Here is a 144,179-nt window from a genome sequence, read left to right as displayed (position 1 = left end):
CCGCCATGTAAGGATGTGGGGAGCGAATTCTACTACCGGGAAGACGGGGAAGAAGCGGATGGTAAAACGCCGGTTCAGAAGCTTCCACTCGGCTCCATAGCGACTAAGCGTTCAAGGGATTGTGCTAGATGGTGATAAAGCGAGGTTGAGGGCGAGGACATGGGGACACCACCGGGGGGACGATGGATATGGCCGCTTGTTTGGTGAGTTCCGATAGCTTAAGTCGTTTTACCGACTTTTCGGTGGAGTTTGGTGGTCTAACCGTGTTCATGCGGTTTCTTGCGTGGTATGATAAAATTTGAAAGATCTTTGTCGCGCTCGAGACTAGTGGGAATCCGCGACGTGGAGCCGGTTGATCTGCGAGCGCGGGGGTAGACAAGAAGAAACTAGAAGTGATGTCCACCAAGTACCGAACGAATCTGGCGAGAACGCCATTTTTAAGTAGTGGCGGATGTGGACCGAAATGGAAAGGGAATTGGCGGTTGTGGATTTGCTTATCGCGAAAAATGTCGGGAAGGTGGCGCGAAGCGAAAGAAGCGCGATCTTGAAGCCTGTATTGCCTATGCCGCTCTGGACGAAAAAAGTGACACACCGAGGAAAACGATTCTTTGGCGAGGAAGAAAAACCGATATCGTGTGTGGTCTTGAGGTCACTTCGGCATCTTTTCGACTAAGCGACCCTAAGACAAGCATGTCATTCCGAGAATTGATAAGGTGATCGCCATCCGACTCATCGGTCGTAAGTTGTGAGTATAGTCTACATTCCTCTCTCTTATCGAGCAAACAATAGAGTTGTGTTTTCGGGCTTGCCCGAAATTGGTTCGCTTTTTGTTCGTTGGGGTTTTCCGAAAGCAGCAGTTCTATATTTTGTTTATTTTGTATGAGGCGCCGATCCGGATTTTCCGGGTAGTCCCAGGATCGGTGGGCATGTCTATTGCAATGCTTGATCGAATATTGTTATTGGTTGTATTTCGCATGCATGTTATGTGTTACGTGTGATGATGCATGTAACTTGCGATGGTCGAGTATTTGCTTTCGTGGAGAGCGTTCACCAAACTTTAGTCGATCCGAGAAATATAGGTCCTCGGCGTTACAAGAATTGGAGAGGCTATGTAGCCCGTGAGCTCCCGAGTCAGCATGCGCTTTCGGCGTTCCGAAGGCGTTCTAATTTAGTCGATCGTAGAAATATAGGTCCCTCGGCGTTACAAGAATTGGAGGGCTATGTAGCCCATGAGCTCCCCGGAGATGCGCTTTCGGTGAGGCGTTCTCGCTTTAGTCGATCCTAGAAATATAGGTCCTCGGCGTTACAAAGAATTGGAGAGGCTATGTAGCCCGTGAGCTCTCTCGAGCTCGCGCTTTCGGCGAGAAGCGTTCTCGCTTTAGTCGATCCTAGAAATATAGGTCCTCGGCGTTACAAGAATTGGAGAGGCTATGTAGCCCGTGAGCTCCCCGGTAGAGTCGTGCGCTTTCGGTGAAGCGTTCTCTCGCTTTAGTCGATCCTAGAAATATAGGTCCTCGACGTTACAAGAATTGGAGAGGCTATGTAGCCAATGAGCTCCCGAGAGGATGCGCGCCGGCCGTTCTTCTCGCTTTAGTCGATCCTAGAAATATAGGTCCTCGGCGTTACAAGAATTGGAGAGGCTATGTAGCCCGTGAGCTCCCGAGAGTCACGCTTTCGGCCGAGGCGTTCTCGCTTTAGTCGATCCTAGAAATATAGGTCCTCGACGCGTTACAAGAATTGGAGGGCTATGTAGCACGTAAGTCGTACCAATACAACTAACCGGAGTAGATAGTATCGGTCGGCCTGAAAACTTGTCTTACATTAATGAAAACAAAAGATTTACAACATGAATGGCGCTTCGATAAATTTTTTTTTTAGATAAGTATTCCAAGGTCGAGGCAACATCTTCCCCTCTTGGGTTCTTATCCAAGATGCTCCATTGCCAACGACGCCGCGTTCCACGATGTAGGGGCCTTCCCATGGGGGCTAACTTGGAATCGCCCCGCGTCTTTTTGAGCACTAGGTCTCCGGGTTGAAAAAAACCTAGGATGAACTTCGCTTATTGTAGGAGTTCTTCGAGTTTGCTGGTAAGATCGCGACTCGGCCAGCCTAAGTCTCGCTTTTCTTCCAACAGGTCGACGCGTCGGGATAACACGAGTCGTTATACCTCGACTCAACAAGTTCGATCGAGTTGTAGTGACGGGTCATTTCGGTGGGAATTACTACGTGCCATAACATAAGGAGAATGGCGACTTCGCCCGATCTTGGCGAGCGTAGTGCGGTGAGCCCATAGAATGTTTTCAACCGGTTTGGCCATTGGCTCTTATTCTTTTCAATCTTTTTCTTCAAATTTTCCAATATTTCTTTGTTATCGCTTCGCTTTGGCGTTACTCGAAATCGCATCTTTGAGTAGAGAACGCATGAATGATCTTCCACTTGGCTAGGAACTCTTTAACCGCTCGCCTTTGAATTGAGGCCCGTTGTCCATTACTAGTGTATGTGGTAAACCAAATCTGGTGATAATGTGAGTCCGGATGAAGTTTGGACATGGGACTCTTTGGCGCGGGCGAGAGGAATGGCCTCGACCCACTTGGTGAAGTAGTCGGTGGCGGCTAGGACAAAGCGGAAGCCGATTACTCTTCACGTGGAATGAATGGTCCCATGATGTCCATGCCCCACATGTGAAATGGCCACGGGCTCGCTATCTTGTCGATTCGCGAAAGCGGGGTTGGATGATATTGGGCGAACGTTTGGCATTTGAGACATTTGAGGGCGATGCTTTAGCATCGACCGCATCCGGGGCGAAATATCCTTGAGAGATGGCCTTGTGGGCTAATGAGCGGCCGGCGTGATTTCCACATTAAGCCTTCCGTGGATTTCGCAAAAATCAATCGACCTCGCTCGGGTAATGCATCGTAAAGTGTGGGCCACCGGTTGATTTCTGAATAGCTTGTTTTGGACTAAACAATAACGCCGAGCTTGATAAGAGACACTGCACGGCCTTGGTGCGCTCCTCGGGGGGGCCGCGTCGTCTTGATATAATCGATGATGGGCTGCATCCATGTTTGGCTCAAACCGACCGGGCGAGAGGGAAATAGGTCGCTTATCATCAAGGTATGGTCGACTTGGTATGCGGTCGATCGACGACTTCTATGAGAACTTGTCGGGAACGCGGCTTCGGTCCGGGTAGCCAAATAAGCTAAACCGTCTCAAGGCGGCGTTCTCCTCACGTAAGAAATGATGTATGTGTACCGCTTAAAAGAAGGCAATAACCGATGAACGACACGAAGATACTTGGAAAGGTTACCTTCGTGGGTAGTGTACTCTTTTGCAACCCGCGAGCGACCGGTTCACGAAGTCACTAAAGACTTGGAGCTCGACACCGAATCGCAAATCATCCGTAGTCCCCTAATTAGCCGTTCGACTCGGCTTCATTGTTGGAAGTTGCAAAATCAATGCGGACTGACTTTTCAATCATATTTCCGTCAGGGGAAACTAAGACGACTCCGATGCCGCTTCCACCGAGATTACTCGAACCATCCACAAAGATTCTTTCAAGCCACTTTCCATGCACAGCAGTTCGGCCTTGAACCGTCCTAGGAATTCACGAATAGTTTCGCCCTCCTTGAATGATAATTGAAACAGAGAATCAAGATCTGCCTTCTTCCGCCTATTGTGGACGTACTGGCTGGCGAACAAATCAGTAAGCTGTTCGAAAGTGTTTATAGAATCAGACTCCAGTGAAAAGAACCAATCTAGAGCGCCATCCTTGAGGCCGGGCCGAAATAATCTGCAGTGGAGATAATCGAACTTCGGGTGAGCTATAGAGTGCCAAACTCTGGATATAGCGAGCCACATGCTGACCAGGGCATGTGCTGCCGTCGTACATGGGAAAACGTGGCTGGATAAAGTCGTGTGGAGAGGATTTATCGAGGACCCTCTGCGGTGAACGGAGATCGCGCGATACGCCTTAAGCATCTTGTGCAATAATCGTGTCGAGTCCTTCTTCGCAGAGGTCCGCCAATCCTTTGGGATAACTTCGTTAAGGCTGGCGATTAACGTCATTGATGCTGTGTTCGGCTCCGTTTCCGACTTGTTGTTGCTGATAACTATCCACCTGAGCACGTAAAGTAGCATTTTCCTCCCTGAGCAAGGAAATGCTCTCATTCGTTATTCCTAACTGGTGGGCGAGGTTCTGAACTTGATCTTCTATGCTAACCATGCTTCGTGGGCTGGAGAGTTAGAGATGGATGAACTGATCTAAAGTGGCTCTCCAGTAATCGAAACCACAGACGGCGCCAATGTAAAGGAGCGTTTTAGTTTTCTCCTGATTATAGTAGAAGAGGTCGAGATGGGTTTGGACTTTGGATGGGACCGAGGTCGCTGTGAGCGAACTGCCTACGTATCTTCTCTTGTTCTTCCTTTTGTTGGGGAGAAGAATCAGTCCGGCGTAGTTCCAAAGTAGATGGTATTTATAGGATTCGGGGGTGGAGATCCTTCGCATTATCGTGTACCCTTTGTGTACAAATGTAGGGTAGAGATCGTGAATGAGTCTTTGGAGTGGTTTTGGTGTGAGTCATACTGATTGGGAGTTGGCGCGCGGTAGTCCCTATTTCCGGTGGTGGGAAATGCAAATAAGATTTTGGTAATGATTACATCCGGTGGGCGCGTTAAATGCCTCGGCCAAGTGTTCAGATGAAGTATCTTCGTTAAGTACCACCTACTTGTAAGGAGTCGCTCGAAGATCGGTCTTGGAGGTCGATCGTTGAGGTCGCCAGGCTTCGGCCTCGCAAAAACACACCTACTTGTAAGGAGTTGCTCACAGATCGGTCTTGGAGGTCGATGCGTTGAGGTCGCTTGTGCTTCATCTGCAATGTTCCTTAGTGGGGATATTGCTCCCCTACAATGGGCACGAAGTCCTTTTTTTGGGTAAAGGTAGACCAGGAACTTAGGAAGTCATGAACTCATGAATTCTCTATTGGCAGAGAAATGCTACGAGGACCCATATCTTCTGTTACAGCCCAATAAACATATGCCACATTCCTTCGCACCTCCAAACAAAAGATTTAAAATAACTAGCTTCTTTGTACGTGTCTCCGCCACGTTAACAATCTCTGATTTTATTTTATTTTTCATTAATTTATAGACGTGAAACTACCATTTTACTCTTGTAAAAAGACAAAATAAAAAAAATAAAACAAAAAATAGCATATTTGTGTTTGGCAAGAGGTAAAATCGGAAAAAAAATTTAATGGCATGATGAATTTACGGTTGAAGCTCTCTTTTTCTTTATAGGAGTTAGATGGACATAAAACTACCATTTTACTCTTGTAAAAAGACAAAATAAAAAACATAAAACAAAAAATAGCATAAACTGTAATATTCGTGTTTGGCAAGGGGTAAAATTGAAAAAAAAAATTAATGGCGTGATGAATTTACTGTTGAAGCTCTCATTTTCTTTATAGGAGTTAGATGTATTATGGCCCCCTTGTATTACCTCCCCCTCCCTTCCAAAAAAAAACTAAAAAAACCCCCCAGATTCCTAGCAGTGTTTATATGCCAAGCTGTGTTCCATACTAGCCGGAGCAAACTGAAAGTAAAATTTACGACCAAAACACTTGTTCTTCCTGATTCGGTAAAGTCAAAATTTATGTGTTCATACACTTGTTTTTCTTGTTACGGTAAAGACTAAAAAGATGAATAACTATCTCCAATCAAATATTTAATGATGTGAGGACTGAGGACTAACCATCACAATCATTAAGTCAAAGAAGTGATGAAACTCAAGATGAAATAGGCAACAAATCTCCAGTCAACTCTTTAACTCCAAAAAAATCAATCAAACGCCTCAAAATATAATGCATTCATACTCACCAATCTGGTATAACCAATCTTCCGCAACTCCTCTCTCTCCTCCCTTCTCTCAACCATCATCACCATGAACTCCATCTTCATTTTTCCATTCACCACCACCATTTTAATTTTCTTCCATGTGTCATTCCTCCCATTTTATACATTTTCTGCCCCTATATCAATGGAGTTCATATACCCACCCTTCACTGCCTCAAATTACCAATACATAGACCACACCGGTGCATTTTTAGCTTCCCGCAACACTACTTTCAAAGCGACTATAATTAATCCGTACCCGGGTGCTCAGGTCACTAACTTTTACTTCGGTATCATCTACGTGCCATCTAATCAGCTCATCTGGTCAGCCAATCGGAACACGTCAATTTTAACTTCAGATAAACTCACTCTGACATCTACAGGCATCTCAATTACTCGTGAAAATGGTCAACTCGTTTGGTCAACGCCGCGGCTGAATGCATCAGTCGCGGCGTTGCAGCTTCTTGAATCGGGTAATCTAGTATTACTCGATAAGCTCAACCGTTCGTTATGGCAAAGTTTTGATTATCCGACTGACACAATTGTCATAGGACAAAAATTACCTGTCGCGGCATTTTTATCAAGTGCCGCAACGAGAAATAATTTATCCACGGGGAGTTATTTGTTTACGATAGTTGACAATGACGCGGTGCTCCAATGGAATGGACTTACTTATTGGAAATTATCAATGGATACATCCGCAATGGTAGACTCGAGTTCTTCCGTGGCCTATTTGATGTTGAATGAAAGTGGTCTATACTTAATTGGTGGTACTCAAAATGTGGTCGTAATTAGCCTAATTTTGAATAATTCTACGGCTTTTCGAATAGCACAATTGGATTATGAAGGAAGGTTTAATGTGAAAAGTTATTCTGATCAATGGACTCAAGAATTCACTGGACCAAGCGACGATTGTCAAATCGCAAACTATTGTGGTGGATATGGACTATGTACAAAAGCTGCTGCAGGGTCGAATGCTGGTACTTGTTCATGTCCCGCAGGCTTTCATTCCAATTCTGGGTCTGGGTCTGGGTTCAAAGGTTGTTCACCAACAAATCCTAGCTCACTTCCATCTCCTTGTGGTAATGGGGCAAGTCTCAATTCGTCGAAAATGATTACATATGTGAATCTTGGTAGTGGTGTCGATTATTTTGCAAATGAATTTTCAGCTCCTGCAACATTTGGCCAAGATTCATTTGCTTGTGCCAATAGTTGTTCTGGGAATTGTTCTTGCTTGGGCTATTTCTATGCACAATCTTCTGGTTATTGTTATCTACTTAATAATCAGTTAGGATCATTTTTCACTCCAGCAAATGGGATTGATCGAACGGGGTATATTAAGACCATAGCATCTTTGAATATCAACAGTGTTGTCGGTGGACAAAAGAGAAGAAGTCTTCCACTAGTTGCATTGGTGCTTATTCCATCGTCTGCAGTGTTTTTGTTGATATCATTTGTACTTATTGGGTTCATTAGATGGAGAAAAGCAGTGCATTCCAAAATGAAAAAGGTAAAGCTAGACCGGATGAGCTCTCATTCTTCAACTGAAATTGATGATTTCTCCATTCCAGGCTTACCAGTGAGATTTGAGTACGAAGAGCTTGATGTGGCGACTAATAAGTTTCAGTCTAAGATTGGCTCCGGCGGGTTTGGTGATGTCTATAAGGGAACTCTTCCTGATAAGACTATTGTGGCAGTGAAGAAACTAAGCAATATGAGCAACCAAGGGAAGAAAGAATTTTGTACTGAGATTGCAATAATTGGCAACACTCATCATGTTAACTTGGTCAGATTGAGAGGATTTTGTGCTCAAGGACGACAACGTCTGCTTGTGTATGAGTACATGAATCGTGGATCCCTGGACAGAACACTCTTTGGGGCAGGACCAGTTTTAGAATTGCAAGAAAGGTTCGACATAGCAATGGGAACAGCTCGTGGACTTGCGTACTTGCACAGTGGATGTGAACAAAAGATCATTCATTGCGATGTAAAGCCTGAGAACATACTCTTGAATGATCATTTCCAAGTTAAGATCTCCGATTTCGGACTTTCAAAGCTTTTGAGCCCTGAGCAATCTAGTCACTTTACCACATTGAGAGGGACACGCGGATATCTTGCACCAGAGTGGTTAACTAGCTCTGCAATCTCAGACAAGACCGATGTTTATAGCTTTGGGATGGTGCTACTGGAAATTGTTAGTGGAAGAAAGAACTGCTCTATGAAAACCCAAAGCCTTAGTACTGGCATTGACAATGATAGTGGTGGTAATTCATCACCATCTACAGTTGCAGTACCTGTTTACTTTCCTCTCTATGCATTGGAAATGCATGAACAAAGGAAGTATATAGAGCTTGCTGACCCAAAGCTCGAGAGGAGGGTGACGAGCGAGGAGATAGAGAAACTTGTGCGAGTGGCCTTGTGTTGTGTACATGAGGATCCAATGTTGAGACCAAGCATGGCAAATGTGGTGAGCATGTTGGAAGGGAAGATTCCTCTGGGTGTACCAAGAGTGGAAGGATTGAACTTCTTGCGATTCTATGGGCGGAGGTTCACTGAAGCTTCAACCATTGAAGGATGTAATATGGCGAATATGCTCATGTTGTTTCCAGACGCAAATGCATCTCAAAGCAGCAACACAACTGGCTCATACAGCTCCCTTTCCTACATATCTTCACAGCAGATCTCTGGTCCAAGATAGCGAAGGCAAATCAATAGCGCGTAGCATCCAAGTGTTTGAATTTTGTTTTTTAGGAGTTCCTTGAACCTTGTTGTAAATTCAATATTTATGTATGTACCATACTAAAGATTTGTGTTGTGAAATGAGTGAACCATGGTCTGACAAAAAAATAACCCTGTCCAACAACACAGAAGAAATTTTTAGCAGCTACGAGGATTTGTTTGGCAAGATGATTTGTATCAACCCTTTTATTCATGCTAGGTGTACATCTCATTAAGCCAGTGTCCGTAGTGCCTTTCTTTGGTGTATAGTGGATCATTCAGTCGTGGTCTCTTAAATTACGAATCGATCTATGACTCTTCGTATAGTACGGAGAATTTTGCACATCAATGGCTGGGTGATTTGTGTATTTATGGTTGGTTCGTAGGACTCAGTTAATCCGATACGTATAGCCTGTTGGTGAGGGCTTTCGCTGTGGTTTTACACTTCTACAAAAGTATCCAATAATTAATAGTGCTGAGAAACACTAGGACTTTCTGCTAGAGGTTGCCAACTTCAGCTGAAGTTTTCCTCCATCGTGCCAATCTGATTGCTAGGTTTTTTTCCTTGAAGCAACCAAACAATTCCTCGAAGTATGAACCGAATACATGTTTACTCTGCTATATTTGAATTTCTGTAGGACATGGCTGCTAAAATTTTCAGTTTTTTGCCAGTTTGTATTAGTTAGAGCATATTTAGGTGAGATATTATCCTAGTATCTTTTTTCATCTTCAGTAGAGACACATGTTGATGAAAACACAAAAAAAAACACCGAACCAAACACCAAATTAGCCAAAATTTGATTCTAGCTTTGGTGTTGTATCAAATCTCTCTCGCAAAACCGCGCGGTTTTTCGAACACCGCATGGGTTTGGACTAGACAGTGGGATTCTATGGTGCAGTTTTGCGAAAACGGCGCAAGAGATTTGGAGAGAGAAGAAATAAGAAAATTGATGTGCGACACACCACGCGGTTTCTGGAAAACTGCGTGGGCTTGAACTTTTAAGATGGGCTTCAGTGACGCGGTTTTGAGAAAGTCGCATGGGCTATATGGCGCGGTTTATCCAAAACCGCGTCATTTGATATCGAATATTTGATGTTTCTCCTGAAGTTGGTTAGTGTTTTTTGGTTTGGTGTTTGGTTTTGTTCAAAATTTTAGTGTTTTTCTGGTTTCTCTCCTAAAAATACTCTTAGGCATTATTTAAAAAACGAGGAAACATTTCACACTTTGGAGTCAACAATCTCTTAGAAATACACCCAGCAATACGAGCAAAAGTTCCTTTTTCTTTTTCCAAAAATACCAGCGGATTTGTTTAATAAAGACTGAACAAATTAACTACAATCCTATAGATTAGAGTATAAGACCAACCATGACGAGGACAATGTACCCAGGGGCGGACCCAACATTTCAACTCTCTCCGGGCTACTTGACTTGATTGATTCATCATATCCTCTAAGTGCACAACCTTGTAATACAAACCATCGGAGAGTCCGTAAAATAGTTTTCAACATAAACATATTTTTCACTACCTCTTGTTTGTATTGGGCATTTAAAAGATTACCAATATGCCGAGATGAATTCACTAGATCCTCACAAGCAGCTACAGCATAGATATGAGCGAAATAAGGGCCTCCAACATGTTGCAAAAATGCATATTTAACTCCATAATGAACTCTCTTCCAACTTCGAAATCCATTAACTACAAAATTAGAACGTCTATAACTAAAGACAAAACAAGGAAAACAAAAAACACTATCTTTTTCTTCAAAATATTCTAACCAAGGAAAATCGTCAAACCAATGACTATTAAAATACCGGTTTTGTTTTCCATCAATGGTGGGCGGATATTCGTTGAGTCTAAAATGAAGTTGCCCCAATGTAACATAAGCTCGTCGGATCTTGTCACGCTAATTAATAGGATATTCACTTATTTGACGGCGTAACCCCGGATCACGTACCAAAGAACTAGTAACACCGGTTTTGCTAGATTCAATCACTTGAGAGTTGGGACAAATTTGTTTAATGGGTTCAATCCCTTGAGGATTGGGACGAAGTTGTTCAATGGGCTCAACTCTTTGGAGTTTTGAACGACCTTGATCATCCTTTTCAATAGTTCTAGCAACATTGGATGTCTCGGTTTCTTTTGGTTTAAAGAATGAATCTATCTTTCGCACTCCCTTTGACATTTTAGACGTTTGAAACAACATTAAAATAAAAAAAGTAAAAAGACTCACACTTCGATTTTAACAAGCACCAAAATTCAAATCCAAATAAGAAAAATAGTACATCTCGACAAGACGACAAATTAACAGATAACATACAAAATTTCACAACCAGCGAACCATATCAACATTTCAATTTTTACATATCTAAAACCTACATTCCACCAAATCAAGCAATGCAATTTTAAAAAAATAACCAAAATCATTTCTTTCCACAATTTCACAAATCCACAATAAACAAACTAGCTTACACTAAAAAACTCACCTCTTAAAATTTTATGCTTCTTCCTCAGTTAACTAACCACCAAACAAATAAACAACACTTTACTAATCTTATCAGATGACTGCAAATAATCAAAACCAAAAACCAATTAACCATCAACATTTCATATTTTAAAAAACAAAGGAAAAGAAAAAAAAAATACATACATAATAAATTACTCGAGGAGAACGAATAGTAGAATGAGTGAAGAACATGGATTAGAATTAGGCAATTAAAGTTATTAGTGAGGAATGAAGAATCAAGAGATATCGCCAGGTTGTTCGTTTGTTTATCGACTGTATTTCTATTCTTTTGTTTGTCACTAGTTTCTTCTGTTTATCGCTGGGCTGGGCTTTAAATACATTATACACACTAAATTTTTTTTTGACCCAAACGGACCCCGAGCAAAAGCCTGGTGCAACCCTCTCCTGGGTCCGCCCCTGAATGTACCATGCATACAACACGCGTGTCCCTTTCGCTATAGTAACTGTAAACTAGTACGTCGTCTCAATCTTCAGCAGTCATGAATTCATGATTCTATACACTGACGACCTGTAATTTGTCATCTTAATTGAATAAGTAATGAAAAACGATTAAAAAGGGTATCGAACTTTATAAGTTTTGACAATATGGGGTCTAAATTTTTTTTTCGGTCAAATTGGAAACCAAACTTTTTAATTTTTATAATGTGGAAACATGTGTAACATGACATCTAAATTTCTCACATGGTGTTTCACAATTTGAATTAATTTCTATGGTCATGAGGTTGTAGCATGGATATACTTTGATAAAAAAAAAAAAGTGTATAACAATGTATGTAACTTGTGAATTATGAAACACAGAAATTTAGACTACATGTGTAACTAGTCCCTACATTGCAAAATTAAAAAGTTTAGCCCCCAATTTGACCAAAAAAAAAAAAGTTTAGTCCCTATATTGTCAAAACTTATAAAGTTCGATACCCTTTTTAGTCGTTTTTTGAATAAGTAAATGTCAAGATAAAATTCTCAGTTTCACACAAAATAAATAACTCATCACTTTTATTCTATACTAGAATTTAACCCGTGGCTATGCTACTCAAGTAATTATGAGTGTCTTTCACACTCAGCGTGTCAACACTAAAAATTACGGCTATGTTTGATATGAGCTGTGGCAAATACAAATTTTGTCACCATTTTCCATTGGCAAATTTGCTATGCGACAATTGCAAATAATTTGTGGCAAATTTTATTTGCCACTGTTTGATGATACTGTAGTAAATATCATTTGTCCTGATTCGCAACCATTTGCTGCTGTTTGATTGTCCAAATTTGTTGCGGCAAATATTTTATTTTTTTATTTTTTTGTGCTTTTAAAATATTTAAGATTTAAAAATTATAGCTACTCTTATTTGTAAATTTATTTTATTTGTATATGGTTTCACCAACAATAATCCTGCACAACTTTCAGTCCTTAAACATGAGAGCCAAAACGAACTTATATAGATTGACCAAAACAAAATCTTCTTCAAAAGTTCAAAATACATTACGAAGTGTGTATCAGAATAAACGTGCATCTCCATTTCGGTAAAAAAAAGGTCTAGTACAATGTACATTGCGTAATAATAGAGGCATTTACATACATAAATATTACTTTACATGGATACACCTTAATTATTTAAAATACAGTAGTTACAATGTAAACATAAAGCACAAATCACAGACCACGGAATTTGATCCATATTCTCAAGGATTTCTTACTATACGGTTGGGTAGGATGCCATCATCGCAATACCCCATATACCCTCTGCAGCGCCAATATCATGTTGCATTCTTATGTATCCATTCTCACCCCATGTAGTTCCCCAAGAGATCTTCACCAACCAATATTTAGTACCATCACTAGTGGTACGGTACCATAACCAATTGCGGACTGCACTATCACCACCCACTAGCACCTGCAACACCTATCACCACCCACTAGCACCTGCAACACCGTAGCACCACTCACCAACAAAGCAACACACAATAAGCAAAGACAAAGAAGACTTGCCATCCAAAGAAGAAGAAAGAACACAAAGAAGAAGCCAGCGAAAGCAAAGACAAACACATCACATCACATCACACAAAGATCACAACACAAAGACAAAGATCATCTGAAAAACAAACCGGAATCTCATCAAAAACCCACCGAGCACCATCCAAGAATCCACATTTTGAATACATTATCATAAGCGAAACTCTAATACTTACCTTTAATCCAATTCCACTTTGCATCGACAACCTATGGAGCTGCCTACCAATACAGACATCCCCAAGTTCTGAACTCGCCTAGAGACACTCCAGTACAAATTCATTTGGCCTCACTCCTTCCCACACCATCTTTTCGAGTAAATCCAATGCTTCAATGAAATTTCCAGTCTGGGCATAACTCGAAATCATAATCGACCAAGATCCCTCATCTCTTTCTGGCAGTAAATCAAACAAATTTTAAGCATGTTCTAATTTATCTTGTGTTATGTAAGATTTCATAAGCTTGTTGTTATTTAAAGTGTTGAGTGCAAATCAATGAAATAGCTCGCCCCTCCAAATTGATTAAAGAGAGATTATTGAGAGAGGAAGCAGAGAGAGAGAGAGAGAGAGAGACTGCGAACCAGAAAGGGGGAGAGAGTGAAATGTTATCAGGCTTTTTTTTTGTCATTTTTTATTGGTGGCAAATCACGGCAAATTTGTGTACAAAATTGTCGTGGCAAAATTTACTCACCTCCCCTCAGAGTAAATTTTGGCACCAAAATCATGGCAAATAACAACTTGTGGCAAATCCAAAAAAAATTTGTCATGATTTAAAAAACACCTCAAATAGTGGCAAACAAGTGAATAATGCCATTTATTTGCATTTGTCATGGCAAATGGGGCTATCAAACACAGCCCCATCTAGTCTTCGTGGAGGCAATAAAAAATTACATATGTTTCCAAATAATTGTACAAAATTGATCTAACTTGAATGACATTTTCACAATACCAATGTATAGTAACGTGATCTAGAAAATTACCCTTGTCTTCAACCTGAATGATTCTTGATTTTGTTTCTCACCATTTACTTTGTATCTAACAAAGTAATATAAAACCTTAGAATTCATTTCCTCTTTCTTCTTAGCTCACAAAGCTTTATGGATAACAACCGATAGAACTAAGTTATCTCAGCCCACCCCGAGAGCATTGATTCCTGAGGCATCTTAAGTCTCCAAATCTTAAGTAGCAAATCACTTTAACATGGATTATCATTTTCCTTTCTCTATCAAACACCTACCTGCACACTTGCACTGCAAATAAGATCAGCATATTTAACATTTGCTTATACGAATTGAAAGATAACATGTTGTAAAAAGTGAATACCATTGCCTATTCGTATCATGCTCCTGCAAAATTTTGAGTATCCACAAAATGTCTAAATGTCGAGATAAATATAATTAAGTATCCATATCCTTCAACACATAAAACCCAATTTCACAACGCTCAAATATTCAATTGATGCTAGTATAACTCAATGACACGCAAAGAGGCAAAATGCTGAATATTTGGCACCATCGAACATTCAGTTGTTGCAACCTTGGTTTTCCATATATTAATATATATAGACTTCAACTATTTGTTGCAAGCATAGTCTCCATTCCCCAAGAAACTAAAAAAAATTAGGGTTACTAACTACATAGACAATGTCACCTGCAAGATATGTAGAAAACAAAATTATATAAAATATTACATATTCATTTAATTTGTCATCACTCACGAATGCAGAATGGGGTGCCAATAAGTTTTAGAAAACACAATCTAAGAAAAAAAAATTAAAGATTCTTAACTGGATGGGTGACAAATAACAGAGCAACAATTGATCATGGTGATCAGGTGATGCCTATGATAGGCCTCTCATTACTGCGGTATCCAGACTTCCTTTTGAACCCCCACAGAGCCAGACCATAAGTGGTAATTAACCTAACTACCATTACCACCACTTGGGAATAGAATCCATCTACTGAGTCTGAATGAAGTCAAATTCTTTATTGCTACTTTTGTGGTTGTGCTTCCACCTGAGGCTATAAGAAGTAGTATTCTACAATCGAATGAAGATGCTTGGGTTCATGATGTTTCGGGTGGTGGTTTATGAACTTCTCATAGCTGCACTGAGTTAAAGCAATGTTGGAAACCAAAATACGGGTACCTCTCATACCATGTGTCCTGCTGAACATGAGTGTCCCAAAGGTTTCCATTTTGCTTTTTCCCCCATGCTTGTGCACCCAACCAGAGCCATTGTGACATTCCCCCCATGTACGGTTCCACCGCTCCCCATACTTTCCTTCCCACCACATCTCTCCTTGCTTAGCACCTTGGCTGTATTGATTGAAATTCTCATCCCACTTGTCACCCCATTTTGTCCATCCATCACCCTCTAAGCGCTCGGTTCACTTGTCAGTGTATTTTATAATTTATACAGCTACCGTGCCCATTGTACTTCTCTCCCCACCTGCAAAAATACAAATACGTTAACAATATTAACGTAAGCAGAAAACAAACATTGTATAGATTGTAGAGTTTTACAATTCATGTAAGAATAAAAGAAAAAAAAAACTTGATAAAATACCTCAACAAATGCAGCACGCTCAGTGGTAGAAGTAGTTTATGTCTTATCCATACTGAGGAGAAAATGGAAAACAATAAAAAAATTTATGAGAACATGACAGACTACAAAATATTGATAATCAATAACTTGTTGAGCAAAAAACAAAATAAATATGACTGCATCGAATACTAATCACTAACAACAGATTCAAGGGCCATATTTTGGGGAATGTTAACTTGCTTCACTTTTTTTTTCTTTCCTATGAACATAGATACTATTAATCCGAAACCAAAAACAATCTATCTAATCAATAAGTAAAAAGAATTTCTGAAGTAACGGTTTCCATTCCATAAGTTATTTTGATGTTTCAGGCTTATCAATTGAAGTATTCTCTTATATGGTTCCAGTGTTTATACAGGTGTACAGTGCCGCTCAACAACACAAATTCTATGTGTGCGAAGGGAAAAATTAATTGCTTGGTATTTGCTTAGTCAAATAAGCCAGCCAATGTTGATAACTTTCCCTAATAAGCATTGATAACGAAGAATTCTTAAATAAGTTAGTAGTAATTCCAAAACCCTTCGTGTTTAGTTATATGAGTTTATAGTAAGTGTTGGGAGAAGAAAGTAATCTGTGAGGAGGTGCATGTTGGGCAGTCTGGAAAAGGCTATGGAGAGTTTGTCGATAAAAAAGCTATGAGGATTAATATTATCTATGTTAGAATTTAGATAACTTCGAATAAATTTAGATAAGTTTCGTAAATTCTATAAAACTAGAGGATTCAATTCAATTTAGTTGTATATTTACTTGATTGAATTCTAAAGGGGTTACAAGTGTTTATATAGAGGTTACAAAACAAATAAACAAAACAGTCGGTGGCTTGAGAAACACGGGGTGCGGGTCGCACTCTGTTTGTGCTGGAGGAGAGCGCAGGTCGCACAGCTACTGGACCTCGGTCATGCCTGATGAGGCGCAAGTCGCACTCCATCATTACTTTATCTGAGCGTGGGTCGCGCTCTATACATGAAAGATAACATACAACTTTCTACACTCCCCCTCAAGTTGGTGCATAGATGTCAATCATGCCCAACTTGTCAACTAAGTTGTCAAACACCTTGTGGGATATACCTTTGGTAAGAACATCAGCTAATTGTTCCTCTGAGGTTACGAACGGAAAATGAATAACCTTCCTATCAAGATTTTCTTTAATAAAATGACGATCAACCTCCACATGCTTTGTTCGATCATGCTGAACTAGGTTATGTGCAATTTGAATGGCGGCTTGATTATCGCAATGTAAATACATAGGCTTTTGAAGCTTGAAGCCCAATTCCATCAAGACAGTACGGATCCATAACAATTCACATACTCCATGTGTCATACCTCGAAATTCAGCTTCTGCACTCGATCTGGTAACAACTTTCTGCTTCTTGCTACGCCAAGTTACAAGATTTCCACCGACAAAAGTGAAATATCCTGATGTAGAATGTCTATCAGTTTTATCACCAGCCCAATCTGCATTTGTGTATCCGACAATGTCCAATACATCATACTTTCCAAATAGTAAACCATTGCCAGGTGCCTTCTTCAAATACTTCAAGATATGAGAGACTGCATCCATATGTTCTTCACTAGGACAATGCATAAACTGACTAACCACACTCACAACATAAGCAATATCAGGTCTACTATGAGAGAGATAAATTAACCTTCCTACAAAACGCTAATACATTCTTTTATTAATAGGAACTTGATCAGGATGAATTGCGAGTCCATGATTAATCTCAATGGGTGTCTCCATTGGTTTGCAATCCAACATTCCTGTTTCAACAGGCAAATCTAGGACATACTTCCTCTGTGAGAGTGAAATCCCCTTTTTAGACCTTGCAACTTGAATACCCAGAAAATACTTCAGTTGTCCTAGATCCTTCATTTCAAATTCTTCCGACAAATACTTTTGCAATTCATTTATTTCCTTCGGATCATCCCCTGTAACGATCATGTCATCAACATACACAATTAGAGCTGTAATCTTACCATCCTTGTGTTTGGTAAACAAGGTATGGTCAGAATTGCTCTGTTTGTACCCAAAAACTTTCATTGACTGTGTAAGTCTTCCAAACCAAGCTCTTGGAGACTGTTTCAGGCCATACAAAGCTTTCTTCAGTTTACACACCTTCCCAACATCTTCGGGATGGTTCTTCAAACCTGGAGGCATATCTATGTATACTTCTTCCTCCAAATTCCCATTTAGGAATGCATTCTTCACATCAAGCTGGTGTAAGGGCCAATCTTTATTTGCTGCAAGCAAAATTAAAATTCGGGCCATATTGATTTTTGCCACAGGTGTGAAAGTCTCCTCATAATCAATTCCATAATGTTGTGTGTATCCCTTGGCAACCAATCTCGCCTTATATCTATTAATAGTTCCATCTGCATTAAGCTTCACAGTAAACACCCAACGACATCCAACAATCTTCATTCCAACAGGCATATCAACTACCTCCCATGTTACATTCTTTTGAAGGGCTTCCAATTCTTCATTCATTGCTTTCTTCCATTTTGGATCATTCAAAGCATCCTGCACATTACTAGGAATAGATACAGTAGATAATTGATTTATAACAAGTGCATGTGACTCAGAAAGGCTATGGTTAGACATAGAGTTAGCTATATGATATTTGGCATTGTCTTTGATGTCTGGTTCATATTGTTTCTTAGGAACTCCCTTACTAGCTCTTTGTGATTGTCTAGGTTCAAGACTTTCTAACCAAACAGATTCATTAAAGGTTATAGGAGGTACCTGAGGTGGATCATGCTGATCGAGATCTTCAATTATTGATGTAGAAGGGAAAATTTCGTGTACTACCGTTTCAGATACATCTGGCTCGTGTGTTACAGTTTCAGATACATCTGGATCATGTGCTTCTGTCTCTACTACTACAGGATCAATTTCTGCTTCAAGAACTTCAAATCGTTCCTCCAAGTGTTCCAATTCCCCAAAGACATCAGGATTCCCTTCACCGTCACTCTCCCCCTGAAGGGAAGACTAGGAAACTCCCCCTGAGTAATACGGGTCGGATTCATGGAATGAGACATCAAGAGATATATGCATCTTGTCAGTAATGGGATCATAACACCTATACCCTTTCTGAAACTCTGCATAACCCACAAAAATACACTTCTTCACACGAGGATCAAGTTTACTTCATTCTGGTTGTGGGATATGGACATAAGTTGTACATCCAAACACCCGAGGCTCCAAGTTAGGCATGGATGGGATGGACAAAAGTGTATGGATTTTCTGATAAGGATTATGTAACTCAATTACTCGTGAGGGAGTACGGTTTATAACATAGGCTGCTGATTTCACTGCTTCACCCCAATAGGATCGAGGTACATTCATGCCAAACAAGGAAGCACGAACAACTTCTAACTACTGCCTATTCTTCCGTTCTACTAAACTATTTTGTTGAAAATTTTAATGGAGGTTTGATGACGAATTCCAATTGACCGACAAAATTCACACATGAGGCCATTCACAAATTCACCACCATTATCAGACTGAAAGACCCTGATAGATTGTTGATACTGTGTCGCCACCATTTTGTAAAAAAACAGTAAACATCCCATATACATCACTTTTGTGTTTCAGTAATGACACCCAAGTCATGCAAGTGCAATCATCAATAAAGGTCACATAATAACAAACTCCAGAAAATGAAGAAACTTTGGCAGGAAACATCAGAGTGAATTTGCATAAAAGAAACAGGACATCTATTAATACTTGGTGAATAAGAAATACGGTGGCTCTTGGCCAGTTCACAAATGTCACAATGAAACTCAGAATCACTAACAACTGAAAATAACTGAGGTTGCAACCTCTTAAGATAACTAAACGAAAGATGACCTAACCGACGATGCCATAACCACACAACTTCTTTTGTATTCTCGACCTTATTGACCTGATTAGCTTGCCCCAGAGAATTCTTCTGTTTCTCTCAAGTTTCTGTCAAATCCAGATAGTACAGTTTCCCCATTCTAACACCATAACCAAGGACTTATTGTATCAGAATGTCCTGAAAAACACAGAAGGATGGATAGAACGTCACAGTACATGCAAGTGCTAGAATGATTTGACAAACAGACAATAGGTTATAAGCAAGGAATGGAACAACTAAGACAGATTCAAGAGTGAGGGTTTTAGATAACATAATAGAACCTTCTCCGCTAACCGGAGTTGGAGTACCATCTGCAGTAGAAACAGTGGTTTGAGGTGAAAATCTAAGACTTTCCACAATGCTAGGGTCATTTGTTATATGGTCAGATGCACCTGAATCAATTATCCATGTACTATTCGAAATAACCTTACCATTCATATCTTATTGAGTTACGTACATTAGCCGAAACGTGGTCTGGATGTTCATGGATAGCATTAGCAATGGCAGCCTTGCTTATATTCTTTCGTGGCCTCTTTGTGAAGTCCCACCAATCAGGGTAGCAAATCACTTCATAACATCTCTCCTTACTATGACCCAATTCTCCACAAACACTGCACGTTTTATCTGCATAAGGATTGGATTTACCTTTAGGATGGCGTGAAGGACCAGAGAAACCGGGTGGAGTACTGGTCTTGCTATGAACAACCAAGACAGAGGATTCACTGGATACAGAGTGCCCCATAGCCTGTTTCTCTGATTGCACCTTGCGAACGTAAGCATAGCTTTGTTCCAAGGAAAATTTAGGCTCCTTGCGAAGAATCTCTCCACGCACCTGATCATACTCCGAATCCAATCCACGCAAAAACATATGAACCCGCAATCAGGACATTGTTGACGTCTCATGAACTACAACTGCAACATTGCTATTCTGGGATGTCACCCTTTGATCAATCTCCTGGAACATGGTCACCAATTCGTTGTAATAGGAAGGAATAAGTCTCCCATTTTGCTTTGCTTCAAAGCACTTCGTATTCAATTCAAAAATTCGAGTTTCATCAGAGTCATCATAGAAGGTCTTCTCCAATTCTCCCAAATGTCTCTTGCAGTAGGAAGACGAATATATCGATTCATAAGAGAAATCTCCATAGAATCAATAAGCCAATTTTTCACCTTTTCATTATCTGTTGCCCAAACTTCATATTCGGGCGAATTCATATCCGGTTCAACCTTTGTACCTGTCAAAAAACCAATCTTTCCCCTTGCTCCAATACGCATCGGCATGAGAGGAGCCTATATGCTATAGTTGAACTCATCTAATGAAAGAGTTTTTGGGAACGCGGAGTGGTCTTGTGGGGTGTAGTGGTGATGAATGACGTTTGAAGAATTGTTGTCAGATTCAGCCATTGTAGGGGGAAAAAAACGAAAAATTTGGGTTTGAGATTTAGGTTTTGGAAAAAATTGGGTTTGAGATTCAAGGATTCAAGGTTGTAATACATAGCGGATTTTAATGGTTTGGCCCCGATACCATATAGAACTAGAGGATTCAATTCAATTTAGTTATATATTTACTTGATTGAATTCTAAAAGGGTTACAAGTGTTTATATATAGGTTACAAAATAAAGAAACAAAACAGTCGGTGGCTTGAGAAACACGGGGCGCGGGTCGCGCTCTGTTTGTGCTAAAGGAGAGCGCAGGTCGCACTCTAGCTACTGGACCTTGGTCATGCCTGAGGCGCAGGTCGCCCTCCATCATTACTTTATTTGAACACGGGTCGCGCTCTATACATGAAAGATAACATATAACTTTCTACAAATTCTAGATAAAAACCAAACTGTTTTATTATATAGATGTTTGCCGATCGTATTATATACAAGAACTATCGTCCATAAATGGACGGTAAAGATCATCTCATAACATCCAAATCCTCCATGTATTCTGTGATTCTGTCTGAAAACTATATTACATAAGAATCTAAACTAAATAAATCATGTGGGATTGTGGGATCGTTTTTATTTGAACTAACTATATTACTCCACAAAACGTCTAAGTGAAAGGCCGATCAAGGTAGACCCAAGCAAAACGTGATCATTCTATTTCCACGGAATCATGGCTGTAGGAATCATCAAGACCGTCAACCAGAGAATCTTGCCAGGTAGAAGTGAATAAGCTGGAACAGAAACAGAAAGAAGAAAATGAGACTCTTATTATTCAAGATGTGAATTGGTTCGTATCTTTAAGATTAGTCTCATGCGACGCCCTATGTCTTGTGTACTCAAAACACGAGTTATAAACAGATTCACTTACCATGGTTAGCTGAAGCGCCGTTAGGAGATGCAGTCTTGTTTTGCACAGTGATCCCGAGGCTAGCGCAATCCATCCCAAGTGAACCTTAAGACCACAAGAAGTATGTTAGTTGTTCTACATGAGACAACTTAAAACTTTACTGCCTGGTTACGGTGTTCTTACATTGACTAAAACAGGGGAGTGCAGTGTCATTCAAGAGATTAGCATAACCTTCTTGGCATTCACATTTATACCCAAATGTATCTGACTTCTTGCATGAACCTTCTCCACAATATGCCCAGTTACATGCTATATAAATCACAACATATATTAGTTATACAAATTCAAGACATTAAACAAATATAATGATTATAAGAACGATAGTTACGATCTAAGAAGGAACTGTTCTTAGGAGGATCTTTGATCTGTGGGCTAGGGGACGGAGCTTTGGTGCAAGAATAGTCCAAAGTGCCTGCAGAAACACAGATGGTATCAATTACCATTTACCAGCCAGATGATTAAGTAAAATGATTGGTGTTCAGTGCAATACCAAAAAATTAAGTAAACTCCAAGATTAATGGTCGTTGCTTCGGGGCATGGATCCAAATGTTTTCCAGTTTGGACCAACCCCAATACGAACCTTCCAATTCATATTTTAGTCCGACTCAAAAAATAAATAAATAAATAAATAAAAAGAAAAATAAAGTTTAGCACAGCTAAGCTATCTAATATTTGAAGTCAGCCTATATTCCTAAAAAAATAAAAATAAAAAGTCAGCGTATATCAGGGTATACATTTCTTGAAAATTTGGGCAACTTTGACAACAGACATATTCGCCAAATTTCTTCATGTGATTAGTTCTCATTGCCGACTTGTAATAAATTTTGGTAGGTTTTCTCATTTTCACACGAAGACTATAAAGGAACAATGCACAAAATAATGTACAACATGGTAAATGAGTGTGTCTAAATGTGTTCAACCGTTATCCATCACCCTTTAACCTCTTTCGGCAAACTTACCCCTAAATAAATTTGGAATTAAATTTTTGCAATGTTTTCCCATTATTAAAAGTGTTTCAGCCAATAAATTTTCTAAAATCCACTCCTACCCCAATTAAATGAGCCAATTAGGATTTTCCCCCACTACATAGAAAATTGGAATCTCCTCTTAAATATACAAAAAAAAAAAAAAAAAAAAAAAAAAAAAATAATAATCAAATTGGATTGACCGTTTTTTTTTTTGTGTATATTTGGGAAAAGAAGAGATCCTAATTTCCCATCTAGTAGGAGAAAATTCTAATTGGCTCATCTAGTAGGAGTAATACTCGTTAACCCTACTATTTTGGGGAATAATGAATAGTTAACTAGTTAACAAAAGGTGGGAAAACATAAACAAACTGTTCTTATCATATTATCATTAGAGTACTCTTATAATTATACTATTTTTCCTAGCACGTGTTCCCTCCAAGACATTGACCTGTTCTCAGCCTTTTCTGATCTCTGTATTGATTTTTAATCTGATATGGCTTGATTCATTTGTGTAAATCAATAAATGTGTCGCACACCAATAGTACATAACCTGTTTATTGATTTTATCATAAAATAGGGATTCAATCATTCTCAGCCTTTTCTGATCTCTGTATTGATTTTTAATCTGATATGGCTTGATTCATTTATGTGTAAATCAATAAAAGTGTCGCACACCAATAGTACATAACCTGTTTATTGATTTTATCATAAAATAGGGATTCAATTAGGTAGACTTTACAAAAGTATGATCATAACAAAGTAACTCATCAAAGCATAGTACAAAATATCAGGATATGAGTATTTATTGATATTCAATTTCTCGATATGTATCGTGGATATATCATTTTTTTTAGAGATATTTGATATTGTTTCACATGCAAATATCGTGGATATATCCAAACTATCGACAAATATCATAGATATTATGGATATTTCTTGATATATCATAATACATTATTTATATTTATTTGAAATATAATGGTAAAGATTAAATAAAATTGTTACATACACAAAATATCATCAAATATCACAAAATATCACAAATATCATCAAAATATTGCTGATATTTGCACTCGTATATATCTCTAAACATATCGTGATATTTATATATCTTTCTCTAAAATCTCGATAGATATCGATAAATATAAAACAACCCATATGGACCTGACATTTGATAAAATATGATATGTTCTGACATCATATCTGTGTGTTTCTAAGCTAGGTATGTGCCAAGTCTTCCAGAATATTAAGAGGTATATCCGTGTTTGTATAGGGATCCCATATGTATGGGCTCAAATACTGAATTAAAAATTGTATACAAAAGTAACAATTCATGTGTACCTTGTGCTGGGAAATATATAGCCTTTTGACCCTTTCCTAAAAGAGTCTGGCTAACCCAGTAACCGTGTAACTCCAAACACCATGTGTCCTCACTTAACAACGTAAGTTAATTTCCGTTTGTTTATTTTTCTATTTTTCTTATTCTTTTCTTTACTCTCCACCAAAGTCCCAGGAAACTTAAAAAGGAAACCCAAAAAAACCGGCTGGACTTCCTTTTCTGAAATATCCATGAAATAAAATAAAATAAAAAGAGAACAGATAATATATGTGAAAACTTTCTTTTTTCTTTGCTTATTTAAAGAGTATGCCCAAAAGGCAGAAGAGATTGGTTGTTGGGTTCTTTGCTGAATCCTTTTACCCTCTTCTTTTTAATCTCTTTGGGTGTTGCCGTCAAATAATCAAATAATCTTGTGGAGTACGAAGTTTTGGTATACTTCAATATTTGATCTCTCTCCAAAAAAAAGTGTGAATATTGAATATTGACAACAAAAAGAAGATAATGGGTGGGTGAAAAAAACAACGTGGAGTTGTTTAATATTTTTTCATATAAAAAAAAACAAAACAAAAAACGGAAGTTAAGTTGCTCTGTTAAGTGTGGACAAGTGGTGCCTGATATTACACGGTTACTGGGTTCCCATCCCAGTAACCGGTTATTGCATACCCGGACTCTTCCTAAAAATCAATTGATCCTTCATAAAATAATTTGACGTGCAAAATGTTGAAATTTCGATTCACAAAATCTCAGCATAAGGCATCGCATTTTGGCCACTGGATCGACAGAATACATTTTCTTCTGTTGGGCGAGTCATAAGTTTCGAGAATGATTTTACTGACGATACTTGATATTTCAAGGCATTTTGTTTTGTCGACTTGTTAAAACGTGTGACTGAATGAGTAAAATGTTTTTGCTAAAGCTAGTAAGCTACTCGATCCGATATCATTGCCATCAATCTTGTTTCTCAACTAATCCAAAACCGAATAATGTCCACTCATTTAAGTGTTCAACAAACCCAACAATCCAACCAAAAAGACTATAACAACCTCATGGACTATCATAAGGTTATAAAATGATGCAAGCAAAGTAAGGGTATTTAGGGTATTCACAACAAAGATAAAGAGAAAGAAAGTAAAAAAACACTTCGGAAAAAATGGAAGCAAAGAACTTACAATTTGGAATAACGCAAGGAAGAAATTTGAAATGTTTCTGGGCATCTGCAGTAGTCTGCTTCCATCCTTGATCACATTCACACATATAACCAAGACTAAAATTTGTGGAAACTTTGCATTTCCCTTTCCCACATAGCACTTCTTTGCACACTTTATCTGTTCACACCACACCAATGATCAGAAGTGTAGAAAAATACCTGCAAATTTAGGAAACAACATATGACAGAATCAATATTTCAAATAGTAAAGTATGGTGTTAAAGGGTTTTTGTACCTATGAAAGGAGAAAGAATGGGTGCTAAAATGTCTGCTGAAGTGGTAAGTTGTAAAAGGACCGAAAATGAAAGAATGGTAATGATAACTGAAGACATCTTTGCTAGGTAGGGAGAATAGATAGAGTTGAAGAGAAGGTAAGAAGGTGAGTATTTATTTAATGGTGAAACGAAGAGTTTGAAAATTCGTTTTTCTTAATAGAATTTTAAGTACATGGAGTTAAAGCTGGGTTGTTGGGAGAGTCTGAGAAGAGATTCAGGTGCATATTATCGTTGATTATTATGGAGTAATAAATAGGTTGATCTCACGACTCCATAAGGTCAATATGTCTCCATGTCCATGCTCTAGAACAAGTCATTTGTCCAACTTCTGGCCCCATGTGGCCGTGTATCTTGAGTTATTAGTTACGCTTATCTGGTTGAAGCCAACATCAGATTTAGGATTGATGACGAGTGGAGCCAAAGAAGCTTCTTCCATAGGCGAGAAAATTTCTATCTAACAAAATAGAAAAGTGTAGGCCCAAAATGCCCAATCTAATAATGGTAGGTAATCATTCTTACCAAAATATGACTGGGCTGATCCAAGTATTTGGAGGAATTGTGTAATTTTATTAAGTACAATCAATACTATGAGATCTATCCAAAAATCAGCCAAAATTCAATAATTGGCGCTAGGCTTATCAAATATTGGGCTAGCCCATAAACTGTTGGGCTTCCAAATTTGATATAGTACTGCACAATTATTGGCGGACACAATTGATGCTATTGGGCTTATGGATAATAGGCAATTGGGTTGGCTTATGCTTGGCGCGTGACGGCATATACCAATTGTTTTGAGTCGAAGGCGTGGCGTGTTATTTTGAGAGTTGTCGGGTAGCACCGCAGGCGCATCGAGATCTCGCGGGCTGCAGTCATATAGGCATACCCTAGTACAATACAAAACCAAACACATGCTTTGATTTGTATTGCATTTAGATAGGCATAATTGTTTGCGGTTTTATTAAGGACAGAACTAACACACATGGCCCAGCACAAAAAAAAACGTCCGAAGTCGACTCTGATTGGCTACAATAAGTACCCTCCGTTCTATACTACAGAGCACGTGTCCGCATGGTAGGACGTCTTACTTTAGCTCGTCCCACAGTATCAGATCATACCAACGACCCAACACCCAGGTCGTCACCAGCAGCAGCTACAACCATTCATGGAAAGATATCAACTAATACAATCTTGGAGCTCAATCAACGCCACAATCAAGAAAACATTACCTTTGTAACAATACATTAATGACGAATCATCAAGATAGCACACAAGGTGGATCTGCAATCCATAACGGTTCAAGCACATATCTATAAATAGAGAGAGATGAACTACGTAAGGCTTGATTCAAGTTTACCTAGAGAAACTTGATATGTAGGCAACTCTTATCCCAAGAAGAGTGCAGTCATTCCCTATCCAACAAATCATCAGGTCGTAGTCCCAAAATAACTAACATCTACATTGGCGCCATCTACCGGTTCATTTTCTTAATAAAAGAACAACCACTCTTTTCTCAAGCCCACGAAGCTGGTCAGAAAAACCACAATAGATCCCAACCTACAAGTGTTGGCAGATCAGATGAAGACACTCCAAGAAGCCTTCATCACTTTGCAACAAGAAAACCAGACAATGCAAGAGCAAGCCAACTCCAACGCCAACAATGGCACCACAGAAGCCGGGGAGCACAACACTGTTGCAGCCCTAACCAACACCACCAATCAGCGTTTAGAAGACTTCGTACAAAAATTAGAGAAGTCAAACGAAAGAGCCAGCGCGATCCAGATCGCTCAGAAGATGCTAGAAACGTATAAAGTATCACCATTCATCTAAGATACCAGAGACAAACAGCCTCCTTCAGAGTTCATCCAACCAAAGTTCCCGTTATACGACGGTACCTCCTATCCAGGCGAGCACGTAGCTCACTTCAGCCAAATCCTAGCACTCTACCATCCATCCCGACTACTTACTACACGAAATGCAAACTTTTTCCGGCCCGGTTTAAAGGGCCGGAGCAATAGACCGGTTTTTACACTCCCTCCGATTCGATCAACAACTTCGGCGGCTTTGTTTGAGACTTTTGTTCAGCAGAGTTCGATCCACGCCAAAAAAGAAGCCCGACCTAGACTCCTTGTTTTATTTCGAAGCAAGCTCACATGGCGAAATAACGAGCCTTCCTAGGCTATTTTAATGACCTCCTCTCGTTGGAATCAGGACTCAGTGAATGTTTTGCAATTTCTGCGTTCACAAACGCCCTCTTTGACGACTCCGACCTAGCAGGGTCCCTCATGCACAATAAGCCAGACACCTCAGCCGACCTGTATCACAGAGTCGACAAGTATGAAGAGTGGATGGCCAAGCGCAAAGGTAAAGAGGTCCTAGCAACAAGTCAGACCCCAAGGAAAGCAAGCAATATTCAAACAACAACAGCAATAACAACAAGAGATTCAACGCCAGCAAACCCTCATACACAACGAGGGAATTCTCTAACTTCTCCAGAACGCCGAGCCAGATTCTAAAGAAGATATATACAGCTCCATACTTCAAACCCAACATCAACAAGGTGATCGTCATACTAGAACGTACGTCTATACTGCCATTTCCACAAACTCCACCACCATGACACCAATGATTGTTGGAGCCTCAAGCACTACCTCCAAGACCTAGTAGAGGAAGGCAAATTAAAAGAGTTCCTGCCAGAAAGCGACCTGAGGCACAAACTGGATGCCAAATGCTACAAAAGTAGGAGCCGCAGCAATGAACGACCTGCGAACAACAGGAACAAAAGCAGGAGCAGATCAACCCGACGATCTAAATCTCCAGGTCGGTCAAGGCACAACAGGAGACAGCACTCCTTCGACCAAGATGAGGACAAAGTAATCAACATGATTATAGACACCTCAAATGACGAAACCTTAGGTCGGGAGAAGCACAGAAGAGTGGGAGCAATCCAAGAAATCTACCACCTCTCACACAAAGCCGAGATAATCAACCCTATAGACCCTAAGATGACAACAACAATTTCATTCACAGAAAAGGATCTAGACAAGGTGTGCCTACCTCACAAGATGCCCTGGTAGTGCATGTCAAAATCAACGGTTGGACAGTCAAAAGAGTCCTCATCGATCTAGGGAGCTCATGCGAAATACTTTTCTATCAAACATACAAGGACATGCACCTGCCAGACTCGGTGATGATAGAGTCCAATGCACCGCTCTATGGGTTTAACGGATACCGTACAGATGCCATCAAAGACGTAATTGTCACAGCCCGAATTTCTAAACAATAACAAAGTGAATATTTGAAATATAAATATCTCAAACATCACTATGTTCACTTGTTTAAAAACCCAGACTATGACAGGGTGGATACAACACATACAAAACCTTAAAAGCCATATCATAAAAGAATCAACTTAAACTGCAGAATCCCCATAATTATCCGCCATCACTTTATTAAGATATCATCCGTCCAAAACAAAATATCAACCAAACTCTAAGAATAAAATTCCTCCCTACCATGTTCTCATGTCATGCTAAAAAATGTAAACTACGTTATTACATCTTTTCAATAAGAATCGGACCTAATAAAAGAGCTAACGGACTGCTTCAGGCAAGAATCCAAATCACACGCCGCGGTTCCACTGCCTTCCACCTATGTTCCCAAGAACACACCCACGTTGCCAAAACAAAGCAAACATGGGTCAGCAAAATGGAATTTGCTGGTATGAGTAGACTAACCACATATAAACATTTCCAATCTTTACTTATCCAACTAACACTTTAAATATATCATAATTTAATCATTCTCAGCTTAAAAGACAGGTAGTTCCGTCATTTCAACCGGCATAGTTTTTTCCCAAACAAGATTTCCATCTTATTAACTCGTTATAATAACTTGTTTTAATAACTAAGTAATTGAACTAAAACTTATCGATATCCACTGTTGTATAAGGGTAGGACTGCATCCCTGCACAAAATATTATTAAGTTCTACCCTCTTGCAAAAGAAAGTTAGAAATTTTATATAATATATGTAGATATCCTATAGGTATTCAAATGTAATCCCAAACACACTCGCACACTCAAATCAATTTCTCTTATAAATTAATCAATTATTTTTCTTATACACCCACCCCTTAGTACCTATTCCACGATTTGCACTCCACACATTTGCCAAATCACACATTTCTGTGTGCCTCTCTCCCACCGAATACCACAATATCATAGCCATTTATGGGCTTTCATACACATATTTCACAGCCTCTTAGGGCATAAAACTCAAGTCATTCATGACACATTCAATGAATACCTTAGGTCATTCCCGCCATATTCAAGGAATACCTATCATATCACTAACGGGCCATTCATGGCACATTCAATGAATGCCCTGGGTCATTTCTGCCACATTCAAGAAATATCCAACCCTACATTCCCGTACACTCAAGGAATACAACTAACCCGCAAGGCGAATACCTTAGTTTCTCTCTAGGGCAGTCCAAACAATCTGGTCATTCATGGCATATTCAATGAATACCCATTTATAACGCTAACGGGCCATTTATGGCACATTCAATAAATGCCCACCTAACATATGACATCATCAGTCATAAAACTCATTTCCAAAACTTAAGGCGTGGAGAGTTCTAAAAGGGTGCAGTAAATTTGTTTACGCATTATTGAACTTTATTACATATATTATTTCAGAGAACGAAAGAGTATCTTGTTTTATGTATTTTTGGTTTACGCATTATTAATTATATGGATGTCTAAGTGTCATAACATTGTATATCATAAAAGACTGAAATATCACATAGTAGTTAATACATGTACACACGTATATACATAAAGGTCTTAGCCTAAAGCCAAGCACGCTAATAGCCCTAGACCTATCCTAATAGACCAAATCATAATCCGAGTTAAAAGTCAAACTGGGTCAACTGGTCATAGTCAACCCTAGTCAATAGTCAAAGTCAACTCGAGTCAACAGTCAAAGTCAACCAGTCCTAAAGTCAATCCCACCAAAGTCCCAAAGACTAAGGCCCAAAACCCTTGGCCTTTCCCAAGCCCAATCTACTTAAGCCCATGAGTGAATATCCAAAAAAAACACTCAAGCCCACTAGCCTGTTTCGGCCCAAGCCCAAGCAAAACTTACTGTTCATCTTCTCCTTCCTCACATCACCTCTCCTCCACCTCCAGCCACCACCGGCCATCTAACAAGACTCGTGGTTTGACCCAAACAACACTATGAGTGGTTCGGCCCAATCTCAAACCCAACCAAGGGTCGTCTCCCTCACCAGCGCCATCAACTTTCTCCACCGGATCAGCCACTCGCCAGCCCTCCCCACCTAACCGAAAATACTCCCCTTCAAAACCCTTATAACATTAACAAAAGCAAGAACCTCAATTCTTAAATTTGAAATCCTTCAACCAAACTAGATCTAGAATTTCTCGCCACCATTAACGCTCCTCCGGAGCTTCAACAGCACACCCAATCTCAACCCAACAGCACCCAACCACCAATTCTAAACCTAACAGCCATCTCTAAACCCCCGACATCAACCAAATCAAAAACACAACCCACACAACCACAGTATAACAGTTTCAACAATATGCAGTGCAAATGTTAGTTTGGGCTTGCGCAGCCATCAGTTCTCTCTCTCCAGCGCCCATTCAAACATCAACAATCAAAATCAAACTAACAGTATAATATCACAACAAAATTCCAACAAACAATTCATTCAAACAAAAACAAAACAATGCGATTTGGTTATTTTGGCGAAAATGCTAAAGCGCATAGCCAATACATAAATCGACCAAATTGGTTTACAGCAATCATGATCGATTTATTACCCTCGTTGTATCACGGATATAGACAAGTTTTCCGGAGACAGACGTTCTTCAAACGATAGTCATGTACACGCAATTAACACTAAATGAGCATGTGAACAGTATGAACAATAAAAATAATATATTTTCTTTTTTTTCCTCGTATCATACAATCTACAGTAAATGAGAAATCTACAAACCGTAAAAATCTACTCACCTGTAGTACGCTCCGACTATCAGAAAAACTCTTCATTTTCTTCTTTCAGTAAAACTCCTTTTTTTTTCTTTCCTCTGTATAAAACTCTCGCTGTGTTTTTCCCTCAAAAACTCTACGTGAGAATCCCTTTTTTTAGTTTTTAAAACCTCACCGAAAAACAAGGAAGAAACTTATCTATTTACCTACGGGGTTTTTATCCTTAACTGATAGTTATCATATCTTTTGTTTTATCTATTATCATCATCATCATTATTATTATTATTATTATTATTATTATTATTATACTAGGAAAATAAAATAAAAAGACGGGGTGTTATAGTAATCCTACCAGTCTCCATTGGCGAAAAAGAGGACATGGTCAAAACTTCAACATGCTTCAGTGTGATCGATGTCAGGTCGTCCTACACTACCATTCTAGGACGTCGTTGGATTCACAAAATCCAAGCAATTCTATCAACCCTACACCAGGTCCTACGATTTCCTGGTCCCAGAGGCATCATGGAGCTCAGAAGCAACCAACTAGAAGCTCACCGATGTAATCAAGTCAGCACTACAACCTCACCCAAGCCTCAGGTCGTCGAAGCTAAGGACGTCCCAAAAAGGCAGGATCCTCAAACATCCAGCCCTCCAGCAACGGCATCAGAAAAGCTCAAAGGAAAATAAGCTCAAATAGAACCAGGAGAAAAAGTCAATTTGGGCAATAACCGATGATGACCAAAATTTGTTTATGTAGGGATCGACTTAGACCCCAAGCTCAAGGAGCAGCTTGTCAAATTTCTATCTCTCAATAAAGATGTTTTTGCTTGGTCGTATATCGATATGCCAGAAATCGACCATCAGGTCGCTTGCCACAAGTTAAATGTATATCCAACCATCAAGCCTATCAAACAACGACCTAGGAAACTAGCACTCAAGTTTTAAAAAGCCATCAACGAAGAGATAGAAAAACCAAAATGTTCAAAGACTTGCTAGGAGACACTATGGAGGTCTACATAGACGACATGGTGGTCAAAAGCAAAAAGGCAGGCGACCACATCTCCCACCTACAAAAAGCCTTTGAACAACTTCGACAAAACAAGATGAAGCAAACCCAGAACAGATACGAGCTCTCCTTAAAATGTCAGAACCAATGACAAAGCAACAAATCCACAAGTTATCTGGCATGGTTTCAGCCCTCAACAAGTTCATCTCAAGAGCATCTGACAAATGCAGACCATTCCTGCAAATACTAAAAAAGGGAGCAACATTCACTTGGACAAACGAGTGCCACAAAGCCTTCACTGACCTGAAAGCTTATTTATCAACTCTACCCGTCTTATCCAAACCAGAAGAAGGAGAAACACTAAGGCTGTACCTTGCAACTATCGAGTTTGCAATCAGCTCAGTTCTCTTTCGCGAGCATGATGGAGTCTGTTTCGACCCCCACCTACGTGGCAAACGTCCATTAGTAGGGGTCTCCACTTTATTCGTTTAATCGACAGGGCTAAAACCCAATACGCAATACCATGAATCGATGTACAGTCCTATTAACTCATGTGTCTAAGGTTGAACCTTAGCCACATGGCTTGCCACTAATGTACGTTAATTTATGTCCAGATTCGTTTCTTATCAAAAGAGATAATTATCAGTTGAGAGTTATATTCTATCACAATGACTCAAGCTACAAGAATACTTGAGCTACAAGGATTCTCTACTCTACCTATATAAATACCAAACTATTTTTCATTCAGAACTACGTTCTTGAGACTTGATCCCATCGATAATTTGGGTACGTAGGCAACCGCAAGGTACAGTCTCATTATTCTCCCGATCACCATCATTTTTCTAATTACTTTTCTACGTTCTTCGTCTCTTTCATCAACATTTAGTGTTTTGATCATATTTGGTCGAAACATAATTGACACCGTCTGCAGTTCTTATGCAAAATCGACGATCACGTTCTAAAAAAGTTATGATGAATACTCGACGAGCCTAAGTTCTCGATGCATTTACTGACGATTATCGTGAATATGCGGTTCCAGGTCAACCTGGCGGTATCGCACTACTCCCTCCTATTCCTTTTCAACATCCGATTGGATACGACCTGGCTACCGTTCCACCGATGCGCCAAATTATTCAAAGACGGTTATTGCCTCTAATGATTCTTTCATCTATTGCGGATAATGTCCGTCATATGTCTCGAGGCATTCTTGTATTGAAAATATTATTACACCTTGTTTCATTTCATGTCGGGCGTCTTAAGCTTATTTCAAAGAAGGAGTAGTCGAAGTTTATACTTGTCGAATATCCGCTGTGCAAGTTTTTTCGCAACGTCTACGGATCGAGTCGCAGAATGAAAAAGTTACCTTAGCGTTTACAACATTGTCTCTGACACTCATACAATTAAACAGAGACAAACTTTGGTTTCACTAATGACTGATTTTCTTATTGATGATATTCCTATGTCGAAAGCATTACTCGATGAGGAAAACGTCGATCTCTAATTGTCATTACCTCCCAGGGGCGATGACTTGAAATATTTATCGGATATATCAGCTACTTGCTAGATTTACGCCGATAGTTCTCATAATAAGTCTACCTCCGGTCTTGTTTGTGTCATCTTGAAGCTGAATGAAGACATAATTGAGAGGTCTCTACATTAGGGATTTGACGCGTCAAATAATATAGCAGAGTCCGAAACTGTCATTTGTGGTATACGCACAACTCTTCAACTGGGGGCGACTAAGTTACGATTAATTATTCTAAGCTAGTTGTTAGCCAATTTGAATAATAATATACTGCTCGCAATGATAGAATGGTCGTTTATTTAGACTTCGTTCAACGAATTGCATGAAATTTTACATATATCATTCCGCATGCAGATTATCCGGCGTTATGATGTAAGACATCCCCGATTCTATCGCGATACTTATCCGTGGAAAATCAAGTCGCCACCGTTATGACAACACTGGATTAACCACTTATGCTGTAAGATGATTCCAACGAGCTTGGCACTGATAATGTCTCGGTATCTACCGACGACGATCATGCAGTTGACGATGCTCAGGAATTCCTGATGACCAAAAACTCTATCACAGCAGCACAAGTCTCAATCATATCCTTCGTTGTTTGGGCAGAACGAACAATTTACTAGGCCTCGAAGAAATTGATTCAGGACTATGTGAACACCACTCCCGGGGGCGAAGTCTCGCTCACATAGCAATGACTTACCCAATGGTATTGGTGGCCATATATGCCAAAGGATATTAAGCGTTTGTCCGAGAAGTGTGTGCCTTGTCAAAGACATGATATATGATATGGGTCAACTTCCCGCGATGAAGCATCATCCAATCCATAAACCTTGGTCATTTGCGAAATGGGGCTTTGACATTGTTGGTTTATTTTCGACAGCCCCTGACAGTGTTCGTTTCTTGCTCGTTGCAACAAATTATTTTACTAAGTGAGCGGACAAAATTAACAAGTTGGACGAAAAACCGGACAAAAATTTGTTAGTCTGTTTCCAGTTCAATAGTTTCTTTTATGTTATCATCTTTGCACTTTTCAAGATTTGGTGATCAATAAAGTCTTTCTTTAACTTCACTTATAATGACATAATTTTGTTTCCATCGCAACATTATTATCGCTACGGACAAAATCTGACGAAGTTACCGCGTTTAGCTTCGTCAGTCTAAGTTTGAACGCTTTTATGCTCGCTTAGTTCGTTACTATCTTTACGACAAAATCTGGCGAAATTACCACGTTTAATTTCGTCAGTCTAAGTTTGAACGCTTTTACGCTCGCTTAGTTCGTTACTATCACTACAACAAAATCTAGCAAAATTATCACGTTTAATTTCGTCAGTCTAAGTTGAACGCTTTTACGCTCGCTTAGCCGTGACTATTACTACAACAAAATATGGCGAAATTACCATGTTTAATTTCGTCAGTCTAAGTTGAACGCTTTTACGCTCGCTTAGTTGTTATTATCGCTCCGATAAAATCTGACGAAATTACCACGTTTAATTTCGTCAGTCTAAGTTTGAACACTTTTACACTCGCTTAGTTCGTTACTATCACTACAATAAAATCTGGCGAAATTACCACATTTAATTTTGTCAGTCTAAGTTGAACGCTTTTACGCTCGCTTAGTCGTTACTATCGCTACAACAAAATCTGGCGAAATTACCACGTTTAATTTCATCGATCTAAGTTGAACGCTTTTACGCCATTTAGTCGTTACTATCGCTACAACAAAATCGGCGAAATTACCACGTTTAATTTGGGATCCTATTTGTTGAACGGCTGTTGCGCTTCGTTTAGTCGTACTATCACTCCGACAAAATCCGGCCCGAAATTACCACGTTTAATTTCAGCGCCTAAGTTGAGCGTTATTCGGCGCTCGCTAGTCGTACTATTGCTCGACAAAATTCGGCGACGAAATTACCGCGTTTAATTTCGGCGATCCTAAGTTGAATCTTTGTTACGCGCTTAGTCGTATTATCGCTCATTTACAAAAATCGGCGAACTTACCACATTTAATTTTGTCAGTCTAAATTGAACGATTTTACGCTTGCTTAGTCGGTTACTCGTGCTATGTCAACATCTGATGAAGTTACCCGTTTAGTTTAAATGGGTTTTCGTCGAAGCATTTTTTACTCAATCTAATTTTGCAAGCTTAAAGTTAGCATTGGGGGCGTCTCGTTCTATTTCATTTCAACTACATAAATCTACAACATTGTCAGTTTTCCGCAGGTATGTTATCTGACACAACAACAATATTCAATAGCAAACCCATTTTTATTTTTATTTTTCATCAAAAGAAGTTTTAGCTCTATGATATTACATTCACACAATTACCTAATCAATTGTCTATGTCAATTGTCTTACGGTTGTTCGATTAAATCTTCATTTTCTTCTTCGAAATCTGCATTCGCTTCGTTTAACGCTTTCGGTTAACTATTTTCCGCAGTCATTCTTTTTTCTAAGGCATTGTGCCACTTTTTCTCAACGAAACTTCTGTGAGCTTCTTTAATTCTTCTACGACATTTATTGACGTTTTTTTGTGCTAAACTTTTCTCCGTCGACTCTTTATGAATATAATTTGCTCGTAATACTGTCGTTTCTCCGTGCGGCGAGAATTCACATTACGTCAACTGTCTTCGCGAAAACTTTATCCAGTTTCATTATTTTTTCTAAGGCATTAAGTCGAACTTTCTAAGCATAACTTTCCGAGTTAATCTTTCCGTCAGCTTCATTATTTTTTCTAAGGCATTGTACCGATCTTTCTACGAAAAAATTTCCGAGCGAAAATTTTAGTCAGTTTCATTATTTTTTTCTAAGGCATTCTGCTAATCTTTTTACGAGAAATTTTCCGAGCGAAAATTTTCGACAGTTTTGTTATTTTTTCTAAGGCATTGTGCCGATCTTTCTCCGAAAAATTTTCCGAGCAAAAATTTTCGTCAGCCTCATTATTTTTTCTATGGCATTGTGCCGACCTTTCTCTAAAAAAATTTCCGAGCGAAAATTTTTGTCAGCTTCATTATTTTTTCCAAGGCATTGTTCCGATCTTTCTACGAGAAATTTTCCGAAAGCAACAAATTTCAACAGCTTCATGACGGTCTTTCTAAGCAAAAAAATTCTCCACTCGACACTTTTCTTCGTAGGCTTTTCATCGATATCTTACGCCCGTATAATAGTCATTTCTACCTGCGGCAAATTTAAAAAAAAAAACTAACTTTTCGTCAGATCAGTTCTTCCTACCAAAGTCAACAAGTAAACAATCATATTAACTAAAAGCAAGCTAGACACTAGATCAGAACAGAAGCCATCATAAAACATGTTTTCTTTCACACAATTCCCTTCACAGACCGAATTGTATTATGCTAGCCTTTTTCCACAATAGCTACTACATTAATATTAGTTAGATCTATTCCCACTGATATCATACCCGTCTGGCTCCGTACCGTACCAAGGTTCAGCACCTGCTACTCCCTCGATTCTCTTTCGAACACACTATCACGATCAAGGACTGTAATGGACTCAATCGTAACGAACTTTACGAAGCTGCAGAATTATTTTTGAGCACGAAAATCACCCCTTCTATTGAGAAACTTATAGTAAGCAAATCATCTAGAGAAAAAGGACTCACAGTTTGGGTTGATGAAGGTGAAGAGATCATTGACGTTTTCGAAAACATTCAAGTCAAGTGGAAGTTTATCCGTTCTAAGAACAAAACTCAATCAGAAGATTCCATACTAGATTCAATCAATTCTTTTTCACACTATACGACGTAGCATGTGGACCAGATTTCAAGATTTTCCTCTTGGCAATTGTTTTCCTATGGACGTTGTCAGTAATTGGATCTATTTCACCATGACGAATCTTCTATGTCTTGGCTTCCTCTGTATTGGAACTCTGCCCGCTTTGTATGAGAGGTATGAGCGCGAAGTCGGTTATCTTGTTGGAACAGGAACTCAGGATATTCGAAAACTCTACAAGAAATTGGATTCAAGGGTTCTTAACAAAATCCCAAGAGGACCAGTGAAGGAGAAGAAATTCAACTGAACTTGCACTAAAGCTTTACTCAAACTCACTGATAGTTCAAGGAAGGATATGGCTTTGTGACTGACTTTCTCAAATCAGTCCAAAAAGTATTAATAGATTGAAAAGAGTCCAATTGGGGCAATATCAATCGATCTAATTGTTCTACTAACCTTTTCCTTTTCGTTGTCTGTGCATAAACCACTGATTCGAAGCTTGATTCCTCATCGCATGCTGCCTTGCCACGCCATATCGCTCACCCTTGTATATCTTTCTCTACTTAGTTTTTTTTTCCATCTACTGTTTTGCGTATGGAGTTTAGACATCACTTATATAATATTTCTTAGATCTAGTTTTACATTGCTGGTTGGATTCTTATCTAATCCAAATTCTTATCTATTCCGAATTCTTATCTAATCTGAACTCTTATCTAATCCGAACGCTTATCTAAATCGAAGTTGGTATCAAGTTTAGTCGCTAAAGTCTTCACCTTCGAATCCAATTCGTCTTTAATGTCTTTTTCTTCCTATTATTACTAAACTGCCGCTACTTTTAATTTTAAACTGTCTAATCTTAATATAAATCTCCCACTGTCTAATCCTAATATAAATTAATTTTATTATTACGTAATTATTTCGATACAGTTTTTGCCATAAATTTCTTTTGCAATTTTTTCTGTGCCGCCCATTTCACTTCTCACTTCTGCCTTCTTTCATTTAACTACATTGCGTCCCATATACATTAGTTTGACATTATTTCGTTTCCGATAATTCACGAATTTTTTTCTTTCTTCTTTGCCATATGAACTTTGTTCGCATGCCAAAGAGGGGGCGGTGTTTCGACCCCCACCTACGTGGCAAACGTCCATTAGTAGGGGTCTCCACTTTATTCGTTTAATCGACACGGCTAAAACCCAATTCGCAATACCATGAATCGATGTACAGTCCCATTAACTCATGTGTCTAAGGCTGAACCTTAGCCACATGGCTTGCCACTAATGTACGTTAATTTATGTCCAGATTCGTTTCTTATCAAAAGAGATAATTATCAGTTGAGAGTTATATTCTATCACAATGACTCAAGCTACAAGAATACTTGAGCTACAAGGATTCTATAACACCCCGTATTTTATTTCGTTTATTTTCCTAATAATAATAATAATGGATAATAGAAAAAAAATAAAAATAGGATAAGTGTTAGTGGAAATAGGAGACGTGGGTTTATGGGATAAACCTTCTTCCCTATTTCGGGGGGTTTTGTTTTTAACAGAAAGAAAACAGAATAGGGTCGGTCAAAAACACAGCGAGAGTTTAGAAAAAAAAAATGGAGTTTTACTGAAAGAAGAAAAGGAAGAGTTCTTCGGATAGATAGCTGACAGTCGACTTCGATCTTTCGGGGTATCGCTTTCGGGAAGCTGTCGGTTTTAAAAACTGTGAGTAGTACGAAAAAATTATTTTACTTTTTCGTTAACTGCTAATCATATCCGAAATAGTGTTTTCATTAATTGATATCTCGTTAACTGCTAATCATATCCGAAATGGTGCCGGCTGTTAGATCAAATTTTGAAGTTCTACAGTTGTATAAAAACTCTGACAAAAATCTAAATTTCATGACTGTTATACTGTGATGAGGATGAGAATAGATATTAGTAAATACCAACTTCATTGATTAATTTGATTTGAATAGAATTCAATTACTAGGGTTTTGTTTTACTGCTATTGTTGGTCTGTAGGAATTTGGTGGGTGATTGGAAGTGTTGTGGTAAGGGGATGATCTATATAGGTTGTGTGGGTTGCCGGGGAATGACGAGCAGTGGTGGAATTGAGTTATGAACGTTGGGAAGCTTTGAACAGCCATTAATGGCGTTCAAACAAGAACCCAAACCGTCCTGTTTTTGTGTTGCCTGAATGTTGTTGTGTATGAATTTTGTTGTGAGTTTTTGTTGTTGGGTTTTTGTTGATTGTTGGTGGTGGATTTGGGTGTTCAGAGGGGGCGATTGAAGCTTGAAGGATTAGTAATGGCCGTAGATCGCGATTTTTCCAGTATAAGGAAATCGTGATTTGTTAGTATAGATAGGTAGGGGTTTGAAAATGGATCAAAACCGCTGGGTTCTTTTTGTGTAGAGGTGGCGGTGGTGGTGTTGTTGTGGTGGTCGGTGGTGTATTGGAGAATTTGAGAGGAAGGAGATGAACAGTGAACCACGATTTGGGCTTGGGCCAAATCGTGGTGGGCTATATGTTTTTGTTTGGTTTTTTTTTAAAATTTTAGACTATGGGCTTTTGGCTTTGGGCTTTTGGGTTTTTGGAGTTTAGGCTAGGTTGACTTTGACTGTTGACCAGAGTGGACTCTGACTTTGACTGTTGACCATAGTGGACTGTGACTTTGACTTTGACCAGGGTTGATTTTGACCAGTTGACCCGAAAATTTGACTTTTTCATAAAATTATGATTCGGTCTAATAGGATAAGTCTAGGACTATTAACGTGCTTGGCTTTAGGCTAAGACCTTTCTATATATACGTGTGTACGTGTATTAACTAATATGTGATTGTGCAGTATTTTATGATATACAACGTTGACACTTAGACATCCATGAAACTAATAACGCGTAAACCAAAAATACATTTATTAAGCTACTCATTCGTTCTTTGAAATGATATATAAAATAAAGTTCAATAATGCGTAAACAAAATTTACCGCACTCTTTTAGAACTCTCCACGTCTCAATTTTTAGAATTTAGTTTTATGACTGTTGATGTCATATGTTAGGTGGGCATTTATTGAATGTGCCATAAATGACCCGTTAGCGTTATCTATGGGTATTCATTGAATGTGTCATGAATGACCAGATTGTTTGGACTACCCTAGAGAGGAACTAAGGTATTCGCCTTGCGGGTTAGTTGTATTCCTTGAGTGTACGGGAATGTAAGGTTGGGTATTCCTTGAATGTGGCGGGAATGACCTAAGGTACATAGGTTGTGAAATATGTGTATAAGAAAAGTAATTGATTAATTAATAAGATAAATTAATTTGATTATGCGAGTGTATTTGGGCTTGCATTGGAATACCTATAGGATATCTACACATCTTATATAAAATTGCTAACTTTGTTTTGCAGGAGGGTAGGACTTAATAATATTTTTGTGCAGGGACGCGGTCCTACCCTTATACAGCAGTGGATATCGGTAAGTTTTAAATTCAATGGTTTAGATATTAAAACGAGTTATTATAATGAGTTATATAATGGAAGTTTTGCTTGGGAAGAAGCTATGCCGGTTGAAATGACGGAACTACCTGTCTTCCAAGCTATGAATGATTAGGTTATGATAGAGTTAAAGTGTTAGTGGGATAAGAAAAGTTTTGAATGTTTATATGTGGTTAGTCTACTCATACCAAAGAATTCCATTTTGCTGACCCATGTTTGCTTTGTTTTGGCAACGCGTGGGTGTGTTCTTAGGAACATAGGTGGAAGGCGATGGAACGCCAGCGTGTGATTAGGATTAGTGCTGGAGCGATCCGGGAGTTTATTTTTAGGTCTGTTCTTTTTGGAAGTATGTAATAGCTTAGTTCCTGTTCATATGACATGAGAATACGATGTTGAGGACCTTTTATTCTTAGAGTTTTATATGATGTTTTTTAACAGAAGATAGTCTTTAATAAAGTGATGGTTGAGAAATTTTGGAGATTTTTGTTGTTAAGATTCTTTATGATGTGGGTTTTAGGTTTTGACATGTGTTGTATCCACCCCGTCATAGCCTGGGTTTTTAGACAATTGAATATAGTGATGTTTGAGATATTTGTATTTCACATGTTCATTTTTTTAATTGTTTAGAAATTTGGGCTGTGACAGATTCTCTACTCTACCTATATAAATATCAAACTATTTTTCATTCAGAACTACGTTCTTGAGACTTGATCCCATTGATAATTTGGGTACGTAGGCAACCGCAAGGTACAGTCTCATCATTCTCCCGGTCACCATCATTTTTCTAATTACTTTTCTACGTTCTTCGTCTCTTTCATCAACATTTAGTGTTTTGATCATATTTGGTCGAAACAGAGTCGAAAAGCAAGTCTACTTCACCAGCAAGACGTTGGCAGATGTAGAAAAGCACTACTCTTCGTTGGAGAAAACAATGCTTTCTTTACTATACTCAGCTCAAAAGTTCCGGCCTTACTTCCAATCTCACAGCATCAAGGTTATCACTGATGTACCCATCAAACAGATATTGAGTTCTAACAACAAAATAGCCCGCATGGCCAAATGGGCTGAAGAACTCGGAGAACATCACATCAAGTTCGTTCCCAGAACGTCTCGCAAAGGCCAGGTCATTGTTGATTTCTTGGCAGATTTCCCCGTCGAAGACATCAATTGGGAACCTGAGCCAATCACTTCACTCCATCAACAAGCCACCCCAGACACATGACACCTCCACGTAGATGGCGCATGCAATAACAGTGGTAGTGGACTGGGGGTTGTATTAACTTCACCAGAGGGAGCCCAGCTACAAAAATCAATCAAAATTGATTTTGCAACGTCCAACAACGAAGCAGAATACGAAGCATTAATCACAGGCCTCCGCATGGCACAACAACTACAAGTCTCAAAGCTTAAAGCTTACAGCGACTCCCAGCTAATCGTCAAGCAGATCACAAAAGAATATGTCACGAACGGAGCAAACTTGGCAAAGTATGCTCAAGTCGTCTATGACATAATCAGCTCATTCAAAACATTCTCCTTAGAACGTATTCCTCGAGAGGACAATAGACATACAGACAGCTTGGCTTTCCTAGCCTCCAAAACACAAGAGGCATGTCCGACCACAGTCTACATTGACATTCTGGAACGACCTGCTTACTAGAAAGAAAGTATCAACAGCCTCACATATTTTCAGCCCTCATCCGAAGAAGAAATCAATCAATCTTGGATGGGCCCATTCCTCAAGTTCATCTTACATGGTGAGATCCCATCAAAAATAAAGAATGCTCGTGCAATACAATTCCGAGCCCCAAGATACACAGCGATCAACGGAAGACTGTTTTGCAAATCAGCAGGAAGATCCCTCCTAAGGTGCATAACTCCAAGGGAGGGACAACTCATTTTCAACGAGATCCCAATTTGCCAGCACACAAGTCAAGGCTTTTCTACAAAAATGGTGCATCACTCAAGCATTTTCTACACCTAGATATGCACAAAGCAATAGATAAGCGGAGGCCACCAACAAGACAATCAAAGAAAACCTCCAAAAGAAGTTGGAGAGCAAGAAAAGCCAATGGCCAAAGCAGCTCGAGAGCATTCTATGGGCATACAGAACAACAGCCAGAGCCAGCACAAATGAGTCTCCTTTCACACTTTGCTTCGGAACGGAAGCGGTGATACCATCATAACTCACACTCACAGCCACACGTTCTGACATAGTCGAGTCAAGAGACAATGACAACATTTTGGCAAAAGAAGTTGATCTCCTAGAGGAAAGAAGAGAAACAGTTGCAATATCTCTAGCTCAGTATCACCAAATAATCCAACGATCTTACAACAAGAAGGTCGTCCCAAACTAGCGACCTAGTCCTCAAAAAGACTTTAGCACCAGCCAAGCTCGACCCAACATGGGAAGGCCCCTACATTATTGACAAAGTCGTTAGAAATGGCTCATACTAGATCAAAACCTAGCTCGGTGATAGGCTTCCCCGACCTTGGAATACAACTTTCTTCAAGCGCTTTTATCAATAAGTTTTTCTCCAAGTACATAAGTCAATATGAATGAAATTTCATCGACACTTTGAGTGTAGCTATCATTTTTGCATTACATGAGCACCTTGCATTTCACACTACGCAGCCCGACCTAAGACAGCACAATGTCAGGTCGGATATCAAAGATAGAGTCCAGAACGACTCAACAACAACAGCCACGTAGCGGTTAATTTTCAATCAATCAAGGTCCCCCAAAAGGACCCTAAACCAACTTAACGCCAATGCCAGGGTTAAGTATGGTTCAACTGTAATTGCCACTCAAAGGCCAATTATCAGACAAAATTCAATCTAGGGGACCCCCAAAAGGACCCCAAGTCAACTTACGACCTCACAAGGATTTAAGACAGACTCAAATATAATGGCCACTCAAAGGCTAATTATATCAATCCGAAGTTCCCCCAAAAAGAATGAATCAGGGCGTACACCTGGGGACAAGACGAAGCCTAGGTGCCAACTATGCAAATACATTAGGTCGTACTCAAACGCTCTATGACCTGTTACAAAAGACGACCTAACAAAGTCAAACAGTTCATCAGGACTAGTACTATGCAGCACAGGTCGTCAAACAACAAATCAGTAGCAACAAAGGCAATCACATGCATACTTCAAGCCAACTTCGACAAGTAAGTAGTTTAAATATTTCTACTTTAATATAAAATCGGTTAGATACTGAGGCCCCCAAGTTATCCAGGGAAAACGACCTCAGTATCCCCATAAAAAAAATAATAATATTGTATCAGTATCAAAAACAAATAACTGTTTAAATATTGTTCAACGACCTCCCAACCAAAGAGCAAACACAAGACGTCCAGAGTCAATTCACACAAGGAAGATTCTCCACATTCAAAGGGGTCCAGATCACCACCCTCTACAGCACCAGAACCGGTAGTCTGATCAACAACAACTTCAGAAACATCCGAACCAGAAACAACAGAAGGAACAGCTGGAGCAACCGGTAGCACAACGACTTGGTCAGATGGCAGATCAAATGGTCTACTAGCATCTGCAGCAGACACTGTCGCAGCCCCACTTTCAACAGACATCTTAAGGCGATCATATTTATCTAATACCTCAATGTAATCATCCATCAGCACGTAAGCATCGCCACTCTCAACCAAGTCCACCAAGCCGTTATATGCAGTCTCAGCTCGTTCAGCAACGGAACGCAACCTTTTGCACTCAGCAACCCATTGCTGAACCTCTAGCTTTGTAGAGTCCAGAGCGGGTTGCAACAGGGCCACTTTACCACCCAAATGTTACTTGATTCCTCAGCCCTGCAACCTCAGTTCTCTCCACTTGTTGTTCATCCACTAGCCTGCTACAAGTTTGCTTGCTGACATCCAGCTCTTTTTTGTAATGATCGGAGATAGATGCCATATCCTTCAACTTCCTATACATTGCCAGAACCTAACAAACAAGATAACAAATATAGATATTAGAGTGGATCAAAATCAACAAAGCCCAAAAGAAGCAAGCTCATAACGGAAGAATACTCACATAGCACAACGACCGTTCCATCTCCACCAAATTCATTTCCAGACCTTATTATCCAGCTTGCGCCTATCCCCGTCAAGCACAATACTCTCTAACAACGCCCTACCAACCAACTTGGACTTGAAGCTACAGTCACCATTCTCAACAAACTTCTTCAGCCCACTATAGGGGTCCTCATACATAACCATCCTATCAAGGACAGCACTGCCACTCTTCTTACTTAGGTTCGTACTTCCTGACCCTTTGCCCTGCTTAGCAACAGGCTCAGCCTCATCAACTTTCTTCTTTCCACGGGCCTTAGCCACCCCATCATCAGCAGCCAAATCAATCAGGTTCATCCTCTTGGATGAACTCCGACTAAGACTAACGACCTTCAACAAGCATTGCAGTCGGTTTTCGGACTTCGGTTCGACCTCTTAGCCCCCTCCGACTCAACCACTTCGGAACGCCTTTTCAGATTAGGCTTCCGGAACGAATTGGGAGCATCACCCTCCCCACCAACACTGCCACCTGCAGTACCACCAACACTTCCAGCACCCACATCTCTAGAGGAGAAGTAGTTGGATGCAGAACGATCTGTATCACCAGATGAGAAGCGGTTGGACGCAGAGCGCCCTCTATCCCCCAGCTCGGAACGTTGGGGTGCCAAACGATTTGCATCACCCAACTCAGAACGTTAAGGTGCCAAACAATTTGCGTCACCCAACTCAGGACGTCTGGAAGGCGTCACCCCTCCAGTAGTCCTTACTACGCCAGAACGGTGTTCAGCGACCCCACCAGATGTCCTAGCTCCACCAGAACGGTTGTCACCAGCACCTCCACTCCTTTTCATTCTAGAAACAGGTGCTTTCTTTTGACTCTCCCTCTCCATGGCAGATTCTAAGCTAGAATCAGAGATAACAACCGCAGCTTTGCGAGCCCTAGCATTTTGCTCCAGCCTCTTACAGTTGATCTTCTCTCCTCTGCGCCTCTTAAAATATTGCGCAACCTCTCCTAACAACGCCTGTTTCTCCTCCAAACGCAAACAAGCGAACCTTTTAATAACACCGGCCTTAGTACGAAAACGAATAGTGATCTCTGCAAAAACAAACGAAATAAATTAGAACGTCCAAATTATGATATACCATACACACATTACGACCTAAAACCAACGACCTACCAGGCAACTTTATAGCCCGATTTTCAATCTCCAAACCAAGAGGACAATATCTACCCGCAGCCAACAACGACCTACGACTCCAGTCCTCCTTACTCACCCCACGATAATAGGAGACTTCCCCTTATAAACATGAAAACTGAAATTCATAGCACCCGACCTTCTCACAACAAAGTGCTCCATCACATCCGATAAACAGATGTTATAGTCCTTGTCATTCAACAAGTCCAACACATGGAGAATCCTCCAGCTGTTCCCCACGAACTGACAAGGGGCTTTCCCCAAAAAGTTCAACACCTCCACAGTAAGACGGGAAAAAGGCAACCTCATCCCAGCCTTCAACTGTCCATAACAAACATCTACTCCTCCACCCCAATGAACGTAGTCACTATGAAACAAATTCCTCTATCCCCTCAGGTCGTACATGACCAGGTCGAACTCCACCCAGCCAAACTCCTCCCTCAAAGCTGCATATCAATCCTCCGACTTAGGCTTCCTCACATCCACCGTCTCCAACGATGAAGCCTCATCACCACTACGAGCCCTCTCCTCAACTTCTTCGTCACTTACTATTCTCTCTCCATTTACCAACTTCAACCTCACCACTTAAACTATCACTAGTCATAGTCATCACCACTACAAGCCCTCTCCTCAACTTCTTCGTCACTTACCATTCTCTCTCTCTATTTACCAACTTCAACCTCACCACTCAAACTATCACTAGTCATAGACATTGCACAATCAAAGAAAGAAGGAAAGCTCAAATTTTTAAATTAAAAACATGAACCTGATGGCAAGGGATGAGAAGTTTTTCTTTGTTTTCTTTCCTTTCCTTTCGCTTTAGATATTTCCTTTTTTTTCCCTTTAGTTGAAAAGTGAACAAACAAAAAGCTTTTACAAGTCAAAAACCCCTCAACTGCCCAAACACCTCGAGACAATCAAAATGTTTTGTGTTCCCAAAACCTAAATCATTACATGCCTACAAATCGCCGTAACTTCGGGCCCACAAATCCAGCCCAAATAGTTCTCGCACATTCTCCAAAACCTTATTTTCAAAACAAAACAGCTGTCAGACACGTGCTTTCAAAACTTTACTTTTTAAACCGTTTCTTCTTCCAAGCAACAACTGTTCACAGAACGAATAAAAAAATAAAGGGGACTGTGTAAGTACCCTCCGTTCTACACTACAGAGCACATGTCCGCATGGCAGGACGTCTTACTTCATCTCGTCCCACAATATCATATAGTACCAACGACCCAGCAGCAGCTACAGCCATTCATGGAAAGATATCAACTAGCACAATCTTGGCGCTTAATCAATGCCACAATCAAGGAAACATTAACTTTGTAATAGCACATTAATGATGAATCATCAAGATAGCACACAAGGTGGATCTGCAATCCATAATGGGGTTCAAGCACACATCTATAAATAGAGATAGATGAACTACGTAAGGCTTGATTCAAGTTTACTCCGAGAAACTCGATACGTAGGCAACTCTTATCTCAAGAAAAGTGCAGTCATTCTCTATCCAACAAATCATCAGGTCGTAGTCCCAAAATAACCAACATCTACAGCTACTTGCAATAAACTAAACGAGTCTCTCTCTCCTCTCTCCTTCTTTTCTCTTTTAACCAGCCAATCATAGCCGACTTCGGAAGTTTTTTTTTTTTTGCACTGGACCATGTGTTGTAGTCGCCCTCTTTTATTAAACCTAGGACCAAAACTTCTAGGATCAGAAGTTCTTGTCTCACATAAAGTCTACTCGATCCTGTTAGCTGTTACAACAATATCTATGGCCCCAAAAATCTAATTAGGGTTGTAGAGACCATGGCGGATCCAGGAATGTAAGCGAGGGGATTCGACTCCGACCTATACCCTCAACCTAACATTTCATAAAAAAAAAAACTCGGACCTACAAGAAAAAATTTGGCCGTTTTTGTTGTTAAAAGGAACGGTAAATCAATTTTTTTTTCTTAGCAATTAGCACAATTTCAAAAAAATTATACTAACAAGTAAAAACATGGTAGCTGATCAACTGAAATGGGAGACTCGAAAAAATATCAATGATAAATCTATCTTGATGCACCACCATGTATATCTAATGCACTTCAAAAAGATGAGAGCATTCAATTGCATATCCTCAGTCCCTCCTTGGTTCGATGTATACCCACCATCATTAAATTTTATTTTCCTCGGAAATTCTATGTCTGAAACGGATGAAATCATTTTTCAGAAAAATGTAGTTGGTCGAGTTGAGAACTTGAGATGCTTTCTTACCAAATCATTAGATCAATAGAAATCAGAAAAGAAATTTCGATATTCTTCTTTCTGAATGACCTTTGTGGTATGGTTTTGCAATAAACTCTTTTGGTATCTTCAGTTAAGTGTGAGTACATGGGTTCTGGTGAAACAGGTTTCCATTTTAATGAGTGCTCAAATAAGGACTAAGGTGCTTCTTATTGATGCATACAAATCGCCTACAAGATACATCCATACTGCCTACTGCAAGGCATCCTAGACTTTCAGTATGGCACTCAACTGTGATCTGTATCTAATCATTATTGACAAAAATTGTGCATCAAACATGTTCACCAGCTGAAAGGTTCAAATCGAAATTGAAAGTTATCCTTACGTTAAATTTTCAACTAATTATTCAAATAATGGGCAAATCTCGAATCACTAATTCACTATAAGCTGTAAGTGGAACAAGTACTCCAACCTATGCAGAGACATGGATCATGCTCAGCCGGTCAGCCCCTCGCACCTTCACTCCACTATTCAATTATCTAATGACCATATCGTCAAAGCCTTCTAGAGTTCTACTTACTGACCAAACAAAGGTAATTTTTATAGAATATAGTAGGAGCCAAATCTTGAATATGCGGCCAAATCTTGAGCGTAGATATCTCACTGTTGCCCGGGTAGGCTTTCCGGCCAAAATGGTGGAAACAAGCTAGAATTGATCACTATGAAAGCATCCATCAATTATTAAAATATAAACAACGAATTGAAATTGAACTACTTGTTATTCAAACACATTGAAATTCAAAAACGATCCGTATTGAAACAAAGAACTAAATTTAAATCACGTTATGGATGCATGAGGAGATTAGTAAAGCATGGGCCTAATTCGTGTACAGAGTTTTTCACTTTCATAGAAGAAAGACATACTACATAATATCTTTAATCTAATGCAGTGTATACACTTGTTTCATTGCTTGTATTTAGAGAACAAGTACACTTTTGTTGAGTACACAAAAATCATAAAGTCTATCGAAACTTGGAACATGGAAGCTAGGTTCGTGTGCTCCCTTTTACTCTTAAAAATCATGTAAGATCGAAATCCGCACGAAAGTTCTTTCTCTCACTTCCTTTGGTTAAGTTTCGGAAGCCAATTCTTCAGTAGTTTTGCGGCTTGCACCTTAGTCTTGTTCATGTAATATATGTCATTGGATACTGTATCTCCATTAAGAAGTTCACCACTCCTGCATAATGAACCAACTTCAAAAACTCAATAATCCATTATATGCAATTATGGAGGGAATCAGAAACTTTACATATGGGTAATTTCATTTGGAGCAAATTAGGCCAATCCAACAATTGTATATATGTCAAATTTTTCTTATCCAATTTTCATTTTGGTCAACTCAAATGAAATACCCTGCGTTTCATATAACTTCAACACAAAAACATGATGCAAAAGAAGATCAAACAGGACATGGGAAGAAAATTAACCTGGGAGCACGTAAGCCGAGCTTCTCCTCAAGTCCTCTTCGGGCCTTCAGGGCAGTCTCACCCATGGCTCTTGACGGTTCGAGCCGTTGGTGCAGAGATGGGCAGCGAGGACTAATACGATGATGGCTCGCTGTTCTTCTTCGAGCCAATTCAACACCTGGAAGCATACCAGCCATATTTAATCCCCTCCTCTGTGTATCACAATATCACTTCCCAACAAAATACAGAATACAAACTAGCTAGCCTCTCAAAAGTCCTCCCCATTACAAATCTCATTTCTCTTTCTTCACGTACATAACAAAGTTGTCTTGCAGAATTTCCAAGAAGGTTCGTTGTTTGAACATTTATTAGTGGACTTGCCAAGTTGGTACGAAGAAACTGCACTTTTAAAGTCTAGTGGGCTGTTGGCCTAGAGCAATGCAGGCTTCTTTATGGGACTGGGTCCAGACTTCTAATTCGGTTCTTAACCGATTTGGTTTGGGGTCGATTGGCTTTTTCTAGTTCCACCCACAACATTTATTTGTTGAACTAGAAAAAACCAATGACTTGTTGGAATTATATCTAACTGAATATACTCGAATAGGATAAAATAAATTTTTGGGTATCAAATTATAGCCAAATTCACATAATGGACAACAACTTTTTTTTTTAATACTTTGGGCATCGTGGTTTCCAATTTTAATAATGTGGGGATTTCGTCTGTTTCCCATCCAAATCAAGTAACATAATGGATTTTTTTTATTAAATAAATATACTATTACACTTTATTTCCAAAATGTTTTTTTATGATGTGGCCCATTAGATATCACTTGATATGAAAATATCACATGTGTAATTGTAGTTAAATGTAATTTTAATTTTTTTTTTGCAATTAAATTTTTTTTATAGTAGTCCATGTGTGTAATTGAGAGTCCACATAAGTGTCTATTAACTATTTGAGACAGAACTTAGACAGAATCCCCCCATAATAATTGTTAAAATAGAAAACCAACGCCTAAAGAGTTAAAAAAAAATATGTTGCCCATTATATAAAATTAGCCATAGTTGGACGCCCAAAATTTCATTTTTTCCTACTCTCGAATATTTCTACGTAAATTAGAAGTGCCCAATTACAGAGTTCCTTAAAGAGTTAAAGCCTAAAGAGTTTCTTAAAGAAGTCTAAAGAAATTTTTGGTTGAGATTACATGTAATTCTTTCCCAGGTGCCATATATATATACTAGGTATAACCCATGCCGTACGGCACGGTTTGTTATTCGGCCTTAATTATATTGAATGCATTTGCTTAGTATGTATTAATTGAAAACAGAATTGACTTACTAAAAGTTTGCGCTCAATTTATTCAAGGAAATCACATGAGTAATTAGTGAGAACATATACCGAAAAAAATCAAATTTCATGTTTGATAGTAAGTTTGGAATAAGAAGCGACAAAGATGATAAAAGGTTTGGATTAAGTAATTTGAATCACTAACATTTAACTCACTATTGATAGGAGGCTAATACAAAAACATACAGAAACACACCCACACACATAGGGGTGGTACAAAAGTAGCATAACAGAATCTTTCAAAATTCAAAAAGAACAAAAAAGAAGAACAATACACAGTCTATGTTGCTGTTATGATAGCCTCAATTTATGTTGGCAGATCCAATGATTATGTATTCAGCATCAACTGCACCTAGCTTATTAAGAATAAAGAAATAAATAAATTTGCCGAGAATTGAACAAAAAATGATGTGCTTATTATATTAGTTGTGGCATTAGTCTTGTATTTTCAAATGTGTGGCCTATGTGGGAATTTACTCTCGTGAAAGAAATTGCCTGTGTCGATATGATTTGCAAACATTAGCATATACGACATATATTATTTGGAAATGACCAACAAACAACTTATGAAATCAATCATGAGCTAGCGAACCATTTGAGGCCAACTTTGGAAAATCGATAAAGAGCAAATCCAATTTAAATAATGAAACTAAATTAAGAGATTATAAATGTAAATAAATAGAAAAGATTCAACACATTACGTTGGCAAAGCCTCCTAGGCAGTCAAGCTAGATCAATCTGTTACAACAAAACTCAAGAACTTTTCATTTGCTTATAAAATGAAGTCTTTGTACAAAAGTTTCTTTTTCATATCCAGAGTAACTATATCTTGCAGTTTTAGCAAACTGATAGCCATTTTCCGGGTTAGAAGATCAAATCTGTCTTGTATACCCTAAGTAAAGTTATTAGAGTCGTGTTAGAAGCCATCACAACCGCTCTTCAATCGATCAGATTCCGACCATAACGTAAACAGTCCTCCTCAATTGCATATGTAACACCATCCAATACATGTGAGCAGGTATAGCAGGAAACAATACATTGTAGGGCTATACATGTGAGCAACCTGTTGGAGAAAGTAATATGAGTATATTTGAGGGATTAGCAACTTATGGTATATTCTTAGAACCCTAAATGAAATCCAAAATCAGTCGATGAAGAATACATACCAGGGAGAAGATGGAGTTCTCCTACAGGAATTCTTTTGTCCGCGATGATGATCGGCGAATGAACAACTGTGTTGGGAATGTTTAGGAGCCAGGAAACACTACCAGTAATAGTATTCATGCCTAAATAAAAGATATACTTATCTGTACTGCTATACTTTGTCTCGTTCTTTAAGAATGTGATTGCACCTTGATCAAGCTTCTAGAAGAGACATATTTATGCATGGAAAACCTCAAAGACTGAATAAAAGCAACTATATCAAGAAGAGATGAATTTACAAGAGGAACACTCGCATAAATGATAAACCTTTCGATGCTCCAGAATGAAGCCGGCTATGAAAAAAGGACAAAAACAGCACCAAGGGGTTCGAGATTTTACCTGATGTCCGCAGCAAAAAGCCATATCCTTTGAGTTGGTAAGGTAAATGCGGCATACCGGTGGACATCCATAAGAAAGATTCACGAGACCTTAATAACTTCATCCAAGATTTTATTGCTCCTGCTTCCCCCTAATTGATTTCTCAATGGGGCAAAATAGCCTATTAGTACTTCCTAGCTTATTGTAATAAATGCATTGATTTTTATAATTAAAACCTACACAAGAATAACAAAAGGCTAAATAGAAGACCTACATTGCTTTTTCTTAAGACATAATCATTTAAAAGTCCGTTAATGATAGCTAAGCAGTAGGCTGTAGGCTCTTATATATATATATAAACAATAGTTTGGTGCACAAAGTTTGGGAAAATATGTTGCATCTAAAATGTATCTATAGAGAAACGGATCTGATTCTGCGTGTGTCGAAGGCGACCAAGGCCTCGAGCGAGCGAACCCGCAAGAAGCGAAGCGACTGAAATGCCGACCGCGACTCGAGTGAGCGCACACCTCCAAGAGCTTGAGACAAGAGCGCGAACCTGCGCCGAGTGAAAGCAGCTTACTGCTACAAAGAGCTGAGACAAGAGCGCGACCTGCGCTCAGAGTGAGCGCACCTGCGCCCAAGACTGAATTTCGTGGGCCTCGCTACAGTAACCGCGTAATTTGTTTTTTGGTATAAAAACAAAATCAAGGTTTTGGAAAACCTAACTTTTTCCAAAACCAAGAAAGAGAGAGATTACAAGAGAGCAATTCTTTGTGAGTTATGTCTTGCTAATGAGGTCATGTATAGTGTGATGGGAGAAAATACCGCTGCCGGTATTTGGCTCAAACTAGAGTCTATGTATATGACCAAGAGCATGACGAACAAGATGTACCTTAAGAAACGTCTTTATCGGTACATGATGGTCGATGGTTCAACGATGCAAGAGCACGTTAGTGAGTTCCGTTGACATCTAGCGGATTATTTGAATGTTGGTATGAAGATGGATGATGAGGATCAAGCGGCATGTTTAATATTCTCCTTGCCATAAAGCTATGAGCATCTAATGACTACATTTATGAACAGAGAAGACGTCGATCTTGACGAAGTTCAAAGTGTACTTCTTTCTTATGAGTTAATGAATAAGACACGTGTAGAGAATAGCATTGATGTAGGTCAGGGGCTAATGGCAAGAGGAAGGTCGTATGAAAAGGCTTCCACAAGCAATGAGAAGTCTAGGTCCAAGTCAAAGAAGCCTTTGACACATGTGAAGTGCTACAATTGTGATGAAAAGGGACATTACGCAAGTAATTGTCCTCACCCGAAGAAAGAGAATAAGAGAGATGGTAAGAAGAAAGGTAAGGCAAAAATTGAGGCAAGTTATGCTTCAGCTCACGGGGGACGAAGTTGAGTCTCTGTGTGTCCACACAAGACTATATGGCCGAAAGGTAGATTCTTGATTCCGAATGTTCCTACCATATGTGCCCGAATAGAAAGTGGTTTACTTCTTATGAGAGCATTAATGGTGGTTCCATTTTGATGGGTAATGACGTTGCTTGTAAGACGGTAGGAATTGGTCAGATACGGGTTAAGATGCATGATGGTATAGTGAGGACTTTAACTGATGTGAGGCATGTTCCTGAGCTAAAGAAAAACCTTATTTCTCTTGGTACCTTGGATTCCAAAGGCCACAAGTTTGTGGGCGAAGGTGGAGTCCTAAAGATTGTTAGTGGCTCTTTCACAGTTATGAAGGGTCAAAGACACGGAACCTTGTATACTTTGATGGGTAGTACAGTGATAAGCGATGTAGCAGTGGGTGCATGTAATGATGAGTCTGAATGCACTAAGATGTGGCATATCACGACTAGGCATATAGTGAAAAGGGTTTGTCCGAGTTGTGCAAGCGAGGGGTTCTTGAAAGACTTGAAGAAGCCAAGTATGGGTTTCGTGAGCATTGCGTCCTATGGGAAGCAAAGTAGAGTCAAGTTCAAGTCAAGCAAGCACACGACCACAGGCATCCTTGACTATGTGCATACGGATGTTTGGGGACCCTCTAGAGTGGCTTCAAAAGGAGGTAACTGCTATTATATCTCATTCATTGATGATCATACCCGCTATGTGTGGGTGTATATGATGAAAACGAAAGATGAAGTGTTTGAGACATTTAAGAAGTGGAAGGCAAGGGTTGAGAATCGCACAGATAGGAAGGTAAAGACACTACGGTCTGACAATGGTACAAAATATACCTATGGGCCCTTCCAAGAGTTTTGTGCGCAACATGGAATTGCCGGTTAATCGGACGAAAATAGCATGCCTCAAAGAAAATGGAATGGCAGAGAGGATGAATAAAACCTTGCTTGAAAGAGTGAGATGTTTGTTGTCTAATGCTAGTCTAGGCAAAGAGTATTGGGCGATGCAAAGGTCCATGGCGTGTTACCTCAGATAATAGGTCACCGTTCCCAAAATATAGATTGCAAGACACTTTATGAGGTGTGGTCAGGTAACCCAACTGATTATAGTATTTTGCGAGTGTTTGGATCGACTGCTTACTACCATGTGAGGGAGAGCAAGCTAGATCCTAGAGCTAAGAAAGCCATATTCTTAGACTTCGCAAATGGGGTAAAGGGATACAGATTGTGGTGTCTAGAAGACCACAAGTTCCTGGTCAGCAGAGATGTTACGTTTGATGAGACTTCCGTGTTATCTTTCGATGTTTCCGGAAAAAGGCCGGGCGCCTCAAAGCCAATCGAGCTTGAGTTGTCTGATGCAGCAGATGACTGGTTGGTTCATGATGAGGTATCAAATCATGGAACCACACAGCAACAGGACGAAAAGCAATAGCATCCACAACTTGTATTAGCTGACCCTAGGCCAAAGAGACAAGTTAAAGAAGTGCACAAGTATGGGCACGAGAAGCCGGTGAAACACTATGGTCAGGTGGATTTAGTGGCATATGCACTGAATATCGAAGATGATGAGCCAGATAGTTTCAAGGAAGCTGTTAGAGATGCTCATTACAGAGATTGGTTGGTTGCTATGCAACAAGAGATGGAGTCTCTTGATAAAAATCACACATGGGACCTAGTTTTATTGCCAAAGGGCAAAAGGACTATCAGCAGTAAATGGGTGTTCAGAAAGAAAGAGGTCCTTTCTGAGTTCGACAGTACTGGGTACAAGGCAAGAGTAGTAGCAAAGGGTTTCTCACAGAAGGAAGGAGTCGACTATAATGAGGTATTTTCCCGGTGGTCAAACATACTTCCATTCGTGTGTTATTGAGTTTAGTTGCTCACTTCGACTTGGAGTTAGAGCAACTTGATGTGAAAACCGTTTTCTTGCATGGGGACACGGAGGAAGAGATCTATATGAGACAACCCGAAGGGTTTGTTGTTCTTGAAAAGAAGATCATGTATGCAAATTGAATCGGTCACTATATGGGTTAAAGCAATCGCCCAGGCAATGGTACAAGCGCTTTGACACATTCATGATACAACATGAGTACACCCGAAGTAAGTATGACTACTGTGTCTACTTTAGAAGGCTTCGTGGTAATGACTTCATCTATCTCCTGCTTTATGTGGATGACATGCTTATTGCTTCCAAAAGCATGGTGGAGATAGACAAGTTGAAATCTCAACTTAGCTCGAGTTTGAGATGAAAGACTTAGGTGGAACCAAGAAGATACTGGGCATGGAGATTGACAGAGATAGGAAGAAGCGACGGATAGTTGTATCTCAGAAGAAATACCTTCAGAAAGTAATTTCACGATTTGGTATGGAGAATGCAAAGTTGGTTTCTACACCTTTAGCTAGGCATTTTAGGCTTTCAGCTAAGTTCTCTCCTAGTTCGGTGGAGGAACAAAAGCATATGGCTAATGTTCCTTATGCAAGTACCGTGGGTAGTTTGATGTATGATATGGTGTGCACACGCCCAGACATTTCACAGGCAGTTAGTGTTGTAAGCAGGTATATGGCAAATCCTGGGAAGCAGCATTGGGAGGCAGTGAAATGGCTACTAAGGTACTTGAAGGGTACCTTGGATGTGGGATTAGCTTATGGTGGAGGCACTTGTTATGTCAGTGGGTTTGTGGATTCTGATTATGCAGGTGATCTAGATAGACGACGATCGACTACTGGTTATGTGTTTATGATGCATGGTGCACCGGTTAGTTGGAGGTCTATGCTACAGGCTTCTGATTGCTCTATCTACTATTGAGGCGAGTATATGGCGATGCGCGAGGCAAAAAAGAGGCATTAGGTAGGGTATTGAGCAGAACAGTGTTGCTTTGTATTGTGATAGTCAGAGTGCTATTCATTTGGCGAAGAACCAAGTTCATCATGCTCGGACCAAGCATATTGATGTCCGTTATCACTTTATACGGGATGTCGTTGAGGATGGTGATGTAGCACTTGAGAAAGTGGACACCCATGACAATCATGCTGATATGCTGACGAAAGTTGTCACCGGAGTTAAGTTCCAACACTATTCAGACTTGCTCCAAATCCTACATGTTTGAAAGAATCCTGTGTGGGCATAGCCCTTCGGGGTAGTTAACTGCGAGTCTTCCTTGCTGGATGTGCTCCTACTGGATGTGTTATTGCTGGATATGTTCGTCTCGGTTTTATATGTTAAAACCTCACCGAGGTGGAGAATGTAGAGAAACGGAGCTGATTCTACGTGTGTCAGAGCGCACCTGCGCTCTGAGCGAGCGCACCTGCGCCCAAGAGCCTGGAGACAAGAGCGCGACCTGCGCTCAGAGTGAGCTCACCTGCGCCCAAGAGCCTAGAGACAAGAGCGCGACCTGCGGTCAGAGTGAGCGCACCTGCGCCCAAGACTGAATTTCGTGGGCCTCGCTACAGTAACCGCGAAATTTGTTTTTTGGTATAAAAACAAAATCAAGGTTTTGGAAAACCTAACTTTTTCCAAAACCAAGAAAGAGAGAGATTACAAGAGATCAATTCTTTGTGAGTGAATTGAGAGACTTGTAATCAGTTACTCCGGACATCTAGTAAAGCTTGGAACTCCCAGTGTGGACGTAGGCAAATTGCCGAACCACGATATATCTCGTCTTGTGGTTTGTTCTTCTTTTACATTAATTGTTTTACTTTATATGCTTGTTATTTGATATTGAGAAGTGTTGGGAGATTGCTTAGAGGGTGTTGAAGTCTTGTCTATTGAGAAGGATCGATCCTTGTGTTGGATTGATCCGTTTGTTGTGGGTAACGTTGTTTCCGCAGATTTTATTCACAACGATTGATTTTCCCTAATTGATTTCTCAATGGGGCAAAATAGCCTATTAGTGCTTCCTAGCTTATTGTAATAAATGCATTGATTTTTATAATTAAAACCTACACAAGAATAACAAAAGGCTAAATAGAAGACCTACATTGCTTTTTCTTAAGACGTAATCATTTAAAAGTTCGTTAATGATAGCTAAGCAGTAGGCTGTAGGCTATATATATATATAAACAATAGTTTGGTGCACAAAGTTTGGGAAAATATATTGCATCTAAAATGTATCAAACGAAATTAATAAGTCAACCTACAATGACAGGCCTTAAATCACTCTAGAAGTTATAAGAGATAAGATGGCAACATGAAAGTCTGACCTTGTTATCGAATGTTGAACTTCCAGGTGGAGCTATGCCTCTAGAGGTTGCTTGGGATTATATGGTGGCACACTGTTGTGCTGGAAACTGCTGGACCAGGACGGTTTCTTTGTGCTAAATGAAGCAGCACTGTAAAGCGGTGGTGAAAGAGGCACCCTTTCTACTAATTTCCCATTCCTAGAACTACTTTAAAAAATGCCTCTAGAGTAAGTGCATTGTTGTTATGTTTATGTGGAATATGCTTTAAAAAATCAGATGGTTAAAAGCAAAACCTTTAAAGGAAAGACATCTCTTGTTACCCCAATATATTAAAGTTCACTGTCGCTTTATACTGGGCCGCAAATTCCATCAAAGCTGCAATAGCAAACTCCGTGTCTTTTCTGTATATAGGCATATTCTTTGACATAATTTCGGTAAAATTCACAAACTGAAAGAGAGATATATAAGGTTGTGATCATAAAATATGTGACGTGCAGTACAATCAAACAGAGTAAGGGGTGTGATTGTCGCCCGCTAGCAATTACCTAGAAATTATCAAAAGCTCGAGCAGGAATATTGTCATCAAATTCCTGCATCATATCCCAAGGTCCATCCCCAACTCCCACTAAAATAATCGACAATGGGTATTCACTGCAAAAAAAGAAGTATCAAGGACATGAGTTCGCAAAACATTAATAATAGTAATAATAATAACCAAGACAAACCATAAATCTACCTTGCTTTTACAATTGCTTCAATAGTCTTGTGTTCCTGTATGCTGAGCCGAAATTTGAGGAGACGAAAACGGAGCTAATGACTATGATTATTCCTTAGGGTTCTGTTGTATTCCCTTAGCCTCAAGAGCCTGAATAGTGTTGTTGTACATCATCTCCATTGCCCTCTTGTTGCGAGTCTAAGATTGCTTGGACATATCCACTCTCTGGTATTCCTTCTGGCCACATTGGTACCACAACATAGACAGCAAACCTTTCTCCAGCTTCATTTTTTTCCCATTTTTTGAGCTTTAAAACTGAGATGTGAGCCAAGGCTGAATCTGACAACCAAATAACAGCCCTATACACCCGGATTTGCCGTGAGTGGGATTGGTGGAGGAAGCCAATACAAAATTATAATATAAACGAAGTTAGACGAAAAATTTGTGGTCATTAGACATCCATCTTGCAAAGACAATTCGTAAAGCAAGAAACATTGTTACTGAGTTGTACTCTACAAAATAATTTAAAAGGGACTAAGGGCGCAACTAATTCAGGGAAAGAAAGGTCACCCACAATCAGAAAAAGAGAGAAGGAAGCGGCAATATAATCACATATGCTACTTTTCATGATATAAATAGCTTGTAGAAGCATTTTAATGTCAAAGACCATCTAACTACCTATAAAACATGATGCAGTTTAGTTATGATGGGTCCAGTATGTTAATTCTTAAACATTTGAGACATTAGTCTATGAAAACAGGAAGTTCCTTCGCATTGCCTGGTAGAACTGGAAAACATTTATGAAAAACGAAGAACTAAAAGAAACAAAACACGTGTCACTTATATCAACTCCATTCACAATATTTGTTTTCAGCGGCAATTAAACAGATAGATACCATGAGCTCGATGTCCACATAATATGATCCAAGCTGTATTGCTAAACAAAGTGCATCTAGTCGTTAAGTTTCGTCACCTTCCTAATGACTACCATCCCACTTTGGCCTGCAAAAAACACATCAAATATTAGCTCCTGGCACATAGTAGACCAAACTTTATATGAATGAAGAGGTCATTATATGTTAAGCATTGGAAAAGACTGCTATTGAGCTTGTTGATATAGTGGAGGTGGACGCACTTTTTGAAAATTATAGAGTCCACCAAATAGGTCTAGAGTATTAACCTTTAGTCCAATTATCATTTTGGCATCATCTACATTCTGTAAGTTTCGTCACTTACAATACAAACACAAACAGGGCTTATATCACGAAATTTCTCATTTTCTTTTTAACAGTGTAATGTATTTCGGATAGTTCAACGCGAAGCATCAAATATGATTTGTTCATCCAATGTTGGTAACAAAAACACACACACACATTGAGCTGGTACAAAAGTAACACAACACAATCTATCAAAACTCAAAAAGGACAAAAATGAAGAACAGTACACAGTCAAGGTCGCTGGTATGTAATCCTAGAGTTTTATCTTTTTTTTTAGCTGTAAACCTGTGATGTGAGCCAATGTTGAATATGACGACAATATAGCAGCCCCATACACTTGAATTTGCCTTGAGAGGGATAGCTGGAGGAAGCCAATACAAAATTACAATTTATAAGAAATTAGACGTAAAAATTGTGCTCATAGAATTTCTTTTGTAAAGACACAATTATGAGTTGCTCAAGTATAAATGAATGCAACATCTGGTCGGCAAGTGAATTGAGTCATCACTACCCAGTACACAAACACACAAAGATTATGCACGCAAAAAAAACTTAAAGGAAAAAGAAACAGTCGTTCCTAAAAAAAGAATAGATAACACATGAACAAAGGAAAACCAAAATCAGTGAGAGCGCGAGACATACATAAAAAATAAAGTTGTTAACATTCCTCGCATGGGGAGCTAATAGGCATGGTGTAAACGGAAACTCCACCATGTAGAATTTAACTGGCCACCATATGTAAACCTCGTCGCCATTACGCTCGTATATGTGGTATTTGTGATTTGGGTGGGGGACATATATAAAAGAATGCTCTTGTCAAGCCAATTGGATAGCTTGTAGCGACGTCAAGATGATGATCAGTAAAATTATTTATCCAATGCAAGAAAACAAAAATTAGTATGCGGATTTTTTTTTTAAAAAAGAGTAGGTTGTGAATGGAACAATAGTTTATCCACTACCGATCACATTCTATGGCATAGCTGAATATGATCAATTTGAATTTGATAATGACCATCATGCTAAATATATTAGGGCTCATGAAATGTAGTTTTCTAATTTGAAATCCTACAAAATCTAATAGCAATATATATATATAAACAGCAAAATCTATAAAATATATTGACCTAATAAGTTCCAGCTGGTTAAGAATTTTTTTTTTAACTACAACAGTGAACAATCAGAACCAAGCATATCACAGACATGATAATTCAAAATATGTCGAGTTAAAATGTTGATTTGTCAGACATTGAATGTAGTAGTACTGGCCTAAATATTTTGCATTTAGCTCGCCATCTAACCTTAGGCAACAGCCAACTTTTATAGATAAAGACTAATAGAAATATGTTTGTTGCATTGAAATGCAGGTATAGATCCACCTATTAAGCACATTAACCACAAATTGACCAAAAGGTCACATTCAAACGAATTTATGTCCAATAAGCATTTTTCTTTTTATCTCTTAAACCGAATCATGTAGTAGTAGGCAACATAAATAATCAAAGGATGAAATCCTAAAAGCAAAGAAGCATACATATTATTAAGCATCTTAAAATGGGTTTCCATATATAATTAGAGGATAACAAACACCAAATCGTAAGGAATTCAAGGCTTAGCAAACTACATAAGTTCATTCTTTAATAAGCATATGTTATGAACTTACTCACTTTATCATGAAAGTCAACATGACATAGCCTATAAGTTAGCATCATTTTGCATTCCAACACACAAAGAAAAGAAAATAAGCCCATGGTCAATAGGCTTAAACCATGACATCATAGGAATAGGCCGACTCCTATACCATCCACGTAATTTGGCACTTTTGATAGCGTTCATGACACAATAGTTATACTGCTTTTGCAATCCTTTTACCAAATTTGTCTAGGAAATCCTACTTTTAAATGATCTTTTTTGGGTTTTGAGAGAGACCATAGTGGAGGTTCTACTTATTGAGCAGGGATTGCTCTAAAAGTTCAACGACTATCGTAAAAGCTTTATTCTATCTTTATACACGTCAATCAAGTAATATCAGTGAATATTGAATAAATCTAGGATATGAGTTGGTGAAAAGTTGTCTCACCATTTGGAGTATCACCTCTATTCCTTTTGTAATCACCATCAAACAAAGCTGGGAAAATATAAGTTTTCTTTACCCATTAAACCTGAAATCCAAAATAGTACAGTATTAGCCAATGTTCGGCACTGAAAATCATAGACAAACTAACTAACCTAACCGATCAATGGATCACTAAACACACATAAACAGAGTAAAAATAAATCACTTAAAATAGATGATCAAGTAGTGGGCACAGGGGTTCTGAAAATGTTTGAACTGTCCTCTAATAAGCAAGCTAAAAATCCTTAACCCAAACAATTATATAATACTGGAGTAAATCATAATTAATAATATGTTACCTTAGGTTTCTTCGGTATCGTGATGATTGTCTTCATATTTATTAAAAAGTTGTAATTGAAAGCATAATAAATGGATAAATTGTACTATTTGTTCTCCAAAGGGGTTAAAAAATGTCAAGAACTGTGGTTGACATCCTCATCTTCTGATGGGTCATATTGACTATCATATTCCTCTTCACTTTCAGCATGCTCGTTCTTTTCAATTATGAGACGCTCTTTAAGAACTTTATTTTCTTCAATCAGCTACTGATAACTTGCTTGCATAGCTTGATGTTCTTCAAGTAGTTTGTCAAATGCGAATTCTATTCGTCGGTAGCGCACATAGTACTTTTTTTTGTCCTTATAGTTGAAGTCTTCTATTTCGCAGCCGTGGGCTTCTTGTAAAAAAGCAATTGATTTCTTTGCAGCATCCTGTTCCGATGTTTTTTTGTCATGTGAACGTATTCCTAAGAATATCTTCTGCTTTTTTATTCTGGAGATTTCAACTTCTACCCATGCCTCATATAAATTTTCGTGTAGGGTGTATCCGTAGGAACTTTTGCACATGTTGAAATGCTTGAGCATGTGGTGGAGTAAGGTTTTGAAAGAAATGGTGTAAATTGACATACCCGATTCCATGACCTACATATTAGTCAAAATTGTTAGTTGTGCTATGGAATTGAAAAATACTACCAATGGGCAACCAAGCAAGATAAACAATATGCATGTTCATAACCATAAGGAGAGTGAATTAAAGTTGTTAGCGTATAATTGAAGAAGACAGAGGAAAAGGTTCAGGTCTACACTGTTTTGCACCACTTTATGCGATAGACAACCCAAGATAATTACAAACAAGCCTGTAGTGTGCAAACAGCTATTGTAGGTTCTAATATGAATTTTATATTGCAGTACCATTATAAGTTGAAAGCATAAACCGATGTGTGGAATTATAAAATGATGCCTAGGTGATGAACTTAAATGCATTGAAGATAGTATGATGTAAAAAAATGAGAAAATAACAAAAGAACTAAAAAGAAAGAACAAAGCAAAACAAAAAACAAGACGCTAGAAAAGACGATTCTGAAGCATAGATAGGTTCAAGTAACGCAAGCATAATCAATTTCTTGTCAATGACAGTAAAGCAGTATGCAGATGATAGATATTTACCAAATCAAAGATTTGGTTTAAACCTTTGTGGGATTTAGAAACGAAATAGCAGGAAAATTGAATCGGCCAAAAAAAAAACAATCAGAATGGATGGGGAAGGAATTTTAGCATAGAAATGAAGACAAAATTTTAGTATAGAAATTTTAGCATAATTTAAAGCTTGTAGATTCGTGGTTGCTGCTTTGTGAATTTCTTTTTTAGTGTTGAATACAATCTAAAGACACACCACTGAGAGAGAGGGAGAGAGTAATAATTTTAAAACACACCACTGAAGCCAAAAAGCTCCGGTTGTTAGGTGGTTGTTTCTTTTTTTAAATTGGACACCGGTACATGAATTCCCAAAATTTATACAATAAACCAATTTAGTTTTTGCTATTACAGAAGCATAAATTTTATTTTACAGCAACAATAATAAGGGAAGGGAAATAAAGGAAAAAGTCAAAAAGTTGAGTAAAGAGAGAGAAGAGTGAATAAACCATGACTCACCTCTTAAAAAAACTTGAGGTCGTCTTGAAGTTTAGGAGGTTGTAACTAAAATGGTGCCAAACACTCAGTTATCTGGTGGATGTCTACACCAAGTAGCTTTGTTCAAAGTGTTGAGGAGAAATGTTGCAGACTCGCGGGTTTTATACTGGTAGAGTTGAGAGAACAAATCGGGAACGTTACTTAATCCATTACTTTGTAACCGACTACTTTTATGGTTATGAATTTATTGGGCAGAAAATTTGGACAAAGAGGAAGGCCTGAAAAATGGAGTTATTATTAGTATTTTTTAAAGAATGGAATTAATTTAGTGTACTATTATGTTGATTGCGATTGTTATTAAGTAACGGTTCGGAAAGGGTGTTTAAGGGAGAGGGAGAAAGGGCAACGCGTTAAGCCCACGTCGAAGCCCATTAGGATTTTTTTTTTTTTTTTTTTTTTTTTTTTTATAATGGTCAATACATAAAAATGGCAATCAACATACATTAACCCAGAACTGTGAATAAATATATTTCGTTTAAACCTTTATTAAGCTCCTTGTAAGCTGTTAAATTTCAAAGGTTAGTTAATCAATACTCTCCATGCATTGTGAACTGTTAGGAAAACCACACAAACATGCTGCTTCTGTCGAGACACTATTTCCATTGTTATTTCTAATCTTGACATTAAGCTTTAGATGTGCTTTGTTATTGTAGTCGTACATTGTTAAGGCTGCATGGCCACCTGAGGAGCCCTTGGGAGGTGTTGCTTCGCGCGTAGCAAGAACTTTTTCGCTAGAGTCACCGGGTACTCTGCAAAGATTATCCATTCCAAAAACACAGCATTATATGTCAATTAGAGGAAAGAATGCATTATTTAACTAAGTATATTCGTTGTAAATAAATAACAAACCTTTGAGTGGAAGGAGTTGATTGAAAATAACATTGTACAGACTAATCACTTAGTCTTTATAAAGGAGGTACTTGGTAATGTGATCGTTTAATGCTATAAATACCAAGCTTATGTATATGTATAGTTTCTATATATTCATAATAAAATTATTTGATTACCCCATTTGTATCAATTACCAAGTTTATAAATGTAAAGAAAAGTAATGTATATAGTAAGTTACCTAGATTTGAAGTATTTGTTGGGTCAGTATTTTTTCTTTAGATTATTTCTTTATGGGAGTGAATTCTCAGATGTCCATATTTGTCGGATTGGTAATTCTACCATCCATGGGGAAAAGAAATCAAATGTATATGGTAAGTTATTATGCTCAAATATAGAATGGACTACTTGTACACGAAGAAGATCCGAATATCTTTGTTAGTGGATTCTGTTACCTTACTTTTAATTATATGACCAAATGAAGACATGCTATTTGGATTTTGTTACCTAATTTTTTATTATATGACCAGGTTGACTAAATCAGATTACTTCTTGAAAGGGGTAAAAAATTATGATTGGAAACGATATTTTTTAAACCACGCATCAGGTGCATAGCATAGAAGCAGCAAAACAGTGAACTGCATAGACTTCCTTTCAAAGTTAATCACATTAATAGGATGCAACCTAATTGAATGTCATGTTTTGATGCTCGCCGTGCACGTAATTGAATGTCATTGTATACCCATAATACTAAGATCATGTTCAAAAGTTGATCTGACTCACCTGTCCATGAGTGATTAATGTGCCACAATACAGTCATCGATTATAGGCATTTGTTTTAATAAAGTAGTAGTGCCATTATTAAGTTGCTGATAATGCCTAAGTGCTCTTGTAAACCCACGCCCAAATATCCAAGATGTACAGTACAATCAAGAGGAGGGTATAGTTATGTATATCTAATAATAGGCAATGTAAGAAATGCATAGACATAAGTCGACTTACCTTTAACGATGCTACAAAAGCACTTCAGGGTATACAATGTTGGTGGTGCAATTGGATGAATCGGGTGGTAGTAGGACAGTAATTCTTTTTGAAGACGTGCACCTAGATAGTGTGACATAGAGCTGGCCATGACTGAATGCTGGGGTCTCTAAGTTGATGCCGACATAATTGACTGATTGTCCTTGAGACTTGTTGATTGTCATTGCAAAGGCCAGTCTAACTGGAAATTGCCGTCTCGACATTTGAAACGACATTTCAGTTGTTGATGGCGTTAGGGATATCCTCGGAATAAATACAGTATTTCCAGCCTTGGCTCCAGTTATGATCATTCCTTCCAGTACTCTACTTTCGCAGCGTAATACAATCAAATGGGTTCCATTGCAAAGCCTATCTCTTGGGGCAAAATTCCTAAGCAACATTATAGGGCATCCTGTTTTCAGTTGGAGATTAAACGGTGGCAAGCTTGAGGGATCTAGGGAATTTAAAAACTCGCTAGGGTATGTGGATCCGTTGTTTTGAGGGCTTGTAATATCATCGACAACTTTATCTGCAGCTAAGTAAGAAATCTCTTGCCCGAGGAACAAATTCAGGGCAGCTTGGTTAATGACGCTGACATCGTCATTTCGAGCAGTTAGGATGGTTCTTTCAGTCAAGTAAATTGGTGTTGTCATCCCACTCACATTCAAATCTGGATAAACTGACGAAATACGATCCCCTATGTCAGCACAGTTTCGTATCCCTCTTGGCAACTCAACAGTATCTAAAGGATTTGTGCCAACCTAAAAAAAATTCAGAGAAATTTGAGTCAGTAACATGCCTTTTTAATCTTTAATTTTTATGATGTTTTTTATTTGTAAAGTACCTTGATCAAGTAATCTGCGAAGCTGGCATTATTAGGCTCTGACATCTCCAATCTCATGTTATGTACCAAGTGCAAGACTTGTACTTGTGTCCATAGCTGGGATCTTCTCACTGATGCTCCGACGAATTGCTCTCTGCTGTCTTTTGGTACAATAGGCAACGTTTGCCTGAAATCTCCACCTATAACCATAGTAATTCCTCCGAAAGGCTTTGAATTTTCTCGGATATCCCTTATTGTTCTTTCAACGGCTTCGACGCAATGTCTGTGCTGCATGGGGACTTCATCCCAAATAATTAAGTTAACTTCCTTGAACAGTTCAGCATGTATGGAGTTTTTTGAAAACCCGCAGAAGGTGTTGTCCATAACATCCAGTGGGAGGCAAAAAGTAGAGTGTGCGGTCCTACCACCAGACAGCAGCAGCGATGCTATTCCTGACGATGCAACATTGATGACAATATGGCCTTGACTGCGGCAAGTAGCAGCAATTGTGTTGTAGACGAACGTTTTTCCTGTCCCGGCTGCACCATTTAGGAAGAAAGTCTTTCCCATATTGTTTTGCACTGAATCTGTTATCTCGGTGTGGGCATGAAGTTGATCAGCATTCAGGCGTTCCACATTTGCATTTGCCGCTTGTTCAAGACCTTCGTACTGCAATTCCCTCTGCTCCCAAATAAGCCTGTTCCCACCTAGCTGGTCCCAATCTTTTTTTGGTTTTGGCATGTCTGGGAAATTAGATAAAGTCTTACCTGCTTCGATAAGCAACTTGTTAATTAGGAACAAACCATAATTAGTTATTTCCTCTGTAGTCGGACTCTGGTTGTTAAACTTCGAACGTATCATGTGAGCCAGATCGTCACAAATATGCTTAGAAAATTCATTCCATAGTGTTGCAGGACTGGTTGGGGAACATTCCAAAAGGATTACGCTGAACAGTCTGTGCAGTTGGTAGTCGTTCTTCATCACCGATGCCAGATATTCTCTCCACTCGTCGTTGGATTCGAGAAGGCCACGTGCAACGCATGCTGCTTTGAACGTGTCATGCTCAAAGCCGTCAACCATACGAAGATCTTCAAATGATGTTGGTCCTCTAACAGCAGTCAGTAGCAAGCGAAGGTAGAAGCGCTCTCCGGCATTTGGATTTGGAAAGTACATTCTCCCAATAGCATAACCGTGCTCCCTTAGTTTCCAAATCTTTTTATCTCTTTTCCAGACATAATACTGTGGGAACTCCTGGTAAGTATATCCACAGGCACCCAGATCTTCGGCACAACATTTGAAGTAAGTTGTTAGAGTTGATCTCGGATTTCTAGCTCTTGCGAGAACTGTAGCCCTTGACTCCTTTTGCATTGTAAACAACTCGATGCATCCCTTCCAAATGAACTGCCAGCCTTTCAACGTGTGGTAATTCTTTGTGCAGAGGGAACTCGAGAAGACGCCATGCAGCTTTGGGTGGCCCGACATACCGTGCATCAATGTACTGTTTGATCTCATCATCAGTACCAACAATAACCATAGTTGCCCTATCATGCCCTTTGTAAATGTATTTGTGAATGTATTTAACTACACAAACCGATGCACAAACTTCAACATTTATATGGCAGTTGAACATCTCTGATAGGTGGGGGTTGTAAGGGACGACATCTCGGTTATCAACTTTGCAGTCGCGCACCTCAAATTCGTTCCCAGTATTGTGTCGTTGGTAAACTAGATATCCAACTTGATCCATTGTAGTTTCATCTGTAAAAGCGCGTGGATAATGTTTTGTACACCGACCATTCTCCATGCAAGGGGCCTTTGGGTTTTTAGGTCCACATGGCCCGTGTACCATACACCTCTTCACTATCTCGAAAAGATTAGGTTCCGAGATAGATTTTGGGAACTCCGCAGAAACAATCTTATTGACTTGATTGGCGTTACGGATCTTATCGGGTTGCTTGAGGTAGATGAGTGCATGCATGTGTGGCAGTCCTCGTTTTTGGAACTCGATAGTGTAGACGGATGCAGCTTGTTCACCAAACACGCCATTATTTTTTATCTCTTCCATTATTGCTTTCCTTTTCATTTCGAATACACGGGCAACCACCTCAGGTCTGTCAGACGCAGTTTGGTGTGGCTTGAGAGCTTTTATGATTTCTGGCCAATTCGGATTTGCTGTTGCTGTTAGGAATACATCTGGGTGTTTGTTGTATCGTGTAATGGCCATTGAGTCTTGGTAGATCTCATACATATGCCTCGGGCTACCCGTGTGAGACGATGGGAGAATGTAACGTAACCAACTTGACTTGATCGAGGCGGGCCGCCGTCTGCTGCAATGTCCGTCAAACCATTGTACACTTCCACACGAATGTTGTCTTGATTCAGGCGAATATAGCGCAAGCGATTCTGTTCAGTTGCAGCCCAAGCATCAAATATCCATTGTTGGTAGAGGGAGCCTCCCCTGAGTATGGAAGAGTATTCAGTTGGACGGTCAAATAAACGGTATCAATAATATTGTGCTTGCGTTAGTCTGGCATCACTTGGGCAATTGATCTTGACATCCCATTGTCGCAAATCCGGTGCCCAACCAAGGTCTCCTCTAGGAAAAAAAAGTACATAATGAAGAGGTGTATAAGCAGGATGGCATTCACTTATCCTCTCTAGTCCACCTTCTTTGTAGTGAATAACGATGTCTCGTAACATATCATACTTTGTCTCATCACCATGTAATACCACAGCGATTTCAGAAGTGGGCGGGAGATTATATCGGCGGCAATCCGTTCCTGGAGTGTATTGTATGAAGGCTAGTATATTGTTGTCCGCCGATGCACTTGAACTTAAGACCTCATTTGCATTTTTGAAAAACTTTGACCACGCGTTTGCCTGTACCAAAACACCTTGTACAATACTTAGCACCTCCCTGAGTAAATGCTTATTGCGTTGTTGTCGATAATCCAAAGCTGCGCCAGCATCATAAATGTATAACTGGGTGTATTTTGGGTCGACATGTTCATCAGGTAAAAGTGATCCAATCTTATGGCAGAGCTCTCCATGTATAGTGAACGACTTTGGTCCACGTCCTTTCAAGATTCGATCATTTGCTTTAACGCCAAGACTGGTGAATGCATTGCAAGCATTATATCCCCGAATGTTTTTCCGAAAATCACGTGCAAGCCAATCGTTACCTTCGAAGAGTGATTCAAGCGGAGGGGGCAGTGGATCAAGTGAGGGCAATTTTATTTTTCCTTGGAGACAGCATGATCCGAATAAAGGTTTTTTTTTAGTTGAACTGGAGAGTTGCTCTGCGCTCCAATGTAAAGCGAAGCAAGACTTACATTGAACATCTAGTTCCCCAAGGTAATGACGCTCGACCAGGATAAAAGGCATTATTTCGGTTGGATTTTCAAGTTCATCAATGTCATAGTATTCTTCGTCAGAATATTCGGATGCTTCTTCAGAAATTTCCTCGGGCCTAATAGCACCCTGAGCGAGAACATCCGGCTCAGTAATGTTTGGAGGCAAATTGTTTGTGGAGCTAATTTCGGTAGGGAAAAAACAATTAGTATTCAATTAGTTTAGTAATTTATAATTGTTCATTACGAAAATATTTAAGTTTGGAGATAGTACTTACATGTTGCTCCTCAAGGAAGATGACCCAAGATGAAAACCGGGGCTGAAGTTACATGTTGGTAGTGGAAAGTGCTCATGCTGAGTTGCGCCAGAAGAACATCCACCATATGACGGTCCAGCAAGTTCTGAGTTGATGTACGGCTGTGGTGAAAGAGTGTCAGCAATTACAATATGCTTTCCTTTATCTACTTGTTGGGTGGTTGTAGTGAAACTTGTTGCATCGATAGAATGTACTGCTGTTTCCACTATGAGGCCGTGAGTTAGGGGAGGATATATGCGATCCCTTTGGGTGGCTGAAACTCTTAGGGCTTCCTCCCGCTGTCGACGTGCACGTTGAGCTATTGAACGCCAAGAGGGTCTTAACTGAAGGAGCAAATGCATGTTCCGTGTGGACATAGAGTGCGCTGCTAGACTGACAGTTGACTGGTTATTTGATTCACTGCAGACTGTAGCCTCATGAGATAACCGGTGTTATGTTGATGAGTCTCCCATAGTTACATCAGAATCCATTGTGTGGGGTAGTGCACGCTGTTGGTGTAGTGGAGCAGTGCCAGAAACAGCTATCCGTAGGGCATTTGACAGATTCATTCAAGTTAAAAGTATGAGTATAGATTAGAAAACCAATAACGTGGGAATAAGTAGGAAAGCCAGTACATGAAAAAATTGTTTAAAGGACATCTAACCTCAAGTTAGGCTACTCGTTGGTTCTGAATAAACTCTTGTACAGTTTCATTATGTATGTATGATGATGCTTGGGTGTCCATGGTTTCTATAAACAGTTTGATAAGATTGGGTTATTAGGTAAATAAGTACACAAAATACTAATGTTGGCGTATATACAATTTGATGATAAGCTGCACGAAAAGCAAAATTATGAGGCAACATTGCAAACTAACAGTTTAAAGTATAGTAATAATGGGAACCAGCATTGGATTACCGAATGCTTAAAAAGACTATAATCCCTTCTGACGATAGCAATGAACTAACCTCGATTTTACTCAGCTTGCATTAAGGTATGATTCTGCTGGAACGTAATAGAGAAGGACGTAATGATTAGCATCCAACACCTGATGCAATGAAAGACAAAATATGTTATCATTAAAATCAGTTCCCAGCATGATGATATTCCTATGACTTGGAGTTCTTTGGAGTTCCTATGACCTACCTCATCCCTATGAGTTTCTTTAATGGAGTCCATAAATGACATATATATCAGTCTAGTTAATGATTTATCCAAGTTATTTATCAGGTTTGATTATGTCTTACTCTGTGTCTTTAATGTTTCAATATTAACATATACTTCACACCTTTTATGCCACTCCCAACTTGAGTTGCCTGCTAGCATTCCTTTTATCTATATGGTGAAACAGCTAAGTAGCAAAGATAATCATGGTCCCTAGGAGTACTTGACCTCTTTCTCATATGTATTGCTAGTTGTGTAATATGGGATGACACGTTGATATTTTTCATATCATGGGCTTCACTGTGGTTTGAAATGAAATTGATCTGTACTTACCTAACTGTATAGATCTTGATATCTTATGATTCAAATATTAGGACTCACTATTAACTTATTTGTTAGAGTGCATTTTGTGTCCTGAAAGACTTTTTCTATTTCTATTTAGTTGCTTTTCATAAGTAGAACATATTATTTGCTTTCAATACTCCATAAATACCCCTTTGATTGCCTTAATCTTTTTGATGTCGATATGCGATATAATTTTCAATTAGCTCCTCCACTGTGATATGGTGTATCATTGTGAGTTCCTCCCAGAACTCCAAAGCCTCAATTGCAGCATCTATTCTACTGCCTTACTCCCCTTTTTTTTAAAGAAATATAAATGGGTGCGCAAATACAATGTGACGATAAGCTTCATGAAAAGCCAAATTATGAGACAACATCTCAAACTAACAGTTTAAAGTAATATATTTATTGGAACCAGAATTGGATTACCGAATGCTTTAAAAGACTATAATCCCTTTTGACGATAGAAATGAACTAACCTTGATTTTATTGAGCTTGCATTAAGGTATGATTCCGCAGGAACATAATAGAGAAGGAGGTAATGATAAGCATCCAACACCTGATGCAATGAAAGGAAGGGTTCAAGTTAGCTTTTGAAATGGAGGTAAAATGGAAAACTAAAAAGTGATTAAGCATGGGCGAATCGCGAAGAAGTTCAGTTTCAAGAGAACACCTAATTGTAATAAGAATAATGTCCGTTACAGCAGCATGTCACGCGTTGTGTGAATTATAGGTTAGAGATTATAATGGAAAGGTAATATGTCACGCCTTAACTTATGCTCTGCATTCATACAATTAAAATCAGTTCCCAGCTTGATGATATTCATATGACTTGGAATTCTTTGGAGTTCATATGACCTACTCCATCATAGGAACTGATGATTTGCAAGCAGTTTTGAATTTGATCGACTGGCCTCAGCTTGGAGAAGCATTCAGGGGGGGTAACGACTACTTGACTCCACCTCTTACTGGCATATTCCCTTAAAGTCAGGGATCAGTTGTAGCTAGAACCCTACTACAGTCCTTATGAGCATTTCACTTTATATCGGACTTTAGAAATACATAAGAAAAAAAAAATGCACATGTTGTAATGCATTATTTCTAGCATGGAGCTTTTAGTCAAGTTCTGTTTTCTTTTGAGATTGATACTGCTACAAGACTGTTTCTTTTGAGGTTGAACTCTCATAATTCTCTTTGCATTGAATGAACCATATATTGCAAGGTTTTCTTGATTACTATAATTTTCTTTGTGCTTTCAATCTGATTTTTAGAAGTTTTGCATTAAAAATGGGAATGACCCTCAGGAACCTGAATTGTCTCCATTGCCATGCGAAGATGGGTCACGTCGGTCGAGAGTGAGCCAGGGTTCTCAAGTATGGGCTTAGAAGTGAAAGGGAACCTGTTTAGCAAAGTGAGCAGCATCATACAAGGAAATAGCACAACTGAGTCAAAAGAAGTAGCACAGACGGTATCTGAGGCATGGTATCGTCGTAATTCTGATGATATAAGATTTTGTTTATTGGTGATCATTAATGCATACATAAGGCCTGTTCCTATGTTGCAAAATTTGAGATCAAAGGGCTTCTCAACGCTTAATTGCATGGTAAAGAATTGTGGAATGCAAGTATTGAACTGCCTCTTGGATCCTAACTGTAGGAATGCTCTCCAGTGCTTGAACAAATGCAATCCGGTAGACCAGGTCTGTAATTATCGGTGTATAGCATCATACGAGAGTCCAGCTCTGGAGGCATTTTCTCTATGTGTACTGCAAAAACACAATTGTCTCCAACTGGATGCAAAGATTCCCGATAAACCTTATGTGCCTCCAATGGAAAAGTTTCGAGGACAGGACTTGTGTCATGAGGCTGCCGAGGATCTTTTTGTGGGCTGGTTGGGAGGTTTAGATTAGAGTTGGCGTGTTGTGGTAGGGCACTCTGGAGGCATTTTCTCTATGTGTACTGCAAAAACACAATTGTCTCCAACTGGATGCAAAGATTCCCGATAAACCTTATTTTTTTGTTCATCCCTTGAGTGCTCGTCGAAAATTTAATAGTCGACGAGCACTCAAGGGATGAACAAAAAAATAGCAAACATCGAAGAAGATACACCGCCTATCAAAGCTAAGTACACTCTTGTAAGGTAATCAATTTGAATGCCTTTTGTAGTTGCTTGGCCGTGCATCTTGCAATGGAGTAGCCCTTGTGGTTGGTGGCGGCCATGCTGTAGTGGTATTCCTTTACGCTCGCCCAAGACTTTGCCGCAGATTTGGCCATGACCACCAAATATCGCAGTTTTGGCCATGACTTTCCTTTACGTACATCAATCCATTCTCCTGCAAGGCTTTTTTGCCGGTGGGTCCTCACGGCTGTTTTCTTGGGCAGAGGCTTCTTTACAGGTGGCTTCAGTTGGAATTTCCAATATTGAACCTTGGTCACACTGCATTGGGGCAAAATTAGTTTGGCAAGGCTGCAGAGATGTAATCCTTTAATCAGCAAATTTAGTCTAGAAATTTAGTACCTTATTTAATACTTCTTTGGCTATTGTGTTATCAATGTCTTCTGGGAAAATCTTTTCGATGGTGAATGATTCATACTTGTCCTTGTCACTATAGTCAGTGACTCTAACTTGGAAAACATACGCCCGTTCTTCAAGGCGCTGCAGTTCTTTCCGAAGCTGTAGCGGGCCATTTTCCTATACGGTGAAATACATAAGGTATAATACAACGAAAACTCTGTTAGATAAAAAAAAAAATGATGCACAATCTGGTAGTAGCATGCCTTTGAAATATGGACCAATTCTTTAACTGGCTTCTGAATCAAGTGTTCGGTGTTTTTATCAAAAACAACAAATGTGGTGTCCCCAGATGAATCATTAACTGTCATTCGTAGCATATACCTGCGTCATCATTTTTTTTTATGGGACAAAAGGAATAGATCATGGATGAGAGTGTGCACAGCACGATGGGAAAAATGGGAAATGACTTAACGAAGAAAAAAAAAACTTTTTTTGCACACCTATCGACCACGCCAACACTACAATGTGTGCATACTGTTCCAGTGACAGTTTTCTACAACTAACACATGAAGTGTAGAACCACTTGCTATCAGGGACGTAGCTTATGGTGGCCTTGCAAGTGTACATTGTTCCCTAAACAAACGCAATAAAATAAGGATGGTGGTTGTTCAAATGAACATAACAATCAAGAAAAGGGATACACATTTTAATCAGCGAGCAAATAAATAATGAAGTCTTGGCGACGCTTGGAGCATATACCTTGCATGAGCCATCCCTTCCCATTTCCTTCAATTTACCAATGCCAACCCTCCGATCAATGAGAAGGTCTTGCTCAGAAAGCCCGCCAGATTGACCAGAGTCTTCCAATTCAACAACTATTTTCTTTGTATCAAAATTGAGAAACAAATGTAACTCATCAGCTATTACGAAAAAATCATAGGCCAAAAGCAACTCATAAGTAAACCATGCTTTAAACTTAGTGTAATGAGCAGTGGACTGCATTGAGGATTGTTCCACCCTTAAGGATGGGACGCAATCAGAAAGCAGGACAAAAAAAAAAAAAAAAAGTATTCCCCAGGAATCAATTAAATGGCAAGGAAAAAGAAAAGCAAACAAACAATTATGGTTTCACTATCACACAAACATGGATGAGAGAGGGAGTTGATGTCCCTAGAGAAGAGATTCTCGTTTTCATTACGAAATGATCAAAAAGCCATTGAGGAGAGAACCAGATGGAAGGGGGGGTTGTTTGATATATGGGATGATATTTGTCTGTCATATCTCTCGCTTTTCTATAGTTTCTGTGTCGTTGGTTGGAATATGGAAAGACTTGGTTTTGGGAATATGTAGGTTCTCATTGCGACTTTTCTGCTGTTTTGTTTAGCTCCTTTCTGGATCTTCAACTTGGCTGCTGTCAATATCGACAATGAGGTTTTCAGGGAGGCTCTGGGATTGAAAGGAGTAGTGCTAGGCGTCTTTGGTTTACTCTATGGGGGCGTCTGGAGGATCCAGATGAGAAAGAGATACAATTTACCTCTGAATAACTTTTCCTGTGGTAACCCGCCGCGGATGATTGTGCCTGATGGCTTTTCTCTTGTTGTTGGTGTTAAACTTCCGTGTTCTAGCCCATCGAGGCCGGGCATGATAAACTCTCCCAGTCCTAGCCGGTTTTCAAAAGGCTATGACTGTCCTGACAGGCAATTACCCATAGTGATGGAAGAGTCTTCTGTGAGAGGTAACAACAGCGTTTTAACACCGCCTACTCCATCTTTGATACAAAGAGAAGATGTGTAGACAGCGTCCATTTGAATCTAAGCTATTATGTGCGGGGAGATAAACTTGATTCTTCATAGACCATAAGTATATTCAGTTGTAGAGAAAATGGGAGGAATGAACAACGATCCGAGAACTCAATGTCTTAGGAGGCTTCTATACTTTCTGTGAGCATTAAAACTCAGGGGGCTTTCCAGAGAAGTCCAAGGTTTAAGCACCTATTAAAGCAAAGGTAGGAGGCTTTCCAGAGAAGATATCGATTGAACTTTTAAGGGGGTATTTAAAGCTGAGGAGTTTGGTCTGGATGTGGCTGAGATGGTAGTGACTCACACAATGCAAGAGATAGAGGAAATTGGTCTGATCCAAAGTTTGAGGGGAAGAGCCAACTGCTTTGTAGTAACTTACGTTTGGCGGGGGTATATAGTTGTATATGTATTTCTGTTCAGTTTCTAATTTACTGGTCCTTCTCTTTACTTATCTATATAAGTTGGCTAAGGTAAATGCTAGGTACAAACAAAAGGAACGTTACATTACATGGATGAGATACGCAATTTATTTACCTCTGTTTAAAGTCCTTCACATCCTGGATATCCATGTTTATATAAATCTTGGTGCCACTAAGGGTTGACAGCCCAAGCTTGCCTATAACACAAAATTATTAAATTCAAATTCAGACAGTCATTTTAAATAACAACAAAGGTAGGTAAACAAAACAAAATGAAATAAATAACGAAAATGCCAAAGCAAAATCACCTCTGTAGTAGCTTGCCTTTAGGGACGTCGCAATTATCACTACGTTGGGTTGTTTCATCGTGTCTTCAGGAATTATTGCTGTCATACCTTCCCACAAAGTAATTGGCAGCTCCAGCCCACTGAAAAACAAAAAAATCATCACCAGAGGCTAACATGATACAGGGAGAGGGAACAAATAAAGCCGACGGGGATTCAAAAAATGGGATCATTACCTTTTATTCATGATAACGACTTCTTTTAAAAGTTTCCCAGCAGCTTTTCTAGCTTTGCCAACCTTTGTCGATACATCAATCACGTCTGTGAGAAAAGTTAGCTGGCTTGCTTTAGTGGGAATATTGTCAAATTCAGTGAACTTGAACATGTGCTTTGAGATGTCATTGGCTTCTTCAGTTGCAATCTTGACCAATGTCCCCTCTTTGAAATGGATCTTGTAAGCATGCTCGACGGGGCAGTAGTCCTTCACAAACACAACGTCAAACTTCTCCAAGGTGTAGATGCTGCCCTCCTGGACAAAGTCTTCCTTGACAACGCTATTGAAATACTGGAAATCCTTTTCGAACAAAACGACATGGATTTGATAACCCTGACCGCAAGATGAAAATTAATCAAGGTGCAATCTCCCCATTACGACATGTAACCAGCATGGATAACAAAACGGATATACTATTATATTGAACAACACATTGAATACTCTATTCGACAACCACCCAAATCCCGCACAAATCATATATGTGTCAAGCACGCCTAAACCAATGGGCGACAGCCTCCCATGTTAATTAGTGCAATCAATGACGGCATAGAAAGGAATCAGATAAAGTAAAAAAAAAAAAAAAAATAGTCCAAAATAAAATGGAATGAATGATTCTAATGGACACGGATAAAATTTAAAAAATCATAGCGATCCAACGGGGTAGGATTGATATGGAAAAATAAACACCAAAGGCCGGTACATAATAAGAACAATCAGTTGAAATAATAAGCAGCATTCAAATAGTTATAATGAGAAGAAAAAAAAAACAAACTTAGGAAAATGTATATACAAAATACTTATTAAAGGACATACCATTTAACATTGGAGAAAAACATACGATGGCAATTATGGAGGATATGATATAGTGGTTTTTTGACTATTACATCATATATTACACTATCCCACTAAGTCTATATGACAAAACTATACAGATATTTTATTTGATAAAACGTTTTGTACAACGACTCGTGTAGGTTGACAATCTTTTTTTTTCCCCACCCAAATCTAACGGATAATCAGTACCTTAGAATCGAGCATTACAAATTCAATGCTAATATCGCAATTCTTCTTCGAATTTATGGGTTTCCACATCCGGGTGACTCGAACCCTAATCTTCCATCGGTCCGTTCGAGTGTGAAGTTTGTCGAGATCGGTGAATTGCTGAATCGACATTTTCTCCAAAAGCTATCATTGAAAATTAAATATGTTAAACCAGGAAAATGGTAAACACGTCAAAATGACTTAAAAGCAATAGGAAAAAAGACCCATCTCGGTTTCATAAATGATTAGCACAACGCACAATAAAAACTCGCAACTATTTGGCAAATTGACCAAGCATAAATGAAATACATACAACGTAAACCTGGTCAAGAGTCACAACGTAAATACTAAACATTAATTAAGCAGCTATGTCTTAAAACATACTCAGTACATGTTGGATCAATTTAGTTTTAAGACCATGCTCCAGGAGTATCTCCCAATTCACTCTCGTGCATATTGAAAGAAACATTAAAAATACCGTAATGGCTGAGACCCACAGAAAGACCAGGGCAGCAGGTGCGACACCAATATTCCAATATCACTAAGTGTGCATACGTAGGGGTATACGTTTTAGATCAGGGCAGCATGTGCAAAACACGCTTACTTAACAATTTAATTCAAAACCTCAAATGTCAAAATGTTTTGCTATATATTTAATTACCTCAGTTGGAATTCAGAACTTAGCATTTCAAGATTCGACTACCCGCATTAAAAAAGTGTAGGTGAATTGCCACATTCAAACAAAAAACCACGACTTTTTTTACTAAGGTGCAGAATATTTTTGGTAACGTAGTGAAGAAAACAAATAACACATGCAAAAATGTCCAATGACCAATCTCGAATCCCAAATACCCAAGATTGGAAATATATTAATACTGTGACGCTAAGAATAGAAGAGGAAAACATTTTAGAATAAAAAAAAATGGTGAAATTTAGTGCTAGCTGCTGTTCAAGACTCGAGACAGGGCTAAACTAATCGAGCCGTGAATTCTTTAACTGAACCAACTGAATTACCCAAGACCAGCTGACCAGCTGATCGAAACAGAGTAATTGTGGCAAGTTTAAACATTCTAAAAAATAGGCAACCATTTTCTGCAGATAGCAAGTAAACCCGAGTGCGAAATTGAAGTTGCCTTTAACGAAAAGATTTTTTCCAACGTTCAAAACCTCAAATGATGTATCCTCTGAAATGTACATTGTACACCCTCTACAAACTGTATAATAAAGACGCCAACATCTGATCTTTGTATTACTTTTACTTCTATCCCTTTCTAATGGCTGCATTTTGGTTCTTCAGTTTTATTTTGGAGAACTATACACTATACACCCTCTACAAACTGTATAATAAAGACGCCAACATCTGATTTTTGAATTACTTTAAATTCTTCCCCTTAACCAATGACCACTCTAACACCTTAACCAATCCCAAATACCCAAGTTTAAACATTCTAAAAAACAGGGCTAAACTAATCGAGCCGGAATTCTTTAACTGAACCAACTGAATTACCCAAGACCAGCTGACCAGATGATCGAAACAGAGTAACTATGGCAAGTTTAAACATTCTAAAAAACAGACAACCATTTTCCGCAGAAAGCAAGTAAACCCGAGTGCGAAATCAAAGTCGCCGTTAACGAAAAGATTTTTCCAATGTTCAAAACCTCAAATGGTGTATCCTCTGAACTGTACGCTGTACACCCTCTACAAATTGTATAATAAAGACGCCAACATCTGATTTTTGTATTACTTTTACTTCTTTCCCTTTCTGATGGCTGCATTTTGGTTCTTCAGTTTTATTTTGGAGAACTATACACTGTACACCCTCTACAAAATGTATAATAAAGACGCCAACATCTGATTTTTGTATTACTTTTTACTTCTTTCCCTAAACCAATGACCAATCTCGAATCCCAAATACCCAAGAATGGGCATATATTAATACTATGACGCGAAGATTAGAAGAGGAAAACATTTTAGGGAAAAAAAATGGAGAAATTTAGTGCTAGCTGCTGTTCAAGACTCGAGACAGGGCTAAACTAATCGAGCCGTGAATTCTGTAACTGAACCAACTGAATTACCCAAGACCAGCTGACCAACTGATCGAAACAGAGTAATCGTGGCAAGTTTAAACATTCTAAAAAACAGGCAACCATTTTCCGCAGAAAGCAAGTAAACCCGAGTGCGAAATTGGAGTCGCCGTTAGCGAAAAGATTTTTCCAACATTCAAAACCTCAAATGATGTATCCTCTGAACTGTGCACTGTACACCCTATACAAACTGTATAATAAAGACGCCAACATCTTATTTTTGTATTACTTTTACTTCTTTCCCTTTCCGATGGCTGCATTTTGGTTCTTCAGTTTTATTTTGAAGAACTATACACTGTACACCCTCTACAAATTGTATAATAAAAACGCCAACATCTGATTTTTGGATTACTTTTACTTCTTTCCATTTCTGATGGCTGCATTTTGGTTCTTCAGTTTTATTTTGACGTCTTGTGTTCCCTTTCTGATGGATGCATTTTGGTTCTTCAGTTTTATTTCGACGTCTTGTGGTACAACTCAAAAATATATTAAACTACCATGAAAACCTAAACGCATCGCAGCACTAAACATACCGCAAGATATGAAAACTACCATGAAAACATCAGTGTGTGTTAGGGCAGCACTAAACATACCGCAAGATATGAAAACAACCATGAAAACCTCAATGTATGTTAGCATTTACAAATGGTATTGGTTACGATTTTAGATATCGGCAGCAGCGCTTAACATATCTCACAAACACCTTAACCCAAACTGAGCCACGCATAAACGACTAAACTGTCAAAATGTTTTGCTACATATTTAGTTACCTCAATTGGAATTCATAACATATGGGCAATCGACATAAAATGTCGTAAATGTCACATGCATCATATTATTGTGGCTACAGTAACGTAGACCAATTTTAGTAAAAAAATATAGCACGCAATAGCAAATTACGTAAGGTTCTGAAATCGAAAACTAATTGAATGGAAAGCAAATTGAATCATGTAAAGAACCTGTTGGAATCCTGGCAGAAAGAGTTCGGTTAGCCGAGGCCGAAAATCTAGAGCGAGAAACAAACAGAGAACATGAATTGTTAAATGAACAATTAGAAAAGATGGATGGTGATGTAAAGAAATAGACATTAGTAATAGAAAAGCACTTCTTTGAACAATGCCGAAACTGGAGCGAGAGTTTAGCGAATTGTGAGAGGGCGAACGATCCAGGTTTTATACTGAGAGTAGAGGAGCAACGTAAGGGAAAAATCATTGCTATTTTAATAGCAGTCAGTATTGGTTATTTGGGAAGGCCAAATGAGATAGAGGAGTTACAGTATCTGTGAACTTAGTCGTTGAGGATAGGCATTTTTATGAGGATGTGAAATTAGTCGTTGTGAAATTAACTCATGCCGTTTCTTTGAGAGCTTGAAAGGTGGGAGCACTAGACTATACTATTACTAGAAGATGAAGTTGGATCGTTCGCTTTCTCAATTTAATTTATCGTGCTAGAGTGTAGTGTGGTTGAAGCCCAAGCCCATTCAAATTAGATTCGGAAGTCAGTGTTTAGAATGTATATATTTGAGAAAGAAAACTCATAAATTAGTCGTTAACTTTGTTTTAAATGCAATAAATAGGAAAGAGCCAAATGGGAAAGAAGAGCAATTTGATTTATGCCCATTATTTTTTTACTAATTGAAAATTTGATAATATTAAGAATCCAATGTACAACCAATGCATGCATTGCATTGAATTTGCATTAAAACAATTCTCTCATCAATTAATAAGGGCCAATGAAATTAAATTGATAATATTAAGAATCCAATGTACAACCAATGGATGCATGCATTGAATTTACAACATTTAATTCATTAAATAAATCTTTTTAAATGCCATTGAGAATTAGAAACGGTTTCAAAATGATATAAGTCATACACGTGTCTCTCTTCAGATTTCCATACACACCTAACTCAGATTCCCACGCGATCCCGACCTCTATTTGTCCTGCCATTGTGTTTTATTATAATAGACTAGGTATAACCCGTGCCGTATGGCATGGTTTGTTATTCGGCGTTAATTATATTGAATGCATTTGCTTAGTATGGATTAATTGAAAACAGAATTGACTTACTAAAATTTGGCGCTCAATTTATTCAAGGAAATCACATTAGTAATTAGCGAGAACATATACCCAAAAAATCAAATTTCATGTTCCAATGTACTTCTCTGGCAAGTTTGGATTAAGAAGCGACAAAGACGATAAAAGGTTTGGATTAGGTAATTTGAATCACTAACATTTAACTCACTATTGATAGCAAGCTAATACAAAAACATACAGAAACACACCCACACACATTGGGGTGGTACAAAAGTAGCACAACAGAATCTGTCAAAATTCAAAAAAGAACCAAAAAGAAGAACAATACACAGTTTATGACGCTGTTATGATAGCCTCAATTTATGTGGGCATATCCAATGATTATGTATTCAGCATCAACTTTACCTAGCTTATTAAGAAAAAAGAAATAAATAAATTTGCCCAGAATTGAACAAAAAATGATGTGCTTATTATATTAGTCATGGCATTAGTCTTATATTTTCAAATGTGTGGCCTATGTGGGAACTTACGTTCGTGAAAGAAATTGCCTGTGTCAATATGATTTGCAAACATTAGCATATACGACATATGTTATTTGGAAATGACCAACAAACAACTTATGAAATCAATCATGAGCTGAGCGAACCATTTGAGGCCAACTTTGGAAAATCGATAAAGAGCAAATCAAATTTAAATAAAGAAACTAAATTAAGAGATTATAAACGTAAATAAATAGAAAAGATTCAACACATTACATTGGCAAAGCCTCCTAGGTAGTCAAGCTCGATCAATCTGTTACAACAAAACTTTAGAATTGTTCATTTGCTTATAAAATGAAATCTTTGTACAAAAGTTTGTTTTTCATATCCAGAGACCAAAGTAACTATATCGTGCAGTTTTAGCAAACTGATAGCCATTCTCCGGATTAGAAGATCAAATATGTCTTGTATACCCCAAGTAAAGTTATTAGAGTCGTGTTAGAAGCCATCACAACCGCTCTTCAATCGATCAGATTCCGACCATAATGTAAATAGTCATTCTCAATTGCATATGTAACACCAATCACATTAATATGAGGCAATCTAATTGAATGTCACGTTTGCTGCTCGTCATGCACGTTGTATTCAGAAGTACCATTGGTTGCTTTTAGGTTCATGAAACCCAGCGGAGGGGACTTTTGATTTCTAGTGTTACCACAATGTGCTGCACGACGTATGCAACTTCTTATATTAGACTGGCAAGAAACATAAAGGACAACAGTAAGGAAAATAGGACTTGATCCACTCATAATCATTGCATCTTGCAAACAATATTCTTGCACCTAATTGCAGAAGTCTCTTCAATCGAGCAAATCATGACACACCAGTTTTACAGCAATAGGATCATATATTACATTATAAGATGAAACACTTTTATCTATGAAATCCGGATAATAAACAGGTTCAACGCCAAATGACTCATTTGGCTCTTTTACTACCACCATCTCCAAAGAGGTAACCAAGGGAAGATCCCCCACCAGGAGCAGCATGTACCTTTGTTGAAGGTCGGTCCTGCATTACGAAAAAAACATCACTAAGTTGTGCAACCAAATAAGTAAATACGCAAATACACAATCAACTCAAACGCAGCAAATTTAAGATAAGCAAGAGCGATTTTAAGAGTATAACACGTTTTGTGCGTTATCTAGACATTTTTCTTTTTCTTTTACTTTCTTATTGGATAAGTTATCTTTATTGAGTACATTTTCTATTAGTTATCTTCAAACAGGCGGGTAATGCATGTTTGTTCAATGATACAGTACATTTTTGTCCCATACTTAACTATCTCAAGTCCACATGCTACCTTGCAATTGATTTTCTGGAAGAATGGATCTTGTTGCACACCATCCACTCACTAATAACTCAATCTATTCTATCTAAATAAAACAATGAGTTCTTCCTTTAAGAAACCAAAGAGATAGACTAATGAACATACTAAATTATAGATACAATAAATGCATTGTCCACCAAACATGGATATAATATGAATGATATTGAAAGCATGAGATGAAGAGCATACCATGATAAAATTGCCAGTGTTCTGGCCATCAGCTCGGAAATAATTATTTGCTTGGCTCCCTTGAATGCCTGCTGGAATCTGCTTAGCATTATCCACAGGTGGCGAAGCAGACTTCTTGGGAACAACAGGTTCTGCAGGTACATGTACTGGTGCCTCACTCTGGGGAAGTGGAGTTGAGGGTTTTGGAGGCGGAGCCTCACCACTTCCAAACAAATAACCCAAAGAAATTTGTCCCCCTCCACTGCCCACTCCACGACCCATTTTCCTCTATCAATAAATCTACAAACTTTTTTCCCTATATTAATAGATCCAAAAATCAATATTAACATATCTAACAAAAATTAAATTAAATTAACTCAAACATTGTAACGCGGATGTAATCAAAGGAAATGCTAAAAACAAAGATCTAGCGTTTGTGCACCTTGATTCGTGTTGGATCTGAAATGAGAGAAGAAAAGAGATTCTCTCTGGAGCAAAACTGAGAAAGAAACAGTGACCAGGTATAATTCCATATGGAGAATTAGGGCCAGGTATAATTCCCTATGGAGAAACAGTAGAGGGAAACAAAACATTTTAGGGCTATACATGTGAGCCATCTGTTGGAGAAAGTAATATGAGTATATTTGAGGGATTAGCAACTTATGGTATATTCTTAGAACCCTAAATGAAATCCAAAATCAGTCGATGAAGAATACATACCAGGGAGAAGATGGAGCATGACTGGCGAATGAACAACTGTGTTGGGAATGTTTAGGAGCCAGGAAACACTACCAGTAATAGTATTCATGCCTAAATAAAAGATATACTTATCTGTACTGCTATACTTTGTCTCGTTCTTTAAGAATGTGATTGCACCTTGATCAAGCATCTAGAAGAGACATATTTATGTACGCAAAACCTCAAAGACTGAATAAAAGCAACTATATCAAGAAGAGATGAATTTACAAAAGGAACACTCGCATCAATGATATAACTTTCGATGCTCCAGAATGAAGCCGACAATGCATAAGTTGGCAAAAATGAACATTGAAGGAGTGGACTGAGTCCCAAAGAATTGCTGAGAGCATTGAGAACATCAAGGCTGAAACTCACCAATTGCCAGATATATAGATGCTGCTAATATTTTAATAAAGCTTTGGGACTAATTATTACCACTATAATAGGCATAACTGAAGGTCATAACTGAAGGTTTTCTCCACGTTCACAACAATGTGGAATAAGAAAGCGGCTGATTAGATGTCAATATAAACCTTCCATGCGCTCAATTTACCATAAAAAGCAAGGAGCATAACTGCCTAAGAACCAATATAATGAAAAAAAAGACAAAAACAGCACCAAGGGGTTCGAGATTTTACCTGATGTCCGCAGCCAAAAGCCATATCCTTTAAGCTGGTAAGGCAAATGGGGCATACCGGTGGACATCCATAAGAAAGATTCACGAGACCTTAATAACTTCATCCAAGATTGTATTGCTCCTGCTTCCCCCTAATTGATTTCTCAATGGGGCAAAATAGCCTATTAGTTCTTCCTAGCTTATTGTAATAAATGCATTCATTTTTTTAATTAAAACCTACACAAGATAACAAAAGGCTAAATAGAAGACCTACATTGCTTTTTCTTAAGACTTAATCATTTAAAAGTCCGTTAATGATAGCTAAGCAGTAGGTTGTAGGCTCTTATATATATATATATATATATATATATATATATATATATATATATATATATAAAAAAACAATAGTTTGGTGCACAAAGTTTGGGAAAATATGTTGCATCTAAAATGTATCAAACGAAATTAATAAGTCAACCTACAATGACAGGCCCTTAAATCACCCTAGAAGTTATAAGAGATAAGATGGCAACATGAAAGTCTGACCTTGTTATCGAATGTTGAACTTTTAGGTGGAGCTGTGCCTCTAGAGGTTGCTTTGGATTATATGGTGGCACACTGTGCTGGAAACTGCTGGACCAGGATGGTTTCTTTGTGCTAAATGAAGCAGCACTGTAAAGCGATGGTGAAAGAGGCACCCTTTCTACTAATTTCCCATTCCTAGAACTGCTTTAAAAAATGCCTCTAGAGTAAGTGCATTGTTGTTATGTTTATGTGGAATATGCTTTAAAAAATCAGACGGTTAAAAGCAAAACCTTTAAAGGAAAGACGTCTCTTGTTACCCCAATATATTAAAGTTCACTGTCGCTTTATACTATGCCGCAAATTCCATCAAAGCTGCAAGAGCAAACTCCGTGTCTTTTCTGTATATAGGCATATTCTTTGACATAATTTCGGTAAAATTCACAAACTGAAAGAGAGATATATAAGGTTGTGATCATAAAATATGTGACGTGCAGTACAATCAAACAGAGTAAGGGGTGTGATTGTCGCCCGCTAGCAATTACCTTGAAATTATCAAAAGCTCGAGCAGGAATATTGTCGTCAAATTCCTTCATCATATCCCAAGGTCCATCCCCAACTCCCACTAAAATAATCGACAATGAGTATTCCCTGCAAAAAAAGAAGCATCAAGGACATGAGTTTGCAAAAAAATAATAATAGTAATAATAATAACCAAGACAAACCATAATTAAATCTACCTTGCTTTTACAATTGCTTCAACAGTCTTGTGTTACTGTGTGCTTAGCCGAAATTTGAGGAGACGAAAATGGAGCTAATGACTATGATTATTCCTTAGGGTTTGGTTGTATTCCCTTAGCCTCAAGAGCCTGAATAGTGTTGTTGTACATCATCTCCATTGCTCTCTTGTTGCGAGTCTAAGATTGCCTGAACATATCCACTCTCTGGTATCCCTTCTGGCCACATTGGTACCACAACATAGACAGTAAACCTTTCTCCAGCTTCATTTTTTTCCCATTTTTTGAGCATTAAAACTGAGATGTGAGCCAAGGCTGAATCTGACTACCAAATAATAGCCCCATACACCCGAATTTGTCGTGAGTGGGATTGGTGGAGGAAGCCAATACCAAATTATAATATAAACGAAGTTAGACGAAAAATTTGCGGTCATTAGACATCCATCTTGCAAAGACAATTCGTAAAGCAAGAAATATTGTTACTGAGTTGTACTCTACAAAATAATTTAAAAGGGACTAAGGGCGCAACCAATTCAGGGTAAGAAAGGTCACCCACAATCAGAAAAAGAGAGAAGGAAGCGGCAATATAATCGCATATGCTACTTTTCATGATATAAATAGCTTGTAGAAGCATTTTAATGTGAAAGACCATCTAACTACCTACAAAACATGATGTAGTTTGGTTATGATTGGCCCAGTATGTTAATTCTTAAACATTTGAGACATTAGTCTATGAAAACAGGAAGTTCCTTCGCATTGCCTGGTAGAAGTGGAAAACATTTATGAAAAACGAAGAACTAAAAGAAACAAATCACGTGTCACTTATATCAACTCCATTCACAATATGTGTTTTCAATGGCAATTAAACAGATAGATGCCATGAGCTCGATGTCCACATAATCTTAGCCAAGCTGTATTGGTAAACAAAGTGCATCCAGTCGTGAAGTTTTGTCACCTTCCTAATGACTACCATCCCACTTAGGCCTGTAAAAAAACACATCAAATATTAGCTCCTGGCACATAGTAGACCAAACTTTATATGAATGAAGAGGTCATTATATGTTAAGCATTGGAAAAGACTGCTATTGAGCTTGTTGATATAGTGGAGGTGGAAGCACTTTTTGAAAATTATAGAGTCCACCAAGTAGGTCCATAGTATTAACCTTTAGTCCAATTTTCATTTTGGCATCATCTACATTCTGCAAGTTTCGTCACTTACAGTACAAACACAAACAGGGCTTATATCACGAAATTTCTCATTTTCTTTTTTAACAGTGTAATGTATTTCGGATAGTTCAACGCGAAGCATAAAATATGATTTGTTCATCCAATGTTGGTAACAAAAATACAAACACACATTGAGCTGGTACAAAAGTAACACAACAAAATCTATCAAAACTCAAAAAGGACAAAAAAGAATAACATTACACAGTAAAGGTGGCTGGTATGTAATCCTAGAGTTTTATCTTTTTTTTTAGCTGTAAAACTGTGATGTGAGCCAATATTGAATATGACGACAATATAACAGCCCCATACACTCGAATTTGCATTAAGAGGGATAGCTGGAGGAAGGCAATACAAAATTACAATTTATAAGAAGTTAGACGTAAAAATTGTGTTCATAGAATATCTTTTGTAAAGACACAATTATGAGTTGCTCAAGTATAAATGAATGCAACATCTGGTCGGCAAGTGAATTGAGTAATGACTACCCAGTACACAAACACACAAACATTATGCACGCAAAAAAATTAAAGGAAAAAGAAATAGTCGTTCCTAAAAAAAGAACAGATAACACATGAACAAAGGAAAACCAAAATCAGCGAGAGCGCGAGACCTACATAAAAAATAAAGTTGTTAACATTCCTCGCATGGGGAGCTAATAGGCATGGCGTAAACGGAAACTCCACCATGTAGAATTTAACTGGCCACCATATGTAAACCTCATCGCCATTACGCTCGTATATGTGGTATTTGTGATTTGGGTGGGGGACATATATAAAAGAATGCTCTTGTCTAGCCAATTGGATAGCTTGTAGCCACGTCAAGATGATGATCAGCAAAATTATTTATCCAATGTGAGAAAACAAAAATCAGTATGCCTTTTTTCTTTTTCCTTTTTTTTTGGTATAAAAGAGTAGGTTGTGAATGGAACAATAGTTTATCCACTACCGATCACATTCTATGGCATGGCTGAATATGATCATTTTGAATTTGATAATGGCCATCATGTTAAGTATATTTGGGGTCATGAAATGTAGTTTTCTAATTTGAAATTCTACAAAATCTAATAGCAATATATATATAAACAGCAAAATCGATAAAATATATTGACCCAATAAGTTCCAACTGGTTAAGAATTTTTTTTTTAACTACAACAGTGAACAATCAGAACCAAGCATATCACAGACATGAAAATTTAAGATATGTAGAGTTAAAATGTTGTTTTGAAAGACATTGAATATAGTAGAACTGACCTAAATATTTTGCATTTAGCTCGCCATCTAACCTTAGGCAACAACCAACTTTTATAGATAAAGACTAATAGAAATCTGTTTGTTGCATGGAAATGCAGGTATAGATCCACCTATTAAACACATTAACTACAAATAAACCAAAATGTCACATTCAAACGAATTTATGTCCAATAAGCATTTTTCTTTTTATCTCTTAAACCGAATCATGTCGTAGTAGGCAACATAAATAATTAAAGGATGAAATCCTAAAAGCAAAGAAGCATACATATTATTAAGCATCTTAAAATGGGTTTCCATATATAATTAGAGGATAACAAACACCAAATCGTAAGGATTTCAAGGCTTAGCAAACTACAAAAGTTCATTCTCTAATCAGGATATGTTATGAACTTACTCACTTTATCATGAAAGTCAACATGACATAGCCTGTAAGTAAGCATCATTTTGCATTCTAACACACAATGAAGAGAAAATAAGCCCATGGTCAATAGGCTTAAATCATGATATCATAGGAATAGGCCGACTCCTATACCATCCACGTAATTTGGCACTTTTGATAGCGTTCATGACACAATAGTTATACTGCTTTTGCAATCCTTTTACCAAATTTGTCTAGGCAATCCTACTTTTAAATGATCTTTTTTGGGTTTTGAGAGAGACCCAAGTGGAGGTTCTACTAAGGTTCAACTTATTGAGCAGGGGTTGCTCAAAAAGTTCAACGACTATCGTAAAAGCTTTATTCTATCTTTATACACGTCAATCAAGTAATATCAGTGAATATTGAATAAATCTAGGATATGAGTTGGTGAAAAGTTGTCTCACCATTTGGAGTATCACCTCTATTCCTTTGTAAGCACCATCAAACAAAACTGGGAAAATATAAGTTTTCTTTACCCATTAAACCTTAAACCCAAAATAGTACAGTATTAGCCAATGTTCAGCACGGAAAATCATAGACAAACTAACTAACCTAACCGATCAATTTAGAATCCAGTGTGCACAATTATAATCCAGATGTGTGGATCACTAAACACACATAAACAGAGTAAAAAAAAATCACTTAAAATAGATGATCAAGTAGTGGGCACAGGGGTTCTGAAAATGTTTGAACTGTCCTCTAATAAGCAAGCTAAAAATCCTTAACCCAAACAATAATATAATACTGGAGTAAATCGTAATTCATAATATGTTACCTTAGCTTTCTTCGGTACCTTGATGATTGTCTTCATATTTATTAAAAAGTTGTAATTGAAAGCATAACAAATGGATAAATTGTACTATATGTTCTCCAAAGGGGTTAAAAAATGTCAAGAACTGTGGTTGACATCCTCATCTTCAAATGGGTCATATTGACTATCATATTCCTCTTCACTTTCAGCATGCTCGTTCTTTTCAATTATGAGACGCTCTTTAAGAACTTTATTTTCTTCAATCAGCTACTGATAACTTGCCTGCATAGCTTGATGTTCTTCAAGTAGTTTGTCAAATGCGAATTCTATTCATCGGTAGCGCACAGAGTACTTTATTTTGTCCTTATAGTTGAAGTCTTCTATTTCGCAACCGTGGGCTTCTTGTAAAAAAGCAATTGCTTTCTTTGCAGCATCCTGTTCCGATGTTTTTTTGTCATGTGAACGTATTCCTAAGAATATCTTCTGCTTTTTTATTCTGGAGATTTCAACTTCTACCCATGCCTCATATAAATTTTCGTGTAGGGTGCATCCGTAGGAACTTTTGCGCATGTTGAAATGCTTGAGCATGTGGTGGAGTAAGGTTTTGAAAGAAATGGTGTAAACTGACATACCCGATTCCATGACCTACATATTAGTCAAAATTGTTAGTTGTGCTATGGAATTGAAAAATACTACCAATGGGCAACCAAGCAAGATAAACAATATGCATGTTCATAACCATAAGGTGAATGAATTAAAGTTGTTAGCGTATAATTGAAGAAGACAGAGAAAAAGGTTCAGGTCTACACTGTTTTGCACCACTTTGCGCATAGACAACCCAGTACAATTACAGCAAGCATGTAGTGCAGCTTGGCCATTGTAGGGTTCTAATATGAATTTTATATTTCAGTACCATTATAAGTTGAAAGCATAAACCGATGTGTGGAATTATAAAATGATAGGCCAGTCACAGGCGCATAGATAGGTTCAAGTAACGCAATCATAATCAATTTCTTGTCAATGACACAAAAGCAGTATGCAGATGATATGGATGTACCAAATCAAAGATTTGGTTTAAACCTTTGTGGGATTTAGAAACGAAATAGCAGGAAAATTGAATAGGCCAAAAAAAAACAATCAGAATGGATGGGTAAGGAATTTTAGCATAGAAATGTAGACAATATTTTAGTATAGAAATTTTAGCATAATTTAAAGCTTGTGGATTCGTGGTTGCTGCTTTGTGAATCTCTTTTTTAGTGTTGAATACAATCTAAAGACACCACTGAGAGAGAGGGAGAGAGTACTAATTTTAAAACACGCCACTGAAGCCAAAAAGCTCCGGTTGTTAGGTTGTTGTTTCTTTTTTTAAATTGGAAAACAGTACATGAATTCTCAAAATTTATACAATAAACCAATTTAGTTTTTCTATTACAGAAGCATAAGTTTTATTTGACAGCAACAATAATAAGGGAAGGGAAATAAAGGAAAAAGTCAAAAAGTTTAGTAAAGAGAGAGAAGAGTGAATAAACCATGACTCACCTCTTAAAAAAACTTGAGGTCGTCTTGAAGTTTAGGAGGTTGTAACAAAAATGGTGCCAAACACTCAGTTATCTGGAGGATGTCTACACCAAGTAGCTTTGTTCAAAGTGTTGAGGAGAAAGGTTGCAGACTCGCGGGTTTTATACTGGTAGAGGTGAGAGAACAAATCGCGAACGTTACTTAATTCATTACTTTGTAATCGACTCGGTTATGAATTTATTGGGCAAAAAATTTGGACAAAGAGGAAGGCCTGAAAAATGGAGTTATTATTAGTATTTTTTAAAGAACGGAAATAATTTAGTGTAATATTATGTTGATTGCGATTGTTATTAAGTAACGGTTCGGAAAGGGTGTTTAAGGGAGAGGAAAAAGGGCAACGCGTTAAGCCCACGTCGAAGCCCATTAGGATTTTTTTTTTTTTTTTTTTTTGAGAATGGTCAATACATAAAAATGGCAATCAACATACATTAACCCATGTAACGGTGAATAAATATATTTCGTTTAAACCTTTATTAAGCTCTTTGTAAGCTGTTAAATTTCAAAGGTTAGTTAATTAATACTCTCCATGCATTGTGAACTGTTAGGAAAACCACACAAACATGCTGGTTCTGTCGAGACTCTATTTCCATTGTTATTTCTAATCTTGACAGTGAGTTTTAGATGTGCTTTGTTATTGTAGTCGTACATTGTTAAGGCTGCATGGCCACCCGAGGAGCCCTTGGGAGGTGTTGCTTCACGAGTAGCAAGAACTGTTTCGCTGGAGTCACCGGGTACTTTGCAAAGATTACCCATTCTAAAAACACAGCATTATATGTCAATTAGAGGAAAGAATGCATTATTTAACTAAGTATATTCGTTGTAAATAAATAACAAACTTTTGAGTGGAAGGAGTTGATTGTGAATAATATTGTACAGACTAATCACTTAGTCTTTATAAAGGAGGTGCTTGGTAATGTGATTGTTTAATGCTATAAATACGAAGCCAATGTATATGTATAGTTTCCATATATTCATAATAAAATTATTTGCTGACCCCATTTGCATCAATTACCAAGTTTATCAATGTAAAGAAAAGTAATGTATATAGTAAGTTACCTAGATTTGAAGTATTTGTTGGGTCAGTATTTTTTCTTTAGATTATTTCTTTATGGGAGTGAATTCTGTATGTCCATATTTGTCGTTGGTAATTCTACCATCCATGGGGGAAAAGAAATCAAATGTATATGGTAAGTTATTATGCTCAAATATAGAATGGACTACTTGTACACGAAGAAGATCCGAATATCTTTGTTAGTGGATTCTGTTACCTTACTTTTAATTATATGACCAAATGAAGACATGCTATTTGGATTTTGTTACCTAATTTTTTATTATATGGCCGGGCTGATCAAATCAGATTACTTCTTGAAAGCGGTCAAAAATTATGATTGGAAACGGTATTTTTTAAACCACGCATCAGGCGCATAGCATAGAAGCAGCAAAATAGTGAACTGCATAGACTTCCTTTCAAAGTGAATCACATTAATAGTATGCAACCTAATTGAATGTCATGTTTTGCTGCTCGCCGTGCACGCTGTATTTAGCAAATCTGAGGTTGAACTGGTATGGTAGCATAGGATTAGAATTGGTTGCTTCTGCTGCCACCTATATTGAGCCTACCGATACTGGCCTGCACCACATGAGAATTAGGATCCTAGTTAGAAAGCAATGGAAAAAAGAAAGCTACAAATGGGGAGACAACAAAAGTACGACATATTCTCGGTGTGGAAGTTAAAGAAATCATTCAACATGAGGAAGTCGTGTTCTTCAGATTTTTTAGAAATCATGAACTAACACTCTCTCGTAAAAGGCAAAATAAAAACAATTCTCCAATCGTGCCATATTTTATTTGCATTTAACATTTCCTCCCTAATAGAACTAACACCCTAGAATGGCACAAGTAAGCTTCTTTTACCTAGAATAAAAAAGCAAAGTTCCATTTTGATAGTATAGAAAGACCAAAGAAGGAGACCTAACAGTAATCTGAACTCAAGGTCTCCGTTCATCACTGGTGTCAAGCATGGGGATTTCAAGTGGCTATAGTGGCATGGTAGGGAAATCAAATAAATCGAGAATTGAAGCAAAATACCCAGCCCTATTGTTCAAGCAACACCTAACTGCATATGTAGAGAAAATATATGGAATGATACGTGACAGTTTGAAGAAAGAGATCAGTTCATTCTTGAACCTTTGCATACAGGTAGTACTTTGTCTGAGCATGACCTCACAATTTAGAGATAACATTTAGCATTTGACCAATCTACAAACTCTACTAACAGGCCCCAAGATCTACAAGGGTGAGATCCATAAGAGGGTCGACCAAAAATATGCATCTGAGCATTGTTGCAAAGCAGCAAGCATCAAGCATACACTGGCAAAGCATAGTACAGAGCATGGGTAACACGATGCATGTAATGTGTGAAAATCATGTAAGTGTATGCTATTCATAATATATCATGTCAAACTATTACTTTTACGATATATGGTTCAGAGAAATATTGTATGGTTATCTCACCTGAGATCTGCAGGTCCCATCGTTGATCACAAGGAAAACCTTTAGCCAGGTGTTTGCTTTCATTAATGTGCAGCTTTTCAATAGGTAAACTGTTTCTTCTGAAATTGGACATTTGAGTGATTTGAACCTGTAGAATCAATAAGAAAATTTTCAATGGGGGTTCATAGTCAGTTACAGTTCATCTTCACAGAGTAGTGCTTAGCGAATAAGACGAAAAACATAAGGACGGCAAATAAATGCATGCCGCTTAATACCCATAATACTAAGATCATGTTCAAAAGTTGATCTGACTCACCTGCCCATGAGTGATTCATGTGCCACAATACAGTCATCGATTATAGACATTTGTTTTAATAAAGTAGTAGTGCCATTATTAAGTTGTTGATAATGCCTAAGTGCTCTTATAAACCCACGCCCAAATATCCAAGATGTACAGTACAATCAAGAGGAGGGTATAGTTATGTATATCTAATAATAGGCAATGTATGAAATGCATAGACAAAAGCTGGCTTACCTTTAACGATGCTACAAAAGCACTTCAGGGTATACAATGTTGGTGGTGCAATTGGATGAATCGGGTGGTAGTAGGACAGTAATTCTTTTTGAAGACGTGCACCTAGATAGTGCGACATAGAGCTGGCCATGACTGAATGCTGGGGTCTCTAAGTTGATGCCGACATACTTGACTGACTGTCCTTGAGACTTGTTGATTGTCATTGCAAAGGCCAGTCTAACGGGAAATTGCCGTCTCGACATTTGAAACGGCATTTCAGTTGTTGATGGCGTTAGGGATATCCTCGGAATAAATACAGTATTTCCAGCCTTGGCTCCAGTTATGATCATTGCTTCCAGTACTCTACTTTCGCAGCGTAATACAATTAGACGGGTGCAATTGCAAAGCCCATCTCTTGGGGCAATATTCCTAAGCAACATTATAGGGCATCCTGTTTTCAGTTGGAGATTAAACGGTGGCAAGCTTGAAGGATCTAGGGAATTTAAAAACTCGCTAGGGTATGTGGATCCGTTGTTTTGAGGGCTTGTAATATCATCGACAACTTTATCTACCGCTAAGTAAGAAATCTCTTGCCCGGGGAACAAATTCAGGGCAGCTCGGTTAATGACGCTGACATCGTCATTTCGAGCAGCTAGGATGGTTCTTTCAGTCAAGTAAATTGGTGTTGCCATCCCAATCACATTCAAATCGGGATAAACTGACGAAATAAGATCCCCTATGTCAGCACAGTTTCGTATCCCTCTTGGCAACTCAACAGTATCTAAAGGATTCGTGCCAATCTAAAAAAATTCGAGAAATTTGAGTCAAGAATACATGCCTTTTAATCTTTAATTTTTATGATGTTTTGTTATTTGTAAAGTACCTTGATCAAGTAATCTGCGAAGCTAGCATTATTAGGCTCTGACATCTCCAATCTCATGTTATGTACCAAGTGCAAGACTTATACGTGTGTCCATAGCTGGGATCTTCTCACTGATGCTCCGATGAATTGCTCTCTGCTGCCTTTTGGTACAATAGGCAACGTTTGCCTGAAATCTCCGCCTAGAACCATAGTAATTCCTCCTAAAGGCTTTGAATTTTCTCGGATATCCCTTAGTGTTCTTTCAACAGCTTCGACGCAGTGTCTGTGCTGCATGGGGACTTCATCCCAAATAATTAAGCTAACTTCCTCGAACAGTTCAGCATGTATGGAGTTTTTTGAAAACTCGCAGAAGGTGTTGTCCATAATATCCAATGGGAGGCAAAAAGTCGAGTGTGCGGTCCTACCACCAGACAGCAGCAACGATGCTATTCCCGACGATGCAACATTGATGACTATATGGCCTTGACTGCGGCAAGTAGCAGCAATTGTGTTGTAGACGAACGTTTTTCCTGTCCCCGCTGCACCATTTAGGAAGAAAGTCTTTCCCATATTGTTTTGCACTGAATCTGTTATCTCGGTGTGGGCATGAAGTTGTTCAGCATTCAGGCGTTCCACATTTGCATTTGCCTCTTGTTCAAGACCTTCGTATTGCAATTCCCTCTGCTCCCAAATAAGTTTGTTCCCACCTAGCTGGTCCCAATCTTTTTTTGTTTGTGGCACGTCTGGGAAATTAGATAAAGTCTTACCTACTTCGAAAAGCAACTTGTTAATTAGGAACAAACCATAATCAGCTATTTCCTCTGTAGTCGGACTCTGGTTGTTAAACTTGGAACGTATCATGTGAGCCAGATCGTCACAAATATGCGTAGAAAATTCATTCCATAGTGTTGCAGGACTGGTTGGGGAACATTCCAAAAGGATTACGCTGAACAATCTGCGCAATTGGTATCCGGTCTTCATCACCGACGCCTCTTGTAGACATTCTCTCCACTCGTCGTCGGATTCGAGAAGGCCACGTGCAACGCATGCTGCTTTGAACGTGTCATGCTCAAAGCTGTCAACCGTACGAAGATCTTCAAATGATGTTGGTCCTCTAACAGCAGTCAGTAGCAAGCGAAGGTAGAAGCGTTCTCCGGCATTTGGATTTGCAAAGTACATTCTCCCAATAGTATAACCGTGGTCCCTTAGTTTCCAAATCTTTTTATCTCTTTTCCAGACATAATACTGTGGGAACTCCTGGTAAGTATATCTACGGGCACCCGGATCTTCGGCACAATATTTGAAGAAAGCCGTTAGAGTTGATCTCTGATTTCTAGCTCTTGCGAGAACTGTAGCCCTTGACTCCTTTGCATTGTAAACAACTCGATGCATCCCTTCCAAATGAACTGCCAGCCTTTCAACGTGTGGTAAATCTTTGTGCAGAGGGAACTCGATAAGACGCCATGCAGCTTCGGGTGGCCCGACATACCGTGCATCAATGTACTGTTTGATCTCATCATCAGTACCAACAATAACCATAGTTGCCCTATCATGCCCTTTGTAAATGTATTTGTGAATGTATTTAACAGCACGAACCGATGCACAAACTTCAATATTTCTATGGCAGTTGAACATCTCTGATAAGTGGGGGTTGTAGGGGACGACATCTCGGTTATCAACTTTGCAGTCGCGCACCTCATATTCGTTCCCAGTATTGCGTCATCGGTAAACTGGATATCCAACTTGATCCATTGTAGTTTCATCTGTAAAAGCACGCGGGTAATGTTTTGTACACCGACCATTCTCCATGCAGGGTGCCTTTGGGTTTTTAGGTCCACATGGCCCGTGTACCATACACCTCTTCACTGTCTCGAAAAGATTAGGTTCTGAGGTAGGGTTTGGGAACTCCGTAGAAACAATCTTATTGACTTGATTGGCGTTACGGATCTTATCGGGTTGCTTGAGGAAGATGAGTGCGTGCATGTGTGGCAGTCCTCGTTTTTGGAACTCGATAGTGTAGACGGATGCAGCTTGTTCGCCAAACACGCCGTTATTTTTTATCTCTTCCATTATTGCTTTCCTTTTCATTTCGAATACACGGGCAACCACCTCAGGTCTGTTAGACGCAATTTGGTGTGGCTTGAGAGCTTTTATGATTTCTGGCCAATTTGGATTTGTTGTTGCTGTTAGGAATACATCTGGGTGTTTGTTGTATCGCGTAATGGCCATTGAGTCTTGGTAGATCTCATACATATGTCTCGGGCTACCCGTGTGAGATGATGGGAGAATGTAACGCTGGCCAACTTGATCAAGAGGCAGGCCGTCTGCTGCAATGTCCGTCAAACCGTTGTAAACTTCCGCACGAATGTTGTCTTGATTCAGGCGAATATAGCGCAGGCGATTCTGTTCAGTTGCAGCCCAAGCATCAACTATCCATTGTTGGTAGAGGGAGCCCCATGAGTATGGAAGAGTATTCAGTTGGACAGTCAAATAAACGGTATGAATAATACTGTGCTTACGTTTGTCTGGCATCACTTGAGCAATTGATCTTGACATCCCATTCACTACACCATAACTGCTATTTTGTAACATGGCAAATTTTCAATAAGTAACGGAAATAACTGTTACTCATTAAGTAATGGATATATCCGTTACTTATGACTGCAAGTGTTACTTAAAATCTTGAATTATAATATAATAATATTTTCACATTTTTTTTAGATATGCTAACACTTATATCCGTGAGAAAAGTAGAAAATTAGGCAACAAAATTAAAATAATTTGAAAAAGAAAAGAAAAAACCGGAAGTGGTCACGCGCGCTTGGCTTTCATTCTTTCCCCCCGTTTTTTTTTTCGGCTAACACTTAATTAGCCAATTCTAATTTCGCCGTTTTTAAGTTAGGAAGGAAACAAGAAAAAACTCTCTTAAGAACCCTAATCTTGCGATTTCTTTCTCTACTTCTCCAACTTTCTACAACCCCAGGTTAGTGAGTTGACTCTCTCGATTCCGATTCGTCAAATAAATTTTTACCATATTGTTTTTTTTTATCGATTGAAAAATCAATTTTTCTTTCTCTCTCTCATTCTCCTGGTTTAATTATTTGTATAATTCCAGTGGACTATTGGTAACGAAGTGGACTGATCAAAAGTGGAAGTTCAAAATTCGGTAAGCTTCCAATCGGTGCTCACTCTACTTTTTAGTCTACCTTGTTTAATGAATCTAGATATAGTTGTTGAATAATGCAGATGCAACCACCGATAAAGGATCTGTTAATACTTGGAAAAGAGACAGCTTTCCATATATTGGAGAAGGAGTGCCACCAGTCGCTGATAAGTGGCAGAGAGAACCCCAGCTGTATCCCAATCACAATATGCCTCCTCAGCATTTTGACCCCTATCTTATGAATAGTGCATGAGCCATCAAGTAGCAAAGCTGTAATAACTCATGTCCATAAACAACATCAAAATTTCATCCTAGATGTCTTGCATCAGTTGTGCCTAACTTTGTCTCCGAATTGCACAACAGTTCATTAGGCATCTCATTTCAACAGTCTCTAGGAACTTTATTTTTGAAATATTTATGAACAATGGATAGATTTTGTAATTTTAAATGTTTGAACAGGGTTACTTCATGATCGTGAGTGGCTTCTAAAGTGTCCAAGTGGTGAAGTTCTTACACAGAAGAAGGTAACATGTCTAATATGCTCATAAACAATCAACTATAGTGTCGCTCATGACAATCGATATTCCCATCTAATCCGAACCAGCGCCCATCGTAGCATTTTCCAAAGGGAATGAACCCTTAAAACCACTATCCGATGATTAGGGAGTAGAATAGTAAAGTTGTTATTATTATGTTCACTTCAGCTATTAAAACAGATTTTCCGTAAAAGTTAGAAATAATGGGTCATCTCAAGTGAGTTTTATTTTGTTTTGCGGGTTCCAAATGTGTCTCATTAGTAACGCCTCTTTGACCTCTCGGGGGAATAATATTTGTGGAGTCTCCGCGTTGTGAAAAAAAAAATTGCAGATTAATCTTGCACAGTGTGATGGTTCCAAGGAAGAAATCTTAGTACAATCCCAAAGGTACACATGAAGAAATTTGTCTTGCAATGTTTACATGCTAATTACTCTTTACTCGGCCATCAGCCAAGTTAATCTTTGCAGTAGATGTGAATGAGTTAACTTCCTTAGGAGCATCAACTAAGTTGAGTTTTGCTGCAGATGTCCGTGTTTTCTTGTTGAACTAATTGACAGAGAAGTATTAATCGTAAGGGAGAGAAAATCAGAAGTTAAAAATATTGGAAAAACCATCAAAGAGGTATAACAGTTGGTAGAAAAACCTACAATAAGAAAAGTACCAATGTATCTGCAGATAAAGAGTCTTTTATGAGTTGACTGGGTTTTTAATGTTCTCATCTTTTTTATTCTTTCATTTGTTATGTTTCCTTTTACCAATTGTATTGTAGGGCATCACATCCTACATTTTCATTTAAGTAAAATCTATACTTTGCGATGTGAGTAATAAAGAAAAAAGGTACAGGTGTACTAGTAACAAAAGAAACCAGATAAAGTAACCTAAGCCAGTGATTCGAGAACTCTCGCTAAATTACAACTCTACCATGTGCATAAGCTATAACTACTATGGACGCGACATTTTCCAAATATAAGATAGTTGTTCTTTGTACAAGTAATAGTAGATTTCATTGTGCATAAGTAATTTTATCTTCTGCTTTAAACCAGGTATGAAGTGCAGGGTTATGATAGTGACATCAACCTTTGGTTTTCCAATGCCACCTCTCGTCCCTGCTATTTATTAAGATGTTTTGCCTCTCAGTTATTCTGTTCGGTGAACAAAAATGGCAGTGTTGGCATGTGCAGAGATGTCAAGAGCCAATTGAATTTTGTCAATGAAGCTCAGTTCTTACTAATATCCGAGGAGAGCATCTCGGACTTGAACACAAGGTTAATCTCAAGTATGTTTAGTAGTTGCATCCTTTTTACGTTGGTTACAATTTCCCTACTTTCTATTACTATTAATCAATTATAATGGAAAAGGAAGACTTTTCTAGACCCTTATATTACATATACTGGGGAAGTAACACTACATTTTTTTTTATTAATATATATTTTTTTATTATTATTGAATTCCAGTTCGAGCGACCACACACATGAACTTACAAACTTACTCTTGGGTCCTGCCGGAAAAGGACATGGAAACATTTTCTATTTCCTTATTTTTTTGATAATGATGACCACCATGCATCACTTCAGAATTTTAACAAACATAATCCACTGGTTATATCATCTTGTGGTTTTGTTGCTTCTATTCTCTTAAAATTTTTGTTTCTTTACGTTAATGTGTTCATACGTTTTATTTGTTTGAAGATGAACAAAATGGTTTCCATGATGAGCCAATTCATGTTAATCCCATGAGGTTTCGAATCCAACCTTGTTATTTCGAGCGCACCCATATGAGGAAGATAATTGGAGAAGGCTTACTATTGGCAAGGCACAATTTACGGTAATCTCTCGGACAAGATATTATTTAAATATTGCATGGTAGGAAGTTGGAGGTGTAATTTTTGATTAAGAAAAATAATAAGTCCGAGCAACTTTTACGATAAAAACTTTGTGCTTAGAAACTCTTGACACCTATGAGGTCATCCAAGATATTTTTCATGATGTCATAGTAGTTACAATGAAGGTCAAGTATATCTTAGTTATAAAGTTAGCACTACTAAATGTCTAAATGCCTTGAGTTGGTTTTGGTCGAAGTTTTGAGTTGGCCCCCAGTAATAAAATACCCGTAATGCACCTTTGGGATATGGAAGTTATACTATTGCTTCAAAGACCAAACATTCATCATATTTATATTATTGTTGTATTCCCAATGAAACCCATCTTCCTAATGATGTGTTTTGTTGCAATTGTATCGGATCCTTCTTTCCCTTCAATTTGCAGTCTTTTGGTGGATGCAACAGATGCCGATTATAAATCTCGACCACCTTAATGGACAAGTGAAGAAGTCAAAAGAACCTTTGGCAACTTTAGCATCATTTCGGCAAGTGAAGGTCTATAGATATTATTTTCGACAAATTTTATTATTTACTAATGGAATCCTCTGAAATGGTGTTCCGCTTTTACTCAAAGAGCACTTGACATGATGGATACGGTTTGATGATTTGGGGACCATGTATGGTCTTTCTCCGAAAATACACCAAATGCAAATATATAATGTTATCTTTGTTGAAAGCAGTCCGGTGTTTTCTTGAGGAGGACCTTTCAGTTCACCAATCACCAACCTCGTCTTCTAAATGAAGGGGCCTCAAGATCCTTGGAGAGGCAGGAAACAAGGGGACCTGAAATTGCTTTCCTTCGATCACGGTTCCAGGCACAAAGAGCTATGCACATTGTCAAGTCCATTTAGCATCTTTTTAGGTTTTACGTGAATGATACTTGATATAAATTCTTCCGTGGAAACAGGGAAAAGATTCTATTTGGGATCTTGGCCGAGATATGATAAATCGATGATGATGTGCGAGAATTTGAAGATCATTTGCCAGAGCTTCAAGTGGGACAAAGAATATACCCATGCTAAATCAGCTATGCAGTTGCATTCTTTGAAGTAGATTTTCAGAGTTCGTCAAATGGATTCAGCTAGGCCTTTAGCCAACTCACAAAGATTCAAGACGCGCTCCAAAGAGAGCCATAATGCATATCTTGAAAGAGGGAGCGGTCGGGGGTTCTTGGAGAGGATGGCTTTCAAGTAGATCGCATAAAATGATGAACGAAAGTTACAAACTTCGTTATGAAAGTCCTTTTTCATCACCTATGGATATATAGTATGTATTGTGTAGTAGCTAAAAGGAGCATATTTCTTTTGTTAAGAACCATGAAGAAAGATTAACATCATTTAGCTCATAAGAAAAAGTAAGTCCTCAATTTTTTTCCCCATTGTTGGTTTTGAAGGTACGATCTGAGATGTGATATCCAACAACAACCAGGAGAAAGTTTGGATGGCTGATTTGGTTCGGCCGGTTCATGAAAAAAGATTGTCAAAGGCAGAAACAAGTTTAAAGAAAAACAGTTAATAGTTTTCAAACTTTCTCTTCATAGGATTTTCGCCTGTTGAAAAATTTCCACAAGTCAAATTTGCACCTTACAAGAACGTTGATTATATATGGAATCCAGCTGTAAGTCATGAAGTGCATGAGAAATAGGGAGGTGTAGACGTGAATGAGTTCGATCTTGTGATGCAGGTAAAATGTTTACTCTTATATTGATAACTTTAGGTGGAAGCTTTATATCGTCTGTAATATTACATGCTATGAAGTACTGTTTGTTGAAGGACCATTCCATTGTTTTTTTGACTTATAACCTTCAGTTGCCTGTTTCGACATCCGGGGGGCGTTGTCTTGTCTTCTTCACTCCCGCCAATAAGTATTACATCAAGACAGCCCAAGCCTATCTTATTAGTAGTGGCGTCCATGGATTCAGCGTCTTTTTCCGTGACAAAAGTCCCGTGCAGATTCTCCTTTATCCTATGTTGAAAGCCTTCTATTGCAATTCCTATAGTCTTTATAGCAAATTCAGAGATAATTTTCCTGTGTGTTGAATATATTGTTAAAAATTGAATAGCTATTTCAAACAATGTTCAGGGAATGATTTCATTGTTGGCAGCAGTTGATGCTCTTTCCCATATTGATGGTGTAAATGACCTTAAGAAGCAGGTATGTTTGAGATTGATATCGTCGGGAATTTTTATATACAATTTATGTGTTGTAATTACTTTACAAGTTATTTTGAAAATTATTAGGCGTTCATCCCATAACTGCAAAACAAGGATAAATGTCAATATCTCAGAGGCGTTAGGGGAATTGCTAGAAAAACAATGTTATTTCTCATTTTTTGTGGCTAAATTTGGCCATAAAATAACCGATGACTTTGTGCTTGATTTAGCAACCACGCGGCAAGTCTCCCCGTACAGAGCAGATTGAAGGCCATTTCATTTAGAGAAGGTTCAAGATCCATACCCCTGCGGGATTGGAACAGGGTATAGGCAGTTGACTTAGTGAACTGAGCTTAAGTGGATTCATGATTATGCAGATTAAGCCATCTATTAAGCCGCCCGAGTCAAGCCCATCTAAGCCGACCTTAGCCTGTGATCCATACCACGGTAGATCCATAGCTTCTATACCGTCAAGTACCGTGTTGTTGCGTTTAACGAGCCTACAATGCCTCCTCGTTTTATCCCCTCAGATCGGATAGGCTTGTTTATCATGACTTTGATTAAGCAATGGCAATCAGGCCGCCTAATGAGATGGAACCAAGCAGCAGGAGGCGTAGGGAGGAGTACAACCCAACACTTTACTTGCCCGCCCGCTTATTAGCCAACATCTCGGGGTACCCGAACCCATAGGTCCCGCCTGCCGGACCAAACAAAGAACCCTTGGAGGGCTCTAGCTCGGGGAAGAAAGGTATGGTACGGGAGTGCACGCGAATCAATTGACAATGAATGCCGTGGAACCAACCTGCGGCTGAAGATGGTGGGGCTAATCTCCGCCCGGGGGAGACTACAAAGAGCTAAATTTGAGGGCGAACTTCGCTGGTGTATAGTACGGTGTCAATGATCCAAGTAGAACACGGCTCAACTTTCGAAAAGTATTGGTGGCGAAAGGTCGTTAATTAATGCTTTGCCTAGTCTTGTAGTGATCTCCCACTAGGCCCGGCAGCGGTAGGGGGCTTGTAACCCTAATATGCAACCAACTAGGCTGAGAAATGCAAATCATCGTTTAACCCCGCATAATTATTGTATTCAAACAAATACCGCCTCGGGCTTAGTCGTCTTGTCCTTGTATTGCCCTCGCCCTTACTAACGCTCACTCTACTATAACAACCGTGCCATGCCCCGGTGACTATCCTTTTGCCGCCTTGCGCCGAAGACTTCGAAAACACTCCTTGCTTTGCTTGGAAGCTTTTCAACTACATCTATAGCCCTTTCTTTGCAAGCTCACCCGAAATGCCTCGCTTTCCTCTCTAAAGAATGGTCCGTTAGTCGTTGGTTTAGTAAGATACGTTGTTCGTTCTAACGCGTGGTCGTGGTCCACACGAAATGACCTCCTTGAACAAATCTCTTAGATCAAGAGGATGTGCGCAAGCCTTCCAGACCATAGGCATATTTTCTTTCGGGGCAGATGCATATAGCACCTTTCTCGAGTCTAGTCTATAGAAGACATCCACCTTTACATATGAGTTTTGCCCGCTCGATCCGGCGGTTCAGCCACGAATCATCGAATAAGAAAAGCAAGAAAAAGAATCATAAGAGAAGAAAAAGAAGAAAAAAAAAGGTAAAGATCCTCCGTGATTGATACTTTGAATAAACCTATAATAGAGTGGAGCTCTCGGTTGATGAGAACCGCCTTTTAATAATTATACCATCTTTTTCAGTTTCTAAGTAATAAGTCTTAAAAGTACAGAACGCTCTCGAGCTTTGAAAGGGAATTGGTAGTGGCGGAAACCCCATTGATCGGTGAAAGGCTTTTGAAACAGCGTATAGGTCCTCGTCGAGAGTACGATGGATAGTCTCCTTCCTCACTGATGCTCGCTACCATCGTGTCTCCTTACGCCTCTAATTCCTCTTTCTATATACAATATTGAAGACAAAAACCCCGGGTATAATTGAAGTTATGATTCTCACCTAGCTTAAAGATCGATCACCTTGCCTAATTAGTACCCGCTCCTTGGATCAGTCAATATCACACCGGCGAGGTCGTGAGGGCTTTTTCTATGAGTATGCATGAGGTAGCAACTCCCATATCAGCCTAGACAGCATTAGTGCTAAGGGAGGTAGGTGTACCCAAGCATCCAACGATTCTGTGAACCCTAATGAGGCAGCTAGGCTCCTTTCCCAAGTACCCATGGGGAGAAGAATTCAAATTTCTATTTCGCGACTAGTCCTCCGCGCATGGTGACCTTTTTCGATATTATTTTATGTCCATTGAAAAGAAATATAGCCTTAAAATATGAGTGTTGGTAGATTCCAGATACCATATGACATAATATCTAATAGTAGCTTCATGAGCTACTATTAGAAATTATCTTTTTGAAAGATCTCGTGTTTGTCAAATTTCCGATCCTGAGCGCAACTACCATTGTTTCTACCTTCTATGTGCAGTATCATCACAGGTATTTTTATGGAAAGTATATTTGGATATGGCTGCTTTTCTAAAGAGATTTTGGGTAAGGGAAGAATGACTTTCCAAGATTCTCCCGTTCTGCTTATGGCGAGTGGTTTTTGTGATTGTCTTTTATCATACCATGCTAGCTAACATTAGAATCCTTAAATTTCTTGCAGGTCACTGCATCATCTTAATTGGTTAAGTGATCTACGGGATCAAGTCGAGCATACTAGAATTTTGAATGTTGTTTATCGATCTGCATCTGCTTTAGGATCACGCCTACCCTCTATAGTTAGCGCAAAGAGCAAGGGTTCTTTGGGCAGGTGCCATTTTGCTTGATCTCCATGAGTACTCGGGTAACTTTGTACCAACTTTGAAAACTTATGTCTGTTTTTGAGCAACTAGGGATGTGGTTTATTGTGCTAAATGATTCGTTCGAACAATTGATGTTACAAACTTCTTATGCTTATGTTAGAATTTAAGGAAATAATATTGTCTTTGCCGAACAAGTATTAGGCTGCAAAGAGGATAAATTGCAAGGCATTGCCTTGGTGGTTTGGCCTTTCTCTTTGGTACTTTAGTAGCACATTAAGCTATGTGACATGGACACTTCATATTTTGAAAGCCTCAGTAATGAATTGACTCTTGCAGAAAAAAAAATCTTTCTAGTAGGGAAAGGTTTGTGTTGTGTCTCCGAAACAAATGCTAATATGTGCCCAATAAGATAAGTATCCGCATATCCGTGTGGACACAAACACATTGACGCATAAAATTTCTAATTGTGGTTACCCTGATAGACTAAGAACACTCTCTGTTAACATATAGTCACAATTCCATGAGATGCCCCTAGCATTGATTTCCTTGTAAGGAGGCGCTTTATAAGGTTTTAACCCCAAGAAATATTTGTGTAACTAGAGGATTGAAATATTTTTTTACCTAACTATGTCTTACTTCATATAGGTTGCCATGTCGAAAACCAACACACACACCAGTCAATGTTTCTCAGATATTTCAATTCTTGCCAGGCTTTGTCAAATAAGTGGTGATATCGTGGGAGAAGTTATGGGAATTGCAGATGTGCACCCCTAAAACTGATGGGGGAACACTCGAGAGAGCAATAACAAAGACCGGTGGATCGACCAATACAATGGGATATTCTATGACAAAGATATTAGACATCCCAAGATTAGGTTAGGTGAAGTCATTTCTATATAAGTTTGATTTGTAAATTGGGATTTGGACTAGTGTCTATATTTTTATAATAATGTTTAATTGATTAGTGGTTTTGTTTTTTGTTATTATATGTTGATTAAGTTTGTGGAATGTGATATCTCTATAAGATGGAATATTCATATGTGCAGGGTGAACTTTTTTTGACATTTTGACCCAGGAAAAAAATAAATATATATATTTTTTTTAACTGACAAAAATTTAGTAACGGATATATCCGTTACACACATCGATATCAATAGCAAGTGGCACATTTATTACTAACGGATGTATCCGTTACACATATCGATATTAATAGCAAGTGGCACATCTATTACTAACGGATATATCTGTGACATATGAAAATTGATTTCCCTTGAAGAAAAGTAACTAAAGCAAATAGCCAAAACGTTACTAACACTTATATCCGTTAGAAATGAATAGATTAAACTGCCGATCAACAGTTGGCTATCCGTTACAAAGAATTATAGTAACGGATATAAGCGTTACTAAGATTAATTTAAGTAACAGTTATATCCGTTACTAAATTTTGCCTAAGTGACTGTAACACCCCAGAGCTAACGGATATAAGCGTTAGTAAAAATATAAGTAACGGATATAGCTGTTAGTAAAAACCTTTTTTGGTGTAGTGATTGTCGCAAATCCGGTGCCCAACCAAGGTCTCCTCTAGGAAAAAGAAGTACATAATGAAGAGGTGTATAAGCAGGATGACATTCACTTATCCTCTCTAGTCCACCTTCTTTGTAGTGAATAACGATGTCTCGTAACATATCATACTTTGTCTCATCACCGGGTAATACCACAACGATTTCAGAAGTGGCCCGGAGATTATATCGGCGGCGATCCATTCCTGGAGTGTATTGTATGAAGGCTGGTATATTGTTGTTCGCCGATGCACTTGAACTTAAGACCTCATGTGCATTTTTGAAAAACTTTGACCACGCATTTGCCTGTACCAAAACACCTTGTACAATACTTAGCACCTCCCTGAGTAAATGCTTATTGCGTTGTTTTCGATAATCTAAAGCCACGCCAGCATCATAAATGTATAACTAGGTGTATTTTAGGTCGACATGTTCATCAGGTAAAAGTGATCCAATCTTATGGCAGAGCTCTCCATGTATAGTGAACGACTTTGGTCCACGTCCTTTCAAGATTCGGTCATTTGCTTTAATGTCAAGACTGGTGAATGCATTGCAAGCATTATATCCCCGAATGTTCTTCCGAAAATCACGTGCAAGCCAATCGTTACCTTCGAAGAGTGATTCAAGCGGAAGGGGCAGTGGATCAAGTGAGGGCAGTTTTATTTTTCCTTGGAGACAGCATGATCCATATAAAGGTTTTTTTTTAGTTGAACTGGAGAGTTGCTCTGCGCTCCAATGTAAAGCGAAGCAAGACTGACATTGAACATCTAGTTCCCCAAGGTAATGACGCTCGACCGGGATAAAAGGGATTGTTTCGGTTGGATTTTCAAGTTCGTCAATGTCATAGTATTCTTCGTCAGAATATTCGGATGCTTCTTCAGAAATTTCCTCGGGCCTAATAGCGTCCTGAGCGGGATCATCCGGCTCAGTACTGTTTGGAGGCAAATTGTTTATGGAGCTAATTTCGGTAGGGAAAAAACAATTAGTATTCAATTAGTTTAGTAATTTATAATTGTTCATTACGGAAATATTTAAGTTTCGACATGGTACTTACATGTTGCTCCTTAAGGAAGATGACCCAAGATGAAAACCGGGGCTGAAGTTACGTGTTGGTAGTGGGAAGTGCTCATGCTGAGTTGCGCTAGAAGAACATCCACCATATGACGGTCCAGCAGGTTCTGAGTTGATGTACGGCTGTGGTGAAAGAGTGTCAGCAATTACAATATGCTTTCCTTTATCTGCTCGTTCGGTGGTTGTAGTGAAATTTGTTGCATCGATAGAATGTACTGCTGTTTCCACTGTGCGGCCGTGAGTTAGGGAAGGAGGATATATGCGATCCCTTTGGGTGGTTGAAACTCTTAGGGCTACCTCCCGCTGTCAACGTGCACGTTGAGCTATTGAACGCCGAGAGGGTCCTAACTGAAGGAGCGAATGCATGTTCCGTGTGGACATAGAGGGCGTTGCTAGACTGATAGTTGACTGGCTATTTGATTCACTGCAGACTGTAGCCTCATGAGATAACCAGTGTTGTGTTGATGAGTCTCCCATAGTTACATCAGAATCCATTGTGTAGGATAGTGCACGCTGTTGGTGTAGTGGAGCAGTGCCAGAAACAGCAATCCGTAGGGCCTTAGACAGATTCATTCAAGTTAAAAGTATGAGTATAGATTAGAAAATCACTAACGTGGGAATAAGTAGGAAAGCCAGTACATGAAAAAATTGTTTTAATGGACATCTAACCTCAAGTTGGGCTGCTCGTTGGTTCTGAATGAACTCTTGTACAGTTTCATTATGTATGTATGATGATGCTTGGGTGTCCATGGTTTCTATAAACAGTTTGATAAGATTGGGGTATTAGGTAAATAAGTACACAAAATACTACTGTTGGCGTATATTCAATTTGATGATAAGCTCCACGAAAAGCAAAATTATGAGACAACATTGCAAACTAACAGTTTAAAGTATAATAATAATGGGAGCCAGCATTAATATTGGATTACCGAATGCTTAAAAAGACTATAATCCCTTCTGACGATAGCAATGGACTAACCTTGATTTTACTCAGCTTGCATTAAGGTATGATTCCGCTGGAACGTAATAGAGAAGGACGTAATGATTAGCATCCAACACCTGATGCAATGAAAGACAAAATATGTTATCATTAAAATCAGTTCCCAGTGTGATGATATTCCTATGACTTGGAGTTTTTTGGAGTTCCTATGACCTACCTCATCCCTATGAGTTTCTTTAATGGAGTCCATAAATGACATATATATCAGTCTAGTTAATTATTTATCCAAGTTATTTATCAGTCTGGTTTGATTATGTCTTACTCTATGTCTTTAATGTTTCAATATTAACATATACTTCACACCTTCTATGCCACTCCCAACTTGAGTTGCCTGCTAGCATTCCTTTTATCTATATGGTGAAACAGCTAAGTAGCAAAGATAATCATGGTCTTTAGGAGTACTTGACCTCTTTCTCATATGTATTGCTAGTTGTGTAATATGGGATGATACGTTGATACTTTTCATATCATGGGCTTCACTGTGGTTTGAAATGAAATTGATTTGTACTTACCTAACTGTATAGATCTTGATATGTTATGATTCAAATAATAGGAGTCACTATTAACTTATTTGTTAGAGTGCATTTTGTGTCCTGAAAGACTTTTTCTATTTCTGTTTAGTTGCTTTTCATAAGTAGAACATATTATTTGCTTTCAATACTCCATAGATACCCCTTTGATTTCCTTAATCTTTTTGATGTCGATATGCGATATAATTTTCAATTAGCTCCTACACTGTGGTATGGTGTAACTGTGATATGGTGTATCATTGTGAGTTCCTCCCAGAACTCCAAAGCCTCAATTGCAGCATCTATTCTACTGCCTTACTCCCCTTTTTTTTTAAGAAAGATAAATGGGTGCGCAGATACAATGTGATGATAAGCTTCATGAAAAGCCAAATTATGAGACAACATCTCAAACTAACAGTTTAAAGTACAATATTAATTGGAACCAGAATTGGATTAACGAATGCTTAAAAAGACTATAATCCCTTCTGACGATAGAAATGAACTAACCTTGATTTTATTGAGCTTGCATTAAGGTATGATTCCGCAGGAACGTAATAAAGAAGGAGGTAATGATAAGCATCTAACACCTAATGCAATGAAAGGAAGGGTTCAAGTTAGCTTTTGAAATGGAGGTAAATTGGAAAACTAAAAAGTGATTAAGTAGTTGAAGGGGTCGTACCTGGTGAAAGCATGGGCGAATCGCAAAGAAGTTCAGTTTCAAGAGAACACTTAATTGTAATAAGAATAATGTCCGTTACAGCATCATGTCACGCCTTGTGTGAATTATAGGTTAGAGATTATAATGGAAAGGTAATATGTCACGCCTTAACTTATGCTCTGCATTCATACAATTAAAATCAGTTCCCAACTTGATGATATTCATATGACTTGGAGTTCCTATGACCTACTCCATCATAGGAACTGATGATTTGCAAGCAGTTTTGAATTTGATCGACTGGCCTCAGCTTAGAGAAGAATTCAGGGGGGTAACGACTACTTGACTCCACCTCTTACTGGCATATTCCCTTAAAGTCAGGGATGAGTTGTAGCTAGAACCCTACTACAGTCCTTATGAGCATTTCACTTTATATCGGACTTTAGAAATACATAAGAAAAAAAAATGCAAATTTTGTAATGCATTATTTCTAGCATGGAGCTTTTAGTCAAGTTCTGTTTTCTGAGGCATGGGATCGTCGTAATTCTGATGATATAAGATTTTATTTATTGGTGATCATTAATGCATACATAAGGCCTGTTCCTATGTTGCAAAATTTGAGATCAAAAGGCTTCTCAACGCTTAATTGCATGGTAAAGAATTGTGGAATGCAAGTATTGAACTGCCTCTTGGATCCTAACTGTAGGAATGCTCTCCAGTGCTTGAACAAATGCAGTCCGACCGACCAGGTCTGTAATTATCGGTGTATAGCATCATACGAGAGTCCAGCTATGGAGGCATTTTCTCTAGGTGTACTACAAGAACACAATTGTCTCCAACTGGATGCAAAGATTCCCGATAAACCTTATGTGCCTCCAATGGAAAAGTTTCGAGGATAGGACTTGTGTCATGAGGCTGCCGAGGATCTCTTTGTGGGTTGGATGGGAGGTTTAGATTGGAGTTGGCGTGTTGTGGCAGGGCAGAACCCTGCGTATGATCATTTTTCTTGTCAATACCAGCTTTTTTATAGAGGGAAGGCAAGAGGGTCATTTTGGTATGAGCCAGTTTTTCAAGTTAGCACTTTGGACGGGAAGTTGGTTTGGAGAAAGCGCGATATCGAAGTTAAAAGAGGAAATATTCCGAGGGACATTTTATTTTAGTGTTTTAGATAATGGTGTGGTGTCAAATGAATTTTGGACAATTGTTGATGTTTCGATGATCCGAAATGGGTTTGTTTCATTATAGTGGCGCCGCTAAGGTTGCGAGGCGCCTTATCTTTGGAGTCGTACTTGTTAGTCCAAATGGAGAGTACCCGGATGAGATAGAGAAAGAGAAGTTGATTTCTACACTGGAGAAGTGTGGCATCAAGGAATGGGAGCTTTATATAGTTGATAACTGTTCATGTCAGGATCCGCCTTTGGGTATTCCCGAAGGATCTACATTACATATTAAGATTGAAGTTAAACAGAAGGAACAATTTACTGTATAGAGAGAGTGAATGTGATACTGCAGGACTCCGAATTTAGGAGTTGTACATAATGTATCACAGAAAATGGAGAAACCATGAGATACCTTGGTAAGGAACAGATGAAGATAACTGAATACTTCGTAGCTGAATAATTGGATTTTAAATTCGCAAAGTGGTTAATTGCGAAATGTCACAATTTTCTTTAGGCGGGAGATCAGCTAATCAGCCCATCGAGGCCAGGCATGATAAACTCTCCCAGTCCTAGCTGGTTTTCAAAAGGCTATTACAGTCCTAACAGGCAATTTCATTTCATTCATTCTTACACGAATATAAGGGAGGAGGGGTGAAAAAAAAAAGTGTAACAACAGTTATTGTGCGGCTACTGTGAATAATTGCAATAAAACACACTTGATCACGACATCAAATTCTTCTGATTGAATCAAGGGAAATATCAAAAATATTAAAAAAATTTATCGATGAGCAATCAAGGGAAGAACAAAAAAATAGGAAACGTCGAAGAAGATACACCGCCTATCAAAGCTAAGTACACTCTTGTAAGGTAATCAATTTGAATGCCTTTTGTAGTTGCTTGGCCGTGCATCTTGCAATGGAGTAGCCCTTGTGGTTGGTGGCGGCCACGCTGTAGTGGTATTCCCTTACTCTCGCCCAAGACTTTCCCGCAGATTTGGCCATGACCACCAAATATCGCAGTTTTGTCCATGACTTTCCCTACATCAATCCATTCTCCTGCAAGGTTTTTTTGCCGGTGGGTCCTCACGGCTGTTTTCTTGGGCAGAGGCTTCTTTATAGGTGGCTTCAGCTGGAATTTCCAATAGTGAACCCTGGTCACACTGCATTGGGGCAAAATTAGTTTGGCAAGGCTGTAGAGATGTAATCCTGTAATCAGCAAATTTAGTCAGGAAATTTAGTACCTTATTTAATACTTCTTTGGCTATTGTGTTATCAATGTCTTCTGGGAAAATCTTTTCGATGGTGAATGATTCATACTTGTCCTTGTCACTATAGTCAGTGACTCTAACTTGGAAAACATACGCCTGTTCTTCAAGGCGCTGCAGTTCTTTCCGAAGCTGTAGCGGGCCATTTTCCTATACGGTGAAATACATAAGGTATAATACGACAAAAACTTTGTTGGATCAAAAAAAAAAGGATGCACAATCTGGTAGTAGCATGCCTTTGAAATATGAACCAATTCTTTAACTGGCTTTTGAATCAAGTGTTCGGCGTTTTTATCAAAAGCAACAAATGTGGTGTCCCCCGATGAATCATTAACTGTCATTCGTAGCATATACCTGCATCATCATTTTTTTTTATGGGACAAAAGGAATAGATCATGGATGAGAGTGTGGACAGCACGATGGGAAAAGGGAAATGACTTTACGAAGAAAAAAAAACTTTTTTTGCACACCTATCAACCACGCCAACACTACAATGTGTGCATACTGTTCCAGTGATAGTTTTCTTACAACTAACGCACGAAGTGTAGAACCACTTGCTATCAGGGATGTAGCTTATGGTGGCCTTGCAAGTGTACATTGTTCCCTAGACAAATGCAATAAAATAAGGATGGTGGTTGTTCAAATGAACATAACAATCAAGAACAGGGCTACACATTTTAATCAGCTAGCAAATAAATAATGAAGTGCGTGTGCGTGTGTGTGTGGGGGGGAGGGGGGAGCATATACCTTGCATGAGCGATCCCTACCGATTTCCTTCAATTTACCAATGTCAACCCTCCTATCAATGAGAAGGTCTTGCTCAGAAAGCCCGCCAGATTGACCAGAGTCTTCCAATTCAACAACTATTTTCTTTGTATCAAAACTGAGAAACAAATGTAACTCATCAGCTATTACGAAAAAATCACAGGCCAAAAGCAACTCATAAGTAAACCATGCTTTAAACTTATTGTAATGAGCAGTGGACTGCATTGAGGATTGTTCCACCCTTAAGGATGGGGCCTCGTCAGAACAAAAAAAAAAAAAGAGAGTATTCCCTAGGAATCAATTAAATGGCAAGGAAAAAGAAAATCAAACAAACATTTATGGTTTCACTATCACACAAACATGGCTGAGAGAGGGAGCCGATGTCCCTAGAGAAGAGATTCTCACGTTCGTTACGAAATGATCAAAAAGCCATTGAGGAGAGAACCAGAGGGAAGGGAGGTTGTTTGATATATGGGATGATATTTGTCTGTCATATCTCTCGCTTTTCTGTAGTTTCTGTGTCGTTGGTTGGAATATGGAAAGACTTGGTTTTGGGAATATGTAGGTTCACAATGGGACTTTTCTGCTGTTTTGTTTGGCTCCTTTCTCGGATCTTCAACTTGGTCATTTGTCCAATATCGACAATGAGGTTTTCAGGGAGGCTCTGGGAGTGACAGGAGTAGTGCTAGGCGTCTTTGGTTTAATCTATGGGGGCGTCTGGAGGATCCAGATGAGAAAGAGGTACAATTTACCTCCGAATAACTGTTACTGTGGTAGCTCGACCATGACTGATTGTGCACAGTGGCTTTTCTGTTGTTGGTGTTCGCTTGCCCAGGTTCTAGCCCATCAAGGCCAGGCATGATAAACTCTCCCAGTCCTAGCCGGTTTTCAAAAGGCTATGACTGTCCTGACAGGCAATTACCCATAGTGATGGAAGAGTCTTATGAGAGAGGTAACAACAGTGTTTTAACACCGCCTACTCCATCTTTGATACAAAGAGAAGAGGTGTAGATAGCGTCTATTTGAATCTAAGCTGTTATGTGCAGGGAGATAAACTTGATTTTTCATAGACCATAAGTATATTCAGTTGTAGAGAAAATGGGAGGAATGAACAACGATCTGAGAAATTGATGTCTTAGGAGGCATCTACACTTGATGTGAGCATTAAAACTCAGGGGGCTTTCCAGAGAAGTTCAAGGTTTAAGCAGCTATTAAAGCAAAGGAAGGGGGCTTTCCAGAGAAGATAACGTGTTATGTGCAGGGAGATAAAGTTGATTTTTCATAGACCATAAGTATATTCAGTTGTAGAGAAAATGGGAGGAATGAACAACGATCTGAGAAATCAATGTCTTAGGAGGAGGCATCTATACTTGTTGTGCTTTCCAGAGAAGTTCAAGGTTTAAGCAGCTATTAAAGCAAAGGAAGGAGGCTTTCCAGAGAAGATATCGATTGAACTTTTAAGGGGGTATTTAAAGCTGAGGAGTTTGGTCTGGATGTGGCTGAGATGGTAGTGACTCACACAATGCAAGAGATAGAGGAAATTGGTCGGATCCAAAGTTTGAGGGGAAGAGCCAACTGCTTTGTGGTAACTTACGTTTGGCGGGGGTATATTTTGTTGTACATGTATTTCTGTTCAGTTTCTAATTTACTGGTCCTTCTCTTTACTTATTTATATATGTTGGCTAAGGTAAATGCTAAGTACAAACAAAAGGAACGTAACATTACATGGATGAGATACGCAATTTATTTACCTCTGTTTAAAGTCCTTCACATCCTGGATATTCATGTTTATATAAATCTTGGTGCCACTAAGGGTTGACAGCCCAAGCTTGCCTACAACACAAAATAATTAAATTCAAATTCAAACAGTCATTTTAAATAACAACAAAGGTAGGTAAACAAAACAAAACGAAATAAATAACGAAAATGCCAAAGCAAAATCACCTCGGTAGTAGCCTGCCTTTAGGCACGTCGCAATGATCACTACGTTGGGTTGTTTCATCGTGTCTTCAGGAATTATTGATGTCATACCTTCCCACAAAGTAATTGGCAGCTCCAGCCCACTGAAAAACAGAAAAATCATCACCAGAGGCTAACATGATACAGGGAGAGGGAACAAATAAAGCCGACGGGGGAAAAAAAATGGGATCATTACCTTTTATTCATGATAACGACTTCTTTTAAAAGTTTCCCAGCAGCTATTCTAGCTTTGCCAACCTTTGTCAATACACCAATCACGTCTGTGAGAAAAGTTAGCTGGCTTGCTTTAGTGGGAATATTGTCAAATTCGACGAACTTGAACATGTGCTTTGAGATGTCATTGGCTTCTTCAGTTGCGATCTTGACCAATGTCCCCTCTTTGAAATGGATCTTGTAAGCATTCTCGACGGGGCGGTAGTCCTTCGCAAACACAACGTCAAACTTCTCCAAGGTGTAGATGCTGCCCTCCTGGACAAAGTCTTTCTTGACAACGCTATCAAAATATTGGAAATCCTTTTCGAACAAAACGGCATGGATTTGATAACCCTGACCGCAAGATGAAAATTAATCAAGGTGAAATCTCCCCATTACGACATGGAACCAGCATGAATAACAAAACGGATATACTATTATATTGAACAACACATTGAATACTCTATTCGACAACAACCCAAATCCCGCACAAATCATATATGTGTCAAGCATGCCTAAACCAATGGGCGACAGCCTCCCATGTTAATTAGTGCAATCAATGACGGCATAGAAAGGAATCAGATAAAGTAAAAAAAAATAGTCAAAAAAAAATGGAATGAATGATTCTAATGGACACGGATAAAACACCAAAGGCCGGTACATAATAAGAACAATCAGTTGAAATAATAAGCAGCATTCAAATAGTTATAATGAGAAGAAAAAAAAACAAACTTAGGAAAATGTATATACAAAATAATTATTAAAGGACATACCATTTAACATTGGGGAAAAGCATACGATGGCAATTATGGAGGATATGATATAGTGGTTTTTGGACTATTACATCATATCATACACTATCCCACTTAGTCTATATGACAAAACTATACAGATATTTTATTTGATAAAACATTTTGTACAACGACTCGTGTAGGTTGACAATCTTTTTTTTTTTCCCACCCAAATCCAACGGATAATCAGTACCTTAGAATCGAGCATTACAAATTCAATGCTAATAGCGCAATTCTTCTTCGAATTAATGGGTTTCCACATCCGGGTGACTCGAACCCTAATCTTCCATCGGTCCGTTCGAGTGTGAAGTTTGTCAAGATCGGTGAATTGCTGATTCGACATTTTCTCCAAAAGCTATCATTTGGAAAATTAAATATGTTAAACCAGGAAAATGGTAAACACGACAAAATGACTTAAAAGCAATAGGAAAAAAGACCCATCTCGGTTTCATAAATGATTAGCACAACGCACAATAAAAACCCACAACTTTTTGGCAAATTGACCAAGCATAAATGAAATACATACGAAGTAAACCTAGTCAAGAGTCACAACATAAATACCTAACATTAAGTAAGCAGCTATGTCTTAAAACATGCTCAGTACGTGTTGGATCAATTTAGTTTTAAGACCATGCTCCAGGAGTATCTCCTAACTAACTCTCGTGCAAATTGAAAGAAACACTAAAAATACCGTAATGGCTGAGACGCACAGAAAGACCAGGGCAGCAGGTGCGACACCAATATTCCAATATCACTAAGTGTGCATACGTAGGGGTATACGTTTTAGATCAGGGCAGCATGTGCAAAACACGCTTACTTAACAATTTAATCCAAAACCTCAAATGTCAAAATGTTTTGCTACATATTTAATTACCTACATTGGAATTCAGAACTTAGCATTTCAAGATTCGACTACCCGCATTAAAAAAATTTAGGTTGCCACATTCAAACAAAAAACCACGACTTTTTTTTACTAAGGTGCATAATATTTTTGGTAACCAAAAATGTCCAATGACCAATCTCGAATCCCAAATACCCAAGATTGGGAAATATATTAATACTGTGACGCTAAGATTAGAAGAGGAAAACATTTTAGAATAAAAAAAAAATGGTAAAATTTAGTGCTAGCTGCTGTTCAAGACTCGAGACAGGGCTAAACTAATCGAGCCATGAATTCTTTAACTGAACCAACAGAATTACCCAAGACCAGATGACCAGTTGATCGAAACAGAGTAATTGTGGCAGGTTTAAACATTCTAAAAAACAGGCAACCATTTTCTGCAGAAAGCAAGTAAACCTGAGTGCGAAATTGAAGTCGCTGTTAACGAAAAGATTTTTTCCAACGTTCAAAACCTCAAATGATGTATCCTCTGAACTGTACATTGTACACCCCCTACAAACTGTATAATAAAGACGCCAACATCTGATCTTTGTACTACTTTTACTTCTTTCCCTTTCTGATGGCTGCATTTTGGTTCTTCAGTTTTATTTTGGAGAACTATACACTGTACGGAACTGTATAATAAAGACACCAACATCTGATTTTTGAATTACTTTAACTTCTTCCCCTTAACCAATGACCACTCTCGAATCGCAAATACCCCAGATTGGAAATATATTAATACTGTGACGCTAAGATTAGAAGAGGAAAACATTTCAGAATAATAAAAAAAAAAATGGTGAAATTTAGTGCTAGCTGTTGTTCAAGACTCGAGACAGGGCTAAACTAATCGAGCGTGAATTCTTTAACTGAACCAACTGAATTACCCAAGACCAGCTGACCAACTGATCGAAACAGAGCAATCGTGGCAAGTTTAAACATTCTAAAAAACAAGCAACCATTTTCCGCAGAAAGCACGTAAACCCGAGTGCGAAATTGTAGTCGCCGTTAGCGAAAAGATTTTTCTAACGTTCAAAACCTCAGATGATGTATCCTCTGAACTGTGCACTGCACACCCTATACAAACTGTATAATAAAGACGCCAACATTTGATTTTTGTATTACTTTTACTTCTTTCCCTTTCCGATGGCTGCATTTTGGTTCTTCAGTTTTATTTGGAAGAACCATACACTGTACACCCTCTGCAAACTGTATAATAAAGACGCCAACATATGATTTTTTAATTACTTTCACTTCTTTCCATTTCTGATGGATGCATTTTGGTTCTTCAGTTTTATTTTGACGTCTTGTGTTCCCTTTCGGATGGATGCATTTTGGTTCTTCAGTTTTATTTCGACTCAAAAATATATTAAACTACCATGAAAACCTAAACGCATCGCAGTACTAAACATACCGCAAGATATGAAAACTACCATGAAAACCTCAGTGTGTGTTAGGGCAACACTAAACATACCGCAAGATATGAAAACGACCATGAAAACCTCAATGTTTGTTAGCAGTTACAAATGGTATTGGTTACCATTTTAGATATCGGCAGCAGCGCTTAACATATCTCACAAACACCTTAACCCAAACTGAGCCACGCATAAACGACTAAACTGTCAAAATGTTTTGCTACATATTTAGTTACCTCAATTGGAATTCAGAACATGTGGGCAATCAACATAAAATGCCGTAAATGTCACATGCATCATATTACTGTGGCTACAGTAACGTAGACCAATTTCAGTAAAAAAATATAGCACACAATAGTAAATTACGTAAGGTTCTGAAATCGAAAACTAATTGAAGGGAAAGCAAATTGAATCATGTAACCTGAAATTGAAAACTAATTGAAGGGAAAGCAAATTGAATCATGTAAAGAACCTGTTGGAATCCTGGCAGTAAGAGTTCGGTAAGCCGAGGACGAAAATCTAGAGCGAGAAACAAACAGAGAACATGAATTGTTAAATGAACAATTAGAAAAGATGGATGGTGATGTAAAGAAATAGACATTAGTAATAGAAAAACACCTCTTTGAACAATGCCGAATCTGGAGCGAGAGTTTAGCGAATTGTGAGAGAGCGAGCGATCCAGGTTTTATACTAAGAGTAGAGGAGCAACGTAAGGGAAAAATCATGGCTATTTTAATAGCAGTCAGTATTGGTTATTTGGGAAGGCCAATGGAAAAAGGGGAGTTACAGTATCTGTTAAATTAGTCGTTGAGGATAGGCTTTTTTATTGAGGATGTGAAATTAGTCGTTGTGAAATTAACTCCTGCCGTTTCTTTGTTTTTTTGAGAGCTTGAAAGGTGGGAGCGCTAGACTATACTATTACTGGAAGATGAAGTTGGATTGTTCACTCTCTCAATTTAATTTATCGTGCTAGAGTGTAGTGTGGTTGAAGCCCAAGCCCATTCAAATTAGATTCGGAAGTCAGTGTTTAGAATGTATATATTTGAAAAAGAAAACTCATAAATTAGTCGTTAACTTTGTTTTAAATGCAATAAATAGGAAAGAGCCAAATGGGAAAGAAGAGCAATTTGATTTATGCCCATTATTTTTTTAGTAATTGAAAAATTGGAATCCAATGTACAACCAATGCATGCATTGCATTTAATTTGCATTAAAAGAATTCTCTCATCAATTAATAAGGGCCACTGAAATTAAATTGATAATATTAAGAATCCAATGTACAACCAATGCATGCATGTATTGAATTTACAACATTTAATTCATTAAATAAATCTTTTTAAATGCCATTGAGAATTAGAAACGGTTCCAAAATGATATAAGTCATACACGTGTATCTCTTCAGATCGCCATGCACATATAACTCAGATCCCAAGACGATCCCGACCTCTCTTTGTCCTACCATTTTGTTTTATTAAGCCCATTCAAATTAGATTCGGAAGTCAGTGTTTAGAATGTATATATTTGAAAAAGAAAACTCATAAATTAGTCGTTAACTTTGTTTTAAATGCAATAAATAGGAAAGAGCCAAATGGGAAAGAAGAGCAATTTGATTTATGCCCATTATTTTTTTAGTAATTGAAAAATTGGAATCCAATGTACAACCAATGCATGCATTGCATTTAATTTGCATTAAAAGAATTCTCTCATCAATTAATAAGGGCCACTGAAATTAAATTGATAATATTAAGAATCCAATGTACAACCAATGCATGCATGTATTGAATTTACAACATTTAATTCATTAAATAAATCTTTTTAAATGCCATTGAGAATTAGAAACGGTTCCAAAATGATATAAGTCATACACGTGTATCTCTTCAGATCGCCATGCACATATAACTCAGATCCCAAGACGATCCCGACCTCTCTTTGTCCTACCATTTTGTTTTATTATAATAGATGGATTGAAAGGGACATTATTCTAGACCTTTAGACCATACATCCTTATGAATTATGATATTGTCCCATCTGATCACATGGATATGTCCTGTTCGATAGATAATGGGTAGACCCCCAAATTGATCCAGATCCACAGACCTTCAAGCCCACAGATTCTCACCAATTGCGTGTCAGCTTGTCTACTTTCCAAAGATATCCACCTCGATCAAAAGTTGAAATTTTACATACCATTCCGGATTTCAGGTCCAACATCATGCACGTGAATCCTTTAGTTCAACGTTTAAATCATCTTTTTGAAAATAACACATTCATACACGCTGAATTCAACACGGTAACTCCATTTGATTGTAATTGTGCCAGAATAGGTCCCAGGCCAAAATGTACCAACTCAGATTTTCAGTTACAGACTTGCAGTGTATGTTCGTTGCAGTAGTGCACATCAGCACATGAATATTATAGGTCCCAGACCATCACATTTGCGGCAACTAACTATCCTGCTTGTCCATATCACACAGTATGACCTGTGGTAGAAGTTTCACTGATTCACTGGGATGAGTCCCCCAGTACTGCAATTTTTAACAACAGACCAAAATGTACAAAACTCCGTAGGTCTATTTCGTGGTGATATCGTGAGCTTGCATTTTTTTAGAAACTAGATATTGCAAGAGATTTGTGTAAATAAATCTTAAAATAAACGGCACATTACCTCATCCTAGTTCCTAGTATAGCAAGGACAAATCCTGTTACATCAGTTGCAACTCATAGATACCCCTCCTCACATGGCTTCATCCATGCAAATCATTGACAAATGATACCGGTAATCAAATGACGTAAACAACCTTCACATCATCACATGAAAGTAAATACTCAATTAATAAAACATATAAAGAAGAAGGACAAAAGTGACAATTGAGGAAACTGAGGGAATTTACATATAAAGCAAAGAATCTCTCCACACACCGACCTCACCAAAGGTGAAGTGAAGGTGGCAAGTGGCTCATTATGGTACTACTTTTCTTCTGCAGGCCTTAACCACTAAAAAAATGCAAAAGACTCAACTGATACTCAGAAACAAACAGAAGGAAAGGACAGAATATAAGAGGTCAGCTAAGAGTAAATTGCCTTCATAAATTTTGTCAGTTCAGTTCAGAAAGAAAGGGACACAGAGAGAAAGAAGCATCAGTTTTATTTTCTCCCTATTATTTGTTGTTTCTGTGTTGGCATGGTTAATGAGAAGAGTTGAAATATATGGGGAAGGCAGGAAAATGGATTAAAAACTTCTTGACGGGAAAGAAAGAGAAGGATAAGGGAGGTAGTGTTCGTAATCAGCATTGTTCATATTCAACTGAGTTCCCTACGGTACCCGTTGCTCCCACCACCCCTAAAGAGAAGCGGAGATGGAGTTTTCGAAGATCAGCAACAGCATCCAGGGATTTCAGTTCTATGGACTTAATTGCTACGACTCTGCAATCAGCAGTGCAGTCTATGTTGGAAACGGAGAATGACAGGAGGCTGAGTTCAGTGAGCATTTCTGTGGCTTCTGTAACGTCCTGTAATGATGCGGTCATGGCAGCTGGACAGCCGGCACCTGCCGTTACCCAATTACGTTCTGCTTCAAGAAGAAGATCAAGTGCAATTCAAGAGGCTGCTGCAATCAGAATTCAGGCATTCTTCCGTGGGTATCTGGTATAATTTTCAAAACAATCACCATTTGTCAATATAAAGATTACCAATTAGAAGTCTCGTGTTAGATAAATCAACTCTCCGTATCTTCCATTGTAACAGGCAAGGAAAGCGCTTTGTGCACTGAAAGGACTGGTGAAGTTGCAAGCACTTGTAAGGGGTTACCTTGTGAGAAAACAGGCTGCTAGGACCCTCCGGTGTATGCAATCCTTGGTGATTGTTCAGGCTAGAGCTCGAGCCCAGAGGAGCCAGATGGCTGAGGAAACACATCTCCTTGCCCAGAGGTCATCAAACTACAGAAATTTGCTGCAGGCAAATCACATTCGGCCAACATATAATGTAAGCCTCCTAGAAATCAGTCCATATGTTAAACATTTCTATATAAATAAAATTACCACATGCATCCTACTGAAAATAGTTTGCACTACTTAAGACCATATCCACTATTATGATGGGAGAATCTCTCTTATAATTGGAAGCAATACAAATTCTTCACCCTTTAATCTGCAATCTGATTTTCCTGCATGTAGATGGATAGACACATTGAAGACAATGTCAAGGTTGTGGAAATGGATTTTGGGCAATCTAGAGGGAGTACAAAGAGCATGAATGGCTATTTAACCAACGATCATGTTGAAAGGGTAGATCAAAGATATTCACCACATCATTACGCAGAACTAAAGCAAAACTGTCTCTGCCACATGTTATTAGCAAAGATGAGCCCTAATGCCTGCAGTAGACATTTTGATGAGTACTCAGTGAGTACAGAACAGAGCAGCCCCTGTCACAACTCAAGTGTGTCAAAACCTGATCCAACAAAAATCTCTTGTTTATCTCCCCAGCCCTACGCAGATTTCGAGTCTTGTGACCTTATGTTCTTTCCAAATTACATGGCCAACACAGAATCGTTTAAGGCGAAAGCCCGCTCACAAAGTGCACCAAAGCAACGGGTTGATTTATTAGAAAGGCAATCAAGCAGAAAGAAGATATCAGTGGAAGAAAGAAATGCCACCCGCACTGTCAAGATGCAGCGCTCGTCTTCACATGTAGGTTCAGCTTCTCAAGGGCACCGGTTCCCCTGGTCAGTCAAACTCGACAGGTCAGCCATCTCCCTCAAGGACAGTGAATGTGGTTCAACCAGCACAGTCCTCTCAAATGCTAACTACTCCAGATCTCTAGCGGCTTATGAGGTGACCAATTATTAACTCCAGACCATCGTACATGTGATAAAAAAGAAGGGTGGTCACAATTGAAGATACTGAAACATGCTCTTCAGAAAGAAGTTCCAAATGGAAATATGATAAATTGCTGCTGTAATTTTGTGAAGTTCAACTACTGCAGCTCCATGGGTATATGTCATCTTCCCTCTCCCGCATTACTATAGGTATATGTGTTTTATCCGTGAAATTACAAGGGATACATGGGATCTAGCCGTCTAGGGAAGTTATGCAATCTTCCGCATGCAAGAGTTCAAAGTGAAAAGAACTCAAAACATAACTACATAAGCAAAAGACTCCTACTGTGGAACAGCCGTTATAGGAGAAAAATGCAAATATACTGGTAGACACTTATGTTCACGAATAGCATTCTCGTGTTAAATGGTCTTCTGAAATTATTATCCCATCTACGAAAGACATTCTTGGTGTATTTTCCAAGAAACTTCATGTTTAAACACTTTCCTAGCTATCGTCTCTCGCACAATTTTACCATTTTGATAGATCAAAATAATCTATGCTGCTCCTAGGTGAAATTTAAGCGGTGAATGCATTTATGAAGCACCAAAAACTAAAGAAGCTTGACTATTTATTTATTTGCTTTTGCTTTTGAACGATACATCCTCCATCTGCCCAATAGTCCAATACTAGTGGTTTATGAGCTATTTAGTTGAATATAGCAGATGTATCGTGTATGCAACTACTTAGTATCACCCAAAGATCTTTGCAGATATAATAAAATTTCCATTTTGAACTCAGAACCCTAAAGGCTGTGACAAGATTCTTAAATTTTTTGTTTACCTACAGAGTGTACTATTTGTTTCTGGATGCTCTGCATTGATATGTGAATATCCTCAGTATTTTACAATCAGGACACGGTTATCAAATATGATACTATTACCTTCAACCCTGACATGTTAAAGTTCCCTACAAGAACTGATCTAAATCTTTACCGAGGAAGAAGGAACGTGACTGGAAAATATGATAGTGTGGGCAAGAACTTTTGAGGCAACTCGGCAAGATATAAGAGATGGTGTGAAGGTGATGAAACAGAAACACGAATGACGTGAATGTGAATTGTGATGATGACGTCAACATTATACCACCACGTATTTTAAGAGTGGTCCAAAGCAAAATAATAGCAAGTTATGTTTAAGAATGATGCCCTATGAGTATATGAGGTCGTCTTTTCACAAATGTGTAAAATGAAAGGTAAAGAAGCAAGTGGAGGCGTGGAGTAGTGCAAACATCAACATTCAGAAAAATAAAAGGTGTGAAAAAAAACATATAAAACACTACTGGTCCAAATGAAAACTGAAATTACCTGAATAACTTCTGGTCCCATGGAAAGCTACTCTTCTCTGCTCCTTAGAAGGGGTGAGATACCTTAAACTTTTGTGCTGTGTCAGTTTTGGCTTCTTGCGTGGTCCTAGCGATTTCATATTTCTAGGAGAAACGCTAGAAATGATATGATTAGCCAAAAAAAATAGGAGAGAAACGGAGGAAAATTCCACTTTCTGGTTAGCATTTGGAATGCAGGTGACTATTTTCCCCCCTTATCACCGCCACCTCAGTAAGTATTCACTCTATTTTCACCAAATCGGTCAAAACCAAGGTGAAATTGTGCAATGCAAAAGTGAATAAAATATCTCGGACGGGATGTTAGATTCCGTCTGGAGGTTTTTGATTGAGACGGAATGTAACATCCCGTTTGGTATTTTATAACCAGACGGAATGTAACATCCCGTCTGGTTACTCAATATGAACAGACGCAAACAAACTCCATTTTCACTTTCTTCCCAGCCTCCATTGCGATTTTCTAACCTCCATTAACAATCGTTTATCACAAACTTCCATTCCTAATGACTTCTCCACCCCCCAATGCATCCCCACCAACCTCACCACACGAAGAGCGTATTAGATGGTTTGGAAGTTTTAAAATTTCCAAAAAAAATGGGCAAAGAGGTTCGTCATCGCGAACGCAAAATGTAGGTGAGGATGATGAAATTGAACCCAAGTTCAATTTTCCACTGCGTTGTGAAATCGAGGAATACCCACCATTAACGTCAACATCGGTCCGACACGTAGCCAATCGAGTGGCGGAGTCTCAAGTAAGTTTTAGATTTTTTTTTATGTTAATTATTATTATTTATGTTAGTTTATATCAAGTTTGTTGTTGTGTAATTAGTTTGAATTTGCCGCATTATTTTAAAAAAATATTAGTTGTAATTATATCGTATTGCGTGTTGGTTGAATGTAGGAAGTACACCTATGGAAAGTGCGTTGTGCACTTTCAAATATTATGTTGTGGTGGCATTGTATGAAGTAAAAAACGGATCCTAATTTTGTCACGGTTACCAACATTATAGCCGCCACACCATTTGGGAATTTTTTGAATTCTAATTTGGGACAAAATGATCAAGCGTTATTGTTTGGGATAGTTGAGCGGTGGTGGCAAACTACCCACACATTCCATTTCCCATGGGGTAAGCTTGGGATTACCCCTCTTGATTTCACAATGCTCACGGGTATCCCAATTGGTTATAGAGATGACGTTCCTTTTGATGAAAATTTAGAGGTTTTTACTACGGCGATGAGTTTTTTTGAAGGTTTTGATTTGGTTGAAGATGATGAGGAAGACGGGTTTTTGAGATTATCGGCTGAGCAGTTTAAGAGAGGAGCTATAAATATGAGTTGGTTTACTTCGAGATATTTGAATAGACTCAAGGAGAAGCCGAAAGACTATCATATTGGTGAGGAGTCGATCCACGAGTATATACGTGTCTTCCTCTTCTACTTTGTTGGTGTTGTATTATTTGGATATGCTGATAGTTATTTACGTATCAGGTGGATGGCCGTTGTCTCATACGTAGAGAGGATGTGGGATTATGACTGGAGTCAATCCATCTTGGCATACCTTTACCGCTGGCTAGACCTCACAGTTGAGACGAAAGCCGCTAAAGACAATTTGTCTTGGCTTTGTTTGGATTATACCGTAAAGTCTTATTTATTAAGTTATTGTTTCATTTCATTTATTTATCTAATTGTTAATGTTGACATGTTTATATATATATATATATATATATATATATATATATATATATATATATATATATATATGTATTTATTCTATTGATTTAGTATTGGTGGTACGAACATTTTCGTGTGATGCATCCTGTGTTGAAGAGGTTGGAAGAGGATGAGACTCATGACCTGATTCCACGTATTCAAGCATGGGGGCTTCATCGTAGGCAAAGGGGGTATAGGGATCTATCGCATAATATTCACAACACTCATCAGCAAATAGAGCTTTTAGGAGCTACCCGCATTGAGTGGCAACCCTGGGCCGAGTCCTTCATATTTCAGACCCACCCCTTATGCGGATATTCCAGATGTTCCAGAGAACACTGAGTACCGTAGACTATCCTATATGTGTCAGAGAGCAAGGTTTCTTTCTCAGCGAATGATAATTATAGGGGTCGATGCTTCGATGGTACCTTGGGGACGGATGTTGGCGGCAAGTATCCGGAGAGATTGTTATACCTTACCCACCACCCATAGATATGATGACCTCGATATTCTTCCCATCGTTTCTTTCACACTATAGAGCAAACCCAAATGATTGGCCAGACGCATCAACTTTCATTTTTACGGGAGACTATGACTTGTATTGGAAGAGGGTTGGTCGAGGTCTCTTGCTAGGTGCATTATACCGGGGCACCAATTTTGAAGGGGTTACTTCTGAAGCATTAAGGCCCGACATTCATTTCCCATAAGGAGTGGAGTTGCCACAATCACAGCCCAGGGTGTTTCATGATATTCACATGCCGCAAAGAACTCCACAGATATTTGATGAAGATGACCTTTGGCACTGGAGCATGATTACTTCTCAGGGGCAAGACATGAGCATACCTATTCCACCAATAGATGCTGCAGTGGTAGCAGATTTGTCAATACAGTTTGAGCAGTTAGCCGAAGTTAGTATGATTTGAATTTATTCATGATTTATTATTATTATTATTCATTATAATCCCTAACATGCATTTGTTTTGTTAAACAGGATGAAGTAAGGTCAGAGCTCCTTAACTACAACTCTCTCAGTTATGTCATGCGTGCGTCCTTCATGGAGTCCTCTCGTCGCAGTTTTGAGTGCTTACAAGAAGAGCGGAATCAAACTTTACAGTTTCAGAGACGTGTGCAAGAGTTGGAGAATGCTGCAAGTGCCACACCTCAAGCTCAACCTCAACCAGAGAGGCGACAACGACGTAGGGGGGAGAGCTCTTCGACCGAGCCTTCTCGCAGAGGGAGGAGGTCTCAGTAGATATTTTTTTGTAGTTTGTAATAATTGTGCGCCATTACTTGTCTTATGGCGTTTGGGATTGTTGTTTGTAACGACTTTTGATTTAGCAGGTTGTTGTTTTTATGAGTTTTGGATATGAATATGTCATTAAACAAAGGAGGTTATGTCCAAAAAAATTAAGAAATTATAAGTTAGTTTTTTTACCGAGTTTCTGTGTTAGACTTGGGTGTTGTTTATGATTATTGTTTGTCTTATTTATTATTTCCAAAGTATATTAACAGGTTTTGGATATGAATATGTCAATAAAACAAATGAGGTTATGGCAAAAAAAATTCAGAAAATTATAAGTTCGTATGTTTACAAAAATTTCACATTCGTTTAACTCATTTCACTCGTTTCAAAAGTTCGTAGGTTAGGCTAGACCTCGCATTTAACTCATTTCCTATGTCTTGGTTGAAACAGAAAATTTTGATGGAATATCACTCATTTTTGCAAGTGGTTTGGTCCAGACAGGTTTTGACAAGAATAGTGTATAGTGTAGACCGAGACAGAATGTAACATCCCGTCTAGTAGTTTTAGACCGAGACGGGATGTAACATCTCGTCTCGGTCATGGTTCCTTCCCACTGCGCCTTTTACTATTCCATACATTGGATTTGTGAATGGTGGGCCATAAATTGGAATTATTGAGGATACATTTGGATACAATGTGTTGTCACTTGGAGAGTGAAAAAAAATCTGATAAAATATGTTGTCAATTGGAGAGTGGACCAAAATCGAACTACCACATGTGACCTTACCTTTCATATTTCATTTTACTCTTCTTTCTTTTAGATCAAACAAACAAATAGCCATCTTCTTCCCCACAACCAAGCTAAAAATATAAAAAATGTCTAGAGAAAAAAGAATTGCATTTAACCAAAGGTTATGGAGAGGATCTAGTAGTAATAGTTAGCCTTACGGTTTTACCGGTCGATCTTACGTACTTCCGCCAAGATGACTACATGGAAAGAGTAAGAGATGAGCATAATGATATGATGAGGCGAAGGAAGAGGAGGAGGAGGAGGAGGTTGCAGTTATTATCCACTGCTGGGGCATTAATGACTCAAGCAGCCATTGAGCTTGAAGATGTGGATACAGACAAACGCGGTGGATCTGTGAAGGGCAGAGAGTACACGTTTAGAGATAGTGGTGATTTCAGTAAACAAAAGATAATGAGGGATTACTTCACAACACCGTGTAGGTGGCCTCCTCATAAGTTTAGACGAAGGTACAGGATGACAAGAGAGCTTTTTATGTATATGTTGAAAATTGTTGCATCATTCGACGATGACTTTAAAGACAAGGTGGATGGATTGGGTCGGCAATCAATTTCTGGGTTACAGAAGGGACTAGCTGTAGTTGCACAATTAGCAACTGGTTGTTCTTCTGATTCAACGGATTAGTATTTACAAATTGGAGATTCCACAGCAAATGTATCTATGAAGCGTTGGTGCAAGGCAATAATCACGGCGTTTGAGGAAAAGTACTTGAGACGACCAACTGAGGCAAACACTGCTAGGATATTAGCTGAAAATGCGACAAGGGGTTTTCCAGGAATGCTTGGATCAATCGACTGTATGCACTGGGTATGGAAGAATTGTCCAAGTGGATGGGCTGGAACACATGTAGGGTACAAGAAGGAACCAACTTTGGTACTTGAAGTTGTTGTAGACAAACACTGTTGGATCTGGCATTGCTTCTTCAGCTTACCAGGTTCGCATAATGACATTAACGTGCTTCATCGTTCTCATGTTTTTGAATCATTAGAGCAAGGTGAGGCTCCTGCTATTGCATTTAATGTGAATGGTCATGACTACGATATGGGATATTATCTTGCTGATGGTATTTACCCAAAATGGGGCACATTTGTCCAAGCCATTCATTATCCAAGAAATAAGCATGAAAAGATCTTTACTCAACGTCAAGAAGCTGCAAGAAAGGATGTTGAAAGGACGTTTGGAGTTTTGCAGGCACGATGGCATATTGTTAAGGCTTCTGCGCGTTGTCATAGTATTGTTGTTTTTGGAGACATAATGAAGGCATGCATTATAATGCATAATATGATTGTTGAGAATGAACGTGAAAGTGGAATTTGGACTTGGAAAGGTCAGAGGAAAGAAACAATACCTGGTCTCTTTCAGGAAGAGGATGGTTTTCATTTTGTCTATCAGATGATTGAAGCAAGAAATAAGATCAGAAATGAAGTTATACATACTAATCTTCAAAAGGACTTAGTTGAGCATGTTTTTAATTAAACTAGCATTGAAGAAATAGCAGATCTGGTACCAATTTATGATCCAAATTGGTCGGATCCAGAGGAGGCGAAAATTAAAATAGAAATGAAAGTGTATTTCCTATGTATTCCCTATGTATTTCCTAACGTGAACTATGAAGTTCCAAAGTATTTCCTAACGTGAACTATTAAGTTCCAACGTATTTCCTATGTAATTCCAATAAGTTCTTATGTGTTTAATGAGTTGTATTTTTATCTCACTGTTTTTAATTGTATTTCAATAAAAATAATTATATTGGAAAGAACATACATAGTGCATTAATTAAAAAAAAACAGTGAGATAAAAATACATAGTTCATTAATTAAAAATATAATGAAATTAAAATACATAGTGCATTAATTAAAATACATAGTGCATTAATTAAAAAGACAGTGAAATTAAAATACATAGTGCATTAATTAAAATACATAGTGCTTTAATTAAAATAAAATACTAGATATTACATACGCTTAGTTAGAGCTAGAACCACCTCTAGCCTTTGCGCATTCAGCACGTATTTCAGCTTGTTGTTGCTCGATTAAAAATGTGGTATCGGGATGGAGGACACTTGTATCGGTCGCTAAAATCTTAGCTTCATATTGCATCTTTAGAAGCCGATTTTTTTCCAATTGAATTTGATTTTTTTCCATTTGAATCCGATTTTTTTCTTCTCTTGCCATCACAGTTCTTTGACCATATGCAAGGTCTCTTTCCCTAAATTCTAAGTATTTTTGTGTTTCATTTGCATCCTGTGAAAATGTATCCTCTAAACGTGTAAATTAACCCTCCAACATACCAACTGATTTTTCTTGGTTCCTCTTGGACTTGGCTTTCTTCGATCCAAGAGGACGCTCCATTTCTTAAGGACGCTCTATTTCTTGAAAACCCTCCAATTCAACTCCATCAACATTTGGTGAATTAGAAGTTGAATCTTCACCATCATTTTTGCGACCTTTTCCCTTTGTGGGGCGACTTGACCTTGCCTCAAAAACGTTACTCCACTTTGAATGACGTACCAACTATAAGAAAAAACGCCTTTTTCACTTGATCATTGTTTCCTGTGAAAATGTATCCTCTAAACGTGTAAATTAACCCTCCAACATACCAACTGATTTTTCTTGGTTCCTCTTGGATTTGGCTTTCTTCGATCCAAAAGGACGCTCCATTTCTTAAGGACGCTCTATTTCTTGAGAACCCTCCAATTCAACTCCATCAATTTGGTGAATTAGAAGTTGAATCTTTACCATCATTTTTGCGACCTTTTCCCTTTGTGGGGCGGCTTGACCTTGCCTCAAAAACGTTACTCCACTTTGGATTATCCTTGAGTATAACGTAACAATGATCAAGTGAAAAAGTAGTTTTTTCTTATAGTTGGTACGTCATTCTTGCCTCGGACAACTAAAAAATAAAATAGAAATAATTAGACTAAAATAATCACTAAAATAAGACTAAGATAATTAAACTAAAATAATAATTAGACTAAGATAATAATTAGACTAAAACTAAAATGGAAATAATAAATACACTAAGATAATTAGACTAAGACTAAGATAATCAATAAATTCCAAATTGACAACGTTGTAATTACCCGGCTTTGTATTGTTGTACCACTTGCATGTCGAGCCTCCACCGTATTCACAATTGCCACGAATTTGTTCATCATTTTTGAAATATATTTCCATCTACCACTAATTGAATCGGAAGACCTATCCGACCCACGTGCTTGATTGAACTCGTTTGTTACACGATTCCAAAATCCTTTTGCATTTTGGAAAGCACCAACAATGGAGTCTTCACTAATTTTTATCCAAGCAAGACATAGAGTTTGATCTTCAGACATGCTAAAGTGAGTTTTTGCTTTTGCTTGAGTGCTACCACTTGCTTGAGATGCTTGAGTTGATATCATTTGATATTTTGTTTTTTTGAAGAACTGATTTTAAAAAAGAAGAAATATGATATATGATTGTTGGAAGTATGAGTTGAAATGAAACAAATGTTGTATATATACCAAAGTTTTTTAATTTGACCATTTTTTACCGTTCTGACTTTCTAACCGTTGGTTAACTAGCCGTTAGGGCTCCGGACAAGATATTTGATTCCGTCTGGAAAAAAAGAAATATAGCGAGACGGGATGTTGGATTCCGTCTGGTGAGTTTTGTAATCCAGACGGAATCCAACATCCCGTCCGAAGTTAACAAGTCAACCACTATCTCGCTAATGAGTTTCACCTTGAAATCAACTGGGCAAAATATTCACTAGATAATCACCTCTACATTGCAGAGCAGTTTTTGGCCAAAGCTGGTGACTATAGTCACAAACCCCTTGAACCCCCCTGCATTGCAAATGCTCTAATGGAATAGAGATGCCAACAAAGAATCATGAAATTGGGCCAAAGACCATTGTTCTCTTAATGCCTTCTGGGCAGTGTCTCTAATCCGATTAATTCAGATTAAGTGGTCTCAAAACAGATCAAATAAAAGCCTCTCCAATCACTGTAAATTTTTCAGTAGAATATATTTATCTTTTCTTGAAAAAGAAATTTTACAACTGCTCCTACTCCCCAAAAATTTAGTTTACAGGACGAGAACTTCTGTACTGAGCTACTAGCAATCAGCAGAACATAGTTTCTCGAAATATGGATGCTGCATACCGGTTCAGGGCCTTTCAGAATAACACATTCAACAATTACACTACTTTCTAGTTTCTAAGATAAGATAAATTCAAGTTGTAGAAAGTTTCAGGAAAAATCATCTTTTCCTCTTTTCATTTACTTGTATGAAACAAAAACAGATTACTATTCTCCATGCCAGAGTTAGAACTAATACATGAAGGGGTAGAGAAGAGGCAATAACGACCCTAAACCAATATCCTTTTTGCCGACTTGATCTTCCTACCTTACTAATAAATCTGATTCTCACTGGTGGGGACAGATGGATGTGAAATGTACTGAGGGGTCACACCTCATTGTCTTAGTCTTCCTGCCTTACTGTAACCTCTTTGAAGCTCTTAGTCAGCCAGATAGCAGTCTCCCTCGGAGAAACTTTCTCAGGCCCAAAGGGCTTCAGTAATACTCCAAGCTCATCAAACCTCTCTTGCTGAAGCAATGTTGCACTGAACTCCAGCAACCCTTCTAAGGCCTCAGCTCTTTGCTGATACGACGAGGTGTCGAACCGCCTTTGCCTTGATTCTGGTGAACCTCGAGTTAGTGGTCCAGCTGTACGAACACGGTCGGAACACTCGCTCCCATTCTCCCAGTCCATGAAAATTGCACTCCGCCGAATACCTTGCCATGCGTCAGAAAAGCTCGATCTGGGAATGTCTCTGTCATGAATCTGGATTGTACACTTGTCCTTTGTAATTAATAGGTCACCACAGTTTGGCGAGGCAGAGGAGCCTTGTGCAGATATTGAAGAAGTTCGACGAATGGGAAACAGGGGATCGTCGGAAGAGGCCAACGGGAATTCAGCTATTCTGTCGATTCGAGGAGCATTCACAGAGACATCTGGTGAGTGCATTCGGTGAAGGAGGCTGACATTAGGTCTGGAAGGGGTTTTCAGCGTAGCAGTTCTTGTTGGAGTGGGCAACAATGGTAGTGAGGCTCTGCGAGTTGGTTGGGTGTTTTTATTTGCGGGAGTGCGTGACCCTGGAAGCTGCATATGGAAAGAAAAACCATGTATTAAGACTTTGATATAAGAATTCACCATTACGGTTCAATGATTTTAAAATGTAACAGTGCTTAGCGGGTTCCTGTATGTGTGGTATAATATAATAGAGACTTTACCAACATGGAAATACCACTACCTGACCATAAGGTCAACTAACCTGTACAAAGAGATAAACCTATTTTGAGGAAGAAATAGCTTTAACATAGTATATTACAAGGAAAAGAAGCAGATTGCTGCCAACATGTAACTCAGGATAGAGTAGACGTACCGAATCACGTTTTGAACCAGTATATGTTGTTTTTGGTGGCTCTGTACGTCTTCTAGGTGTCGAAGAAGCTTTTGCAGGAGTCACTCTTGGTGTCTTAGGAGTATATGAAGTCCTTGCAGTTATGAGCTTATCAACACCAATTTCAGGTACTTCTTGGTTCACATAACTTGGGAGGTCCTGCATCCTTCGAGTGGAATAGCGAGAGTCTTGCTCAGCTCCAGATATACTTGGATTTAAGATTCTGTCATTGCTAAATGATCGCCTTCGTTCTTGGTCCGTGTAGAGGGGAATACGGTCTGACTCTGGCAATCTGGCTTTTCTTATGTAATTTGTTTCAGGCCAGTTCATCCTTATAGCACTGTGTTTAGGGCTATTAGCTTTTAAATGGACCTGGAGAACATAAGGCTGAAGGAGTGGGTGTCGGAGCAGATCTGCAGCCTGGAAAAACAGATGATACACTTGTAAAGTTGTAAGTTACGAATGAATAATTGATAGATACAACAAACATGAAAATAAAGTCTGAGCCATATCAAGTCTACGTCCAAGCTCCACATGGACAGAATCTTCGCATTTGACTGGAAGGTCTAAAGGAGTCAACCCCAGGATATCATTCAAAATTTCAGTGATATAATCATTTTGATAACATTCTCTTGGACAATTACGACAATATGAAAGTTTTAAGATCAAACTTCTAAGAAAAATCCAACCTCATGCATTCATGTTATCCTTGAGGATCTCTTTGATGCATCACGCCCATACTATCTCAAGAATGCTACTACATTTACCACTACCCTATTTCGAGATCATCTGACTTGCAAATGGTGCCAGTGAGTGAAAATAAAGAGAAAAGCACGTACACTGGGTCTAAGTTCTGGATTTTTCCGCAACATGCTCTTTATAAGCCCTCTCCTGAACACAGAATGCAACACTAATTAGAGATGAGAAAGACTATCAAATTAACTTATCAAAACCTTCATGATTCTACGCTCGTTCACATGCATTGTGAACTTGACCAACATGAGATACACCAAATTGCAATCCAGACAGCTCCTTAAGGGGCCGTTTGGCAACCATTTTAAGTATAATGAGTTTTGCTTTTAAAACAAATTCTTACTTAAATGATTTTGACATAAGCCATTATCAAATAAATGATATCAAACAACCAAACTCAAATGAGTTTTTGATTTACTTACTAAAACTAAAATGGAAAAAGAAAATTGCCAAAAAACAAAAGAGAATGAAATAAGACAAGAGAAAAGCTCCACAATTTTTGTTTCTCATTATGTAATCTAGTTTTTTTTGTTTATGTTTTAGTAGATTATCTCATTTTAAGAATGAGATAATGGTTTCTATATATTTTTACCAAACACATTTTTTTATATCCAAAATCAATTATGAGAATCATAATCAATTATTGGCCCTAAAATGGATTCTCATAATGGTTTCCAAACGGCCCCTAAATCACAGCAGGTATTATGTGATTGGTGAACACGCACTTGACATGCATTCTTTAAGAGTTAAGAAAATGGACTCACAATGCTCCAGAATATAATGTAGGAAGTGGCGCCACTATAGACTTGTTTATTTTGTTAATAAGCCCCTGCATGTCCTGTACAGAGAGGAAACTATAAGTGCAATTTCTTATATCACAGAAGTTGTATATTCCTAGTCAACGTGTTTTAAACACTAATAATCAGACCATTTATCATACTACTCAATGTAGATTGTTAAATAGTAGACCATACACAGTAAATGACAGAGGACACCATATGAAGTTCTACATAAATGATGCCAATAAAAAAATAAAACATTTTGCCTTTAAAAATGCTCAATTGAAATTATTTGAGCTCAAAGAAAACAGTTCATTGGGAGGTGCTAAGATTCAACATACAAATACAGGATCTAAGCACCTTTTAAGTGACATGAAAATACTAAAGAAGTGATAATAACAATAAACAACATTCGCAGCATTCAATAGATACCATAGTTCAAAATTTAGTTTTCTCATAATGTGGTGAGCTTATTAGCATTATATCAGGATGAGAAATATAGAACAAGTTTTCTAAAGGGGTGTTCTCAACTTACAAATGCCTTAAAAGCAGGCCTATAGGCAGCCATCTCATATATACAGCACCCTGGTATCGAACCAATTTGAGATATGTAAGTAGATAAATATATAAAACACTTACAAGAAAGAAGAAATGGATAAAACAGGGGTGCATGGTATATTAAATACCTAGAGACCAAATATCCGATTTCGAACCATATGGAATATCAGCAAGAAGCTCAGGGCACATATAGCTGGGAGTCCCAACAACCTGCACAATGAACCAATAACCTTTAAAAAAACCATGAAAAAATAAAACTGGCTTGATTCGTGAAGAGAAAACCATTTTTGAAACACCAATTACTCACGGAGGACGCCAGATCATCTGAAGTCAACATCTTAGCAAGTCCAAAATCACCTGCGCCAAAATCAAATATAGTACATTCCTCAGGAACGGAAGACACAGATCAGAGCCAACAAGGTGACTCAACAAAAAAGATTCAGTTGTTTAAGCACAACTGCGTAACACGGTATTCACTTACCCAAACGTATGTCTTGATCTTTTGTCAGGAAAATGTTTGAGCACTGAAGAAATTGTGGGAAGTAATCAGTATACAACGGCTTCAGATATTCCAGATAGATAATAGCTCCACTATTTGAACAGAATAATGTTACTAACCTTGACATCACGGTGAAGAATATGATTCAAGTGCAGGTAATCAAGTGCCATGAGGAGCTGAACAAGCCACTTACAAAGTTTCTGTACAAATTAAACATATTTGGATCAATCATAAAGGACACTGCATTTGATGAAAAGAGTTACGCAGGTTTAGTCCTTTCAAAAACTTAAGACAGGAAAAGTAGTTAAGCAGATTGTACAGAAACAATTACCTCTTCAGAAAAATGAATACCATGGGCACTTTTTATAGCATCAGACCTATGAAACCAAAGGATGTGGTGGAGAATTAGCTACAAACTTAGCTGAATGCTTAAGCAGATCAAAACAGCGCTTCTAAAATATCTTTTAATTTACGCAAGATAGGAAACTTACATGTCCCCACCCTCACAATACCCTATTATGATGCATACATAGCAACCCTGAGAATAGAGGCATCGATAGTGTCAAAGGAAGTGCTCGTCTGAGGATATACATAAAACAAGGAAACAACCAAGGGAAAGAAGAGTAATGTAATTTATGGCCTACCTTTAATGGTAAAAAAATTTTAAAAGAAAATCTAATACCTCAAGGGGGTCTACAAAAAACTAATAATAATAATAAGTCATGAATTAATCATATGTGAGTGTATGACCCAACCTGAATTATATATTTAAAACTCATTGACCAGGATTAAAATATTTTACAGGTCAAGTATGCAAATAGTATGCATAACTCAACAAATCAAATAGAAGGATTACTGTCAATCAGGCATAATCGTATACACAAGGCAAAGATGTATTAAGGCAAACAAGCAACACTGACCACAAGGAGTGGGAAAATAATTCTTACATGCATAACTACTATGTAAGCTAAAAATGTTAAAAAGTAAAACTAACACTATGGACCAAAAATTTCATGGAGCATTAAACAGAAGTCTAAGGAATAGAGTGTTTCTTCACTACAACTCCATGAAAAGATTTACTATCACAACACTATCGGCGAATGAAACCATAATGCTCAGTGAAGAAAAGTCTATAACATGGTTTTATGAACACTCACCTTCTCTACCCAGGAATCTTTGTACTCCACAATGAAAGGGTTTCGCACTTTGGAAATGAGCTCCATCTATTCAATAGGAAGCCAGTTAGCATTCTTTTCACTCTAACTTACTTAATCTACTAATGAAAAATGCCCAAGTGCTAGCCAAAAAATCAGCATCTCAAAGGCTAGCCAGCAACGAAACTTTAGAAAGAAAAAATCTACTTCAATGACAAATTATTTTCAAATTAAGTGTCTTGATTCTCAAGGAACCATTAACATAAAAGAATACCCAGTTCGTAATTTTATGTTTATCAACATCTCCAATTCTTCATCCACGTTTAATTTTCAAAAGACTATAATAAGTATAGGCGTATAGCCGTATAGGCATACGACGTCCAAGCTAACAGAATTATGACTCTGAAAATGTTTTCCAAGTAACAAGACTTGAACCATTTCAAGTTCACTTGTAACAGTTTTAGATTTTTTTTTTTTTTTTCAACTTACAGTTTCATTTATGTGGTACATTTTTTTTTAGTTAGTATGATTCAGTCTTCATCAATACAACTTTAAGCTTTCAAAACACCATGCGTAAGCCCCCTTCTTTTCAGTTACATGGACATTAAAGGTATATACTGCAGTGGAAACCAACCTCCTGGTGAGCAGAACGGCGAGACCTATCTGTTTGACGGGCAAGACGAATCTTCTTCAAGACATACCTTCGAAAAGAGAAACAAAGAAAAAAAGAAAATGTAAGAAGAAAAAAAATAACAAGAGAACTACTAATCACTGTATTTAATGTTTATCCTTACTTCTTCTTTTCATGTCTGTGCTTCACAAGAAGAGCGGAGCCAAAAGCGCCTTTCCCAATCTGCTCCAATACCTCATACTGCTCCATTTACCTCTCACTTTCTCCCTCTTCTAAATCTTCCAAAAGATAAAATTCAGCACATGAGCTTAAATTATAGTTTAAAACCAATGAGCAAAACAACTGAACAAAGTGGAAAATATCAGCCTAGAGTTGCTGCCAAGTTAAGGAGAAAAAACGAGGGGTGATATGCATCTTATTTCGATAACAAAATTCAAAAGTGAGAAACAAATGCTCTCTACATTGCAACATTTTTAAAAAAATATATGCATAATAGACTCAGAAAATGTAAGATGCAAAACAGATGGAACAAATCAGTCTAAATCACAAAATGAGATAACCTTAACTAAAATTTCCGCTTCTCTATTAAAAACAAAAGTAAACAACTCCTAGAAATGTAGTAATTTCAATAATGTGCAACACTTGAAAAGCTAACAGAAAAAGTGAGTAATCACCAACAAGATTCACGGATAACAAGACTTTAAAGCTTCATTTCTCAACTACACATCAGCATTACATAAATTATTCAAAAGTAAATCCAATTTGACAACTAGAACCACATAAATTACATCACTTCACGAGTTTCTCAGTTAAAATCACCAAAAACAGTCAATGCTTCACTTCAAAATCACCAAAATATAATAAAAAACTGAACTTGAAAGAAGTAGATACAAACACACTAACAATGCAGTTACTCAGTCAATTATCAACCATAGAAAGTAAAAAAAAAAAAAAAAATAGCAACATTATACCTTACAAATCAAGAAACTTCAAGATACAAGAGATCTCAGCTCAAATCTGAAACAAAAACTCATCATTCATTGAGTAAAAAGATGAAGAAGAGAGGTAGTAGCGTGATCTAAAAGGAGTTGGAAGTTCAAAACTTGAAACTCAAAAACAAGAGAAAGTGAGGTCAATACTCACAACTGAAAATGTGAATTGTTTATGCTTTTAAGAGATTCGTGGTAAAAAACACAAACACGCAAAAGAGTGAAGAGATGTTTTTTTGGCAGTTTACGGAGTGTGTCTACGGGAAGAGCGGCAAAAAGTGGGACCTACTTAAACAAAACTTTGCTTTCATAACTACTCTACAACTGCACAGTGAGTCAGTCTGCTAATTACTAGTACTATTTACTGACATCACGAGACCAATTTAATGCTCCTTTCTACTATTCTCTACCTGTCTCTCTTTGTCCGAATAATAATAAGTAAAAAACAGTGAAATTTATTTGATACAAAAGTGTCCTTTGTAATGTTAGGACAAGAGTGGTGAGCCAATAAGGACAATGGTTACGATAAGTAGGAAGTGCTCCGCACCTCGCTCTACAAGTCAAACTTGTGTGGGTGGTTTTTGATTAAGTATAGTTGATTATTCTTAGCTTTATATAAATTAAGATTTGAATATTAAAAAATGATATCCATTGTGAGCTTTAGGATGTTTCGCGCAGCGGTGATGAATTTTATAAGTCTATGAATCTTGATAAGTTTTATATAAATAGTTTAATTTTTTATCTTTTACCAAAAAAAAAAAACAGGGTTAAATTGAAACCATTTGGTAGGATGTTTGAATATAATTGCTCATTTGATTTAAATTTGTACGCTAGTTGTAGGGTTGGGACTTTGGTCGAATGCCACTGCTGCCAAATTTTAGAATACAGCATATTCTTACGCTCATTGTGGGGTTTAGACCTTTGAATTGGCATCAAACCCCAACCAATTTGATGACAAAGCAAAGCTTATTGCGCCAATTCAAACCAAAAGCTGACCGCCATCACCGACATAGCGAGAAATTTTTTTCATCAAGTTCTTTGTCATCGATTTTCTTTTCAAATAATTTCCGTTCCAGCTTTCCGAGAATTAAAGTGTGAGAACGATTGAGAGACGATATTATCTTTAAAATTGAGTGCAATAGATTTGGTTGCAACATATTTACGAAAATGTGAAGATATAACCCAAACTCCAGCCTATCCGGGTACATTGGGCCGGGTGGGCTTTTTCAGTAACTCAGAATTCGTTGATCCAATTCTGGCAAATTCGGTGTCTGATCTGTGAATTCAGTTTCCACAGAATTCTTAGTATCACTTCTCATAATGGTCTTCCATTTTATCTCTATCTCGAAGTCTGTTTTTGTCATGTTCCAGTATCAGGCTTATCAGCAAACAGGTGAAAGAAAGCACTTTTCCTGTTTGTGACTAGCCCTTGCAAAGCTAACACCATATTAGCGTTTCTGGATACCGTGGCTCTTAATTATTGGGCTGGGATTCGTTAGGTAGCTATATGCACAGCCAATGCAACCCAATAGTCTTGAACAATCCCAGCCCAGCTCATCCCAAGTCCAAATGGGACCTTTGTTATGTTTGTTACATAAAAATGTTGAGGTTTGTCAATAGGTGGCTGTAGTTTAGTGGTGAGAATTCCACGTTGTGGCCGTGGAGACCTGGGCTCGAATCCCAGCAGCCACAAATTCTTTTAGCTACTTTGTTATTTTTTTTATAATTGGGTTAACGAGTTTAGATTTTTATTGTAAAAGTTTGTAAACTGGAAATGGAAACTCTCGTATTTTAATACCTAGAAAAACTCAACCGATTGAAAAAGTAAAGATTAAAGAACCCCTAAATACTTAGACTAAATAATAAGAAAAACATGTGTTTAATTTTTTAATGTTTTAAGCCATAGCTAGAAAACAGATTCCACCATTTTTTTTGTTCTTGAAGATCAAAACTCAAAAACAATTTTATTTACCAGGAATGGATGTGTTGGTTGTACGTTTTTAATTTTGTTTATGTTAGTAATAGTAAGAAGAACAAAAAATTTGACATTTGCATTATTTTTTCATGAATAAAATTGTAAAAATAAAAATAAAAACATTATATATAAAAGTTTTAAATGTAAAATATATAGCCGAATTTTAAAGGAATGCATTTGTATTATACCCGTTTAAAACACATATATCGTATTTTTGTTGTTAGCGTTTTATTGGACCGAATATTTAAAAATATTATTGTTAAACATTTCGAATCTTAGGCGAATAATTTCAACATCGAACTTTTGTCGTCCACGAATTTACTAGCTATGCCCCCAAATACTCGTTAACATTTTTTTTTATTTTAAACATTATTTTTTTGGAAAGTGTTGCAACTTGAACCTCCCTTGTTAATGCGTTGGAAGTTTCAAATTATCAGATAAGATAAGATGACAAGCAACTGTACGTTTTTGATAACCGATAAAAGGTGGTTTGCGGTTTGGGTTTTAGTAATTCGGTTTCCGTTTGATAATAGTTTATATTCTGAGTTTAGATAAGATATTGGTTTGATTTTAGATTTGTCTAAACTCGATAAAATTATATTTTAGTAATATTTATGATTAATTTTGTATAGGTTTTATCAATTTTTGTGTGGCTGAAATTAATGGATTTAATTGATTTTATAGTTTTCAGTTTGGATTAGTTTGGTTTCGGATTTCCTGAATCCAACCCAAAACGATCCATTGACCGCCTTCACTGTACTCTAGCA

General features: G+C 38.3%; 7 protein-coding genes, 4 long non-coding RNA genes, 1 other non-coding gene and 2 pseudogenes across 17 annotated transcripts; 6 read left to right on the top strand and 8 right to left on the bottom strand.

Annotated features, from left to right (window-relative positions):
• The first annotated feature begins 5,788 nt into the window (after positions 1–5,788).
• On the top strand, positions 5,789–8,950 carry LOC147518343 (G-type lectin S-receptor-like serine/threonine-protein kinase At5g35370 pseudogene; annotated as a pseudogene). The gene has a single exon (XR_015211769.1). The product of XR_015211769.1 is annotated as a G-type lectin S-receptor-like serine/threonine-protein kinase At5g35370 pseudogene (transcript).
• A 12,490-nt stretch (positions 8,951–21,440) lies between these two features.
• On the bottom strand, positions 21,441–26,144 carry LOC147518342 (neurogenic locus notch-like protein). Its single transcript, XM_086590203.1, has 6 exons — positions 25,720–26,144; positions 25,447–25,602; positions 22,299–22,382; positions 22,094–22,219; positions 21,932–22,015; positions 21,441–21,794 (listed from the first exon to the last, which is right to left on the bottom strand). The coding sequence occupies exons 1-6, from the start codon at positions 25,814–25,816 to the stop codon at positions 21,718–21,720; spliced, it is 624 nt and encodes a 207-aa protein (XP_086446329.1). The 5' UTR covers positions 25,817–26,144; the 3' UTR covers positions 21,441–21,717.
• An 11,381-nt stretch (positions 26,145–37,525) lies between these two features.
• Positions 37,526–38,598, bottom strand: LOC147518341 (uncharacterized). Its single transcript, XR_015214044.1, has 2 exons — positions 38,489–38,598; positions 37,526–38,266 (listed from the first exon to the last, which is right to left on the bottom strand). It is a non-coding gene; the product is annotated as an uncharacterized LOC147518341 (long non-coding RNA).
• Positions 38,599–49,726: 11,128 nt separating this feature from the next.
• LOC147518340 (uncharacterized) lies at positions 49,727–50,887 on the bottom strand. The gene is made up of 2 exons (XR_015211768.1): positions 50,455–50,887; positions 49,727–50,204 (listed from the first exon to the last, which is right to left on the bottom strand). It is a non-coding gene; the product is annotated as an uncharacterized LOC147518340 (long non-coding RNA).
• Positions 50,888–68,897: 18,010 nt separating this feature from the next.
• On the bottom strand, positions 68,898–69,794 carry LOC147518339 (uncharacterized). The gene has a single exon (XM_086593891.1). The coding sequence runs from the start codon at positions 69,792–69,794 to the stop codon at positions 68,898–68,900; it is 897 nt and encodes a 298-aa protein (XP_086450017.1).
• A 4,255-nt stretch (positions 69,795–74,049) lies between these two features.
• On the top strand, positions 74,050–113,695 carry LOC147518336 (violaxanthin de-epoxidase, chloroplastic-like; annotated as a pseudogene).
• LOC147518338 (protein SPIRAL1-like 1) lies at positions 84,431–85,500 on the bottom strand. Its single transcript, XM_086590200.1, has 2 exons — positions 85,234–85,500; positions 84,431–84,725 (listed from the first exon to the last, which is right to left on the bottom strand). The coding sequence occupies exons 1-2, from the start codon at positions 85,492–85,494 to the stop codon at positions 84,633–84,635; spliced, it is 354 nt and encodes a 117-aa protein (XP_086446326.1). The 5' UTR covers positions 85,495–85,500; the 3' UTR covers positions 84,431–84,632.
• On the top strand, positions 100,898–102,360 carry LOC147518337 (uncharacterized). 2 transcript variants are annotated; one of them, XR_015211766.1, is made up of 3 exons: positions 100,898–101,002; positions 101,660–101,892; positions 102,305–102,360. It is a non-coding gene; the product is annotated as an uncharacterized LOC147518337 (long non-coding RNA). The 2 variants fall into 2 exon arrangements; XR_015211767.1 differs by having other exon boundaries at positions 101,660–101,881; positions 102,305–102,359.
• A 1,616-nt stretch (positions 113,696–115,311) lies between the features above and the next one.
• On the bottom strand, positions 115,312–121,550 carry LOC147518335 (uncharacterized). Its single transcript, XM_086593890.1, has 7 exons — positions 121,272–121,550; positions 121,126–121,172; positions 118,552–118,713; positions 117,551–117,921; positions 117,340–117,458; positions 117,147–117,228; positions 115,312–115,513 (listed from the first exon to the last, which is right to left on the bottom strand). The coding sequence occupies exons 3-7, from the start codon at positions 118,699–118,701 to the stop codon at positions 115,312–115,314; spliced, it is 924 nt and encodes a 307-aa protein (XP_086450016.1). The 5' UTR covers positions 118,702–118,713; positions 121,126–121,172; positions 121,272–121,550.
• Positions 121,551–123,715: 2,165 nt separating this feature from the next.
• LOC147518334 (uncharacterized) lies at positions 123,716–124,601 on the bottom strand. Its single transcript, XR_015211765.1, has 2 exons — positions 124,461–124,601; positions 123,716–124,295 (listed from the first exon to the last, which is right to left on the bottom strand). It is a non-coding gene; the product is annotated as an uncharacterized LOC147518334 (long non-coding RNA).
• On the top strand, positions 123,861–125,979 carry LOC147518333 (protein IQ-DOMAIN 19-like). Its single transcript, XM_086590199.1, has 3 exons — positions 123,861–124,298; positions 124,398–124,634; positions 124,826–125,979. Exons 1-3 carry the CDS (start codon positions 123,861–123,863, stop codon positions 125,498–125,500), a joined length of 1,350 nt encoding a protein of 449 aa, XP_086446325.1. The 3' UTR covers positions 125,501–125,979.
• A 3,136-nt stretch (positions 125,980–129,115) lies between these two features.
• On the top strand, positions 129,116–130,011 carry LOC147518332 (uncharacterized). Its single transcript, XM_086594763.1, has 2 exons — positions 129,116–129,486; positions 129,570–130,011. Exons 1-2 carry the CDS (start codon positions 129,334–129,336, stop codon positions 129,828–129,830), a joined length of 414 nt encoding a protein of 137 aa, XP_086450889.1. The 5' UTR covers positions 129,116–129,333; the 3' UTR covers positions 129,831–130,011.
• Positions 130,012–134,848: 4,837 nt separating this feature from the next.
• On the bottom strand, positions 134,849–141,718 carry NEK2 (NIMA-related kinase 2). Of its 4 annotated transcripts, none has more exons than XM_086590196.1 (16): positions 141,592–141,718; positions 141,420–141,465; positions 140,612–140,726; positions 140,452–140,518; positions 139,821–139,886; positions 139,155–139,201; positions 138,995–139,040; positions 138,783–138,863; positions 138,646–138,688; positions 138,472–138,521; positions 138,293–138,374; positions 138,142–138,191; positions 137,592–137,665; positions 136,914–136,965; positions 136,057–136,494; positions 134,849–135,773 (listed from the first exon to the last, which is right to left on the bottom strand). In XM_086590196.1, the coding sequence occupies exons 3-16, from the start codon at positions 140,695–140,697 to the stop codon at positions 135,093–135,095; spliced, it is 1,863 nt and encodes a 620-aa protein (XP_086446322.1). In that variant the 5' UTR covers positions 140,698–140,726; positions 141,420–141,465; positions 141,592–141,718; the 3' UTR covers positions 134,849–135,092. The 4 variants fall into 4 exon arrangements, with proteins under 4 accessions (XP_086446322.1, XP_086446324.1, XP_086446321.1 ...); XM_086590198.1 differs by having other exon boundaries at positions 140,612–140,720; positions 141,592–141,671; XM_086590195.1 differs by lacking the exon at positions 141,592–141,718 and having other exon boundaries at positions 141,420–141,558.
• A 1,339-nt stretch (positions 141,719–143,057) lies between these two features.
• TRNAH-GUG (transfer RNA histidin (anticodon GUG)) lies at positions 143,058–143,129 on the top strand. Its single transcript has one exon. It is a non-coding gene; the product is annotated as a tRNA-His (tRNA).
• Positions 143,130–144,179: the final 1,050 nt, after the last annotated feature.

Source organism: Coptis chinensis, chromosome 2 (genome assembly GCF_015680905.1).
Source record: "Coptis chinensis isolate HL-2020 chromosome 2, ASM1568090v1, whole genome shotgun sequence".
Classification (NCBI taxonomy): domain Eukaryota; kingdom Viridiplantae; phylum Streptophyta; class Magnoliopsida; order Ranunculales; family Ranunculaceae; genus Coptis; species Coptis chinensis.
The sequence above is the reverse complement of the archived record's forward strand: the minus strand, read 5'-3'. Positions and strand labels throughout refer to the sequence as shown.

Coding starts and splice junctions, on each gene's coding strand:
- LOC147518342 (XM_086590203.1), bottom strand. CDS start 25,816: ATGTCTTCAGTTATCATTACCATTCTTTCATTTTCGGTCCTTTTACAA. Junction 22,383..25,446: donor TCCTTGCGTTATTCCAAATT/GTAAGTTCTTTG, acceptor GTGTTTCTGCAG/GCACTTTGGACTATTCTTGC. Junction 21,795..21,931: donor CGGCGCTTCAGCTAACCATG/GTAAGTGAATCT, acceptor TTTCTGTTCCAG/CTTATTCACTTCTACCTGGC.
- LOC147518339 (XM_086593891.1), bottom strand. CDS start 69,794: ATGGCCATTACACGATACAACAAACACCCAGATGTATTCCTAACAGCA.
- LOC147518338 (XM_086590200.1), bottom strand. CDS start 85,494: ATGGGTCGTGGAGTGGGCAGTGGAGGGGGACAAATTTCTTTGGGTTAT. Junction 84,726..85,233: donor ACACTGGCAATTTTATCATG/GTATGCTCTTCA, acceptor TTCGTAATGCAG/GACCGACCTTCAACAAAGGT.
- LOC147518335 (XM_086593890.1), bottom strand. CDS start 118,701: ATGTCGAATCAGCAATTCACCGATCTTGACAAACTTCACACTCGAACG. Junction 117,922..118,551: donor TTGTAATGCTCGATTCTAAG/GTACTGATTATC, acceptor TCTTGCGGTCAG/GGTTATCAAATCCATGCCGT. Junction 117,229..117,339: donor AAAGGCAGGCTACTACCGAG/GTGATTTTGCTT, acceptor TTTGTGTTGTAG/GCAAGCTTGGGCTGTCAACC.
- LOC147518333 (XM_086590199.1), top strand. CDS start 123,861: ATGGGGAAGGCAGGAAAATGGATTAAAAACTTCTTGACGGGAAAGAAA. Junction 124,299..124,397: donor CATTCTTCCGTGGGTATCTG/GTATAATTTTCA, acceptor CCATTGTAACAG/GCAAGGAAAGCGCTTTGTGC. Junction 124,635..124,825: donor ACATTCGGCCAACATATAAT/GTAAGCCTCCTA, acceptor TCCTGCATGTAG/ATGGATAGACACATTGAAGA.
- LOC147518332 (XM_086594763.1), top strand. CDS start 129,334: ATGCCGCAAAGAACTCCACAGATATTTGATGAAGATGACCTTTGGCAC. Junction 129,487..129,569: donor AGTTTGAGCAGTTAGCCGAA/GTTAGTATGATT, acceptor TTTGTTAAACAG/GATGAAGTAAGGTCAGAGCT.
- NEK2 (XM_086590196.1), bottom strand. CDS start 140,697: ATGGAGCAGTATGAGGTATTGGAGCAGATTGGGAAAGGCGCTTTTGGC. Junction 138,864..138,994: donor GTATTCATTTTTCTGAAGAG/GTAATTGTTTCT, acceptor TAATTTGTACAG/AAACTTTGTAAGTGGCTTGT. Junction 136,966..137,591: donor ACATTATATTCTGGAGCATT/GTGAGTCCATTT, acceptor TTCTGTGTTCAG/GAGAGGGCTTATAAAGAGCA.